Genomic DNA, 142,176 nt, shown 5'->3' with positions numbered 1-142,176 from the left:
ATAGAAACCATAACCACAACACTGCCTAGATCAACTTCCCTTCCCAGATTAGGTCCTTTTCACACAATGGCCTCAAGCAGCTCCAGGATCATACTGTCTCGCCTTGGCAATGGACAGAATGGGTTTTCTCTTTTGATTCTTCCAGCAGAATCCCATGATTTGGTGGAAATGAGCCATCCTTAGAGCCTGTCCCTGAGGCCGGTCCCACCAGGCTGACTGGTACAAGGGAAAGGTAATCAAGGGTGCTCCTGGAGGAAGATGGGCAGGCAACAGGTCTAGGACAGGGTACTGACTAAGGTTCCAACGTATCTCCCAATCCTCTGTGAGGCTTGCGTAGTGGGGAAGAAAGGAATAAAGTAAAAAGTGAAAGATGGGGGGCTTGGGGGAACCAGAGACGACAGGCTCAAAGACAGGGGATTATGGGATTGAAAATGTTTCAGGAGAGAGAAGGGGGAAGGGGGATTCCACAGGTGGCCAGGCAGGATAGCACTTCGATCCACTCTTCAGGGACATGCCAGTGAGTGGCATGAAGGGAGGAGTGACAAGGACAAGCTCAGCTTTCAGCGAGCAGCCATTCCTAGCCCCAAGCATGCATTGTCCAACGAAACACCTGTCCTCCTAAGTACCTAACCTCCTGAGCACTGAGGACACATCTCTCACCCAGCACCTAAGCCACCAAGCTGGCCACTCCTAGCAGCCTCTGCCCACAGGTGAGGTGAAGCACCCAGAACAAAAGATTTGAGGAACACATTGCCTCACTTCGGGTTTTGGCTTCCGGGGCCTTGCTCAACACTGTGGGGTGTGCAGTTTCAGTCACCAGGCCTTCCTAATCTGGCTGTTGACAAGTTTACCCCCAGCAGAAAATGTCGAACACCCTGGGAACCTTTCCAGAGCACATTTCTGCTTCTCCCTAGGTGCTGTCTTTAGCACTGTCTCCCTAGCATTTGCTTATGGGAGCTACAAACCCCAATGGCCAATGGGTTCTCATCAAAAGAACACTGTTCCCAGCACCCAGGCCATACAGCAGAGCACTGTTTCCTGCACCGGCCCCTTCAATGGAGCCACAACAGCCTTGGTTTCACTGAGGCCATTTTTGTGTGTTTTTGACAGGAATGCTGTGGGCATTCTTGGCGAACTTTGCTTCTTCTATGTAACATCTCATCTTGATTCATGCTGTCACCTTCTCCTTACTGTAGACCATTTCTACGTTTTCATGACTATCCACTATGTCTACTGTACAACAGACAGTTTATTTATCTGCCCTGCACTTCAGGGACTTTAGGTTATGTCAAGCATGGGGCACATAGAGGCGGTGTTGTGTCCCCAGCAGCAGAAAGCAGAAGCTCTGACCGCTGCTGGCCCTGTGGTTTTCATCGAGGTCTTTCTGGAGCAATGTGACCAAAGGTTCACCATGGTGGGAGTTTGACTGAGGATAGCAAGTGCCAGGCAGTGTGTGCGGAATGCCTGAGAGCACCTGTTCAAGTGTTTGGCCAATAGCTCTGTCCGGTTTCTTTCTTTCTTTTTCTTATTTTAAAGATTGATTGATTATATATAAGTACACTGTCGCTGTCTTCAGACACACCAGAAGAGGGCATCAGATCTCTTTACAGATGGTTGTGAGCCACCATGTGGTTGCTGAGATTTGAACTCAGGACCTCTGGAAGTGCAGTCAGTGCTCTTAACCGCTGAGCCATCTCTTCAGCCTGTCCGGTTTCTTATTTATATCAAATGATACATTTTTAAAATAGGCTCTGGACCGGTGAGATGGCTTGAAGGTAAAGGTGCTCCCCACCAAGCTGGACCATGGGAGTTCGATCTCTGGGTTCCATATGGTGGAAGGAGAGATCCGACTCTCAAAAGCTGTTCTCTGATCTACACAAACACAGGCGTATAAAGAGTTTTATTTAAAAAAAAAAAAAGGGTGTGGTGGAGCTCAGTGGTGGAGCTCAGGCTGAGCATGGGCAAAGCCCCTTGGTTCCATCTCCCCATCCCCTCCCTACATGGTTCAAGAATCACTTAAAAGCTGGCCAATAAGCACAAGAAGAAAATGTCCCGCCTCACTATCCATCTGAGGAACTCAAACCCTAAGTCAGTGGAAGCCCACCTTGCCCCAGCCAGAATGGCAGTTGTTAAGAAAACCAGAAACGCTGGTGAGGATGCAGACAGTAGGAAGCCCTTATGTACTGCCAGCAACCCGTGTGGCAGTCCCCTGCCACACTACTCATTACTCAAATGACTCCATGTTGACGTGTCACAGACGCATGCACACAAGATTATTGAAGCGCCATCATGGACCACCTGGGTGTGCAAGAACTGAGGTTGGCTAAGGATAATGTGGGTTCGCACAGTGGAATTGTGTTCAGCCCTAAAGAACAAAGCCATGTCATTTTCAGAAAAATGGATTACAATGGGGACGGTCACACAAAAAAATGAGTCACACCGGTCACAGAACAATGGGGACAATCACACCAGTTGCGGGAAGATAAACATTGTGCGTTTTCTCTCATTTGTGGATCCTGGATTGAAAAAAAAAAGCTTAAATATTTATGTTTATGAGTGTTTGTCTGAATGGTTTATGAGTGTATGTACCAAGGGTGTGCCTGGTCCTCAAGGTCAGGAGAGAGTGTTGGGGCTTCTGGAGCGGGTGTAAGGAGGATGGTGAACCATTATGTGGGTGTTAGGAATCAGACCGTAGTCCTCTGCAAGAGCAGCAAATGCTCTTAACCCCTGAACCATCTCTCCAGCTGCTAGATGATATAGAGACATCAAATCTCTCTCTCTCTCTCTCACACACACACACACTCATAACATACACATATATTTTGACATGACAGGCCTATTCCCTTTTCAAAAGTGTGTGTGTGTGTGTGTGTGTGTGTGTGTGCGCGCGCGCGCGCGCGCGCGCGTGAGCGTGCACGCATGTGTATGCCACAGCAAGTGTAGAAAGAGGTCAGAGGACATCTCAAGGCAATCAGTTCTATTACCCCATGTGGGTTCTGAGGACGGGAATTCAGGCTGTTGGGCTTGGCCTCCTATGCCTTTACCCACTGAGCCATCTCTCCAGCCTCAGGTTTGTTTTTTTGTTTTTTGTTTTTTTTTTTTTTATTCTTTTTTTCGGAGCTGGGGACCAAACCCAGGGCCCTGTGCTTGCTAGGCAAGTGCTCTACCACTGAGCTAAATCCCCAACCCCCTCAGGTTTGTTTTTAAATCTGTTCCACAGGCATTCTATGACTATATAAGCATGCATATCCCTCATCTGGGGTGAGCGTAACACACTAATATGCTGACAGGCACATGGGATGCGGCTGATGTATGTCAGCACTCTGGTGCACACATTTAAGCGAACAGAAGTGTTTATACACGTAAATTCCCAGGAGCTGGATCAAAGGGGGTGCACACTCACATTCTGGGGAGTCCTCTTGCTAGCAGGCTCTTGGAGAGATGAACAAATCTTAACAGTCTGTCTTGCTAGCACAGGGTACCATGAACCTTTCTGTCTATGCTAATCAATAGTACACACAGTCCGGCCTCCCTCTATACTGTGGAATGGAACCGTCAAGGGCTGTTTGGGGCAGGGGAGGGGAAGGGGGAGGGGAAGGAGGAGGGGGAAGGGGAGGGCTCTGCCGGGAGACCAGTTCTTGTTTGTCTAATGAATGAACTAGAGCCACCTGTCAGAAGGAAACCCTGCTTGTCACTTCTGCCAACGCCAACATTACGGAGTCCTGGGCTGGACAGCCCTTAAGAGCACTTGTTGCTCTTGCAGAGGACCTAAGTTTGGTTCCCGGCACTCATATCAGGCAAGACACAGCTGCCTGTAACTCCAGCTTCAGGGGATCCTGGGTGCGCTGTACTTGTGTGGATAACAACCCAGGCGCATACACGTTAAAAAGAGGGCCTCAGCCTCAAGGCTGTGGAGCTTGGGCCCTTTAAAATGCTCTGGCTAGGAGCAGGGAATGACTGGCAGGTCAAACCCTGCTGCTGAGAATGACCTAGAGGTGGCGACTGAGAGTCGGGCTTGAGACGGCTTCGTTGGTAAAGTGGCTGCTGTACAGGGTGAGGATGTGGGCCTCATCCCTAGAAACCGCAGCCTGGGGTGGGCATGCCTGTTGTCCCAGTGCTGGGGGAGGGAGACAAAGATAGGAGGATCCCTGGGTTCCAATGGCCAGCTACTCTTGCTGAGTCACTGAGTTCCATATCTGGGAGAGACACCATCTCCGGAGACAAGATGGATGGCTCCTGGGGAATGGCATCCAAGTTTATCCCTCTGGCCTACACACACGCATGTGCACACAGGTCAGTTCGTTAGTTCTGCAAAGCAAGTTCAGTCCAGCCAAGGCTAGCAGGTAAGACCCTATCTCAGTAAAACAGCAGAGCAATGGTGGCTGAGATTATGTTAGTGAGTCTTAAATCCCAGAACTTGGGAGTTATAGGCAGGCAGATCTCTGAGTTTGAGGCTACCCTGGTCTACAGAGTGAGTTCTAGGATAGTCAGGGCTACAGAGAGAAACCATGTCCCTTCTCAAAAAAACAAAATAAATATTCAGGTCCAGGGAACATCTGCTGACCAAGACCAGATGTTGGGGAGAACCTGCCCCAGAAACTGCATCTTTTTCCGGCTGGCATTTCTGAGAGGGCACCACACTTTTTACTTTAGAAGTTCCTGGCTCTCAAAGAGTGTGATTCACAAGGCCAAGAGGAGGATCCTTCTATTCTCCATATCCTTGTGAAAACGCTGGGATGAGGCCAAAGGGTGGGGACACAGGAGAAGAGGAAAGCCCTTTCCTTCCTCCTCCTCAGGTCTGGGCTGGAGCCCTGAAACAAAGACCGCCAAGAGAAAAACAGGCAGGCATTCATCTTCATGTACCTCACTTGACACCTGCAGGAAACCCAAGAAGGACTTCAAATCCGGTCTCTCTACCACCATCAACGAAGAATACATACGCAGAAGGCAGGGACAAAGGAAAGCTGTTTTGGGGTTCAAGGCAGCGGGCCAGACAGGTCAGTTGTGCTCTCAGAAATGCATGGGAGGCTCCTCTGTACTCTCCTGGTGAAGGAGTTGGAAGTCCGGTCATACTTCATTGTCATTAGGCAGGGAGTGAGGGAGGCAGAGGAAGCTTTTCAGTGACCTTTGGCTCCAGATAAACTTGATGTTAGGTGTATTTTGGGGTGACATGTTCTGATCTCTTTGCGGTGTCTTGAGAAAGCAATAGGCCTGTCTGCAGCGCCTTTCTGGGTCTCTGGTTCTGTGAAGTTCTCTCTCAGATTGCCAGTGCCAAGATTCTCATCACATTTGTTACACATTGCGTAGCTTTTTCAAGATAAGGTTTCATTCTGTAGCACAGGCTAGACTCAAACTAACAGCGATCTTCCTGCCTTATCCTAAGTGCTGGGATTCCAGTAGTGAGTCACATTACCAGTTACAGATGATTCTTGTCCCCGGACATCAGGCATACCGATGAATCCATCACATACAAGTTTAGCCGACCTCTCCCTCCCCTGAAAGTCTTGTGTTCACTAAAATCAAACCATCTCAGCATTCTGGACTAAGGACTCATGTGTCTGTCTTCCAGATTCATCTCTGAGCGTACTGAACACTGACATGTGCATACAAAACAACACTGCCTCCGTAGGATTTCGGAAAGCTTCTCACCTTGCTCTTTGAAAAATACACTCTGCTTCCAGTGGCCACTCGGCCTTGGGGTTAGAGGAACAAAACCTTCCTTCCTGACTACATACAAAAAACCCTGGCCACAAACTAGTGGTCATGGAGTCAAAACTAGCAGGATAGCAGGCTGCTGGCATGACGCTTCCTGGAGAGACATGGGCAAGTATCTGCTCACCCTAATAGCACAGCAACGGCAGACCAAAGAAATCATTTTGTGAGCGGTTGTGGGAGACACAGCCCAACAGCTGGCAGCAGCCTAAGTTGTTCCCTTCAGCTCAGGGCTCTCAACACAAGGATCTTAGACTTGGCTGTAGGGAAGAATTCAGGATGAGGAGACAGAAGCAAAGTCAGTCAGTTTATTAAGTATGGAGTTAGTCACGGAGAAGGATAATACACAATCTCAAGACAGGTGTGTGGGTTTTTACAGAAGGTCATACTTATCTGTCTTCACAATGGCCACACATAGGAACCTACAGTCTTTTAAGCCACATTCTCCAAAAGATGTAGTTTACAAGCTTTAAAGATTCGTCAAAGCTTAAAATCTAGTAAAGGGTTGAGGATGGCCTTGAACTTCTGATCTTCCCAACTTCACTTTCCAAGTGTTGAAGTTACGAGCATAAGTTATCATGACCACAACCATACCCTTGTATATACAGTACAGGGATGGAGCCCAAGGCTTCATGACAAGTTTGAGGCTAACCCAGGCTATATGAGATCCTTCCTCAAAATAACTAATTAAATAAGTAAATGTTAAGTAAAATATATGAGCTGGTAACTTAAAAATGTTTTACTTTATGTATATGAGTGTTTTGCATACGTGTATGTACACCATATCCCCTGGAACTGTAGCATATAGTTGTTAGCTGTTGTATGAGTGTTGGGAACCTAACTTGGATCTTTTGCAAAAGCAGCAAGTGCTATTAATTACTGAGCTATCTCTCCAGCCAGCTCCAAGTCCAACTTACATTTTATTTGTGTGTGTGTGTGTGTGTGTGTGTGTGTGTGTGTGTGTGTGTGTGTGTGCGAGCACATGCATTTGCATGTCTGCCTGGGTACTTAAAGGCCAGAGGTCCTCAAGAGATAAGAGCATTTTTAAGGCAGGGTCTCTTGCGGAATAGGGTGCTTTTGCTATTCAGCTAACTTAGATGCACACAAACACTCTGGCCGTGAGTGTGCACAATTTATTTCCTGTTTTTAACATCCTGTTTGTGTTGTCTTGAGGAAAGCACATTATCTCTGGAGGCAATGTTGGGTTTATCAATCTTGCTGGTTTCTTGACTCTTAGCCAACAAGAAAGGTCAGCGAGATCCCAGTGTGAGGGCCTTCTTTCTGTTCCCACTCACCTTGATGTTCCTGTCTTTCTATTCTGCCTCAGTTCCATTCAGGTCCACCTCGGTGAACTGCTGAGTTCATCTGGGTTACCTACAAGTGCGTGGCTCTTTAGAGGTGTACAGGTAATCATGGCATCGCTAACACTGAAAAGTCCACCCTAGCACGGGAAAACAGGCGCACTGGAGTTGGTGGCTGCCTCACTGGAGTTCATGACACAGCCCGCAAGGCTCCAGAAAGTCTCCTCTAACAAGCAACTGTGTACCCCTTACGTGATCCAGAAGGCCTCCTAGGTCTTGTGAGCGTCCTGAACCTCCCTTTTCCTCTAAGAGCAAATGTTTCCATCCTGAGGAAATAGCTACACTGGGCAGGCCAAACAAGAGGTGACTGAAAGGTTGGTACCATAAGGAACATATAGACGTACAAGATATAACCACAAAGTGGGCCGGAGAACCTGCTAGTCTGTTAAGAGGACTGGTGGCCCTTCCAGAATACCTAGATTTGATTCCCCAGTACCCACAAGGTAACTCAAAACTGCTAATGCCAGTTCCAGGGTTTCTAAGTGCCCTCCGCTGGCCTCCTCAAGCATTGCATGCATGTGGGTACAAGGGCAAAACACCCACAGATATAAACATAAAATTAAAAAGATGTAACCATACATTTTTAAACCAACCGGTACATTTTTTTTTTTCAGGATGGCATTACTCTGTAGTCTAGAGTGGTCTCGAACTCAGAATCCTCCTGCCTCAGCCTCCGGACTGCTGGGACTTAGACGCGCGCCTCCATGTCTAGCCTTAAAAGCTGTAATTTTGGAAAAATTAACTTAATGCACCCTTACTTCCAAAAGTCTGGCTCGAATAGCAGTTTCTGGACGCGGGGACAGGAAACCCAGCGAGGATGGCGTGTAGACCCCAATGGGCTAGATCCCGGAGCTGTCATTTTGTCTTTTGAATCTTACAGCACATCCTGCGTTTCCCAGTTTAACTACCAAACGCTTTACTCTGCCCTGGACAAATTGTGCAACAAATTGTGCCAAGTCTGTCCCGGGACCCAAAGCGCAGGGGCCGGGGCCGGGATGAGGGTGTGGTTATAGAACACCCGTTTCGGGCTGGAGAGATGGCTCAGCGGTTAAGAGCACCCGACTGCTCTTCCAGAGGTCATGAGTTCAATTCCCAGCAACCACATGGTGGCTCACAACCATCTGTAAAGAGATCCGATGCCCTCTTCTGCTGTGTCTGAAGACAGCTACAGTGTACTCATATATAATAAATAATAAATCTTTAAAAAAAAAAAAAAAAGAACACTCGTTTCTACCTCTGCAAAACTTAGGCCCGTCATGAGGAAGGGGTCGCAGCGACACTCTAGCGACCTGGGCAAGGAGCATTCCCAGTCCAGGGTGCGTCCTCAGGCTCCCAAACGCCCTCTGGCTTACTTGCTTCCACCCCCGCGCCTCCCTCCTCCACCTGGCACAGGCTAGCATTGACAGAGAATGAGTCGCTACTAACTTCATCTACTGTGCGGCGGGAAGCATTGTCGGGTGAGTGCCTACGAACGGCGACGCAGCATGGCCCTCGCGGCGCCCCGTAGGTACTGAGTTTCCCTTCCGGGCCACCCTTCTCGGGCAACTCCGTTTAGAAGTCTTGCCGTAAAGGCTGATGCCTCCTCTCCAAGAACTGCCGAGTTTTGGGGAGCTCGGTCTTGGACGAAATCGCCGTAACCTCCTCACGAGCCTCCTCCCGGAAGGTCCGGGCGTCGCGGCCGGAAGGACGCAGGCGCAGCGTCTTGACCCCACCGGGTCCAGTTCCGGGGTCGTTCCGCTTGGCTGTTCCAGCTCCGCGTCGGGCTCCCGCTTCTGCTGGTCGGCTGCCTCCCGCACACCTGCCGGGCCGGACCGAGCCGAACGGAACCGAGCGGATCCGGGTCCACCCGGCCCGGCCATGAGCGCTGCCGCATGATGCGTCGCCGCCCGCGCCGCTGCAGCCGCCGGCCGCGAGGAGCCTCAGCACTGGGCGACCCCGCCCGGGCCTCGGGTGAGTGCAATGAGAGCGGCGGCCGCGACCTCAGGCGGCTCTCTAGGGCTTCCTCGCTCCTGTCCCCCCAGGGGTCTCCTGCCTTCTCTGCGGACCCTGCAGAATCCGGCCCCATTTGCACCTGCAGCCTTTTGCCTGACCTTGGGCGCGACTGCCCGCTCCACAGCCAAGCGTTCTCTGTGGCTACTGTCAGAGTGGCTGTCATAAAGTGCTGTCATGCATCTGTGAGCTGTGAAGTTTTTGTAGTCTGGCTTTATCGCACGCCTGTCTTCTCCAATCCCGTTGTCTCTCTTTAACAGGACTCTTCTATTCTTTGCCGGTCTTCCTTCTCTTCTTCACTCCTGCCCCCTGGCCATGGTGTTATGAGGGTAGTTACCCGGAAGGGCATCTGAGATAAAGCAGGTCATCTTTCAGGGCAATCAGGTTCCAGGTTCAACTCTTTTGAGCTGTCATCATTTCTAGAACTAAGTTCCTTCTAGCTATTAAATAGGCACATTTTATTAGCTCGTGAACAGCCAGTTTACTGTGGCAATTAAATTGGAGTAATTAGAGTTGCAGTTGTCTACCCTGTAGCGGTTTTTACTGGTGTGTGTGGCGCTGTCCAAATCCAAGCTGCAGTCTGTTTTGGGATCCCCTTAGTGAGTGAGTGCCCTTGTGTTTATTTTACTGGCGTGGGTGAGAGGTCATTTATATTTCTTCCTAAATCTGCCCATCACACGACTCTGGTCTTTCCAAAGTTGTTTATAACTTTCTCTTACCTAAAGCTGCTTTTGAGAGAGAGAGAGAGAGAGAGAGAGAGAGAGAGAGAGAGAGAGAGAGAGAGAGAGCGCGCGCCCATGTGATACTTGCCTCTGCAGAATTGGTTAAAGGGAAAGGTTCTTGGAGATATTTTACAAAATGGGCTAATGGGAGTGTTAGCTAAATTTGATTTTTTTAAAACATTGTACAAAATAGACAGGTTGGTGTTGAAACTGCATTGTGTGCTTTGTGGAGTTACTGGTAAGGCACACTGGCTTCTGGATTGAGAGTGGAAAAAAGTGAAGATGTAATTTCACTCAGAATTTGTTCATCAACACTTGACTCTTGAGTATCTCAGCTTGCTTGCTTGGTTGATATATTTAAAACAAACAAACAAACAAACAAACAAACAAACTCTAAGCTGGACATAGTGGGTGCACAGCTGTAATCCCAGCACTTGAGAGGCAGAGGCAGGTGGATCTCTTTGAGTTCAAGGCCAGTCTAGTCTATGTAGTGAGTTCCAGGACAGCCAGGGTTACACAGAGAAACCCTGTCTCTACAACAACAAACAAATTAGACCGCCGTGACTTTGCTAATCAGCCTTAAAACCAAGCCCTTTTCAAGAATAGAAGAGTAAGCAGATAAAGCCTGAGCATCCAAGAGTTAGAGGTAGAGATGAGAAGACTGAAAGTTTGGACCTACCTCAAGCAAAACAAGGCAAGATGGAAAAGTTAATGCTAAAGGGACAACCCTCGGTTCAAAAGTATATGTGAAGTGAATGTTTGGACTAGTTAAAAGTACAGACAGGATTTTATACTCTTCCTGGAATCATTGCTTTCTCCCTTGAATGTCAGTGATGTAAGACAGTGTGATAGCTATTCACCTGCAGGAAGGAGACTGGCAATCAGGCCCTAGAAAAGTGACGTCTGGGTGCATTAGACATGGGTCTGCATCACTCCAGGACTTCCTGGCTTTAGGACCTGCTGAGCAATGATATGAAATGATTGACTAAAAGCAACTTTTGAGGGATATTTTTTTAAAGTAATGTTTTGATTATAAAAGTAACATATGTGCTGGGCAGTGGTGGCCCACACCTTTAATTCCAGCACTTAGGAGGCAGAAGCAGGAGGCAGATCTCTGAGTTCGAGGCCAGCCTGGTCTACAGAATGAGTTCCAGCATGGCCAGAGCTACATAGAAGAAAAATCCTGTCTTGGAAAACAAAGAACAAAACAAAACAAAAAACCCCAGTAACGTCCTTTAAGAAAAGAATTTGTTCGTTTGTTTATAAATTTGTGTGTTCGTGTATGGTACCTGCTCCGTGCTGTCTAGAAGAGAGCACTGAGTAGCATGGAACGGAGCTACAGGTGGTTGTGAGCTGGGACTGAACTCAGGTCCTCTGGAAAAATAGCATGTGTTCTTAACCAGTGAGCCATCTCTCCAGCCTGTATACACTTTTTAAAGGATGCTTTAAGCACAAGAACAAAACAGAGTGTATAAAATCAAGGCTATTGATCAAGTTCTTATTCCCTAAACTGAGCTCCAGAGCAGGGGAGCCATGGCACCTTGCTATGGGGCGCTTCAGTTGTACCAGCTGAGAGGTTAAGTCCTCCTTGAGCATTGCTGAGGGACAGTGTTTAGGAGGAACAACCTCACTGTCCACACTGCAGGTTGGGGTGGGGTTTTTCAAAGCCAGCAGCTTGGTCATAGTTTACAGGAAGGACTCAGAGCTCATGAAAGGGATGACAGTTGGTTTATTGAAGAAAAAGGCTTCGAATTCAAGTTGGCCAGGGGAGAAGAACAGAAGCTGGGAAGTCTCAAATGTCAGCTTCTGCCAGCCTCCACTGGGGCCCCAGCTCCCTGACATTGCTGTGTGACAGTAAATGGAGTATTGCCAACTCAAGCCTCCTCTAATGCAGAGGCGTGATTGGTTAATGGCGCAATGGGCGGCCTTCCTTCCAGGCGGATGGATACTGTGACACAGAGTCTCAGGGCTCATGTATTGTTAATCTTTTCAACTCTTCCTACTTGAAAGTGGAAGTCTTTGCTTTGCCATGGGAACACAAAGATCAGTGAGTGTGGTGCTTTGAATATGCTTGGCTCAGGGAGTGGCACTACTAGGAGGTGTGGCCATGTTGGAGTAGGTGTGGCTTCTTTGAAGGAAGGGTGTCACTGTGGGGTAGGCTTTGAGACTGTCCTCCTAGCTTTGTGGGAGCCAGTCTCCTGTTTGTCTCAGCTCCTCCTGCTCCATGCCTGCCTGGATGCTGCTGTGCTCCCGCCTTGATGATAATGGACTCAACCTCTGAACCTGTAAGCCAGCCCCAATTAAATGTTGTGCTTCTAAGAGTTGTCTTGGTCGTGGTGTCTTCACAGCAGTAAGCCTTAACCAAGACAGTGAGAGAGCCATGTCCATTCCAGTCCCCTTCTATCTAAAAGCCTCTGATGTAGGCTGTGTTAGTTTATGTCTGTAGTCCTGGCTCCCGAGGCTGAGGCAGAGGATCGCTTGGGCCCAGGAGTTTGAGGCTAGTCTGAGCAGCACAGTAGGTCTTCATCTGGCTTCTTCAGTCTTCATGCAGCATTTTTGCTGCTGCCTGCAAACATTTCCTCTCTTGCTGCTCTGAGCCTGCATACTGCTGAGTCCCATTCCTGTACACATTTTGGAGAATTCTGTTACTTCTTGAATGAAATCCAGGCTGTCTTACTGGGACAGCACCTGATCATTTAAAAAATACTGTTTCCAGTCAGTCTTGAAGATAGTGGGTGCTTGAAAATTTATGAATGAATACTTGTGCTAGGCAGAGAGAATGAAAGTGAATTTTAATTGGAAGAAGGAGGAGCTTACTAAATGAGTACCTTGTGGGGAGAGGGGGAAGGACTGAACTTCGACCAGCCTGGAGGAGAGGTGAGTACAGCAGCATGGAGGGACTTGGGGAACTGAGCTGTGGTTTTGCACAATAACTCTTGATCTGGAATCTTGCTCTGGTCTCCTTGTTATCCCTGGGGAAGAATTCAGATGAGACAGCACATAATGTGGGACACTCTTGAAGGTGAGAATGGACATGACCAGAGAGCCTGTCATGCTGACCCACAGGTTTAGGCAGGCTTCATGCTACACTTTGAAGTGTCTGAAGCAGACAGCTTCTCTGAGCAGTGCTTTCCCATGCAGGTGATTGACAGGCCCACAGGATTAATCTGTAAGGATTGTAAGGATTGTACTGCATGCGAGTGGGGCAGGCTGCTTAGGTAGATAGAGGCACTGAGCCTATAGGAGGCTGGAAGGCAAACTGAGTGCACAGTCCCAGGATTTGTGTGGGCAGGGCAGGCGGAGATGAGGTCAGATTTAGGGTGGTTCTGGAGGTCAAGAGTCCAGAACTTACTCACGACTTAGATATGGGGGCTGGAGGAAGAGGCCAGCGAAGTTGAGTTCTTAGCATTTGACCTTGGTGACTACATGGTGGTGTGGTGCTTATTGAAATGGAGAGGGGTGAGATTTAACAGAGGGGTTCTGCTCCCACCTTCCAGGCGTGGAATTTGCTAGTTGACTAGACAATGATGTCACCAGTGTGGGTATCTGCTAGGTTGAATTCTCCTTCCCAATGTCCCCAAGAGGTAGGTCACTTAAGAGAACACAGAGGGAGAGAAGTCAGGCCCCATCCTGGGTGCTCCTGGGCTGAAGACCTGTGGGCAAGTGTGGCTGCCGAGGGGAAAGCCCAGTGGTACACCCCACCCCCGAGGTGACTCTCCTCCCAGTGGTGTGTCCCATCCCGGAGATGACTCTCTTCCTAGCCTCCTGCTTCTGTGCCTGTGTTCGCCACCTTTGACCTTTGGGACCTGGTGTTCCAATTGCTGTTTCATTGTGACTAAGTATTTAAATGACGCTTTCTAGAAAGCTTAAATACTTACTGCTTGCAGTGTGTAGCCCTTGCAAATATGTTGACATGGCTTTGGTTGGGTGTGTCTATTTTCTTCAAGGTTAATAGTTTTTAGACTTAGTAATCAGAGGAGAAAATAATATATTGGTGTGCAGAGGTGATCAGCATGCGTGGGAGGCCAGCCCCACACCGTGACTGCACACTGGAGTGAAGGATACTTTGGAAGCGCTTTCCACGAGCACTGTTCTAGGTCGCACGTTGAGGATTGTCTCCTTTTAAAGTTGTCCCCACCCTGACTCAGGTGCCCTTCTCACCTGGCTGGTGACATGCCCGGGAAGTTTGTCAGAAGCATAGGTTTACTTGACCACAGGGAGGAGTCTGTTGCACTGATGACACCCCTCTGACTGCCCAGGATTCCCACCACCACCTCGTCTTAAGGAGTCCTACTTTCCTTCGCTCTAATCTGCTGCTGGCGTTGGGACCTGAGCAACTTCAAGTTCTCAGCAACCCAGGTTTTAAGCCTTTGCCTCTCCCTCCTGGACTCTGTTTTGCAGTTCCAGGCTAAGTCTTACCTTCAACACCTACTTCTCTGTCTCCAGCTCTTTGCTAGCCTGCCACCTCCTTAGAACTCCATGAGCCATGGCAGGGCCTTGGGACAGAGAGGCCAGTCCCTCACGGTGCTTTCCGAACACTGTAGGCTCCCTTTATTCTGCTCTTTCTTTTCCTAGGCTTCACAGCTGTCCTTGAACCTCACTGTACTTGGCCTCCCAGCCTGCCTCTCCAAGAGTGGGCTGCATTAGTCCCCACTCACCCTACATCTCTCCAGAACCTTCTTCCTGTGTCCAAAAGCTGTCGTATTGGGTTTGCTTATTTGAGAAAGGGTCTCTCTGCAGCCAGTTCTATGTGACCTGAAACTTGCAGTGTAGACTGGATTGTTTTGAACTTGGAGTGGTCCTCTCTCTGTTCCTGGGTTCTGGGATGAGAGCCTGCAATGCCACCTCTGACTGTACATTTTAGCAAGTTCCCAGCACCCTGCGGCTACATGCCACCTTCCCAGTCCGAGGGAGGACAGTCACACTACCCACCCTCCAGCCTGTGCAGCAGTGACCTGTTTAGCTAGCTGGCCTTTCTGCTTTGCTCAGTCTGTGACAGTGGCCAGCATGGAGCCTTTTCACTCTGCACACTTACACAGTGTTCTCAGCAGTCTCCATGAGTGCATCATTTCCAGACTGCAACATGGGGACAGAGACAGGCTTTCACTCACCTCTTGCATGGTGACTTCTGTCCTTCGGCGTTAGGGACCCACTCTGTGCACACTCCATGCAGGGATCTGTGGGAATGTGGCCTTGGGTCACTTAGGAGTTGTGGATGTGAGGTTTCCTCAGGGCAAGGCAATCCTTATACCCTCTAATAGTAGCTGTTTTCCTTGTCCTCTCTCTCCTTTGTGGCTTCATTCCCTGAGCCTGCACATGTGGGCTCCCTTCCTTCAAAGTTAGAACTCTTGTGAGCCTGCACCACTTTGATGGCCATAGGAGAAATTCAAAGCAAGGACAAGCTCTGGGATGAGCTGTGTCTCATGCTCAGTCCAGTGCTTAGTCGCTTACTTGGCATCTGTTCTTTTGGGTGAAATGTGGTGTGGTCAGAGCAAGGTGCTGTGGGTGTGGAGAAGCTCTTCTGTGAGGTAGGGAGATCAAGAGTGTCTTCTGTGCTTCTGCTAGGAGGGAAGGACAGGACCCTGGGGAGATTAAAAGTCAAAGCTTCCTCTTCTCCCTCTAGCTTTAGATGCCTCTCTTGACTCAGGGAAAAGTTTGCTTATTTCTTGCCCAGCATGTATGAGGCCCTTGAAAAAAGTTGTAACCTTCTTAGCAGTAAGTGGCCAGGCTCTTAGCAGTTTACTGAAAGTGCCAGGATAGGTCCCTGGTGGCCCCGTGAACGTTGTCTGTGGTGGCTGACTGCTCCAACTGCCCCAGCCCTCCAGGGTCCTTCCCCACCTCCTCCCTGGGATGCTCCCATTCCCAGTGCTCCAGGGTCTGTGGTCCGCTCACCTGTCCCCTCTCCCCACACTGCTGTGCTGGGACCTTTCACTCTGAGTCAGCAGCGTTTTGGGCGTGCCCTACAGTCACCCCATGGCCAGTGAGCCCACATCATCTCCCCAGCAGCCAGCAGTTCCCATGTCCCAGAGGTCACAGTGAGTCTGCCCTTCCTCACTGCCTTGCTCCTCTTCCTGTGTCTGCATGGTGGTTCCTCAGGCCGCGTTCTTCCTGCCCTCTGCTCACTTTTGCTTGGGTGAGAGGGGCCAATAAAATAGGCTTCTAGCTGACAGCCTTCCCTTGCCAACCTCACCCTGCCTTGAGGTCAAGTACTGCTTGTTTGCTGCCTCTTCAGACCGCTTGTCCTCTTACCCGAGTTTGGGCACCTGAGCAGGGCACTTGAGGACTGATTAGGACCCAGGCCTGTCCTCCCTCACAGCTCCCTCACAGCTCCCTCACAGCTCCCTCACAGCTCCCTCACAGCTCCCTCACAGCTCCCTCTCAGCTCCCTCACAGCTCCCTCACAGCTCCCTCACAGCTCCCTCACAGCTCCCTCTCCTGTGTTCTGTCCTTCCCACTTCATGTCAATCAGGCTGCCACATGGCCAGTCATCTTTCCTGATCACTCTGGTTCCCAGCCAGAGGAAGTGATACTATCTCTCTCTGATCCCTGTACTCTCGGTGTGGAGTCCGTCAATCAGCACACTGTCTGGGAAGCCTGCAGGTGCAGCTCTGGTCTTGAGTCTTACATCTCTGGGGTTTGGTAAAGAGGCTGGCACTTGGATGCCTAGCTCCAGGTGATGAGGTGATCTCCATCCGCTGCAGAGGTCTGCTTTGTTCTGTATGTAGGGCACTGGTTTGATGTGACTACAACAGACAGGACTTCCCTGCAGTCAGCTCAGTATGAGGCCAGGGTCCAGGCCCCAGGACATTACAGGGTTAGATGTCACATCCCTGGTCCTTAGTAGAACCCATCATCAACAGATACCAGTTGTTGAGTTCCAGCTGCTTGTGTGCACGTGATCACAGAGGCAGAAGTCACAGCAAGTAAATGGAAGGCAGCCTTGACTCGAGAGTGCACTGATCAGGATGTGTGTCTACTGAAGCTTTTCCCTCCAGCTCTGCCCCAGTCCCTACACGGCCATGCTAGCCTTCTTTCCTCATGGACGGCTCACAGAGGCACAGTGAAACATATATTAAAACAACTTAATGAATTCCTTTTTAGGCATAGTCTCACTATGTAGCCCAGGCTGACCTCAAACGAGGCAGTCCTCCTGTCTTGGCCTCCTGAGTGCTGGGTGTACAGCCAGGTATCACCTCAGTAGGCTACTACGTAAACTTTGCTCTGATAAGTTCATGTCCCCATGCCACTTGGCCATGATTAGCTGTAGTAACCAGTAGTTAGTGTGCCCTGGTCCTAGCTTTTAGGGTTTGATAGTTTGAGCCCATGAGTTGGTGGCCACCCTGGGCAACCTATCAAACCTTATCTCAAAATCATAAATAATAAAATCAGTTTTGTTTCCAGGGTTGTTAATTTGTCAGTGACTTTGTTGTTGTGGACAGTCCCAAGTGCAGAGCCACAGAACTGCTGTAGGCTATGTGTGTGGCATCTAGGGATCTCCAGCCTCTACACCATATGCTGCTCTCTCACACAGCAAGTGACCTGTCATCAACTTTCTTATCTTGCAGGCCACATCACACAGGACAGCATGCGGCTTACGGTCCTGAAAAAAAGGCACAAGTGCTCCCATGATGCTTAGAAGCAACTTGTAAGGTGAGTGCATAGCCGGTGTGTATGACAGGGTCTCACTCTATCTCAGACTGACTTCCAACTGACTATCCTCTTGTCGAAGCCTCCTGAGTGCTGGGCTTGTGGACCCAAGCCACCAGTCTAGCTCACTGTGATGCAGCTGCGGGGTGCGGGGCAGGTAAGGTGTGTGTGGTCAGGCCCAGAGGCAGCTGCAGGCGAGCTCCCTGCCCACCTATCTGCTTGCCTTTGCCCCAGGGAGGAGTCCTCCGACTGACTCCTTAGCCTTTGGCCAGTCCCACAAGCCACATTGCAAGAGAAGAGACAAGGAAGGGCTGTCACCAGGACAGATGGAGAATGTTAATTGTAGTGTCTCAGGAGTCTGTCCTTTACTCTGTGTGGAGTACAGGCTCAAGAACAGGTAAACCCCACTCACTTGATGGATGTGGAAGATGGTGTGGTTTCTGTCACCTCACAGACACCAGGTGTGAGGGCTATTCCCAGTTGTCAACTTGACTGTATCAGGAATGAACTACAATCCAGAACTGGGGGCTCACCTGTGATCCAAACATTGAGGCTGGAAGACACAGGCTTCTGATCTGGATCTTGAAGCACAGTAGCCGTGAAAAGCTTAGGCCCAGGCAAGTGGCACACGCTTTTAATCCAGGACACAGAGACAAGCAGATCTGCCTTTAAGCAGACAGCAGGTTTCTCAGAGGGGACACATCTCCCAGTGTTTTGATGTCAGGCACGGGGCAGGTGGGGTAGGTGAGGTGGATGGAGGCTGGCTGGTGGGCAGACAGGGCTCAGATGTAGCAGAACCACCCAGACTCTTGTTGGCCTCTCAGAACCAGGCTCAGCCAATGGTACCTGAGGTTCTGAGTTCTCAGTCACAGTGTCCAGGAGAGAGGAGCTATGCAGGGTGCTTGCAGACAAGAGAAGCAAGGGCCTGTGTGGCTTCCGGGGGCCAGCCTAGGAAAGCTGCACGTGGGGCATGTGAGCCGGGCTGTGCAAACGTCCGGCCCTCTTTTCCGTCCTCCACTGCACTCAGCATCATAAAAAGGTCTTTTGCTCCGATTCCTCTCTGGCTCTGGAAACAGTGGTGCCCTGGTCTGTGCTGCTGGAAGTGCCGCACCCTGCAGGTGGGGACTCCCAGCAGAGAGAGCTCCTCCTGCGTGAAGAATGCCATGTCTGGGCTGTAAAAGCCCTGCCACTGCCTACTGCAGCCTCAGGAACACCCTCCCCCTTGCCCACCTCAGTGCTGCTCTGGAGGGTCTGGAGGGCCAGTGCACCCTAGTGCCTGTCAGTGTTTCCTCTCCATGTAACAAGGCCAAGACACAGCCGGACTCTCCCTCCCTGCCTGCCTGTCACGAGTGTTCCCACCCTTAGCAAACAGATAAGAGGACCAGCCCAGCAAGCCAGGTGCGGCAGGCAGAGCAGTTCCTACTGAAGAGCCTTGTTCTTTAGTTTCTCTGACCTATGTCTTCTTGGCAGTGAGAGACCACAGGAAGAATGAGAAAAGTCCGGAAATAAAAATGGATTCTTAAGCAGAGGCGACTTTACAGAGGTTAAAATGATATGCTAGAACTGGCTTATGATTTGGGATCTAGAGGCTAAAGGGAGCCCTCCACAGAAGCAGTCACAAACCTGTATTAACCTGGGGTGTAGGGGCAGGAGGAAGCTGAAGTAATGGGGAGAAACCAGGGGGGTGCTCAGCCTGGTGAGCCCCTAAGATTGGAAGGACAGAATGTTCTTCAACCAAGCTTTCTTCCCTATGCCTTGGTGACGTCTGTATTGAGGGGGTGAAGAGCCCTGTCTAGAGCACAGACAAGTCAGGCCCTAGGGACAGCGGTGAGCAGCAAGGTCCTCTATACTGTGCTAGGGTGCAGGGCTGTGATTCTGTTCAGCTCATGCCTTTCCTTATCTCTCTGTCTTTGCATGCACAGTATGGGGACCCACTGGGTCTCACGCAGCCGGACAGTGGTGAAGAAAGCAGAGACCAAGCCCTTGGCCAGTTTGGTGCTTGTATTCCTTTCTGCCTAGTGTCTTTGAGTGACTTTACACATTTGGCTCTTCATGTTAAACGTGGATGTGGATGTGTTTTGCACAGGAGCCTCACCCGCTCTCACCACCTCTGCAGGCTGTGCCAGGGAATCATGCAGCCGTCAGGACACAGGCTCCGGGACATTGAGCACCATCCTCTCCTGACTGACAATGACAATTATGACTCTGCGTCCTCCTCGTCCTCCGAGGCTGACATGGCAGACAGGGTGTGGTTCATCCGAGATGGCTGTGGCATGGTCTGTGCTGTCATGACATGGCTTCTGGTCGTCTATGCAGACTTTGTGGTGACCTTCGTCATGCTGCTGCCTTCCAAAGACTTCTGGTACTCCGTGGTGAACGGGGTCCTCTTCAACTGCTTGGCGGTGCTCGCGCTGTCCTCCCACCTAAGAACCATGCTCACTGACCCGGTGGGTACCCAGTCTCGGGCCTAGAAGGTTTGCACGTGCCGAGGCTGTGACAGAGCAGCACATGGCCTTGGCACAGACGCACACACTGTGGGCTCTCTCTGGAGCAGGCCTGTACTTCCGCTCTCAGTCCCAATGCAGTGAAGACGAATTTAGAGCTTCCAGATCAGGGATAGCTGCTTCTCAGAAATTTGAGACACCCCCCTCCCTTTTTTTTTTTTCTCAGAGCTGAGGACCGAACCCAGGGCCTAGGCTTGCTAGGCAAGTGCTCTACCACTGAGCTAAATCCCCAACCCCTGAGACACCCTTTTTGTAGCTACCCCAGAACCAGGGAGATGGCCAGGGCTTCCTCCTGGTAATCTGAAGGCCACAGAGCAGCCCCTATAGGCAGCGAGTGCAGGCACATGAGGCCATGTGTTGATTCTAAGAAAGTTCTACGCTTCTTACAGCACTGTGAGCCTGGCATGGATTCCTGATCTGTGCACACAGAGTAACTGTGCTTGTGTCTGCCAGTTAAGGGTCGCAGCATTAGAAAGGTCGAAAACCACTACTGTAAGCTTCTGTTGCCTTCTAAAGTTGAGGTGAGGCGGCCTGGCCTCATAGTGGCCTTGGCTAGCCTATACAAGTGTCTCAGTCAGGGTTTCTATTCCTGCACAAACCTCATGACCAAGAAGCAAGTTGAGGAGGAAAAGGTTGATTCAGCTTACACTTCCACATTGCTGTTCATCACCAAAGGAAGTCAGGACTGGAACTCAAGCAGGTCAGGAAGCAGGAGCCGATGCAGAGGCCATGGAGGGATGTTACTTACTGGCTTGCTCCCCCTGGCTTGCTCAGCTTGCTTTCTTATAGAGCCCAGAACCACCAGCCCAGGGACGGCACCACCCACAATGGGCTGGGTTCTACCCACTTGATCACTAGTTGTTAAAAATGCCTTACAGCTGGGTCTCATGGAGGCATTTCCTCAACTGAGGCTCCTTTCTCTGTGATAACTCTAGCTTGTGTCAAATTGACACACAAAACCAGCCAGTACAAGGGACCAAGGCTGTGCCCTAGACCTCATCCTGTGGTGCGCTGTCTGCCCGTGACCAGGGTTGCCCGAGAGGCCTCTGACCACACTGCCTCCTTCATCAGACTCAGCATGCTCAGGCTTCGGGAGTCTTTTGTTTTCCTGAAACAGAGTCTCACTGAGTAGCCCAGGCTGGCCTCAAACTCAGCCATCCTCCTGCATCTGCGTGCCCAGTGCTGGGGATTATGGGCATATTTTGTAGATCTTTTGCTGTGGGTGGGAGAGTTAAGACAGGGTAGTCCAGTGTAGCCCTAGCTAGCCCGGAACTCACTATGTAGATCAGACTGGCCTTCTGCCTCTTGAGTGCTAGAATTATGGGTTGAGCCTTGTTTTTCTGACTCCTTTCACCCAACCTGAATCCAATCTGTGTGCACAGGGGGCTGTCCCCAAAGGCAACGCCACGAAGGAGTACATGGAGAGCTTGCAGCTGAAGCCGGGCGAGGTGATCTACAAGTGCCCCAAGTGTTGCTGCATCAAGCCGGAGCGTGCCCACCACTGCAGGTATGACCTCTGCCCTCAGCAGAGCCAGACTGTACATGGAAGTTTTCAGACAGTGCAGCAGACAGCTGGACAATAGTCACAGGAAGCAACAAGGTGTCTGCTCTTTTTCCTGGCCTGGCACATGAATTTTGTAGTTGGAGAATCAAGCCTCTTTATACTTGCTACTGCTTGTGCGTGGCAGCATCAGCAGACTAAATGCAGGCTCCTGTTGGCACACTTTCTGACTGACACTGGTTAATGAGAAAGGAGCGAGCGGTTCCAGCCCACAAACAGGTGCCTTTGAATGTCCTCCTCTCTTGGGCTCCCTCTACTGGCCTTTGCTGCAGTGTGTCATTTCCCTGCTGTGCCAAGACTGGATTTTTAGACAGGCTGCTGTCCCTCGGCGGGGCTGATATTGGGTGTGGCGAACCAGGGACTTGTTCATTCCTGGAAGTCTCTTGGGCTTCCCTGTCCTTGGACTGAGTCTCTGTGTGTGCACAAAGGTGGAGTGGGACCGCTCTTGTCATAGGTGTTGTGCAGAGAGATGTCCTCAGGCTGTCCTACCTTGGATGTCATTTGGTGTCACTGATGTCCCAGAACACAAGGCTGAAAAGTGTGCTCTCCTTTGCAGTATCTGCAAGAGGTGCATTCGAAAGATGGACCACCACTGCCCGTGGGTGAACAACTGTGTGGGAGAGAAGAACCAGCGCTTCTTCGTGCTCTTCACCGTGAGTGCGCTGAGCTGGAGGTTCTGAGACTCGAACCTCTGCAGTTGGGGGAGGTATTTAGCTACAGCTAATGGCGGTGTTGGCACATGCAGAACACAGTCCGGGGGTGACCATGCCATGTGGATTACATCACCTGTTGCCTGTAGGTTTGTCTGTCCCTCTGGGTCACCATTGTCACACACAGGGCCTCCCTCACGCACAGAGCTCATTTCCCCTCTGCTTATTTTGCCGTGCAGCTGTTGGGCTTCTCTGCTGTGGTCCAATCAGCTGCCACTGCCTACAATTTACTCCTCCTCCACGCCAGCTTTCCCCGTTGGGGGTGGGAGGTGTGTGAGCACGGCCAGCCTCTGCTTATAGGATGGCAGATTGTTGAAAATCCCTAACCCATCTCCCTCCTTCTAGATGTACATAGCTCTGTCTTCAATCCATGCTCTGATTCTCTGCGGGCTTCAGTTCATCTCTTGCGTCCGAGGGCAGTGGACAGGTAAGGAAGACTCCGTCATCTCGAAAGCAGTGCAGAGTGGGGCTGGGGATTTAGCTCAGTGGTAGAGCACTTACCTAGGAAGCGCAAGGCCCTGGGTTCGGTCCCCAGCTCCGAAAAAAAGAACCAAAAAAAAAGAAAGAAAGAAAGAAAGAAAGCAGTGCAGTGGGGAGCCCCAGGGGGAGTGGGCTCCTGGATGGGAGGAAGGCCTTATTCTTAATAACCTGAGATGGGCTTGTTTTTAGTGTTTTGTTTTGTTTTTTGAAACAGGGTCTCACTTTGTAGTCTAGGTTGGCCTTGAACTCACGGATGATGCTTCTCTCTCAGCTTCCTAAGTGTTGGGGTGACAGGTATAAGCCACCTTGGCAGTAAAGAGTTAACATTTCTTAAGATAGAATGTGGAAGCTTCACCCTGCTCATTGGCTGATACCTCACTTAGTGCGTGGCTAAGGTGTGATAATCACGTCAGCTACTTGCAGACTCTTGACACTGAGGCAGGCAGCCCTGCCACTGAGGCCATTGCCTTGTGTTTGCTTTCTGGCCAGCTTTAGTTGATCCCGTTCACAGCAGCCTTGGCGTGGCCTGATGGGGTGTCCCGGAGGATGTGCCTATCTGGACGGGCATTTGTTGGCAGCTACAGGAAGACAAGAGGGGCTGCACTCCTGTCACAGTACCTCTAGTGTAGAATGTCCCCTGTAGCCACACAGTGTAGACACAGGAGGGTCCTTTAAGAACAGTTGCATATGTTAGGGGACCCATGCACTGCTGCTCAAGTGGCAGAAGCGGGAGACTCACAAGTTCAAGGCTGGCTGGGCAGCTTAGTGAGGCCCTATCAAGGTAAAAAGAGGGCTGGGGGTATACAGTGGGAGAAGGTGGAGTTGAGTGTTTGCCTGGCATTCGTAAAGCCCTGGGAAGAGTCCCCAGTGCAGCCAGAAACTTCAGGGGAGGTGAGATTGTGGGCTGTCAAGGATGGCGAGGCTGTGTGCCAGGCAGACAGGGCTGTGTGCCAGCTTCTTAGAGCGCTCTAGTGGGCTCACGCAGGAGAAGCGCATTCCTTCTAGGAAACTCGTGCAGCTTCCCCACCGCTCCCCTGTACACTGAGCACCTCACTCTCATCCGCAGAGTGCAGTGACTTCTCTCCTCCCATAACTGTAATCCTGTTGGTCTTCCTGTGCCTTGAGGGCCTCCTGTTCTTCACTTTCACCGCAGTCATGTTCGGCACCCAGATCCACTCAATATGCAATGACGAAACTGTGAGTCTTGTCCTGTGTCTTCAGGGGTGGCAGGGGGCACTGTCAGCAACAACAGCCCACGTGTACACGTGGCCTCTCCAACCTTGGGTCCACAGGTCTGTGTTCGCTGCTCTCTTCATTGGGGCAGCATAGCTCCTGGGCCCAGGATAGGGGTTAGGTTGGTAAGAATTCAGTGGTCTCAGAAACGTGAAGGCCTCCCACTCTTGCAGGCCTGGGGAAGGTGCTGCGTAAATACAGACCGAGTAGGAACTCAAGCAAAGTGTTGGTCCCATCCAGAGGCCACTGTGCCACACGAGCCATAGCCTGGTTGACTTTGAGGCTGATCCTTGTAGCTGTCTGCAGCTTGGCTGTGCGTGTGGGATAGGGAGGAGTGCCCAGCTCCACACAGGCTTTGGAGGCCTGCAGCACGCTGTGGGTAGCCTTGTGCAGCTACAGGCTGTGGCTCTCTTCTCATTGCTCCTCTGGCTTCTTCTGCTCCCAGGAGATCGAGAGGCTGAAGAGTGAGAAGCCTACGTGGGAGCGAAGGCTGCGGTGGGAAGGGATGAAGTCTGTCTTCGGGGGCCCTCCCTCCCTCCTCTGGATGAACCCCTTTGTGGGCTTCCGATTCAGGCGGCTGCAGATGAGGACCAGGAAGGGAGGCCCCGAGTTCTCTGTATGAGCCTTCAGGGCAGGATGTCTGCAGACATCATACTCAGTGGCCGCAAGCACAGCAGCCTTGTGGGCAGATGGAGCTGGCCAGCAGACGGGGCCATGAGCACTTCATGGACCTAGGGCCACAGGCACTTGTCATTTCTGTGTGTACTGCCAGGAGAAGCAGTCCCGGGAGGCCATCCTGACCATCCTGACCCAGGATGTCTCGTGGGCTGCGAGCACCCACAGCACAGGTGCCGTTGCTTCTTGGTCATGAAGGAAGCCAGCACAGCAGCTGCTGGGGTCCTGCTGGCCCATCCCCAGCGCACTTCTTACTGGAAGGGGTTTCCACAGAGACTCTGGCTTGGAGGGCTCTGACACCTAGCACTGAACAGTCAAAGCGGCTTCCAGAACACTCCATGCTGCCCCAGAACGGGCATCCTTTGACCCTTCCAGCAAGTCTGTGTGTGCTCATCTGTGTGTCTGTGTGGTGTGTGTGCGTGAGCATGTGTCAGAATCAGCAGTGTTGTTCAAGCACGCGTGTGGTAGACAAGCTGTCTTTCAGACTCCAGTGTTTCAGGGAAGTGGGACGCACTGCTGGCCCTTGCTGGCCTCCTATGAATGTATCCTCCAGTGTCCAGATCCAAAGAACAGGCATGCCTGCGCATGGGCCCGGCCTCCTGCTTTTATTTCACTGAAAACTTAGTGTTTGAGGGCATGGAGCTGAGGTTTTGTTGTTCCAGCCAAACTAGCCACTGCAACATTCTCTCAACAAGGAAAGTGGTAGCCCTGTGCTGAGACCCAGCACTGTGGGGCAGGGGCTGTGGGGAGCTCAGCATGAGAAGCCGCCTTGGGCCCCTTTGGAGAGGTGCTGCAGGCTGAGACAGCCCGGTGCCTGAGCTATCAAGAGTGGGGACATGTGACTATTTCTTTACCCATGGCACTTCAGTCAGTGGACCCTTGGTGTGGGCTTAGAATTATGTCAGCACACACAGCTCCCCTCAGGGGACTTGCCTTAAACTCGTAGGTTGTCCTTTGCTGCTGGGTGAAAGCAGTCTGACAGAAGCTGGGGACTTCCGAGAGTGTTCTCCCATGCAGACACCAGTGTTTCCCTTCTGGGACCAGCTGCCTTTCTGTCCCCGTGACACCATGACTGTTCTTTCGGTGTCAGTCGCTTGTGCCCTGCCCTTGTCTGGGCTCCTATGCTACTGAGGTGAACCCGGGGGACCTGAGCCCTCTCATGCAGTGAGCAAACTCTGGGGCCTGAGTCCCTGCAGAGGGACATCGTGGCTTCAGATTGTCTCTGCGTTCCTTTGCACATGTGTCTGGGCATGTAGGCTCTGGCAGTCTCACCCTCCAGTGTGGAGTCCGTGGCGGTGAATCCAAGCTGAGTATACTTGACTTTTCAATTCCTCAGTGTGATTTTCTATGAAATAAAGTAACCCGTCCACAGTTCTCACCTTCCTGCAGCCCTCTTCTTCCTGGGTGGCCTGCCTTGCCTTTTCAGGACCTGCTATGTGCCTGTGAGGGGACCTGGGTATCTGGGTACAGCTCCCAGTGTCACCTGTGTAGATGTTGCCTGGCTAGGATTTTACCCTAAGATCCCTTAACTTTCTCTTAATTAACTTTGAGGAAATTTTTAAATGTACTTTAAAATAAAACTGGTTCTGAGCACAGGAGCAGGTGGACATAACCTCAGCCCCAGGGCTGGAACAGGGATGCAGTGCCAGGCCTCTGCAGCTAGTCTGCATGGGAAGTGTCTGAGAACCTTTGACTTCAGCACTGGGAAGGCAGAGGGAGTTCGCAAAGCTTGAAGCCAGTCTGGTTTGCATACTGAGTTCAAGACAGCGAGGTTGTCTCAAAAAACAAACAATCCTCCCCCAAGAGCCTCAGGCATCCGGCTTTTGAGACACAGGGTCTTCCTAAAGTAGCCTCAACCTCAAAACTCATTCCTTCCCCTCCCGAGGGCTGGGATAGCAGGTATATACTATGCCCAGGGCCTTACGACTTAAGTCTTACAAAAGTTCTGGGGCTGGAGAGAAAGCTCAGTGGCTAAGGGTATTTACCGCTGCTCCAGAGGACCCACATTTGGATCCCACCATTCACAGAAGGTAGCTCATGGCTATCTTATATGTGGTCCCAGGAGACTGAGCACCCTCCTCTGGCCTCCACAGGTACCTACATACACACATATGTATAAAAAGAAAAAGGAAAAAAAAAAGCCCTTATGCATGAGAAGAATCCAAAATGGCCTCTTCATCTGCACAGCCTTGGGGGTGATGTACCCATGCCAACCTGTGAGGGAATGTCATGGTCCCCTGGGGCAGCTCCAAGCCCGAGGCACTCAGCTATGACCCAGGCTGAACCCAAGGACAAAGACTCCAAAGGGAACGAATGGTGACCCCATAGCCCTGTGGCTGCTTAGATCAGAAGCACGGAAGTCTGGGCTGGGCAAAAGTCAACAAGGGTCAGTCTCCTAACAGCTCGGGTGGCTTTCTAGAAAGTAGGAGACAATGGAGGAGGTTGTAGCCGCATACCCACACAGATCATGGGTGGCAGCATCCATGCTTCCTGTTGGCTTGGGGCTGGCTGCCTGTGTCCCTTTCCTAGGCACTGCTTAGACTATGAGCCTGGATATTTCGTTGTTCAAGATGAAGAGCCTATGGCTGAGCAGGACCTGGCTTCCCCTGGTCGCGACACCATGTCCTCTGCCCCACCCTTTCCTGCCCCTGGTTCAACACTCCTCTCCTGGTACATCCAGCTGTCCCCAGACTCCTGGATTCGGTCTGCTTGAGAGTCGCACCCTCTGATCCCTGTAACTGGTGGTGGTGGTGGTGCACGCCTTTAATTCCAGCACTCGGGAGGCAGAAGCAGGCAGATCTCTGTGAATCAGAGGCCAGCCTGGTCTACAGAGCAAGTTCCATGACAACCAGGGCTACACAGAAAAATCCTGCCTTGAAAAACCAGAAGAAGAAACTTAGCTGTAAAATAGTGGGCAGGGGTTTGTTGTCCCCAAATCCTCAGCCTGAGGTCACTTGGCTGGATCAGGGTTCACCTCACCTACTATCCTAGCCCTTGCTGCAGCTACCCAGGGGCTCTATAGTGAAGTTTTACCTTGTTTGTCCTGGCCCTGCCGTCCTGTTCCCCCACTTGGTCACGGGGAATGTCTTCAGGGCACAGCTGCCTCTGCTTTCTTTCCTCTGGCTTATGAGTCAAGTTTGGGGGTATCTGCACCCACTATTGCCTGTCCCTCTGCAACCCTGTTTTCTTTTGTCTTCAGAAACTCCTCAGCTCTGTCTTCCAACTCTTCTCATGGGTTTTGTTATTTGTTTTTAGACAGGGACAGAGATCTACCAGCCTCTGCCTCCTAGTGCTGAAATTAAGGTGTGTCCCACCACGAGACGGAGGTGGCTTAGGATTCTGTGTGGCCCAGGCTCCCGCCTCCACCCTTCGGGTGCTGGGGTTTCGGGTGTACACCACTGTTCCCAGTATCTTTTCAGATGCCTTTTTGTTTTTGGGCTTGTGACAGTTTTCAGGCCAAAGGACATCTGGGGCCTGCCATAGAGGTGGCACCAACACAGGCTTTGGCTTCATCCTTGTCCTCTGTTCCCTCCTTCATTCAGTCCTGTGCTTTCTGGCTGCCACGACAGCCTTTTCCTCCAGTCCTGGGGTAGGACACTGAGGGGCCAGTTGGACTGTGGGGGTGGAGACCTCTCATTTCCAGAGTACACTGCCTCCCTCCTCTGTGTCAAGGAGCAGAGCCCAGGTGCCTGGCATTTTTTTTTTCCTTTTTTTTTCGGGGCTGGGGATCGAACCCAGGACCTTGCACTTCCTAGGCAAGCGCTCTACCACTGAGCCAAATCCCCAACCCCGGTGCCTGGCATTCTTACCAAGACTTCCCAAACCACTTCATTCAGAAACTGTGGTGGGGGGCAACTCCCTACTCCCTGAGGGGCAGCAGAGGCAAGGCAGCACTCCATAGGTAAGGAAACAGGCTCAACCTTTTCCCAGCATGCCCCGCCAGGTTGAGGGCGTCGTTCTAGACACTGCTCAGGACACACAAGCAGCTCCTCAGGACACCCAGCTGAAATCTCAGTCCTGGGAAGGTGGATCCCCGAGGCCTGCTGCCAGTCAGCCTCATCTACTCAGGTAAGCCTCAGGACAGTGAGAGACCCTGCTTCAAAAGCAAGATGAAGCCATGACAGGTGGGTCTGTAGATAAAGGCACCTGCCACCAGGTCTGATGACCCGAATTTGATCCCTGGGACCTATCTGATAGAAAGAACTGATAGTAATTGTCCTTTGACCTCCATACACATGTTGTGACGTGTGTACATGCCGCTGTCCCACATAAATAAAGGTACAATAAAGGAACCCCCAAAGACCAATAGTGCAGAAGGGGTGGTGGGTACATCCCTCCCTCTGGGAAAGAAAGTGGGTTGTACAGAGCAAGATGGTGGCCACCAGGGGGCGCTGGGAGACAGCAAGTGCCTGCATTCTGCTCAGGTCACTGAGAGTTTTCTCTCCCTCCTCCCCTTCACAACCTCCCTTCCCCCAAGAGCTAGGACGGAACCCAGGATCTTGTGCTTGCTAGGCAAGTGCTCTACCACTGAGCTAAATCCTCAACCCTGAAGTTTTCTTTTTTTAAAAATATGTGTTTCTGTATATGTCTGTGTGGATGTGCGTCGTGCATGTGCGTACCTGCAGAGACCAGAGAGAGCATGGGATCCTGTAGAGATGGAGTTACCTGACTGACAGGGGTGCTGAGATCCACTCAGGTCCTCTAGAGAGCCCACAAGTGCTCTTAACTAACAAGCCACCTCTCCATCCCCATTAAATCGGGCCTGCAGAAAGGCTACTTAGCTTAGCAGTTTAAGAACACTGGCTGCGCTTTCAGAGGACCTGGGTTCAAGTCCCAGCGCCCGTGTGTACTCGGCTATATGTAACTGCAGTTCCAGGGAATCTGATGGCCTCTCTGGCTTCCTCAGGCACCAAGCACCCACATGATGCATACACATACATGCAGGCTAAGCATTCATACACAAAGAAAAATAAAGAAAACTTTAGAACAGTGGGGGAGCAAGGGTGGGGGCTGAAGGGGGGCTGAGGAGGTGGCTCAGTAGTTAAGGGCCTGTGGAGGGAGAACCTGGGCTTTATTCCCAGACCCACATGATGACTCACAACCGTCTATAACTCCAGGACCAGGGAATATAACGCCTTTTGCTAGCTTCCACAGGGATCAGGCTCTCACATATATGTGCATCCATGAAAAGCTCGCATACATGTAAAATAGAATAAATCTTAAAATCTTTTTAAAGGGGGGGGTGCTGAAGAGATGGCTCAGTGGTTAAGAACACTGACCTCACTTCCAGAGGACCTGGGTTCAATTCCCGGCACCCACATGGCAGGCTCACCACTGTCTAACCCCAGTTCCAGGGGCTCTGACACTCTTCCACAAACACACTTGCAGACAAAACACCGACACACATGAAAGAAAAGGATACAGACTTGTCAGGACACTAAAAGAAGAGGTTACACATAGAGCTAAAACAGATAGCAGGAGTGGGAACATCGGCTGGGCCCTCCTCCGTGTGAGGCAGAGCTTTGACGGCCCGATGAGGAGCCCCTAGGCTGTGGCTGCAATGTGTGCACGGGTTCTGAGTGGCAGTCCACCCGCCCACGTGGAATCTGGGCTAGTTGGGACCTCAGAACACTGGAGAAGAGCTGAGAAAGTCTCCCAAGCCAGAGGTGCTGGGATGTTCATTTTATTGATACCAAGCCCATGGGTGGGTAGTGGCTGCCCTCAGGGCTCCACTTATGGGAGACCCAGTCATCTAAGGCACATGCTCACTGGGTGATCTTGGAAGCTGGCTCCAATTGGCCCGCAGGCAGCTGTCAGGCTTCCTGGGCTGCAGAGCTACTGGTGGGACCTTAGCCCTTACTCTAGGGACAAAACATCTCCTGCTCTTGTGTTTCCCGTGGCCAGCAGTGCCACCCCACAGGGATACATGCTTAGTACAAACTGCAGACTCTTGTGGGAGCTGAAGGAGCTCTCGGGGGCTTTCCTCTCCCTCCTCCCTCCCCTGCAGGCAGGAAGACTTCTGCTGAGGGGTGAGGGCTATAGGGAGTTTCCCTGTCTCCCCTCCCTAAGCACCACACCTACGTGGAGAGTCCCCTGTACCAAGCCATCAGTCACCTCACCTTGATATGAACAAGCTCACTGCTTCCTTCTAGGATGCATTTTCCCATTTCTCTCTCCCTGGGTTGGCAGTGTAGGCACTGCCAGGTGTGAGAATGGCCACCCGGATCTCCTGAGCTGGGATCTGTTTCAGGAACAGTATTTGGTCAGAAACAATGGCTCCAGCAGTTCCTGGGCACGAGGCAGCAGGTCTTCTGAGATCGCTGCAGCCTGAGATGGGCAAACCTGGCTGCCTATTTGCCACTGCCTGGCTGTGGGACTCAGGGTGAGCTCCTTGACTTCTCTGTGCCAAAAATGTATTCCTTTGTAAAATGACACAAGTGAGCTCCTGCCTTGGCAGCTCCTGGGGGTCAGAAACAGGAAGGCACAGACAACTAAGGGGACCTCTGGCACCCAGCAGACTCTCAAGGAACCGGAGTCAGTGATGGCTGAGGGGTTCTCTACAGTTTATACCTGAGGTGGTGTGTGGGTCCCCACCCCCACTGGCCCAGTTCAGCCTTTGTGAACTCTGCTTTCCTGGGCAACGTGGTGTCCTCATTTAAGATGGTTCTGTCAGGGGTTTTGTGGGATTTTAAAAAGTAAATACAAATTTAACCAACTAAACAAAACCAAGTCCACTTACAACACATGCCAGCGGGGCTAACATTTATGGTCTCCCAGAGAACATCTCACTCTGGCAGAGGCCCTGCAGATCTAAAACCACAGCCCTGCCCTGCCCCTCCGCTGGAACTGAGGTACTTTTCCATTTCTACCTTCCTCCCCATCCTCACACAGCCCAGGAGCGAGGCGTGGCAGCCCCCACATGACCCCAGTCATCTCTGGCTGAGGCTGCAGAATGATGACTGAGATCCTGATCTGTCCCCCAAAGTGTTAATACTTCCCCTTCATCAATAAGATCTTCAAATGAGAGATCTAGACCATAGCCTCCCTGTCCTGTTGTCCCTAGACAGCATCTCCCAGGACAGGGTCTCAGCATGTTTAAAACAAAACAAAACAAAACAAAACTGGAGTGGAGTTCACGTAATGTAGGAGCAGCCATTTTAAAGTGACACCTAGGGGGCAGGGGCTAGAGAGAGGGCTCAACAGGTAAGAGCACTGGCTGCTCTTCCAGAAGGCCAGAGTCCAATGCCTAGCACGCACATGGAAGCCCACTTCAGTGCCAGAGAATCCAGCGCCCTCTTGTGGTCTCTGCAGGCACCAGGCAACCTTGCCAGGAAAACTCCCATGCGCATAAAAATAAGTCTCAAAAGAAAAAAAAAAATGGCAGCCAGCAGTGGTGGCTCACACCTTTAATCCCAGTGTTTGGGAGGCAGAGGCAGGAAGAGCTCTGAGTTCAAGTCCAACCTGGTCTACAGAGTAAGTTTCAGGCCAGCTAGGGCTACACAGAGAAACTCTCGGAAAAACCAAAAATAAAATAAAAATGAAATGACAGTATAAAACATTGTCCTCACCTGGAGGAGACCCTCAGTTACGGTCACTGCCCATGGAATGCCTGCTGTGGGCTTCCACAATATGGGGCTTGGTCTTCACTGCAGCCTTCAGGCTGGGGCTCTGGGGAAGCACCTTGTCAGAGGGCTCCCCCCTTGGGGCTCATAATCGGATCACGTTAACTTTACGTGGGTCTTAGTTGGAAGAAGTAAGCCACTGGGAGGTGTGCCTCAAAAGGCCACCATGTCTATAGCCTTTCCACGAGTGTCCTGAGGTGCCAAGAGGCCTGACGCTCAACTCTCTCACACAACAACCATGCTGCTGCTGGGCCAAGCCTCTGGAACAGGAGTCCAAATAAGTTGTATCCATGTATTTTAAGACAGGGTCCCATCAGGTATCCCTAGATGTCCTGGAACCCATCGTGCAAACCAAGCTGGTCTCAAACTCAGAGATTCACCCACTGCCTCCCAAGCTCTAGAATTAAGGCATTCTGACCCTCATTCCTGGCCAAATAAACCTTTTTCCCTTTGAACTATTTTCCTCAGACATTTTGTCACGGGGACAGAAAGCTGCCATTAACCCACAGCCATCCTCATTCCAAGGCACAGGTGATGCTTGGGACAAGAGGACAGGACAGAGGAGCCTTGACCGAATGCTCCAGGTCAGCGCTTACCCAATCTTCCTGTAGCAGGGCTGCGTACCCCCTTTCCTCGGAGCAGTGGGGCTCAGTGGCTCAGGGTCCCCACCTTCTCCGGCTTGCTAGATCCATCAGCCCATCTCCCAGAGACTTGGTGTTCTCACGGATGAGGCTGGCATCGCAGGACCTGCACCAGGGAGTTGCGGTTGAGTCTGCTGTCGTAGCTATAGGGAAAACCTGTAGTTATTTGAGCACCAATGCTCAGACTCAGGGACCAGCACATCACCCCAGGGCTGACTTCCAAGGATGGGTAGGATCCATTTCTGCTGGGAGCCCTGTCCATCCCTGCCCCAGGTCACACAGTACCTACATCCCTGGGCCCTTGAGTCTTGTCTCTAACCATCCAACCAGCTACTTTATCTTTGACTGTCTTAGTCCCACACCCTCTGACACAGCTTGTGGAAAAGCTCTCCCACCTGAAGGACTTGTGTGTTTTATGAGACCCACCTGGCAGCCTGGGCTGTTCTTCCCTCACCCCCACCGCCATCACTCGTGTGAAGCCCCTTTGCTTGTTGGTTATGAAAGCCCAGGTTTGGGGAGTTAGGGTAGGGGCATCTGGGGTCTGCAGTGCTCTGCCAACCACAGGTGAGCAGGATTGAATCCTGCTGGCCTCTGGTGTTTCTTCTAGAAACAGAGGCTCTCACCAAAACCAGTGTTCCCAGTTATTGCCATCTTCCTGCTGTTTCTGAGTCTATTCAAAGAAACCTTGTGCGGCCCCAGGAAACAGGCAGGCCTGCCAAACCCCTACTTCCCAGTGTGCAGTCCTGGGAAATTTCCACAGGCCCCGCCCTCTCCCTCTCCTCACTGCCCGGACAGTCAAACTGCTGGCAGCCCTAGGCCTCCTGCCGCCCACCAGCGTGGCTCTTGTAGGATGTGCCTTTCTCTGGTTTGTTTTTATTTCTTCCGTCAAACCTAGAGGCACTTGGTGTCCTGCTGGGTGGGTGGGGTGACTTGACCCTGGCCTTGGACCAAAGGGGTCAGCTTGGGAAAGAGCCTAGCCTGTCACCCTCTCCTGGCTACAGCCCCCAGAACATCCGTTCTTGAGAGTGTGGCGTGGTGACAACCCATTTGTCCCACTACCCAGTTCAATTCCCCCAGAGTGTGGCCATTTATGGCAGGGTTCAGAGCTGAACCCTTGTGCATGGGGACCGATGTGCATTCACTTTGTCTTCCTAGAAGGGATACAGGGGAAGTCATGGAGTCTCTCAAACCTTCACCACAGGACACCCAGGGTAGGAAGAGGAAGAGGACCAGGTCCTGGCATCAAAGGAGCTAGGTCTTGGATGCACATCCAAACCCGCCTGCCTCGCTCTCCAGAAGGTCTGACTGGTTCCAGTTCCAGGCCTCTGGGGCAGCAGAGCGGCAGATAGAGATCTCTTGCTTGAAGCCGGGCTTTGAGGACATGCCAAGGCGTGACTAATGGATCTCCCGAGCAGAGATAAGCATTTGCGACTTCAGACAGAGCCAGGCCTGCCTGTAAGAGGGAGGGTCAGCAGGGCCTGGGACGGCCTAGAAGCAGGTTGGCTGGTTGGTTGCCCTTCTGTAAGGTGGAGAGCCTCCACCATCTCTTCACCTCTCTGTCTGGACATAAACCATACACATGTGTGTCTAAAATCTGAGGCTCATAACCCCTTCCAGGACGGCTTGGAAAGGTAATTACATTCCACTGGGCCCTTGCTCAACTTCAGAGGGCAGACTCAAGGGGGGAGGGGGGCTGAGGAAACGACTACAGAGCAGCCAGGCCTTCTGTCTGGGAATGCTCAGAGCCGCTGAGGGGTACCAGGCTGCCCAGAGAATCGTTTGGCACAACTCTCTCAGACATCTTCTGCAGGCAAGGCGCAAGTGTTGACTTTGTACAGAGGCTGCCTCTGTGAGCTTTGTTCACCTGCCATCCTGGTGGCATCTCGGGCATCTCTGTGACAGTATCTTAGTGATGAAGGCCAGTCCCCATCCAGGCAGCCTTCCTATGGCCCAATACTGCCAGCATTGAGGGTGCACTACCACACACGACCACCAGAGGTCGTGGTTCAAACTACTGTCGCGGCCCTTTGAGAAGCCTTCCCTGCTTGGGGATGGGCAGGGGAGGGGAGAAGGGGGAGAAATTTAGAAACATTAACCTAGTCTTTCCTCCTTAGATACCTCCGTGTTCTGTGTGGTGGCAACACTGGTTTTCAGCAGGCATGGGACTTGCGTACAGTTTCTGTTTGCCCACAGGACGCCAGGTTTCCTTTAGGTTTTATTTTAAACATCAGTCCAAAGGGAATCTCAAAACACACCCAGTGAAGTCACATGGGTGTCATGTCCTCTGCTGGCCTGCCCCCAACCTGGAGAAGAACACAGGACCTACAGATATTTACTGTCTTAGCCACAGGGAGTGAGCAAGTTTGGGGGTATTTCCAGGAGACGCCCCACTTTCTGTCTGAGGCAGGAATAGTGAGGTATGGGGCCTAGGAGCCTGGGCTGAGGAAGGCTGCTGGGTAGCATGGTCTAGGACAGCTGGAGCTGATACAACACTAAGCTCATGTTGGGCCCACAGACATCAGGGAACAGAGTCTGCAGCCACTGTACAGGTTCCTGTTCCTACCATGCTTGTCTGGGAAACCACTGTTAAATATTCACTAAGAAGATAACTTTGATTTATTGTTTTGATTTTTTTTGAGAGTTTCTTATAGCCCTTATGTAGCTGAAGCTAATCTTGAACTCCTGTTCTTCCTGCCTCCACCTCCCAAGTGCTGGACTGCCGGTGTGTATTTCCAACTGTGCAAGATGATACTGACTTATATAAAATATTTCTATTCATCCAAGAGCTAACAACCTTATTACATCAATTGATCATTTAATATAATAAAGTAACAAACACAAATGGATGATTGAAGGGTTTGGAGAAGGCCTCTTCTGCACACTATTTTCCCCAAAGACACAGGAAGATGGAGGGGTCTAGCTGAGGCACTAGTGGGTGTGCGCTTCCTCTGCTAGGTGCCTTGGTGGCCTTGGGGTAGCATTTGAAGATGGCCAGGAAAGTCAGGAGATGAACAGTGAGGTGAGAGACTGGGGAAAACTGTGCTGGGTATACAGAATGGAGGAAAAGTTGTGCTGGGTATACAGAATGGAGGAAAAGTTGTGCTGGGTATACAGAATGGAGGAAAAGTTGTGCTGGGTATACAGAATGGAGGAAAAGTTGTTCTGGGTATACAGAATGGAGGGAAAGCTGTTCTGGGTATACAGAATGGAGGGAAAGCTGTTCTGGGTATACAGAATGGAGGGAAAGCTGTACTGGGTATACAGAATGGAGGGAAAGTTGTGCTGGGTGTACAGGACAGAGGAAAGTTGTGCTGGGTTTACAGGATGGAGGGAAAGCTGTGCATGGTATATAGGACAGAGGGAAAGTTGTGCTAGGTGTACAGGACAGAGAAAAGCTGTGCTGGGTATACAGGATGGAGGGAAAGCTGTGTTGGAGTGTACAGGATGGAGGGAAAGTTGTGTTGGGGTGTACAGGATGGAGGGAAAGCTGTGTGGGGGTGTACAGGGCACCAAACTGAGGACCTTTAAAAATTTTTTTTAAACAGGCCTTACTTTTGTGCCTCCCAGCGAGAAGGAAGATCTACTTTTGTGAGGCAGCCATTGCTGCCTCCCACCAGCCATTGCTGCCTCCCACCAGCCATTGCTGCCTCCCACCAGCCTTTTGTTTTGTTTTGTTTGTTGTTTTTTTTGTTTTGCTTTGCTTTTTTTTTTTTTCTGGGGCTGGGGACCAAACCCAGGACCTTGCGCTTCCTAGGTAAGCGCTCTACCACTGAGTTGTTTTGTTTGTTGTACTATGGATCTTAGATGTTGCACTGCCCAAGCTATAGCTCTGGTGAACATGGCAGCCAGGAACCGCCCTGGGCTAACATCTCACTGCTACTGAGAATTCACGTGGTTTTATTTAAATTCAAAATAACAATAAAAGCACTTGCCATTTGTACCCTTCACTGTCTGCTCATTCCTTTATGGAGGATGATGGGGTAGGAATCTGGTTGAAGACAGGAGTTGGTCTATGTTGACCTCAGTTACACTGGGCCACTCAGATTTCTCTATCCAAACATGTCCATCTCAGCATCTGAACTTCAGCATCTCCATATCAGCATCCCCATCTCAGCATCACTGGCTTCAGGCTGGGTACTGAGTGTCTCATTTCAGTCTCTGAAACTCAAGGCACTCACAGGGACTCTCCCCCTGATCGCCCCCCATAAGCTGACAACAGTGTCTAGCAGTGCTGGGCACCTGTGGACATCTCTGTGGTCTTTGACCTCTGCAATGAGTATGCTCCTCACTCTGGATGCTTTTGAGTAAAACAGATACACCAAGGACGTGATCACTGTTGGAGCACACGTGTGGTACGTGTGAGCTCTGCAGTCCCAGTCTGAGGCCACAGAAAGAAGAAAAAGAGAAAAGTGCCTTCTTCATAAGTTCACCCTGGCTGCCTCTGTCGGCACAGCACAGGATGACTCTGTGGCATCAGTTTCCCCTTGGTAAATGTCACGGGAGCATAAGTCTGGCCTGCTAGATGTGCTACAGATGAAGGAGACAGCCCAGTTCCACACCCATGCCTGGCACAGAGGCTGTGTGGTGCACAGGTGGGCTTGGGGCCATCACAGCATTGCATTAGCCTCATGCCTTTCTGGTCAGGTGGGTGAGGAGGAATTAGAGTGTGATGGAGACAAAGAAGAAGCCTGTGCCCAAGCTCAGCAGTTCCGGAAGGTCCCTCCCAGCCTCTGGACTGCAGCCTGGCCTCCTGCTTGCCTCTTGTTAACGAGAGCTGAGTGGCAGGTGGTGGATTGCTTGCAGATGGCAAGGGGGCCAAAGGCAGCTAAGATGGGCCAGTGGGGCCAGGACCTCATTTAGACAGATGTGTGGGATGATGTTGAATCCAGGCCACAGCTGAGTGAGCAGAGGGCAGGAAGCTGACCAGGGTTGTTCCGGGCTGGACAATGTCTTCCCAAGTGGAACCTGAATCCGCTTGGTGAAGAAGATACAGTACTTGGAGAGAGGCCCAGGTCTTCAGCCAGTGACTGTGGGCTACACATAACCTGACCCAAATAGAACCGCAGGAAAACAGGGCCAGTGATGCCGGGCCAGAGAAGTTTCCGGACCTTGTCCAGACCAGGAGGTAGAAGGGCCCTGCTACCTTTCTCTCCTTCCTTTCTCTCTTCCTTTTTGGTAACTGTATTAGTTGATTTTATTTTTTAAATCCCTGTGACCACAGTGCCTGACAGAATCAAAGGAGAACCAGTTGGTTAAGCTCATGGAGGCTTCCAAGGCCTCCCATCCACCACATAAGAAGCCATGCTTGGATCATGGCTTTGGGAGGAGATAGGAGGCCAGAAGGGTGGTGTGCTTTTAAGGGCATGCCCCCTGTCCCACTTCCTCCAGGTATGCTTTCCCCTAAAAGCTCTATAATCTCCTCAAATTAGTGTCACTAGCTGGGGACCTAGCACTCAGAATGTGGTGGAGACACATTTTAGGTTCAAACTAAACAGTAGCCTTATATTTTGATATTGTGTGACTTCCTGGGGAAATGTGAAGAAAGGCCCATTTCCCCAGATACGGCACTGTCGACAGATCCACCAAAGTCCAGCATGGTGAACCAGTGAGCTTCTCCTGGGTCACAGGAGCATGGGTGGCTCAGGCAGCTGAGCATGGGTAATGTCTCCAAAATGAATTCTGGGGTGGTGTTGGGTCCCTGAGCAACTTGCAGACAGCAGTACAGGAGAGTGTCCTCCAGCAACTGTGTCTTGCTCATATAAGCATGGGGTGGAGCCTTGGACATCTCGGAACTTTCTAAGCTTCTGTCATTGAGTCTTAGGAACCTCTGTCTTCACTGGAAGAAGGACTGTTTCTCTTCTGAGGAAAAGGCTATTCGGCAGGTAAATTTCAAACTCACAGAAGACTAGTCAAACCAGTCAGTCAGCCTCATGCAGACTCATTGAAGGTTTAGACTGTGACCCTCTCTGCATCACTACCATCCACAGTCCTTTGACCACATGCACACATGTACACATACATGGATTTTCTCAAGACACTCGATGGCAGGTCATAGCCACACACACTCTTGCACAGGGACACTTCTGTGAAGAACTTCAAGAAGCAGCCTCCTTTCCTAACACACTACGCTTAGTAATGACGCAGCCCTTCTCTATCCTGAAATGTCTTTAAGTTTTTACATCCATTTATGTTGGTAAGTGTCTGGGCATGCTTCTAGAGGTTGGAGACAATTTTTGGAAGCGATTCTGTTCCCCCATTCCACTACGCATGTCCTGGAAATCAAACTCACGTCATCATGCTTGGTCATGGCTTGGCAGCAAGCACCTCCTTACCCTCTGAGCCATCTCACTGGCCCATTATGTCCCCTCCTTGGCTTTGGGATACTGATCTGAGTGTTTGGACAAGGCGTTCTGCAGTCTGTCCTCAGGATGAGATGTCTCAAGCTTTTTTTTTCCTTGTCTTTTGAGACAGGGTTTCTCTTCATAGCCCTGGTTATCCTGAAACTCAGTGTGTAGACTAGGGTAGCCTCAAATCAGAGATCCTCCTGCCTCTCTGTCTTCCAAGTGCTGGGATTGTGGGCCTGCATCACCATGCCCAGCTTTCAAGATGAGCTCTGACTTAAGTATTCAGACAAGGCCAGCACAGAGAGTCCTGGGTCCTCCTAGGGTGTCTTGTGAGGCGACATATAGTGGGGAGTTGTCCTAGTACCCCGGATCAGTGTGGTCACCAATGGAGCCTGGTTCAGCCATGCCTGTCTGCTGATGAGTTCAAATTCCCCTCTTTATAAATAAGAAATAATTGGTGGGGAGATGCTTTGAGTCTATAAATATCCTATTGTTTGAAAACATTTTTTAAAAAAGATTTATTTAGTTTAGTTATAAAGAGTACACTGTCACTGTCTTCAGACACACCAGAAGAGGGTACCAAGATCCCATTACAGATGGTTGTGAGCCACCATGTGGTTGCTGGGAATTGAACTCAGGACCTCTGGAAGAGCAGTCAGTGCTCTTAACCACTGAGCCATCTCTCCAGCCCCTGAAAACTTGTCAATCTGCAGTTTGAGCATGCTCTGATGACCTCGCCCCTCCAGACCTACTGTGTTTACTAGTTGTGCATATTAGGGTCAGAAGTATAAGGCTCCCAGAAGCTTCTGGAAGGAGAAATGAGCTGTTTGTGTGTCAGGCCGGGGAATTGATGCCACCCTGGGATGGGGGCACTGCTCATGTGAGCTCTTTCCCCATGTGAGTCACAAGGGGGGATATGACATTTCCCAGCCTCTCCACCTCCTTCCCAGACTGAGCCAGTGTGGCTGTAAGTAGCATTTTAGCATAGCCTGTGGGCGGTAGGGGTGCCTGTCGGGAGCCATGCATTTGGGATACACTGAGCTGTGTTCCGTGATGCACTGGGGTGGGCCACCCTGCTGAGCCTCATCGAGTCTCTAGGATCCACTGTTGGTCCCTCTGGGGCAAGAATCTGTCCATTTTCAGGTCAGTAGTACAGATTCTTCACATTTACCATGTGGAATGGGAATGGGGGTCCCCCAGAGTCAGAGAGGCCATGAGGGGTCCACAGGGAGCCCCTGAACACTACCAACAGAGAGATGTTCACCCCATGGATTCCCAGTCTTCAGGAAAAGAATGGATACTGTTGATAGATAGGGTATTCTGGAAGTTTCTGTGACTGTCCTTTCCAGATCTGGGCTTGCCCTAGGCCATTGCTGTTGTCTGCAATTCCACCATAGCTTTCTGGGAATGGGGGTGTCCTGACACCCTCAGATTTCCCAAAATGCCCATCCTCTTCCCAAACTGGGTCAGAGCATCATGTGGGCTTCTCAGGCACCAGTTAAACCACTATGACAAAGACTCCCCTGAGGATGCTTGGCCAGTTCCCGCTCACTCAATTCCAACTGGGCTTCAACATTTGGGCATCTAAGCTAAAGTCCACAGCCTCAGCTCGTTAGTGAGATCTCCACCAATCTGACCACCATGAGCCCCACTTCATGTATACACTGTTCTCTCTGACCAGGTCCTCGTGCCCTGATGACATCTGACCACCCTGGTGTCCTTCCCCAGGACCCTCAGCCTGCTCCTCTCTTCAATGGTGGGAGTTGGACAGGCTCTCTTTGCTGCCTGGGTGTACTTGAATACCACCTCCCTTTATGTCCACTGTCTGGCTCTCTCCGTCTGATGTCTGCTCTGGGTAGGTAGGCAGGGTTCTATCTGTCTGGCATTCTGTTATCCCTACCTGGTGTTCAGCAGAAACTAGGGGAAGCATTTGCACCCTTGGGTCGATAAGAGGAAACCCAGAAAAAAATAGCTTTTCTCCATGTCTCACCTGACGTTTGGGGGACAGTGTGCAGTGAAGTCACATGAGGTCCCCTAGAATAGGAACCTGGGAACCCACCCATCCAGGATTTCCTTAAGAGAGCCAAGGTGGGGAGCAGGGACACCACCCTGGAAGGCTGGGTTAGCCACTCTGACAGGGAAGGTTGGGAAGCCTAGGATGACAGAATGACCATGGTCACAGGAAGGGCCCTGAGACCTGTGAGACACTCAGATGATGCTCTTGCCCCTGTGTGATACTGACTGTGAGTCAGTGGCCCTTGTGAACACAGAGTAGGTTCATGAGCCCCCAGTCAACAGCGTCAAGAGCCAGGTCTGGAAATTCTGCGCAAGAGGGAGAAAAATGTTGAAATAAACAAACGTAAGGAAAAATGTTTTCCAAAGGGCTGGAAGCAATTTGGGGGTTAAGCCCAGCCAGTCTCTCTAACGTTATTCTATATGATTTATTTCCTGTGAGCGCATTTGAGAGACGTAGGGTCAACATTTCCACGCACTCTGGAAAGGCCCCGGCTTCCCATTTCGAGGTCACCAGCACCCAGCCTAGCCCAAAACAACAACAACTGGTTCTCATTTGGAAAAACAAAACCAACAAGAAGACAGACATTCCTGAATGAATCACCAGGACACCTCTGTCCTGCACGAGAGAGCTAGTACGGGCCCTGCTGTGAATACTTGGGACACTGGCTCACCCTCTCTGAGCCCCTTGCCATCCTTTCTATATGTGGGGATGGGAGTCTGCTCACCTCACAGGGATGAGGTGTCAACTGAGGTTGGGCTTCACACATCATAAGCACTTAGATACAATGCCAGTTTTCCTTCAACTAAGCTGGAAATTGCAGGGCACAACAGTGGGGTCAAGGGGTAGATAGTAGCAATTACAGATGAATGTTGGACAGAGGGGGGGCCAGACCAGGTAGGACATGCCAATCCCACACTAGGGGTAGAGGTGAGAGGATCGGGCATTGAAGGTCATCTTCAGCTATATAGTAGGTTCAAGGCTAGCCTGAGCTACCTACGTGAGACTATCTGGAAATGAGCGGGGGGTGCTTCAGATAGTCGAGGGTTCTGTCAACTAGGAACGAGGTTGATGTCTAGTTCAGAAGAATCTTTCCATCTGAAAACTGAAACTCTTCCTCGGAAAAATAGCTTTGAGGCTAGAGATGAAAGTCAGAACATCTAGGGTGTTTGTTATGCAAGTGTGAGATCTGAGTTAGATCCCCAGTTCCCAAACAGGCTTGGTGGCCCACACCCGTATTCCCCATAGTGGGGAGCAGAAGGGTCCCTGGGGCTGGCAGCCAGCCTAGCCTCGTTGCTAAGTTCCAAGATAGTGAGAGAATGTCTCTCAAAAAAGGGGTTGTGGGGTGATAGTTTGTGGAGCAAAACCTAAGGTTGATTGATTGACCTCTGGCTTACACACACACACACACACACACACACACACACACACACACACACACAGAGGGGAGGGGTACGTTTTTGTTCTCACGGACCATCATGTATTTCCCTGTGTCCCAGATGTCTTCTGTTAGTTCTAGGGAGTTATAGACCAAGGAACCTTCTATGAGTCAGGACCGCAGCAGGGTGAAATTTAGGCACAGGAAATGGGGTTTCTGGAAGGCAAGCCTGTTGGAGCCAATGCTGAGAGAGCAGGTCAGCCTGAGGCAGCCAGCCAGCCAAATGTCTCCCAGTGGCCAGGGTGGTCTGTGGGTCTTACATGTGGCAGTAAGATGGGGTCATCTGCCTTTCACCCCTCAAGGGCCATTGGTCTCAAATGCCAGAGGTACCCTGGGCTTGGCGTGAAGCTACCAAGGGACAAGCCAGCTGGCCAGGGAAGTCCACCTTGACCTGAGCCTGGCTGGTTGAGCTCTGGTTTCTGCCAGATCTGAACTCAGGGCCGGGTGCTAGGCTGTCCTGGTAAGTCCATTAGGTTGTCAGGGCACTGTGGCAATAAGAGGAAAGAGATCGGCGCTGGAGGCCAAAAAAGTGATTTGAGGTTGGTGTTGACAGAGGCCAGCAGAGCCACTGGGGCAAGTGCAGGCGAGGATTGGTGCCCAGAATCAGTGCGTGGGTTCCAAACCAAGCAACGCCAGACCAAGCCGGGCTAGGCAGGCAGGCTGAGCCAGCACCAAGATGCTGACCAGGCTTTGAAAGGGCCTGGTGTTGGGCAGGGAATGGGCACCAGCCAGGGCTTCCCAGCAGTACACCTGAGGACACAGCCGTTCACCCTGGCCATGACCTTGGCTGGAGGGGACCAGGGCCAGGGCGGAACAGCAGACTGAGCTAAGTGTTGGGGAAGTGTCTGGGCTGGCGCTGGATTGCTCTAACTCAAGGTCAGGAGTGAGCGCAGGCTTGGATAGACTTCAGGCCAGGGACCCTCCAGCATCCCAGCTACTTTCCTTAGGAGCCAGGCAGTTCAATCGGGTGTCGGTCTGAGTTCCCAAAAGAAGCAAGGATCCTGGTGTATACAGTTCAGGGGACAGACAAGTTTTGCCAGGAAACAGGCCACCCTGGCAGTGTGGAGCAAGTGGGGCAAATGGGAAAGGAGCCTGAGTGTGAGGTGTCCTGGTGGCTGGGGTCTTGCTAGAGCACAGATTCTGGCACAGAAGGTTTGAGCTGTCATGAAACTTTGTTATTGCCCATAAGCTCCCAGGGGCCTGCCGAACACAAAGCCCAAACAATGGCTCCAGTAGTTTCCACAAGACCAGGCAGGATTCAAGGCAGAGAACCCTGGATCCATGTGTCTGCTTGCTTTCATTCTTTTTTTTTTCCCCCCGGGGCTGGGGACTGAACCCAGGACCTTGCGCCTCCTAGGCAAGCACTCTACCACTGAGCCAAATCCCCAACCCCGGATCCATGTGTCTGAATTATGGTACAATATTGGTTCAGGCGACAGAGAGACCCCCTAACAAACTGCTTTGAGCAAGACAGGTGCCAGGCAGGGCTGCTTATCTGGCTTCAGCTCGTAACTTTCACTTCTGGATCCAAAGTAGTTGCTGTAGCTCCTGCCATCACATGGGCATCCCAGACAGCAAGAGGGAAGAAAGGGGCTTCTGCTCATACCCAACCAGCACTCACTATCATATGCTTAAGCCTAGTTGCAAAGGAGGCTGAGAAGTGTAGTCCATTACTGAAGTAGTCCACCAGGGCAGAGGGAAGCCAGGAACGGACGCTGGTGACAGTCACAGGAAGAGATGTTTGTAGATTCCCACCTCAAAGCCATGGTTGTGTGAATTCTGATCGAGCCTGCCCAGACTCGCATGTGTGACCACAGAAACTTGGTGTACAGAGCAATGGCTCAAGGGAGGACCTGGAGATCAGGGAGAAGCCTGGGTTCGGGGGGGGGAGGAGCTTGAGCTGTGGGTGGGTGGAGCAAGGATTTTCAAAAGAATCTTTATGTGTAGTCGCAGAAAGTTGGAGTTGAAATGACTATAGTGAGAGATGACGGGGTGGGAGATAAAGATGGTGGAATGGCTGTTATCTGTCACCTTCCTTGTCACTGTGACAGCGTCTCTGACACAAGCAACTCACCAAGGAAAGAAAGGGTTTGTCTTGGTTCATGGTTTGTGCATAGAGTCCAGTCCATCACGGTGGAAAGGGCCTGAAGCTGGGAGCAGGAGGCAGCTCGTCCCGTGGCTCCTGCAGCAGGAAGCAGAGAGAGGCAGATGCTGGTGCTTAGCTTGCCTTCCTCTGATGCTGCTGAGGACCTGGGTGATGGGGTGGTGCCGCTCACATTCAGGGCGGGTCTTCCCACCTCAGTTAACCAGGTCTAGAAACACCACAGATGCTCCCAGAGGCTCATCTCCAAGGTGAACCTAGATCCTATCGAGGTGATGGTCAGTAGTTATCATCAAAGGTGCCATGCTCAGGGGAGTGTCACCCTGATGGAGCTAGAGAAGGCCCACATTCTCCAACACCCCACATTCTGATGGACCCTTGTGCCCTTCTCTTCCTCCAGCCAGGAACTATTCCTTACCCCCTGATCAGTTGGCTTAATTAAGACAAGCATAAGGTTTGCCTCCTAGGTAATTCTGTTGACAGTCTATATTAACCACCCTAGGGCCTGAGGTAACTCCCCCAATGTGATTGATGGCTCAGTTCTGCCCTGCTGGGCCCAATTCTGCCTGCCCTGGATAGTTCATATATATCACCTGGGTCATGTCTGGCTTCTTAGCGCACGGGGTCTTTGAGAGTCATCAGTGTGGTAGCTTGTGTCAGACGACCTTCCTTTTTTTTTTTCTTTTTTTTTTTTTTTTTTCGGAGTTGGGGACCGAACCCAGGGCCTTGCGCTTCCTAGGCAAGCGCTCTACCACTGAGCTAAATCCCCAGCCCTGACCTTCCTTTTTATAAGCAGCATAATATTCCACACTATGATTATAGCTGACATGGATGACAGGCATCTAGACGGCATCCACTTGGCCTTTGTGTCTAGGGCTGCTGTGAGTGTCCTCATGCAAGCTTTTGTGTGAACACAAGTTTCCATTCCTCATGGGTGAATACTAAGAAGTTGGCCAAATGTGCAACTCTAGCCAGGTTGAACAAAAACCACAGATTTTCACAACTCCTGTGACCTGCTCCTTAAGCAAACGTCCTGACATATTGAATGGTGACCGTGGGGTAGGTCTAAGCCCTCTCCACCAGGCAGGGCATCAGATCCCCTGGAGCAGGATCCTTTGGAGGGGTGGTTATGAGCCACCCAAGGTGGGCGCTGAGAACCAAGCTTGTATCCTTTGCAAGAACAGCAAGTGGTCTTAACCACTGAGCCATCTCACCAGCCTACAACCAAGTTTGTTTGGTTCTCTCTCTCTCTCTCTCTCTCTCTCTCTCTCTCTCTCTCTCTCTGTGTGTGTGTGTGTGTGTGTGTCTGTGTGCCTGTTTGTCTGTCTGCCTCTCTATGTCTCTCTCTCTATGTCTCTGTGTGTGTATGTATGTATGTATGTATGTATGTATGTGTATGTATTTGTGTGTGCACGTGCATGCATGTGAATACACAGGCACATACGTGGTACAGTGTGTAGACAGAAGACAGGGGACAACCTTGGGTGTTAGCCCTCACTTCCTACCAGGCTGGAGACAGAGTCTCCTCTTGCGATTGTGTATGCCAGTCCGGCTAGCCCGCCTGTGAGCTTCAAGGACTCCTGTCTCTGTTTCCACCTTTGCATAGGAATGCTGGAATTATAGAGCTAGTCTTCAATGGCTCAGCTCAAAGAACGATCTGCATAAATGTTGCTATGATTTACTGTCAGCTTGGGTCCCATTTGTACCCATTTTCCATGCCTATACACCTAAGTTTGGGTCCCTGTTGCCATGATGAAACACCATGGCTGGAAGCTACTTAGGAAGGAAGTGGTTCATTCGGCTCACACTTCCACAGCATGGTTCATCACTGAAGGAAGTCAGGACAGGAACTCAAGCCGGGCAGGAACCTGGAGGCAGGAGCTGATGCAGAGGCCCTGGAGGATGCTGCTTGCTGACTTGCTCCCCATGGTTTGCTCAGCTGCTTTGTTATAGGGTCCACCAGGACCACCATCTGTAATGGCCTAGGCCCTCCTCATCAATCCCTAATTAAGAAAATGCTTTCGGGGGCTGGAGAGATGGCTCAGAGGTTAAGAGCACTGACTGCTCTTCCAGAGGTCCTGAGTTCAAGTCCCAGCAACCACATGGTGACTCACAACCATCTGTAATGGGATCCGATGCCCTCTTCTGTTCTGATGACAACAGTGTACTCACATACATAAAATAAATAAATCTTTAAAAAAAAGAAGAAAGAAAATGCTTTCTAGGCTTGGCTTCAGCCCAGTCTTATGGAGGCATTTTCTCATTTAGGGTTCCCTCCTCTCAGGTGACTTGAGCCTGGGTAAAATTAACACAGTTGATACCTGGTCAGCTTGACATATGATAATTTTTAAGCCATACCCCCCTTTTGGTTCATCCCCAAGATCTCAGATTAATAACTATCAGAAATTTAAAACGTATTACAAACTTAAAAGTCCCATAGTCGTTACCAGTTTGAACACTTCAGAAGTTCAGTCTCCGTAAAAATCCAAAGGGCCTTTTAAAAACATAAAGTTTCTCAACTGAGAAACTCTTGTAAAATCCAAAGTAAGTCAATGCTTCCTTATTTCACGAGGGAAGAACTAGGCTCAGTCACAGTCAGAAGAAAGCGAAACCAAACTTGGACAGTGTAAACGACTCGATACCCAGTATCTGGGATTCACTCACGATTCTCTGGACTCCTCCGAGAGCTTGGGTCATTTCCTCAGCTCCGCCCTCTGCAGCACACGCAGCCTGTCCTCTAGGCCTCTCCAAAATCCTGGGGTCTTCCGCTGTAGTGGGTCTGCACTTCCTCCAATAGCCTCTCATAGATTCTCTTCATAGTGCAAAACCTCAACTCTTCTCCATGACCCCTTCAGTCCTGGGGCTCCAGCTGCGCCTTCACCGAATGGCCTCTCTCAGTGCCAAACCTCAGTGGTTCTCCATGATCTCTCTCTTCTTGGCTTCAAAGCAGTACCACCTGGGTGACTCTTACACATCGCCGAGCCCAGCTGCCAACAGAAGTACAACTTTGGCTGCCTCTGGACCACATCTTCTGTGTTCTGACCCTGAGGAAACACTTCCCAGAAGATCTCACCTCAGTGATGCTGGTCTCTTGTTAATCACAGGCGATCCTTCAGCCTCAGGGAACTGGAACCGCAGGTTTCTTCACACAAATGGCCCCCCAGAGGCTTTGCTTCTCTCTGCAACTTCACAAGCCAGGCCTCCATCATCTGCAAGGTCTCACCACTTTTTTAAAGATTTATTTATTTTCAATACGTGAGTATACTTGCTGTCTTTAGACACACCAGAAGAGGGCATCAGATCCCATTACAGATGGTTGTGAGCCACCATGTGGTTGCTGGGAATTGAACTCAGAACCTTTGGAAGACCAGTCGGTGCTCTTAATCACTGAGCCATCTCCCCAGCCCAGTTCTCAACATTCTTATCCTCTAAGCTCCTACAGAGCAGCTCATTGAGCTCTCAACACTCAATGGCTTTTCTAGCCCAAACTTTCAAAGTCCATCCACAATCCTCCCCAAAACATGATTGGTTCTATCACAGCAGTACCCTACTCTCCTGCTTGCTTAGTTTGGGTCACTGTCACTATGAAGAGACGTCATGATCAAAAGCAAATTGGGGAGAAAAGGTTTATTCAGCTTATACTTCCACATCCACAGTCCATCCCTGAAGAAATCAGGGCAGGAACTTAAACAGGGCAGGAACCTGGAGGCAGGAGATGCTGCAGAGGCCATGGAGGGGTGCTGCTTACTGGATGGCTCCCCATGGCTTGCTCTCTCTTATACAAAGCAAGACCACCAGCTCAGGGGTGACCCCACCCACAGTGGGCTGGCCCCCCCATCAATAACTAATTAAGAAAATGTCCCACAGGCTTGTCTACAACCCAGCCTTATAGAGGCGTCTTCTCAACTGAGGCTCCCTCCTCTCTGATGACTTTACCTTGGGTCAAGTTAACATGAAATTAGCCAGCACACCCTGTCTTCACAAACTGAGGGTGCGGCTTCTTGGGAGTCCCTTGGAGTCTCCCCTGGTGTTCTACTCCAATGCCTGAATGGAACTTGCCTTGAGTTGCAAGGAGGAAGAGGGAGCTGGCCCTGAAGGAGGCACCTTCTGCCCTCTCTGTCGGTTCTTATGTACTATTCTGGGGACTCGGGGCCTCCTAGCCATGGGCATCTAGACATGGAAGTTTATTTGAAGATGTGAGACCCTCAAAGCTGAGGATCCCAGGCACTGGATCTCACAGCCTCGGTGAGATCAAATCTTTCTTCTCTCTGGGGAACTGGTATGCTGTCAGCCCTTTGCACTTTAGTAAAACTGAGCTCAAATTCTTTTGATTCTCCTCCTCTGGGGGAGACTGCCTTTTTAATCCCAATACCTAGAGGACAAGAGAGTTCTGACCTCACCTTTAATCTCCACTTACCTTGTAGAGAAGGGGAGGGTCTTCCCAAAAGCATCGAAGAGCAATAGTCAAATTGCCTGGACCGCGGTCAAGATTTCAGGTTCTTGGCCTACCTTTAGGGATTTCTCAGTGGAACATCCTCCTTTTTTGTTTGTCTTGTTTTTGGCGCTAGGGATCAAATTCGAGGCCTTGTACATGCTCAGCAGGTACTCAACCCTGGCCAGCCATGTCTTCAGTATAAATGATGTCCTAGATAGAAACTTCCACAAGCTTTCCAAGTGACCGCCTAACTGGGGCCTGGGAGCCACGTGACTCGTGGTCACAGTGGTGATGGCGGCTTAAGTCCCAGAACTTGTACTCAGTCAGAGGAAGGGACAAGAGTCCCATTGTTTGGGCTGGACAGGGGTCACCCACGCACCTTCCCCTGAGGCTGATGGGCAGGTGGTGGAGGCTGTTGCCCGGATGTTGGGGTCATCCTGGCTCTGTCCACAGGCTCTATGCCTTTCACATGGGGCCACAAAGATACAAAGACTGTTGTGGGGTTGGGTTAGGTCCGCCTTCAGCATCTTTGACAGCTGGTCCATGTCCTCAGGAAATAGCCAACGCTCGCATCCCCAGAGCAGCTGGTGGGGTGGATCTCAAAGCCATCTGGAAGTTTCCAGGCCTCAAGGAACACTTATATAACTGTTTGAAGCGGGAGTTTGGAGTTTGGAAGATGGTCAGTTTAGGGGCCAAGGGCAGACTGAGAACCCTGCTCCCTGGTCAGGGTTAGGGCTGGTCCAGCCTCACATGTCTTTGCTGGATCTCAAAGGTCAGGAGCACAGAAGCAGGAACCTTGTGTCATCGATGAGTGTGTGGTGCATCTGTGGACTGACCAGGTTTAAGGCTTTTGGGACAAGGGTCATGTTGATGTGGGTGATAAGCGCTCCAAGGAGGTGGCCTCTGCCATCTGAAAGGCCATCACTTGCTAAGGTTTCCACTGTCCCCAGGCAGAGAGGCTGCTCGGGGAGCAAGGCTGGCAAGGGTCACATGGTCCTATGCTGGCATTCATCTCTTCTCTTGTGTCCCCGAAGTTGCCGCTGCTGCTGGCCTGAATTGATAACTGTTACATATCAGCAACCCTGGGCAACTTTACCAAGACTACCTTGGATACTGTCTTAGTCACTGTTTGGTTGCTGGGAAGAGACACCAAGACCAAGGCAACTCTTTGAAAAGGAAGCATTTGCCTGAGGGATGGCTTACCGTTTCAGAGAGTTAGTTCCTCACCATCAAGGCAGGGAACATGGTGGGAGCACGGCAAGCAGACATGGTGCTACAGAATTGGCTGAAAACTACACCCTGATCCCTAGGCAGAGACAGAGAAATACTGGGCTTGGCACGGGCTTTTGAAACCTCAGAGCCTACCTCCAAGGGTACAGTCCCTTCAATAAGGCCACACCTAGTCCTAATCCTTTCAAAGAGTTCCAAGGCCTAGTGACTAAACATTTGAATATATGAGCCTATGAGGGACATTCTCAGTCAAACCATCACATTGAGACCAGCAGCTATCTGGACTCTGTCCTCTGGAAAAGGACCATATCCACCACCTCTCGCTATCAGGAACTCACAAGCCATCTTGTGGAAACCCACCCCAGAGTCTCCATGCAGAGGACCCAGGCTCCAGCTGCAGCTATCACAGAGCAAGTTTTAAAAATAAAATATTAAGGGGCTGGGGATTTAGCTCAGTGGTAGAGCGCTTACCTAGGAAGCGCAAGGCCCTGGGTTCGGTCCCCAGCTCCGAAAAAAAGAACCAAAAAAAAAAAAATAAAATAAAATATTAATTAATTAATTTATCTATTACAGGCTCTTACAGTGTAGACCAGGCTGGCTTCAAGTTCACAGCAATCCTCCTACCTCCACTTCCTAAGTTCTGGGATTCAAGGTATGTGCCACCATGTCTGGCCACAGAGGGCTTTTTTTTTCCACAGAAGCTTCTTTTTTTTTTTTTTTTTTTTTTTTTTTTGGTTCTTTTTTTTCCGGAGCTGGGGACCGAACCCAGGGCCTTGCGCTTCCTAGGTAAGCGCTCTACCACTGAGCTAAATCCCCAGCCCCACCACAGAAGCTTCTTACACTACTACAACAAGAAGTGTGAAATAAAATGATCTGCTTTTATAAAAAGGCCACTGTTCTGTAGTCATGGCAAGATGTCAGTCTCGGGGAAGAGACAATAGAAGCTAAAGCCAGTGAGCGAGGGTCTTCTAGAGACCAGGATGCCCAGCCTCAAGCTTTCTCTGTTTAAAGTGTCTATCTATTTGTTTGTTTGGTTTTATTTCATTTTGCTCTTTTGAGGTAGGATCTCCTATTCCACGGGCTGGCCTCAAACTCACTGTGTGACCCAAGCTGGCAGAAGTTCCAGGCCAGCCTAAGCTACACAGCAAGTTGAAGGCTAGCCTGATCTACAAAGTGAGTTACTGTCAAAATAACAACAACAACAAAACAAGAAACAGACTCTCCCATCTGGGATTTCTTAACTAGCGAGCAGAGTAGATACACACTGGGCCTCTGCTGTGATACATGGGAAGGACAGAGTGTCCCTTCCATGATGCTCCTGTCCAGCATCCACACCCTGTGTCTTACTGTCAATGCACACTGGCTGTCTCGCCAGAGGCACATTCTACAGGCCATCTGCCAGTATTCCATACATGTCAAAAGCATGAACAGAGAAGACAGGCACTTTCTTCCAGATTCAAAGATGCCCAAGACACGTGAGGCACACAGGGCTCCCTGCAGAGACCTGCCATTCAGGCCACAACTGTGACAAATGTGCTGTAGAAAGCTGCGAGGGAGAAAAGGAGCCACAGAGTGGACTCCAACCCAGGCTCAGGCTCTTGTAGCTGCAGCCTGTCCTCTGATGGGGATGGGAACTTGTGTCCAGTGGTTCTGCTCATTAGAACCTTCTTTCTTGTGCCTGGTGAAGTCTCCTTGGGATACACACCCACCAGAAATAGCCACTCAAAGGGGAGCGATGCCTCTCCCTGAGTGTGACAGCTGATGTGTCACACTCTACCGTGTACTCAGTGATGCTCATCTCAACCTCATTTCACCCGTAACCACACCAGACTGTTGGCCACAAGACACTATTGTCGCCACCTCTGACTGGCAAGGTGATGTATGCTCCGGACTTGCCCAGTGTCCCACAGTGGGCAAAGAGGAATGTCAGGCCTGCAAAGGGAGGCGTATGAGTTTCAGCCCCTAACCATTACCTCAGGCAAGTCTCTCCAAGTATGCAGAGGTGGCCTTCAATGCCCTCAGCCCTCCTTCTCTGACCTCTGATCCTTTGCTATGGCTTTAGAAACAGGCCTGTGACCCATTTATAAGGAGACATAAAAGTGGAGGGCTGGATGCCGCTCTGAGGGAGAGAGCTTGCGTGGCATACAGAGAGTCCTAGACTCAATCTCCACCACTATAGACCTGCCAGCTATCCAACGGGTCAATCGGCTAAACAACCAACCCCTCAACTGACTAACCAGTGTAACATACTCACCACACAATGAACCAGTCAACCAAGTTACCAAACAAACACCAGTCAACTAACCAACCAACCAACCAACCAAACCCACCACTCAACCAACCAATCAACCAAGTTACCAACCAACCAATCAACTAACCAACACCTGAGCAGTCAACCAAACCTACTGACCAATCAACCAATCAACCAAATGATGAACTAACCAATCAGCTAAACCCACCAAACAACCGAATAGCCAAGCATCAATCAACAGTTACCAAACAGCTAATCGAATTATGCATAAATCTTAAACATCAGCAAACCCCAAAAGCAGGTTCAAGAGGAAACCAGGAGCCTTTTCTTTCCTGGCAAAGATGTTATATATGGGGGTGGGGTGGTCCTTCCACAACTTTCCTCTTGCCTCTGCCTCAGGTGATCTGGCCAGTGTCCTCTGGTAGAGAGCAGAGGCTAGCAGGCATTCTGGCCCAGTAGCTGGTGTGTGTGTGTGTGTGTGTGTGTGTGTGTGTGTGTGTGTGTGTGTGTGTGTATGTGTGTGTGTGTGTGTTCACACACACAGTGGTAAGTACAGTCCATGTGCAACAGTTCTCAGCATGGGTGTCTAAGAAGGAAAAGCGCTAGGTGGCAGGGTCCCTGAATGAGAAGCCCACCCCCTCCAAGTAGTAAGGTGGCAGGGCTGTCCCTGGGGTCGTGCTTTGAAGAACAAGTCAGTTTTGGACTCCATCAATTCTGTCCTGGATTCTTGTATGTTGGACTTCTAACGCCTGAAGTGGGCACACTGGGATGTGGGGTTATGGCACAACTTGTTCTTACAGAAATGATGCCAAGGGACATTCAGAGGCCCTTTCATGGGTGGCTTAGCCTTAGGACACAAACCATGAACCAGGAAGTCAGCCCTACCTGCACCCTGATTTTGGACACCCACACCCCCTTCTGTTATCAAAGCCAGCACCCAGTCTTCAGTCTTGCCGTCACAGCTCTCACCAGCAGGTCCTTGACAAAAGACCCAGTGGTCCTCCCTGCTGGAGGCAGTCTTTGGGTTTGTGAGAAGCACAGCATCTCGAGTCACACGCACAGCATCTCATCCTCGCTTTGCACGCTGACATACACTTCATTAACTTACTAGTCCCCCCCCCCCCCGGGGGCTGGGGACCGAACCCAGGTAAGCGCTCTACCACTGAGCCAAATCCCCAACCCCAACTTACTAGTCTCTTGACCATGCTTCCCGAATGTCTCTCAGCTCCCTCACAAGGCCACCTGGGCCTCCTAACTACTTGGAGGTTGTTGGGACAAGGCTACCGAGTTCACAAACGACGCGTCTAGAAAAGAAAGAAGAAAAGACACACCACCGGGCTGTGTTAGAAATCAAATCCATTTTATTGAAACCATAGCAACAACCAGTGTGGCCCTGTTCATGCGAAGCACAAAAACTTACAATAAACTTTTGTACATAGGAAGTTGTAAAATATATCATTTTTCATAGAAAAAAGCACACAGTAAACTGCGGGCCGAGAGAGCCTACAGATCATGGAGAGTCGGCACACCCCTCTGAACAGACCGGGCACAGCTCGGAGGCAAATGGAAACTATCACCGGATGTAGGACGGAATGGGGATGCAGCTGGGATGGGCGTGGTCACTTGAAGCTTGGGAGAGCTGACGGGCACACAGGATCAGAGGGCTCTGATTTAGGGTCTTGTCATTGGTGGTTTTGTTTCTGTTTCTTCCACAGTAAAGGGCTTCCGGTTTCAAACTATCAATGAAGAAGATCAAGGCTGCTCAGCCAGGCTCTGCGCGAGGCCTCTGTGCCTAGTGGAAGGGCAGCCAGGGAGCACTGAGGACCCCGGTACAGACTCACACCGCGAGTTCCCTGGAGATGGGATTGGTTGCTCATTCTAGAAACCCAGGAGGGGTATGGTTTTCCCTTACCATCTCAACCTTGCCCTGCAGGCTGGGTGAAGGGTCCCACAGGACTCCTTGCATCGGGAAGTTTCCCGGATGTTTGGTAGCAACCAGAAGTCTCCTTCCACAGGCTGAGCAGATGTTTGCTCCAACATCTGGAGTGGAAGTGTTGATGCTCCAAAGACACCACACCCACACACATGAGGCAGAAACAGCCTGGTGAAAGGCTAGCTAGAGCTGGTTCAAGGTCGTGTGCATCTTATAAACTCCCCAGAAGGGATGGATTTGGGGGGGAGCTATCTCAGTACTCAGGAGGCCAGCCTGGGCTACATAACGAGTCAAGGCCAGCCTGGACTACATAGTGAAACTGTCTCAAACAAATAAGGAAACATTCAACTCAACTAGGTCCACACGGTTCTCTACAGGGAAGGTTTTGTTCAGACTCCCTTAGATGTTTTTTTATTTTTTTTTTTTAGGAACCATTTGTACTTTTGCTCATGTGGATGCGTGTGGCGTCTGTGGAGATCATGGATCTCCTAGAGTTAGTCATAGGTGGGTTATAGTTATAGTCTGTGAGTCGTGGGAACTGAGCTCAGGTCCTCTGGTAGAGCTGTTAATCACCAAGTCACCTCCCCAGCCTTTCAACTGGGGGACAGCATTCTGTTTTATTTTCTACTCCCACCCCCTTTCTTTTGTCTAAGAAATGTTTGGCTGGATCATGAAACCCTGTTTGAGGCCAACATTCACAGGCAACTGTGCCCCATCCCCAGGACTGGGGTGGGATTCCACCTTCTCTAGAGAAAGCTGTTTACAAAAGCAGGTTTCATTTTACAGCGGGTTTGGACCAGGCTCCTAAGTGATGGAAGCCAGGACTCACCACACTCTTGGAGCCCGGGACTCTGGCAAGCGCTGAGGGGTTCTTCCTGTGTGTCCCTGCCCCTCTCTCTCTGGTGGCTGGTGTGTCATGGGTGGTTTTACAACCACAGGTCACTCCATTAACCCCCAGGAGGAATGCGCCAGGAATCCGGTCCTCCCACAGCTAAAAACTAGGTCACCCAAACCATGGGGAAGCGATGTCGAGCTGCCACTCTAACAGCAACCGTGAGAGAGCCCTTGTTCTAAGGAGTAAGCAGACATCTAAGACCTGGAGCCTCTTGCAAAGCCAAGCCCCAAAGGAGGACAATCTAGACCTCCTTGGGGTGGGGCAGATGCTCGACACAGGGACACGGAATGGTGGGGAAGGCTCCTGATGCACTGGTCTTCCATGAGACCAAAGGTCATGTGAAAACGGGCCACAAGGACAAGGACAAGGACAAAGAAAAGATAAATCTCTGGAGTGCTACCAACTTTAAATAGACCAGCTCTGCTGGTCATACGAACACGTGACTGCCAAGAAGGTTGGGGACATGAGCACGGATACCACCAGGGCAGAGCCCAGGTTTTGCCCAGGGCTTCTCCCTGCAGCCCATCTGTCTGACCAGCAAACACAGACCCTATTTCTCTGTTGGTAGGACGGACTGTAACCTTAGGGCTGTCCACTCTTGTCATCCAGACAAGAGCCCCCTTCACAACGAATCTCAACCCTGTATCCTCAAGAGTTCGAAAGCCTTCCCCCCTCCAACACCAAAGAAAATGTGGCAAAGAGTGTCTCGGTGAGCATCTCCTGAGAGGAGATGAGCCACCAGATGGGGACCGCCACCTGGCCAGTCTGGGCACTGGTTGTCCAGCAAGAGACTCCACGGCATGCTGCTCATGAGGGGAAGGTGCTCTGTCACCGTCACCAAAAGCCACGGAGGCCCAGGACAGTCAACGACACCGAAAGGAAGATTCTTGACTCTCTGTAACCCTCCCACCCCCAAAGGACAAAGTACAGATAAAAAGCAGGACCCCCGAATCCCAGTAGACGACACCCCCTTCTCCCCAGGTCTCCATATTCACTGCCTGACGGGGAAGATCCGGAAGGCGTTTCCGTTCTGAGGAGTGCTCGGGCTGTAAGAGAAGAGGGAGAAGGAAGTTACAAGAGTTGTGGGCAGAAGAATGGCCGATAGGGCCAATGTGTGGTAAGGGCAGAGCCCACAGAAGTCACACCCAGCAGGACGAGCCCACTTGCGCCAACAGGAAGCTGCGGTGTGAGTCCAGGCTGAGGTTGCGGAGCGACTTTCTGGGTTTTGCTGACACCTGTGTCAGACATCTGGTTGACCGATGATTTAAGGGATGGCATAAAGGGAACACATACCCGAATGCTACCCAAAAATTTGCTGTTGTGGGTCCGCTATCCTTTGCCAAGGCACTGTCGGTGCGCGCAGGGGAGAAACACAGACAGCGAAGAACAGAGAGCAACCCAGAGGCACACGGTTAAACAAAACCTCGCTCTTCTGATGGAGGTCAAGTCCTTCAGGCCTTTTGTTGGTCTTTTGAGATAGGGCCCTATGCAGCCTAGGCTGATCTCCAGCAAGTTGGATAAGGATGAGGATGACTCTGAACTCCTAATCCTGCCGCCTCCCCCTCCCAAGTGCCACCACACCCAATTTATGCAGATTGAATCCCAGGCTTCGTGCACGATCGATCAGCAAGCTAGGCAAAGGTTCTGCCATTGAACTACATTCCCTGCTCCCAATCAGACTTAAAAAACGCCTTCACAGAACTATAATGTCCTGTGAAATTCAGCCATGACTATAATGTCTGACCTCTATACCAGCGCCTAGGTCTATATACCCACGAGATGAGAAAGTGTTTACAGGGGTCCTTCCGGCTTCCCCTCCTTCTGTGCCGGCAACTCTGCCTCTGTGAATTTGTCCGTTCGGGAAGACATGTGCTTTCCACTCACAGAGGTGTACACATGGGAGGTAGCTTGCTGTCAAACCACATCAGCCTTTTAAAAACTTCACAACTTCTCAAGCGGCCATATTGTATCCATGCCTACCCACAATGCACTTCGCATTTTGGAGGCTCCGCAGTCCCACATCTGTCCTTGTCTTGTGGGCACTGCACAGGCGTCCTGGGTACTCTGGCCTGAATCTTTATCTCCATTGCTTCTGTGCAGAGTGACTCTCCCTGGCCCAGAAGCTGTCCCTGGAGCAAGGCAAGGCAGACTGATGTCCTGGTTCTTTTTTCTTTTTTTTCTTTTTTTTTTTTCCGGAGCTGGGGACCGAACCCAGGGCCTTGAGCTTCCTAGGTAAGCGCTCTAACCACTGAGCTAAATCCCCAGCCCCGTCCTGGTTCTTTTTAATGTGGTGGTGGGGATGCAACCTAAGGCCCTGTGCATATCAGGCAAGCATTCAGCCATGAAGCCACAGCCCAGTCCCATCTTCAAAGTCCCCAACTGGGTTATCTTAGTGTTGAGTTGTAAGAGTTCATACACAGGCCACGTGCCCACGTGCAGGCACACACATGGTCACACACACAAACACGCATACTTGTGGTGTGAAATCCTTCAGTCCACACGCAATCTGGAAAATTGTTCTCTCATTCTGTAGCTAGACTTCCTGCCTCTCTCCCTCCCATCCAAGCACTAACCCTACCTCTCTTTCCTCTCATAAGTCTAGGGCCCAGTCACAGAACTCTCCTGAGAACTCACACTCTTTGGCTGCAAACAGCCAGGACTTTGTTGGTGTTTTCTAAGACAGGGTTTCTCTGTATAGCCCTGCTGTCCTGGAATTCACTTTGTAGACCAGGATAGCCTACAACTCAGAGATCCACCTGCCTCTGCCCACAGAGTACTGAGATCAATGGCACGTGACAATGCCCAGTGTGGACGCTTGTGTGACAATGCCCAGTGTGGCCTCTTGCTGGCTGCCACACACCTGCTCTCTGAGACTTGGTGTCTACTTTTCTTTTTTCTCTCTCTCTTTTTTTTTCTTTTCTATTTTTCGGAGCTGGGGACCGAACCCAGGGCCTTGCGCTAGCTAGGCAAGCGCTCTACCACTGAGCTAAATCCCCAACCCCTTCTTTTTTCTCTTAAGACATTTATTTTTATTTCATGTGTGTTCCTGAGTGTTTGTATGTGCACCGTGTGCATGCATGCCCAGGGAAGACAGAAGAGGGATTCGGAACCCCTGGAGCTAGAGTTACAGGTGGTTGTGAAACACTCAATTCGGGTACTAGGAACCAAACTGGGTCTTCTGCAAGAGTGCTGAGGGCCCTTAACCACTGAGCCGTCCCTCCACCCACTTCTCTTCATTTTCTCAATGGAGTCTTTTATAATATAAAGATTTAAAATGACCCAGTTTGTCATTTTTTTTCACAACTACGCTTTTGGTGTTTAAGGAAGCAATAGCTAGTTGACCCTCACATAAGCACAAGCTCACTTTCTCCTAAGAGCTTCCAGGTTTTAGGCCCACCATCCACTAGAGTCTGTGTCATACATGGTAGGAGCCCTCACCCAGCATCACAGTCCCACGTGCCAACTGTCATCTGGAATGGAAATGAAAATGAAGGCCAGGGACGTGACTCAGTGAGCAAAAGATCTTCATGCCAAGGCTGATGGCCTGAGCCTGATCCCTGGGACCCTCTGAACTTCATGTGTGAGCACATGCATGGATACACGTGGGTGCGCACACACACACACACACACACACACACACACACACACACTCATGCACAAACATAGACATATACACTCACACACACATACATACACATACATAAACACATATACACTCATACACAAACACACACATAACACACAAACACACTCATATACATATACACTCATATACAAACACACATATATACTCACAAACACACATATACACTCACACACAAACACACATATACACTCACACACAAACACATAAACACACATATATACTCACAAACACCTACAAACACACACACATAACACACAAGCACACACACACACACATATATATACTCATAAACACACACACATACACTCACACACCCTAACACACACACTCACTCACACACACACACACACACACACACACACTGATTTGACTCTCCCACTCTTCACTTTATAACAAAACTTAGAATTTCATTTTTGTTTGTTTTTGGAGATAGAGTCTGGCTGTGCAGCCTAGGTTGGCCTCAGACCTGTGGCAATCCTCCTACCTCAGCCTCTTGTGTACTAAGATTACACGCAGGGGTCACCATGCCTTGTTAGAATGTTCTGACTCTGTTTTCTCAGCTGCAGAGGACCCTGATAGGCTTACGTTATATTTATTATTTATCTGGGACTCTAGAGATGGAGACAGAGTTCTTTCTAGTCATTCTGTTGGCAGACAAGGCCATCGCTATGTAGAAGCTTCATGCACCGGCTTGCGAGACCCGAAGCCCCTGAGATTGGAATCGTCGGATCAGAGTCCGGGAGTGAGCCGAATGTGGAGGCTCATTTGGGCGGCTGGGGCATAAGGATTGTGCATTCTAGGCTAGCATGGGCTACACAGCAAGACTCTGCCTTCAAGGGGTAAAGAAGCCATTAGTCCAGGGGGGCATGACAATACACTTACTGGCGGGGTGCTTACTTAGCACAAGGTTCTGGGTTCCATCCTCAGCACCACACAAAAATAATCATAATAACATCAATAAATTAAAGGCATGAGTGCATCTGAGAGCTTCACAGAGGCCAACATGTTTCTTGTAAACATCGCACTAATTGATACCTCCTGCAGGAGGCGTGCAGGGTGGCCCATTAACCTGCAAGGTCCTAGTCTCGATGGGGAAGCGTGTCCACAGTTACAGCATGCACACTGCGTCTTATGAAGATGCCTGAACGGCCTGGCCACAATTTATCAACACTGTTTCCTGCAGGGTCTCCTCGGGGAACAGGAGAACCCAGATTGGACCAAACTCTGAGCCTGACAGCTGGCTGGGCCCTGGGCGGCCCCAAGAGCTACAGTCCTGTGGAAACAGCTGTTTGGAATTCCTGCTTGTTTTTCTGCCTTTCTCGTGGCAGCCTCATGCTCTTGGCTACCCCAGGGTTGAACCTGGAAAAACCGGATGCCATAGATATGTTTAGCGACATGGTGCAGGAAAGAGGTGTGAGACCAGGACATGGTGGGATAATCTCAGGGGCTGACAAGGCCAAGCAGAGGGAGAAAGGGGGCTGCCCAGGGCCAGGTTCCCCTAGCAGCTGGGCTGGTTTCTAGAAAGTGCCTTCTGCCTCTTGGGTTTCAGGCTGAAGAGCTCCCAGGGCTGTGTCCACTGAGTAGCCAGGAGAACCACCCAGGGTCATGTGTTCCCCGCCTGCCTCACACGTGAGCAAGCCACGTGGGGGAATGGAACTGGAAAGAGTTCTGGCGGGACGCTGGGTGCTGGCACAAGCAACCCTGGCAAGGGAGGCCTGAGGCTGCCAACCAGGCTGGAGGATCCTGGCTGGGGCACCCAATAATCTTGCCTGGTACTACGGAGCACTTCAGGGTATTCTGCACACCTTGCAGCAGGGAACCCAGCAGAGGGGTCCATGTCAATGCCGGTCCCTCCGTCCCCTTCCTGAAGCCACTAAGCTTAATGTGAAGGTCAGGCACAGGCTCTGTGTGTGTGTGTGTGTGTGTGTGTGTGTGTATGTGTGTGTAAGGTGTGTAGGGTGTGAGAAATCGTAAAGTAATCTCTCCCTATCCCTGCCTCTCACAACCCTGGCCCTCAGACGCTCTTTATGGTCTGGAGAAAGCAGAAAGCACAGCTGAAGCACTTCGAGGTTGTTTGTATGAAATTTGGGGGGGGGGGGTGTCAGGGGTAAGCATGAACCACAAGTTGACATCAGGCATCTCTCTCAATGATTCTCCTCTTTACTTTTGAGACAGGGTTTCTCAGTTAGCCCTGGCTAGGCCGGGCAGCAAGCAAGCCTCCAGGATATAGGCCTCTCTCCATTTTCTTTATAATGCACCCCCATGCCCAGCTTTATGTGGGTGCTGGGTATTTGAACTCAGGTCCCCATGTTTGCTGTGCAGCCTTTCCCTGCCTAGCCATTCGCTGAGCCCTTGGGACAATCAGTTTTCATAAAGGATATTAAAATTTTTGATTGAAAAATAGAAGGTATCAGCAACAGTTGGTCTATCATTCACCTACTGTTTCCTGCAGACCTAGTCCAAGTCGGGCTCTATGTTCAGTGTGTTGTGGGGAAGTGGTAACAAAACGGATGGATCCTGGCCCTCGAGGAGCTTGCACCAGACAGACATGTGAAGGAAGTTACACAGAGAAATGATGTGGGAAAGAAACAGGCAGGCCAGGTCTAGGGGGGGCAGTATTAGGAGGGAGAAGGATGCCTGCCAAGGGGCATCACTTGCCTTCAGATCTGAATGACAGAGAGGATCAGTCACAGGCATGCGTGGACAAGGCTCAGGGTCAGAAGTCAGCAAGTGCAAAGGCCCTGGGGTAGAAATGGCCTCCACATGTTCCAAAACAGGGAAAGACCATGAGGTGGAAGCGTGGTTCCAGGGAAGGACACTACGTGGTGGAGAGGTGTGTCTGGGCACTGGAAGGTGGCTTTTGTTCCTAGCACAGCAGGAAGCCATTGGTGGGAAGGGCTCTGTGGGAGACAGGTGGCTTTGGCCATTCACTGAAAGGAAATTAACCGAGGGGGACCCGCTGGGAGTGTGTAGAGTTGCACAAAGACGTTCCTCATCTGTTTAGTTCAGAAAAATGGATGGGGAAGGAAGCAGCTGGATATGACCCTATCATGGTAAGCCAGCAGTGTGTGCCCGGTGCGAGAATGCCATGAGCCATCCAGGCAGTATGGCGAAACATCCCCAGGGTGCTCCGCCCTGACGCCAGTGCAGTCCCTCTCAAAAACAAACTCTGACTGGCTGTGGTGGCATACCCTTTTAAACCTAGCACCTGGGAGGCAGAGGCGGGCAGATTTCTGATCATGAGACCAGCTTAGTCTGTGCAGCAAGTTCTGGGCCAGCCAAAGCTATTCTAGTGAGACCCTGTATAAAAAATAAACAAAATGATTTTACTACCAGGCCCAGGAGAGGGCTCAGCAGGTGAGAGAGCTGCACAGAATGATAAGCTGAGGTTGTAAGGTTGATTCCTGAACCCAAGTAAGAGGCCAATGTGCTGGACTCCCTCGTCTGTAGTCCCCAGATCCTTACAGCTAGATGGAAGTCAGAGGCAGGTTAGCTTGTGGCCAGCTAGTCTGGAGCATTCTGCTCAGCAAAGAAGTGAGACCCTGCCTCACCAAGGTGGAAGGAGAGAACTGACTCCCTACCTCTGTCCTAAGACCACACACACACACACACACACACACACACACACACACACACACTCTCATCCATGGACACAGACACTCATCCATGGACATACACTCTATTGTATACACACTGCATGGACATACACACACACTTTGGTACACACATATGCTATAGTAGTATACATGCACATTCTGTGGCATACACACACACACACACACACACACACACATACACACTCACACAGACACACACACACAAACACACAATCTATTTTTACTACCTCTTAAAAGCCTCTGGAATCCTCTGAGAGACGAAAGAGAAGGGGTAGGGGGAGGCCTGCTTGAATGCCAGGGCATAGCCGGCCTGGGTCTCTGCAGAGGCACTTGGAATCAGACCTCCACGGGGCATGCGGGGCAGCCCAGCAGAACTTCTATCTGATAGCAAGAGCTCTTGCCGTTTGGAACCTTCCAGAACAGCCTGGAGTGAGAGAGAGGACAGCTGGTTCTGGAGCAGCACAACCTGTGCCTCCATGGGTTGGCAGCTGACCTCGGGGAGTCATGGGATCCCGGGACACAAAGGGGTCCATGATTCTGGCCTTGGAAAGGAGTGGTTGCCTTCTCATTGCTAAGTGTGCAACCCTGTCTTCCCAGCTACTTAGGAGGCTGAGGCTGGAGGATCCTTGGTTCAAGCCCTGACTGAGCTACAAAGTGTATTCAAGTTCAGTCTGTGAAATTAAGAGAAAAACTACCCCAAGAATAAAATGCAAAAAGAGGGGTTGGGGATGTGGATCAGGAATGGGAGCACTGGCATGGTGAGACTCTGGGTTCAGTCCAGTGTAGGAAGAGGGGAGGAAGGGAGGGAAAGGGATGAGGGAAACCATTGCTGTCTCTGCACACACATGCAGCTCTTCCCCTGGGCAGATATGTGTGTGCTGCCCCGCTTGACCGAGTCTCACCCCAGTACTGATAGGGACTGTCAGAGTCTACACTTGAGAGCCCGAGGCAGGAAGATCACAAGCTCTGGGCCAGCTTGGGCTTTTTAAAATGAATAGTGAAGTCCCGTCTTTAGGAAAACAAAAACAAAACAACCCCAATCAGACCCCATTTGTATATCTTTCTCTGAGCCTCGTTTTGTACTTTGAAAATCCGGGTTTGCCCGAAATGTTCTGCCTGAGAGACATCTGAAGCACTGGGCTTAAAATCAAATTCGAGCAAACATGTCTCCACTGTTTACAGCGGCTACTAGAGCTGCTGGGGCCTGTGGCGCTCACGGTGTGTGTCTGTTGACCCTTAGGACAGAGATTCTCTCTATTACCCATGCCTTTCTCAGCCCAGGAGAGTTGCTCATACTGAACGATTCCACAGCCAGGTAAAAGCCTGTCTGGACACACCTCCTGCCCACGGTTTTCTGTTCTGGGCAGGTGACCGGGAATGCCCTGTTGCCCTGGTTTAAGAAGAGCCTGAGGCTGACAGACATCTATCTGGGCACCTGCTCTCTGTGAGGATGTTGCTTAGCCAGGGTTAGCCACAAGTCTGGGAGAGAACAGACTGTCCTGGAGACTCACTTCTCACATCTGCCTTTCACAACTTCCAGGAAACCTCCTTCCCCAAGAAGACCGTTGTGAAATCCAAGCCGACACATCAGCCAGTGTGGGCAGTGCCCCATGCCACTCAGGATTTAAAATGCCGTGTGCCAATCGAGGAGTGGTACCGTGGGCCTAATAATCCTAGAACTTGGGAAGTAGGGACAGGGAGATTAGACGTCCATGGTCATTCTCAGCTACACAGTGAGTTGGAGGCCATCCTAGTTTACATGTGACCCTATCTCAAATGAACAAAATGACAATAACGGGGGGGGGGGGTACAGGGGGATGGCTCAGTAGGTAAAGGGGCTTGCAGCCAAGCCAGCCGGTGTGATTTCTACCCCTATCACATGGTGGAGGAGAGAACTGACTCTTGCAAGTTGCCCTCTGACTTTTACATGCTGCTGTGGGACATGAGTACCCCCCCCCACACACACATACACACCGTGTAAAAATAAATACAAATTATTTTAATTGGAAATAAAGTGCTATTTGGAAAACACTGGCCACAGAGTCTTATATCTTAATGACTACTGGGACCATCTCTAACCCCTCTAGGGTCTCAGCAGCTACTGGAACAACCTGCCCTCTGGCTTTGAAACCAGACCTGACTGGGACAGGCTACCAAGATGTCCCAGTCAGGTCATTTCAAGATCAAGGATGCCCAAGGAAGATACAAACATGTCGACCATGCTCAAAACATTTCTGCTGGGTTCTTGTGGCCAAGGAGGGCCCAAGCTTCCTATACTTTGGCAGCAGTGACCTGCTCTGGCCTGGGTCTCACTTCTGTCTGTCCCTACCAGGTGGCTAGGCTCACATCACAGGACAGAGGTCCAGCTTCATGCTCCTTGATGGATCCAGTGCCTGGGAATGTGAGGGCCTCCAATGTGGAGGAGGCCATGGGGGTATGGACTAAAGAGCTAGCTGTGTTAGGAGAAGGGCATGTGTGTGAAGGCTTCATGCCCCTCTGAAAGCCAATTCATGTGGCTCTAGAAGTGAAGCCACCTAGTCCTGTAAAAATGACCCAATTTTCAGGGTTTGGAACAGCTGGAGAGAGCAGCCAAGGTTGCTGGACCCCATCATCCACTTAGTAGGGACCGCTCTGCTGTAGCTATTGATTCCCAATTGCAACTTTCCCTCCTGAGGGGAGGAATGAGCCTTACAAGGTTTAGGAAGCTCCTGAGACTTACAGGATTCACTAGGCCCATCCCACAGCCTGGGAGAGAGACAGACCTCAGATATCAGAGAACATAAGAAAGCAGTGTCCAAAGCCTCACAAGCTCATGCCTCCAAAGCCTCCAGAATCATGAGAAAGAAAGGCCATGGCAGCCAAGGTGTACCAGTGTGAGCCAGGCCCTCAACTCTATCTGCATTAGGAAGGTCTCCTGACAATTCCTCACACCTTAGAAGCTAAGGCTAGAGGGTTGAGGGAGCCGGGCCTTCTCTGAGGTGTGTGCCCTCAGGAGGAAACCACAGGGGAAATGGGTCTTTGCAATTCACTTGCACAGACTAGGGTCACATGAATAAAAAATAGCCTAGGGGCTCCGACCAGAGGCTGTCCTGAGGAACAGTCTAGAAAGTCATGCTAAGGACTAAGAGGTCAGCTGGTGAATCAGAGTACACCTGGGGTAAGTGCCAATGTCCCACAAGAAGGGTGTTCATCACTGTGATTCAGACCTCATAGTGGTGAAGTGCCCGGAGCCATATGCACCCAGTATTACCCCAAACTACAGCCAGCAGGTACACTAGGGGCAGGAAGCCCTGTACTTGCATAAGAGCAACCCAGAGCTGTCAGCACGGCCCTTACTTCCTGCCTGTCACCACTAGGTCCTGTCTCAATAACTCTTGTCATCCATCCCATGAGGCCAGGGGAGCTGGCAGAAATACCAAACGCAGCTGCAGCTTCAGGGAGGAGTGGGTGTCAGTCCCTTAGTCCTGTTGTGCTCACTTTACAGAGATTAAAAACAACTCAGTGAGACTAGCCACCAGGCTGAGGCGACTGGCGCCCAAAGCACAGGCAGGTGGAGAAAGTCCCCAGGGTTCTGCATTCCCTGTACATTTTTTAAGACTACATGGTCAGAGATCATTTCCACAGGATGTGTGCGGCTTTTAAAACTTTTGGGGAATTAGAGCTTGGTTCTCTATGTCTTATGAAATAAATGCACACACACGCACACACACAAACACACACACGGATACATGTATGCACACGTATATGCGCGAGTATACACACATGCATGCACATGTGTGCATATATCATACACATATGCATGTACAGGCATAGACATATACAAACATGCACACACATGCGTACACATAAGGAATAAGAGGGAGGAGCCTACATGTCAAAAAAAAATACACAGACGTTTTCCCAGGTGATGGACAGAGGACAGATGCTCGGATCCGGGAATAGCTAATATTTCTACACTTTCCACAAAGCAAGCGTCAGAAATAGAAAAGGAAAACTTGGAAAGCAAAAACATGAACTGAGAGAGGATTGCAGGTTAGACCTGGACATGGTGAAGACTGCAGGTTAGACCAGGACATGGTGGTAAAATGAACAAACGAGCTTTGAAAAATAAGGAGCTGCCAGGCCCGAGGGCCGGCCCTACCTCTCTGACTGAACCCCGTTCCTGAGGGAGCCCACGTAGCTCTTCTTTTTGTCCACGGGCATCACATCTGCATAGCCACCAACCTCGTCGACAATGACGCCTGCATGCACAGCCGCCTTACAGATGCTGGAAGTCTGCAAGGACAGGAGGTTGTATGTCAGAGCCAGGACCCAGGTCCCAGTGCTGCTGATCACGATGGCCCCAGGAAACAGCTCACACAACCTCAGCTCCTGAACGTGCCTCAGAGCACATGCTCTCTGTCACTCTTCCAAATCCCACTCTCCACCACACATACCTTTCAGAGTGGCCACACTGCGTGTCTGACCCTCGGGGACTTAGCGGGGACCAATGAAGACCCTGCTTCCATGGAGTTGGGGGGGCTAACAAACAAACGCACACACACAAGCACACAGGCGAGATCTGTGAGGGAAATAAAACCAGGTCATGAGATGGCAGCTGGCTGTTAGGGGCTGCTTCAGAGCAGCCGAGGGCAGACTAGGGACAGAGATGCTCCAGTTGCACCCATGTGGTTATCTGTAAGTGGAGTATTTTATCTAGGCAGTGGGAGGAGACTGTGCAAAGGCTCCAAGGTAGGCACATCACGTCCTAGGAGAAGACAGCAGGCTAAGATAGTTGGTATGCAGTGACTGGGGGCACCGCGACACAGGTGGATGCTCTCAGCTGTCTAGTGCATACCAGTCTGGTGCCAGGCGAACCGTTTCAGAGTCCCGTCCAAGGCTCACAGGACAGAAGCTAGGCAGGACACCTCAGTTACTTTTTGCCTAGAAGCAGGACCATCCAGAGTGTTCCCAGCCCAGGACCAGCGTGCTGATGTCCATCTAAGGCCAAGAGCTCCAGAGCCACCTCCCTGGCCATGTCCATGGTGCTTTCCTCGGGCAGCGTCAGCCTTGTGGTTTAGACTGTGGATTCCACCCTTTTCCCCTGTGTGCTGGAGATGGAACCGGAAGCCTCACACATGCTAACCAAGTGTCCTGCCTCAGAACCGCACCCCCAGTTCGTGATCTCCATCTGCGCTGCACCGTGGGACCAGCTGCAGTCTTTTCCTGAAGATGAAGCACATGTGTATGTCTTCGCCTCCTTCCCGAAGGTCTCAGATGTGCACCCTGGAGCTGAGCTGATTGCCGTAGGGAGGACCCATCTCCTGCCTAGGAAGCGCACACCCTGGAGCCGACCAGATCTCAGCTGTGGCCTATTATCCCATTGGATCCAACGTTGCGGGAGTCATCCCTTATTCCCATTTCTCAGGCCATCCAGCTGGGCACACAGGGTCAGTCACTTTGCCAAAGCTACTTGAGATTTGTGGGCGCCAACTGAAGCCAGGGGTGAGGGCGGGGTCAGCATAACAATGGTCCCCAGAGATGACCACAGCCTAATCCCTAGACCTATGAAATGGCAGAAGGGGTTTTGCAGATGGGATTAAGTTAAGGATGTTGGGGCAGCAGATTACCGGATTTATCCTGGTGGCCCACTGACATCGAAGTGTCCTGTAATGGGGAGGGACTCAAAGCTGGGACACATAAGACTCCCCTGGCCATTGCTGATATCGAATAGGCTAGGAGCCAAGGCATGCGGGCGACCTGGGGAGACTGGTAGCATCCAGGGCACTGGCTCTGTGGCTTGACATCTTGCTGCACTCTTGGGAGAGCCTCCTTCAGGCCAGTTGACATCCATCCTCTAAAACCATGACACTCAAAGGCATGTGGCCATTTCCTCAGGCTTGACTACCATAGCCATCTTCAATCAGAGCAGCTTCTGATTGCATGAGACACTCACGTAATCCAGCCTGTGGACATTCCAGCATCAGGGATGGGGCTCCCAGCATCCTTAGAGACCCCCTGCTTCTTGAGGTTATCCAGAGGATAAAGAGTTAATTGAGTGGGTGGAGTCTCTTCCTGTACAATCCTGAGCCACCCTGGGGGGGACTCTTCACTGGTATAGCTGACTAAACACGAACAAACAAATGGTGGGACTTCTTGGTGGCCTCGGAGTCACCCACAGTACTATACATAACACCAGTAAACTCACTGGTTCACCACCAGGCTGTACCTGGATGGAATTTTTCCTTTGGTCTATGACGGCTCTCTCCATCTAGGGTCCAATCAGCATTGCATGGTCTGAGGAAAATTTGCCCTGCCCCTCAGGCAATTAGAATCGTTTTTTACAGGCTGGAAAGTCAAGCAGCCAATCTAGCGCTCCCACACTCATGGCTCAAAAACCAAAGAACAAGTCTTTGATGTCGAGTTGACATATCATGTCTTCTTCCGTCAACAAATGGTGCGAACAGGACCCTTATCCCGGAAGTGGTCCCAGGCAGAGGCCTATCAGGCTGGTGACTGGCGGGGTCTGGTTCCAATCCTGAGCAAGGCAGCAGAGCTGCCTTCATGGAGAAGCATGCACAAGTTCCAACTCCCAAAGAGCTCTGTGCTGCAAAAGGTTAAGAAGCAACAGACCTGCATTTGTCCCTAAGACCAGTGGGGATGCTGGGGACTCTGGGGACGCTGGGGACACCAAACCATCACTCAGTTTCAGAATCTCCAGAAACCACTTCTCAGAGGTGTGTTACATGAATGGACACAAACGTCTTATTGCACTGACTGGCAACTGGCCAGTCACTGTGTCCGTCCCTCAGATAAGTTGTTCCTGTCTAGGGACTGCCATATCCAGAAGCAAGGCATCAGTTTCCGCTGGGGCAAGTGCCAGGGAAAGTTCCCTCGTATTCTCCAAGTCCCCTGGGGTTGCACGCTCATCCCATGAGAGGTGACTCTTCTCCAGAGGCCAAGAGGCTGTGATTGTGCCCTTTATCCCCTCCCTTGATGAATTCCAGATACCATGACACCCACATTTCCTGGATGCGTGGCAGGCCGCTCTCCCATCTCATGCCTGGTGATGCTCACATCTCTGACAATTGGCAGAAACAGACAGGCATCCTTCCCCTGCCTCTCCTATCACATGTAAAGGGTGTTCACTCTCTGCTCCTGCTGGTTCAACATTAACTCAGGGCCATTTCGTAACAACCCCTGTGATCCCAGAGGCACACTGGCCAGTCCTGGCATTTGGTAGCTGTGGGACCCAGGGCAGCCTGTACCCACTGCTCAGTGGGCCGTGCCACCAGCAAAGGTGGTGCTGGAGGTGTCCCTGGCCTGTCACTCACTCTGACATCATGAGCCCACAAGGTCACTGGGGTCATTGGTCATTATCAATCCCTCAAAGCAGTTGGGAGGTTGAGGGTCAGGAGCTAAACAACCTACCCAGAGTCACTCGGGGACAGCAAAACTATGGCACCACAGCCTGGGACAGGGAAGAATGATGGCTGTGGTGTTTCTCCAAGCAAGGTTCAGGTCTGCACATGACTTGTTGCACAGCAACTGTTATAGACAAAGGCTACGAACTGCCAAGCCCACTGTCACCATCTCCAGGACCCCAAACTCTCAAGGACTGTCCTTGAGTTCCAAGGCCCTTCAGCAGCAGCCTACAGCCACCAACGGCCATGCTCCCAGGAACGGGTTCGAATCCAGGTTCTGCAGCTCTACTTGTGTCCACTGGGTCGGGACAGCTGCAGAGGGGCTGGGAGGCTCAGCTAAACATTGCTCCTCTCTGGGCTCCCAATACCCACACAAGGGGAGTTTGTTGGAGCAGCCGATGAGACCCGGAGGATAAGCAAGGAAACTGAGGCTCAGTGGGGAAAGAAATCCACATGGGTAATTCCCCTGCCTGGGGCCAGCTCGGGCCTCTTGACCTCAGCTCTGGTGTCTGAGCCACGCCCGGACAATCCTGCCTGCAGCTCACCGCAAAGAGAGCTGCAGCCAGGACAGGCACTCTGCAAATGGCTGTATCCGTGGCATTCGGAGGCCCTTCAAAGGTCTGGAGACTACACTCCCAAAATAAATCTCTTAGCTAAACAGACATTTTCCAAGAGGCAACCTCATTTCCCAGAATACAAAGTGACCTAGAAACACAGGCCAGCAGAGCCTAGGGATGGAGACACACGTTTGCTTTGTCCTCCTGTCCATGGCCTCTCTCTCTGTCTCTGTCTCTCTCTGTCTCTGTCTCTCTCTTTGTTTCCCTTCCCCTCCTCCTCCCCTCTCCCCTCCCCTCTCCCCTTCCCTCCCCCTCTCTCCTTTTCTCTCTTCTTCCCTCCTCCTCCCTCTCTCCTTCCTTCCTGCCTTCTTTTTGAAGGGTTCTTAACACCAACAACTTCAGTATCCTTTTGTGCTACAAATACCAGGCCATTACTGTATGCCAGGCCCAGACAGAAACCCCACCCCTTCCAAGGCTCAAAGCTCAAGAAAATACACTCTTTAAAGCCTTCATTCACCTACAGGCCTGCTCCTGTCAAGCAGGTACAGAGAACCATGAAGAAGGCAGAATAAGAGGAAAGGGAGGGAGTAAATCCATCTTGTCTCGCCACGTGCTCACTGTGATATTTGGATCAGACTGTTCTGAGCCTTGTTTTTCCCCTTTGCAAAATGATAAGGACGCCTAAACAAGGTATTTTTCTAAAGCTTGGGACACAGCAGATACTGAGTGAAAAGCTGTGCAACACTGCTATATCCCACGTGTGCAGGAGGAAGGAGTAGCAGCCTTTTTTTTTTTTTTTTTGCTTTATGTGTTGAGTTGCTGTGTTATTTGGTGCATACAGATTTGGTTTATCTTCTTATGAAAAAAAATCTGCATTTTTCTGTGTATCTCTTGTGCCCTTGCTGGAAGAATTGTTTCAAACTTGAGTTGTGTCTTGTGATGTAACTGGCAACTTTTTTAATGGTTTATATCTGGTTGAGTTTTTGTCCATTCTTTTATTCCGAAAACATTTTAAAATCACAATCTGGGGCTTGCCTTGTTTTGTTTTCTCTGTTTCTTTTCCTTTTTTTTTTTTTAAGTTCTGAGGAAGGAACTCGGGTGAACCTATTAGGTGAACTATAACAATGAGTACGTGATATTTTCCTTCTTCATAAAAACTGTCAGAATTTAATTTCAGCTAAACAGCTTTCCAGAAGGCTCTTTTTTTTTTCCTCAAAAAGAAAAAAAAAAAGACAAGGAAAAAGCCTTAGTCATGAAGGCCATTTTGGCCTTAAGGAACTGAGTGACTTCACGCCTGTAGGAATCTGGGACAATTGAAGGCAAATGGAAACAAAGATGGTGGTGGTCAGGGAAGAGAGCTGTTTGCTGAGGACCCGGAAACTGTGAGGGATGCTTTAGCTGGAGACATGATACCACCAGCTGGCAGGGTTTAGAGCTAGAAGATACCATGAGCTGGACAAGTCTGGCTGGCTCTGGGATTTCTACTCACAAAGACAAAAAGGACTCAGAGGGATTGCGTGGGCTGGGGTGGGGGTGGGGCAGGGCTCGGACAGCTGCGAAGTGGGGGGGGGGGTGCTTGCCCCTTCTGGGTCACTGCGTCCCTAAGCCCTGGACACTGGAGGGAACAGGCTGAGCTCTGAAAAATCAACAAATCAAAACCGGGCCTTCACATCTGAGTTAGGAGGGAGGATGGGGACATGGTTTTGTTTTCTATGTGCTTATAGCTGAGGGCATACCAGGCAAAAAGAAACAGTAGCAGACTATATTCTTATAGCTGAGCTCACACAAGGCAAGAAGAAACAGTAGCGGATTAACTGCACCTATCAAAGGAATACAGAGGAATGCAAGGGTGACCAAGCTGGCCAGTTCTCAGTCAACTTGGCTCAAGCTCCAATTATCTGGGAAGATGGGCTCTCAACTGAGAGCCTCCCCTGTAAGGCAAGCCTGTATGGCACTTTCTAGACTTAGCGATCAATGTGGGAGGACCCAGCTGACCCTAGGGAGGATCTAGTTCACACAATGCTGCTCCTGGGCAGGTGGTGCTGAGTTCTATAAGAAAGCAAACAAAGGGAGCAGCCAGTAAGCAGTGGGCAGTCAGTTCCTGCCTCCAGGTTCCTGCCTCCAGGTTCCTGCCCCAGGTTCCTGCCTCCAGGTTCCTGCCTCCAGGTTCCTGCCTTGAGTCCCTGCTCTGACTTCCCTCAGTGATGGTCTATGTTCTGAGAGCTATAACGCTGGAGTAAAGCCTTTCCTCCTCAGTTGCTTTTGGCCTCAGTGCTTATCACAACGACAGAGATCCTAGTTATGATGGCAGGCAAGTAAATATCCGAGACAATGAAACCTGTGAAATGCAAGGACCTTCAAACCAGGAAAAACCATCTAGGTAAGAGGAGACATGCTAGAGCTTCCATTCAGACAGACAGACAGACAGACAGACAGACAGACAGACAGACAGACAGAGACAAGGTGGGAATCAGGCCCGTCTATGAATGGGATGTCGGGGCCGTGGCAGGAACTGGTCGGCTGAGTATAGCCACAGGCTGTGGCATGAGATCTCAGGTTGTGGTTTCCACACCTTAGGACTGGGTTCCTAAGGTGGCCACTGAGGAAGTTAGCCTACTCACGTCAGCGTAGATGTTGGTTCCATACACAGGGGCCCAATAGGATGGCTCCTCTCCACATCGTGAAGGACACCGGACTCTAGAAATGAGAAAGAAGCAATCATAGTGCACATATGTGTGTGTATGTGTGTGTGTGTATGTGTGTGTATGTACGTGTGTGTGTGTGTGTGTGTGAACTATACATGCAATGGTTTATGTGTAGAGGCAAGAGGACAACCTGCAGGAGTTGGTTCTCTCACCACATGGGTCCTGGGGATCAAACTCAGGCATTGCAAGAAGTGGCTTCACCCACTGAGCCATCCTGCTAGTATGCAGACAGGGCAGAGACCTAGGAATCATAGCTCATGGGTGGAGCACGTCCTCAAACACACAGGGCCCAGGATCAAGGCCAGCACAGAAGCAAAGGAGGCGACTGTCCCCCACAGTGGCTGTGGTAAACACACCCTTGTCTTTAATAACCATGCATGTAGAACTAAAAACTCCCAAAGGAACAAGCAAAGGAACAGGGCCCCAGGACAGGCGTGTTGGACTGTGGGATTGTGGGATTGTATCTTCCCTACCTGGGTGTTGACAGGGTGTGCTCTGGGTGCAAAATGTAGATCGTTATCAATAGAATTTTTAAGGCTACTTCCCTATGTGGAGAGGAAGGGCGGGGAGCCCTCACCTCAGTGACTCAGAATGTTCCAAGAAGGGCACAGATAACTTGAGGCAGAAAGGGTTAGATTACCACAAAACTCACAGCCTCAGTCCAACTGATGGCTCCAGGGTTGAAGAGGGCTCCTCAGACTGAAAAATAGGAGGGCCTCAGGTGGCTGGCAAGCCCCATGCCAGGCAGAAAAGCATGAGCTTTGACTAAGAAAAGGCCCTTTGTGTCTGTCTGGAACAGTTTACCACAGACTGAGCCCAGGGACCACAAAGCCAAGATGGCGGCCGAAAGCCACCTGGCCCTGATACAGGCAGGATGCTTGGCAGGAAGGAAGCCAATCAGCCAGGCTGAGGCAGCTCTTGAGGAGGAATGGAAGGAGCAGGCAGGGAAAGAGGTGTGTGTGTGTGTGTGTGTGTGTGTGTGTGTGTGTGTGTGTGTGTGTGTGTGTGATGTGTAAGTGTGTGTATATGTGTATGTGTGATGTGTGTGTTATGTTGGTTGTGTGTATATGTGTGTATATGTGTATGTATGTGGTGTGTATCTGTGTGTGTATGTGTGTTGTGTGTCTGTGGTATATGTGTATGTATGGTGTCTATCTATGTGTGTGGTATGTAAGTGTATGTTATGTCAGCTGTGTGTATGTGTGTGTTGTGTATGTTTGTGTGTTGTGTATGAATATAGTGTGTTTATGTGTGGTGTGTATGTGTGTGTATGTGTATGTGGTACATATGTGTGTGCGTATGCCAATGTGTGTGTGGTGTGTGTTTGTGTGTGGTGTGTGTGTGTGTGGTGTGTATATATATATACATATATATATATATGATATGTAAGTGTGTGTTATATTAGGTGTGTGTATATGTGTGTGTTGTGTGTGTGTTGTGTATCTGTGTATGTGTGGTGTGTGTGTGTGTGGTGTGTATCTGTGTGTGGTATTGGGTTTGAAAAGCAATTCAAGAGTCTGAGAACTCTCAAGCCTGCTCCCAGAGGGTGTCAGTCAGAAGGTTGCATGAACATGTGGACCCTGACGAGGTTTTCCTCATTTCTGATTCTTGACACTTTCCTTCTCTTTCTCTGTCACACTCAGGAAATCCACTAAATTGCTGTGGTGGCGTCTCCCTGAATGCTGCAGCCTGTCTATCTCCCTCACTGGTTTATAGGCTCCCCTCTGTGCAGACAGGGATGTGGGGAGGGGTGAGAGTGAGGGTCAGAGGCCCAGGCTTCACCTATGGCCCTTTCCAGAATCCAGTCTCCTGGCCCCAGGGCTCCTGAGACAGCAGCTCGCCCAGCACCAGAGGTGGCTGCTCTTACCCCAAGGCTGCCTGGCTCAGGGTGCCGGGAGCAAGCACCACACCACAGCTACAGTGTGGCTGAGTTTTGCTCTGGCTGGAGGTTGCTTTCTCTGACAGGGGAATAAGTAGATGTGTCCAGTTCCTCCTGAGTCCAGGAAGGGGGGACATTTCTGTGTCCCCTTCCCAGGGGCTCTTTGGGAACTTTAGAAACGGGTCCCTAGGACAAGGAAACCCTTTTCTGACAAGACAAACTCAACAGGATAAGCTTGCTTCCTGTTACGTTCCCCAAAGCTGGGGTAGGGAAGCTGCCACGCGAGCTCTCCACTGAGGCTCTGGTGTCTGTGGAGGATTCTGGGTAATGATATGCTCATCCGGGTAGGGAGACTTAGGTGGGAGTTAGATGTCTCCAGATTAGCTGGGGTCCAGCTCAGCACAGAGCCTTCTGCTCATGCCTGGCATAGACAGAGCCAGACCCCAGGCTGGCCCACAAGAAGACAACACCACAGGAGAAAAGTCTCAATCCTTACCTCGGGCAGTGGGTGGCTGGCTTCTCGAAGGGGCATAGCTGTGCAACTGTGGTGTGGCAGTCCACAGCCGTCTCTGAGGACAGGAGAGAAAGAGAAAATGTCAGGTCATAGTTCACAGGGCTGTGGACAGACTGTTCAGGCTGTGTGCCTACACTCACAGCCAGCAGAGTGCAGACAGCTTCACGGCCCAGGGTGTCTGCACACTTGGTCTCTCCATGACTCTCACACTTGCCCTTTGAACGCTGATGCTTGCCTTTGAAACCTGCCTCTTGCTCGGCCATCTTTGACCATCCCGGGTGCAATTTTTTGTCTACACACGGAGAAGCTGAGGGACCCTAGTGGTTCCTGCTTCTGTTTCGGGTCTCCCTGGCAGGACAGTGACTACGCCCATCAAGGCCTTTAAACAGAAGATCTGACGCTGACCATGTCTGTGGTATTCAGGTGGCCGCCATGATCCTGTGTCTCTGACTCAGCCGTTTACAGACACATTCAAATCCCGGTATGCTGAGAAACCAATGGCAGAAACTAAAGGCGAGAAGTGGCCTTTAGGAGCCCCTGACAGAGCCGTTCTGGGAACAGTGCCTCAGGCTGAAATGGTTACTGTAAAGCAAGGGACCAAGGAAGGGGAATTTATCTCCTCGCAATCCCAGGTCCACACATCTTTCGGCTCCCTCGGGGCCCGGCCTGCTTACCTTTCACTTTGGACACAGTGAAGGAGCTAGACGGCTTGTATTTACTAGAAAAGAAAACATGGATCAGTACACACTACGCTCCGGACAGCCTACACGCCTTACACTGCCCTGCTTGAGACACGGGAACCCAAGAAGCTTAGAATATGCTAGAGTGGGGCAGCATGACTTTTCGTTATCAGCAGCTCAGGGAAGCCTTCAGACCCCTTCTTAGAATAATACATGGGGTGAGGGGGCTCCTGGTAGACGTTCTAGTAGGGCTAAAACTCACTGAAGTGCAGGAAGCCTCAAATTCATGGCGATCCTGCTTCAGCCAGAATAAAGGTTTTTAAATGCCTAAGGTGAAGTAGGGCTGGTGGCTGGACCGACCCTAGGCGACCCTGGACTGGATCAGCTGTGGCTCACGGGAGAGTGTCAACTGTGGGACACCAGCTGTCTTTGGTTTTCCTGATTTCTTAGATGCTTCCCGGAGTCTCAGTAGTACGCAGGGGTGGGAAAGGCACGGCTGTGGGTACAGGTATGAGCCTGCATCTATGTGTGAAGGTCAGAGATCGGCCTCAGGTACCATCCACATTGCTGTGGGGAGGATGTTGAGAACAGGGTCTCCTACTTGCCTGGCACTCAGCAAATAGGCTAGGCTGCCACTGAGTCCTGGGCATCCTCCTGTCTCTGCCTCCCCAGTGACAGGACTACAAATACACGTCCCAGCGTGGCTTTTTGACACAGGTCCCTGTGTTTGCACGGCAAGCACTTCACCAACCAAGCCAACTTCCCAGCCCTCAAACATACTTCTACAATAAGAAAACAGTGAAGATCACCCTCCCAAAACACACATGCACACACACTACCACACTATACACACACACTATATACACACAGGACAGGTACCTCAGGGACTCCAAGCCATTTTTCTGAGATTTGACAAAGAAGGGTACCATCCCATTCCTGGTGACATCCACCAGGCCACCTCGATCATCGATGACACCATAGTGGATAGCAGCTCGACATATACTGGAAGACTACAGAATGGAAAAGAAACCACAAATGTAGAGTTCCTCTTCCAGAGCCCTCTGAGGCCCTTGTCCCTGGCCAACCAAAACTCAAAAACTTGGACCGAAACACACCCCACAGACTATTCCCCACTGCCCTTAGCTACATCCTTTTCCTGGATGGCTTAAGAGCTTGTCCGAGCTGCTTAAGTCCTTTCAGCTGCACACGCTGACCCCAGGACTGCAGAGACTCTCAGTCCCGGTGCCCAGAAGTGGTTTCAGTGGCTTTGGAGCCATGAGTCCATTCAGATCGGTCCGTTCAGGCATTCTCTCTGAGTCCCACTGGCTTTAGGCTACCTGGTGGGCTTTTCTGTTTGAGATGGAAAGAAACACCGGCCACACTTACACTTTCATAAAACAGAGAGCCAAAGACCTTCGCCTTGTTGTTCAGACAGCCTGCTGGGCACTGGTACCTGAGGATGAATACAGAAAAGCTTGCTGGTGAGGTCGCCCAGTGACGTCACCGTGCTTCCTCACTAGTGACGATGGACCTCACTGCTGTGACACTCCACTCGCTGTGTTCTCTGTGTGCACATAGGGGTAGAGGTGCCTGCAGAAGAGCTAATTAGATCCCTTGGAGAAGCAGAGACAGGCGTTTGGGAACCACTCATGTGAGTGCTGGATTTAAGCCCTGGTCTTCACACAGAGCAGCAGCCATTCGTCTCTCTAGCCCATTTGTTTGTTTAGAGACTGAGCCTTACTGTGTGGCCCAGTGTGACCTGGAACTAATTATGTAGTTGAAACTGGTTTCAAATTTGTGACAATCTTCCTGCTTCTGTCTCCTCGGTGTTAGAATGCCAGGTATACACTATCCAGTGTGTGTGTGTGTGTGTGTGTGTGTGTGTGTGTGTGTGTAGTGTGTTGTGTGTAGTGTGTGTTTGTAGTGTGTGTTTGTAGTATGTGTGTGTAGTGTGTAGTGTGTGTTTGTAGTGTGTGTTTGTAGTGTATGTTTGTAGTGTGTGTGTAGTATGTGTGTATAGTGTGTGTGTAGTGTGTATGTAGTGTGTGTGTGTAGTGTGGTACTGTGTGTGTAGTGTGTGTGTGTAGTGTGTAGTGTGTGCGTAGTGTGTGTAATGTATGTGTGTAGTGTGGTAGTGTGTGTGTGTGTGTGTGTGTGTGTGTGTGTGTAGTGTTAGATGTTAGATCTTCCTTGATCACCTTATATCCTACCTTTTTCAGACAAGTCTCTCTTTGAACCTGGGGTTCACTGATTAGGTAGGCAGACTGACCAGTAAATCCTTGGGACCCACCTGTTTCTGCTTCCCCCCTCCAGTGCTGGGATACAGACCCTCACCAGCTTTTACTAGGATGCTAGGGACCCAAACTCTACTTCTCAGACTTGCACAACAAGCCTTCACCTGCACTGAGCCATCTCCCTGGACCAGCGTTTGTTACTGTTGTTATTTTTTGAGGTCAACATAGTAACGATCATCCCCCTGTTCACCACGGATGGAAAACTAGCCAATAAGAAAGTCTTCAAGTCCGTGCCACAGACCCTCCAACTTCCCTTCTAAATATGTACGGGCCTAGGAAAAAGTCAGCAAGTTACCCCCCAACTGCACCTCAAGTGTACTGAGACTTGGAAGGACTAGGCAAAGGGCAGCAGGTGACAAAGGAACAGCCAAGTGTAGTGTTGTGTCACCTTACGTCAGCTTGTTTTGTAGCTACTGTAAAGAAAGGGCCTGAGGAGCACTGATGGTGTCTGGAGAATCATCATGAGCCCAGGAACAGGCCTAGCCTCAGTCCCACAGATAAAGAAGGGGGATCACATGTCAAGCCGATGAGGCTCCGGGGTGCTTGATGTTTTTTTTTTCTTTATGGATTGTTGTTTTCTAAATTAAATACTGAATAGAAATCCCTTTCAGGGGCTGGGGATTTAGCTCAGTGGTAGAGCGCTTACCTAGGAAGCGCAAGGCCCTGGGTTCGGTCCCCAGCTCCAAAAAAAAGAACCAAAAAAAAAAAAAAAAAAAAAAGAAAAGAAAAGAAAAAAAAAAGAAATCCCTTTCAATGTTGAGGGTCGTGAGGAAACCCACTGGCTGTTACTTCTATAGTGAGTCTGGGCTACCATTGGTTGTGGTTGGGTTTGAGTCGCCCTGGCTGACTGGAGGACTCTGAAACCTCTATAAACAGACCCTTGGCCTCTGGCTGCCTGGAAAGAGGCATCTGAAAGTGTGTGACATCTTGGGAGCCGAGAGCTCTTTTTGACAGCCCTAGAGCTCTCCAAAGATGTGATCCGGGAGCACCTGCTCGAAACCCAGTTCACCTAGTGCAGACAGCGAATGTCGCCCTGGGTTTAGGTGTGGTCATTCCACCACATCTGGCTTATGTCACCGACACTCAGTGGTTTCCGCTCACAGGACAGTTCTGCAGAGGTTCCCATAGCTGTGCAGGGCACCTGGTGGGTGTGCTCCTGGGACAGCCACTTCCTGGCTACTGTTTCCTGTCACTTCTGTGTGAGTGAAGGGCTCTCCCACAAGCTGGGATGCAGGGCCACTGGGTGATGTGGAGAGCCACCTTCTCCTTCCATTGGATGTTTCAAATAACTCGCTCAATTCTTGACAGGCTCAGACTGCGCCAGTCTCCCTGGGCAGAGGCCTCGAGTGGCACCTTCTAAACACTGCCCCAGATGAGGGTACCACCCCTCAGGGATCAGGGCCCATGCTCTTCTGCCTAGATAGGGAACCCCGTTAAATCCTCAGAGACCTCAAGCTGTGGGCTTAAGCCTCAGGGAGCTTAAAACCAGCCACCAGAGCAGGCTTCACACCCAATGGGTCCCGCCACAGACTGAAGTGAGGCCTGGTCTGTCAGCACCCATCAGGTTGAGATGCGCTGGTTCTAAGAAGAGATTTCGGGTGTGTCACTCCCATGACAGACTTCCACAGAGGCCATGCAGGCTGCAGCACTCTCTGGACCAGAGATAAAGCACTTGGCAGTGACATGTACCCGGCAGAGTTATTTTAGGGTACCCTGGCCAGCACCTGGGGACAGTTTTGGTTGTCCCCACTGGCATTTGGTAGAGATCAAGGTCTGGGAGGTTGCTCAACATCCCATAATATAGGGGGCGTCCCACCTCAATGTCTCATGTACTCCAGGAGTGAGAGTTGAGAAACTCAGGTGACTTGTGACAGAGGCAGATCATTCGTTCAAGTGCTCAGTCTTAGGCAGTGGTCAGGGGTGACAGTGGATGTCACAGTTGAGGGATAGCAGGATGTAACAGTTAGGGGGACAGAGGAGTCAATTTAATCAGTACATGGTACACATGGAAGCTTCTAGCTCAGTCTGGTGTGCCCCCATGTTTCCAGGAGGCTCAGAGTAGGAAGCAAGGCTCTAGCAGATCGTGTGACTGGCATGTGCCTCAGGAGAGTCCCAAGGGCAGCTAGCCCAGCCCTGCCCCACGGGCCTCACCTGTTACATGTGGATCCCTTGCATGAGTCCTTCATCTTTGTGTCACAGTGGACCACTTGGGCTAGGAGAGACACGGGAATGGGACTATGAGGCCAGGAGGGTTAGAAGACCCCTCCCCCCATCCCCAGGAACATTCTGGAACGTTCCGGAATCCATACCACCAGAGCAAGAGCAGCAGCTCCTGGAACAGCATCGGCTGGAACAACAGACCCTTGCTTTATTTCCACTTCCTTTTTCCTTTTTGTTTGCTTGTTTGCTTTTTGATACAAAGTTTCTCCTTGTAGCTCCGCCTGTCCTCTAACTCACTCTGTAGACCAGGCTGTGCTGGAAATCAGAGATCCACCTGCCTCCGCCTCCCCCAGTGCTGGGATAAAAGTCACAAGCTACCATGCACCTTCTAGTAATTTTTAAGACTGGCTTTCACTATTAGCCAGGCTGGATTCACTTGAAATCCTCCTGCCTCAGCTTCCAGAATGCTGGGATGTCAGACTCCCATCACCGTGCCCAGCTCCAGACTCGCCTCTTTAGACAGAGGCATTGCACGGGTTGCTTTCTGATCTAACTACCACCCTCAAGCGAGGCAGACAGAGGGCAGTGCCCATCTCAAAAGGTTCTTGTGAGCATTAAATTAAAAAAAAAAAATCACATGACCATGAATGTCACCTGACACACATTCAGTACCCACAGCCCCACCTGGGTCAGGGAAGGTAAGGCTTACAAAGGGGTGGGTTGTGCAAGGGGCGTGGCTTGTGGTAGGCTAACACACACAGGGTTGGGATTTACAAGGGTTAGGTGTAAGAGGCTAAGTGTATAGGCAGAGGGGTTTGCAAGAGCTTTCATTCCAGCCTGGACACAGGGCTCCTGGCTATCCTTACCCTCATTGTGTCTCTTACAACCAACATGGGTTTGGCCAACCATTCCCACAGCCTTCTATTTTATAAGAACTTCTTGGGGACTTGGGAGCAGTGTCGCTTCAGAAAAAAACCACCGAGGGGGTTGTATAGGTGATCTAGTGGTTAGGAGCACAGACTGCTCTTGCAGAGGTCCTGAGTTCAATTCCCAGCAACCACATGGTGGCTCACAACCATCTGTAATGGGATCCGATGCCCTCTTCTGGTCTGACAGTGACAGTGTACTCACATACATGGAATAAATAAATAAATCTTTATTTAAAAAATGGCCCTGTTGAGACAAAGAGGGCACCAGCATACTTCCTACCAGCTATGCAGTCACTGTAGGTTGGGCAACATGTTTGGAGGCCAAAAGAGCCTCATGTGGGGGTTTGGGGGAAGAACCATGGGGTGTCTGTGAAGAGTGGACACAGCTCTCTCTGGAAAGACCACTGTTGTACCCTCTCATGTTGAGGGACAGGGAACCCCAGGCATTCAGCACGACCAGCGGTCCTGCTGTGAGAAGCACCTCACCAGCCAGTCCCTCAGCCAAGGTGGCTGTCGACCCAGTGCCCACATACCAACCAGACGGCAGCCGAGCTTTCACTGGGCAGGGAAGCAGTAAGCCCTAGGAAGTGAGATGTCCAGGGGTAGAGAGGATAGGAGGTAAGTTTGGAACTGTCTACATTTCGAGAATTCCAGAAGTCTCTGGAAATACCCAATGTCCACCAAAGGACTGGTCTCAAAGAGCAGGGAGCCATCCTCTGTCTGTGGTTCGCTCACATTGTATGAGCCATCTTTGCAGTCAGTCTGTCACAGCCCTATGGTCACCCTTCTTGTATGGATGAGCAAATGAAGCCTTACAGAGCGGAGGAAGGGGCGGATCCGAGAGAGACAGAACCTGGGAAAGGATACGTGGACCATCCTAGAGCCAGCCTGGATGTGTTGTGGTCTGATTTCTGAGTGGCTAGTATATCCCAGAGAACCCCAGCTTTCTCCCAGAGTCCCTTTGAAAGTCTCAGGGAAATCTAACATTAAAATATCTGCCTTGGGGGCGGGGGAGTGTAGCTCAGTGGGTAGCTTGCCTGGCTAGCATGCAGGAAGCTCTGGGTTCTGTCGTAAGTACCACGTTAAACTAGGTTCTGCGAATGTGGAAGCAGAAGGAGGAAGAGTTCAAGGTCATACCAAGTTCAAGAGTCTGGGTGCCCTGAGACTCTGCACTTAATCAATCAATCAAACAAACAAACAAACAAACAAATGCCCTGCCTGGAGAAAAGAGCCAGCCCAGCATCCCCCCTAAGGCTTACTTCTGTGACTTAAAAGCATCGTTTTCAAATAAGACTTGGGGTTGCACCCAGCCAGCTCTGCCCCGTTCTCTCCCCATTGCTGGGTACCCGGCTTCCCTTCTTCACCAGTCCTGTGAAAGATGGCTTGGGGGCAGGCACCCCAGAGACTGAGACACCAACTCACTCATGAAGTTGACGACTGGGGTCTTCTTGGTCTTTGAGGGTTTGACCACCCTGGGTTGAACCCAGACATGGGTTTCCTCGGGAGCAGGGGGCGATTCCACCTCGTTCATCTCATCCACCTCTGGTTTCTGATGGTAGTGCTCTTCTGGCGGTGGTAAGGGAGAAAGAGAACATGCTGGATTCATGAGAATTCCCTTCAGTTTGGTTTTGTTTTTAAGACAGGATCTTACTCTGTAGACCAGGCTAGCCTCAAACTCAGAGATCCACTCGCCTCTGCCTCCTACCATCAAGGGAGATCCTTAGCCACTAGATCCATCCCTAAAATCCTCTTTGGAAAGAGCACCTTACAGACCGAATGTGTGTGTGGTTTGGTTTCACAAAGAGTCGCTTCATCTGCAGAGAGGAGGTTATGCTGGGGACAGGCTACCCCGGTGGAATTCTACCAGCCCTGAGAATAGTCAGCTCGGGTCCATGTTTACTCTGAACCTTGGAGAAGCGGCCCTGTGTGGGGTGGGGTGCAGCAGCCACACCTGAATGTTCACTCTTCCCACTTCTTCCACACAACCATCTCCCCCCACCCCATCCCTATCCAAAGCCCCAGAATTGAAGCTCTCTCTGAGGTCCCCTGCTTCCTAGATTTGTTGGGGCAATGTCACAAAGACTCACATCTTATTTCTACCCCTAGTGACAGGGACCACTCACCTGGCCTAAGTCATGGCTCAGCCACAGAAATTTGCTGTCTTAACACTGGACCTGGCTGGGCACAGTGACTCATGCCTCTAATCTCGGTGTGAAGGGAAGCTGAAGCAGGAGGATTGCTTCAAGTTCAAGGCCAGCCTGGCTACATCGTGAGTAACTTGACTGTCTAGGCTACATAAGGGACCCTACACCCTAGGTGGCTTTTTTTATCTGATGTGATAACCACCAGGACCAAGGGTGGGAGGGAAGGGTTTACTCAGCTCACAGGATACAGTTCAGTGAGGAAGCCAAAGCAGAAGCCAAGAGGCAGGAACTGAAGCAGAGGCCATGAAGGAGCGGCGCTGACTGCCTTGCTCTCCATACTTCTCATCCTGCGTGTACAACCCAAGACCTCCTGTCCAGGGCTGCTACTACTACCCACATTGGCTGGGCCATCCCCTAGTCAAAAAATGCCCCCGGAGATGGCCAGGCTAATAGAGACGTTTTTTCTCAGCCGAGGCTCCTTTTTCTCAGGAGACACTAGATTGTGTCAAGATGACAGAACGAAAAACACCACAAAAAAAATCCCTAACCAATACACACACACACACACACACACACATATTCATTCTCTCTCTCTTTGTCTCTGTCTCTGTCTCTGTCTCTGTCTCTGTCTCTGTCTCTCTCTCTCAACTTATAAGGCAGGGCATGTCTCACAGACCTGTAATTTTCATACTCCAGAGGCCGAGGCAGGAGAATTGTGAGTTCAAGTACGACCTGGACTACATAGCAGGATTCAGTCTCAAAAGGTATTAGATCTGGTACACTGAACTATCCAATGTGGCTTCAAAGATTGCAGATTGGTTGGCCGAAATCCCTCAATCGTTTTCTGCTCAAGGGCATCCTGTGCTCTCCCCTCTCCATTACCATGACCCACCTCTGACCCCCATTTTAAAGCACTTCGGTTCATGGGCCTCAGCTCACTAATCTCCCCACTCCTGTTCAGGACAACGGAAGTGGCCCCATCCGCAAGTGGACTGCCGGGACACCAGGATGACACCCAGCAAAGCAGAGTCTGAGAGTGGGGCTGGCCTTCCCGAGCCGCCTTACCCATGGTGAGCCCCCAGGCAGCCCCGCTGAGGACCACAGTTCTCCACAAGAGTTTGTAAGGGAGTCAGGAAGTGTCCTTCCACACACCTCAGAGGAGAAAGCCCAGAAACTCCCTGATGTCCAGTAGGTAAACCTGCCGGACACCACCCCTTTGAAGCTCAGCCCACCCACCTTAACCTTGCTTATTAACACTCCCACGGGCCGATGAGGGAGGGGGGTGAGTGCCCCCCAGGCTGGCAGTCTGCTTCATAGGAAAATGCTGCCTCCAGTGGGAGAGTCAGACTGTTGTCAGTGGATGAGTTTGGGCGAAGACAATTTCAAGAAGGAAAAATGAAGCACCCATGGGCCTGTCTGATTCCACAGAGGCTCATCATCCCCAAGGGCTGTCTTCAAAGAGCACCAGCCTGGGCCTCAATGTCACCTGCCAGCAAGGCAGGTGTCCAAATGAAAGGCCAATAAGAGGTGAGGCACCCCTGTCTTTCTAGGTGGGCACTGGGAAGTGGGTGGGGACTGACTTATCCCAGGCTAGCCCTGGCCTGAGAGGAGAAGGGACAGGGAAAGCAGAGATGAAGGAACCCACCTATGGCTGGCTGGAATTTCATCTTTGCTACCGGGAGCTCCAGTTTCATACCTGGGAGAAGCTGACCAAACTCCAAAGTGACCAAGTGATGCAAACCCCCACTCCCTGAGAAAAAGAATGCCTTGCAGCAAGGCCCAAGGTTCCCAAGGCTGGGACTCCCAAAGCATGGTAGCACCAGTTCTGGACTGAACCTCGGCAGAGCCCCTGGGCTGTCCAGGCAGCCCCGATGCCCATCTAATCAATGCAGGCATTCACCGGCCCCTAACTGACCGGCCGGGCTGTCTGGGCATGGGCTGGGTTTCTTCCACTGGCCTTAAGCCCTGATGACTTAAAAGCCCAGCTTTCCTGAGCCAAATCTGGTTTGGAAGGGTCTGAGGGGGGCTCGCTCTGCTCCTTCAGAAGAAGGGCGAGTGGTCCTGGTCTCTAGTGGTCACTTCCACTCAGTGGAAAGCTGAGAATCACATACCCAATCCCTTCCGTGGTGGAATGCATAGGGGTGTGGGACCCAAAGGGACTTGGGCACTTTCTGGTGCCCATCCCTGCATAGACCAGGCTCTACTCACTCCCCAACATCCGACATGCAGTACGCTCCCTCCGGGTCCCCCTAGCTCTGAGTGTGGTGACAACTGCGCCTTCAGGCCCTCTCACAACTCATCTTTCTGCTAGGAGAGACGGGGCAGCCACTGCACACATGGAGACGCTGAAGCTCAGAGAGGTAGAGGAAATGTGAAGGCCCCATCTAAGCTCACAGGGCTGGGTGTAGCTGCACACGGTGCTGGGCTCCTCCCCAGCCTGATATCCCCCCACGGGAGGTGCCGGATAGAAGGAAAGTTCTATCCTGATCCTCAAATCCCTGTGTCCCCATTATAGGTCACGGCCTTAAGGGTGCCACGGCAACACCCTTATTTAGTGGCTTATGCAGATAAGCTAAGTTAGGGGAGGTTTTCTGCATGGCTAGCTGAGAAAACCATAGCGCCTGCCAAACAGAGTTGGGTGTTTTCCAGCACAAATAAAGGAATAAGTCCACGGGCACCGTGGGATGGGTAAGCCAGTGTCTGGGGCCTCGGTGTGCTCTGGCTGCTTGAAAGAGGCCTCTGTGGAGGTGAGGATCTCTATTCACTGGCACGCAGGGCACACCTGCACACACACACCACCACCCCTCGTGCCCTGGAGCGCACCAGCAGCTGTCATAACAAGACAACCAGGTCCTTGAGGAGACTGGGGCTCTGGGAACATGCAGGTGGCAGGTGCACCCCTGTCTGACATCCAGAGACTGTGTGAAGACGGAGATAAGACTTGTCTCCAGGGAAGAGCTGTCACAGGGACTCGGCACAAGGCAGGCATGGGATAGCCTGTGAGCAGGGTCTAAACTGTTCCTGTTTCCATCCCGGACCTCCGGCGGTGCCCTTCTCATCAGCTGGAGTGGCAGAGGGCCTACTGTGAACTACGACCTCTGTTCTTCCACATTCCAGGGTCCAACACACTGACCCCATGTCCGTCTCAGGGACAGTACAGACAAGAGGGTCACCACTGCATGAGCACCTTCCCCTGCAGGAGAGCCCACTCCCTCCCTACCCTGTCAGCCCAGGCCGGCTGTTAGAACTACACAGATAGAAATCTCAGCCACAGCCTTCTGGCCGGCTTGTGATCTCAAGCCCTCTTCTGAGACACGACTTCTGAGAGCCCGGAGAATAAAGGGCGAGTTAGGGTTGAGAATGTGAGGTGTTTACCTTGGGAAGGAAAAACGGATGCTTTCTAAGCAGCCCAGTGTGAGCTGACAGAGTCATGCTTGTGGGCTCCCCTGTGTCCCAGCTGCCCCAGACCCACGCAGCCCTGAGAGCAGTCAGAAAGCCATGTTCAGGACAAGGGTTCCAGTGCCTGTGGCCTGGGCACTGATTGCTTTGAGTTTCATGTTTAATCACCTCAGCTTTTTGTGCACGTTTTGTTCAGGGAATGAAACAGAGGCTTGATATGCAGCCTTTGCTGCTCTCTAATTCAAGGCAATCCTCCTGCCTCGACCACCCAAGTGCTAGGATGACATTTGTGAGCTACGGCTGCCCACTTACAACCATCTGTTTTAAGCAGATTGTGGGTGCTAAGGAAAGGGGGAGAGGGGTTCAAGTCAAGGCCATATCCACTGTCCACTGGGACCAGGCCAAGGAGCTGCCTGTGAGGGGATCTCAGGACAGTGGTGTCTACAGGGGGCAGGGGTGAGTGCAGAGGGTTGAGGGGGCAGGGGTGGCTGCAGGGCTGAGTTTGGATCTGACTTCATTTCCACAGCAGGGCTGTGGCCCTCGAGCCACCTACCTCGGTAACACAGGTTGTTCCGACAGCCACCTCCATAGCTGGACGGACACTCAGAGCAGGGGCGGCCATGTTTGTAGGGAGCCTCACCAATCCAGTTTCCCCTGGAGACAGAACAGAAACACCATGAAGGAAGTCATCTTTTAGGGCCAGGATTCCACCAGGGGAACCATAAACAGGGTCCCCTATAAGTCTGGGTAAGGGAAACGCAGCAGCTTGACCTCCCACTCCAGTACCAGTCAGCCAGGGAGTTCTGGGTACTATGATGAGAGCCGGTCACTGAGCACTGTGTAAGGAATGGCTCCTGGGTGACATATGCGGCCCCAGACCCATCTAAGTAACCTCAGCCAGTGTCCCCAGCCCTGGGCTTTGGCTCATTATTCATTTAGTGGGCAACCCGCGGTCAGTGATCACGATAGTATCTATAAAACAAAGAAGCCCACCAGGGTGGCCTGTGGTGGCTTTCTAGAGAGGCAGGAGCTCCCACTAGAGCTGACAAGATAAGGCACAGACACCTCTGTGTACCCCGTGGCTCACTCCACCGGCTAAATGGGAGAGAGGCAACCCTGAACCAGGGAGAGAGGGGGGTTCCTGTTGGGGGGAGGGGTCTTGCTTCCTCCTCCACACTGTCACAGTACACCCTCCTCTCTATAGACCCACCTGGGCAGCTGGGACAATCTCTGGACGTGGCTGTGGACCCCACAGTTCTAACCCCTCAAATATCTGGGCTAGGGACCCACAGTGCGGGGCACTGAGGTGAATGTCAGTGGGACATCAGGCATAGACTGAAATACCCCCAACTGTTCATGGGAGAGCATGGTGGTCTTCTTGCCCACAGGTGTTTTGTCCTGCTCCTCAAACCAAGTTCTCCTCAGCACACTGGACTCTGTTTCCTTAAAGACAGGGTCACGCCTCCAGGCTTCCCCATAAGAGATTAGCGTTCCCCGAGCTGGCAGGCCTTTCTAGCTAGACAGCAGATGGCTAGGCTCCCAAACCTTGGACTAGCCCACGGATGGCACTGTCTACACACATGAGGCCGTAGGGACAAGAGCCAGGCACATCTTGCTCCATTCCCAGCCTCTTGCACATCATCCCCTCCCTGGTTCCATGATGGTGTCCAGAGGGGCTAAGAGCCTAGGAATGCCTCTTGAAAGGAAAGGGCATGGGAATTGTGGAATACTATACAGCAGTCAAAAATATCTAGCAAACACACTGACCGTGGATGGGTCTCACAGGCAGTGCCCGCCCCCCTTCACAATGGAAGCAGCCTCCCCTGTGACCGCACCTCAGTATGGGTCTTTAGGAAAGCCATGTTAATGCAATCCAGAGAGCGGGGGTGGGGGGTCCTGCTCCAGTAGGACCAGTACCCTCATGAGAGAGTCCCAAAGCACATGCTCACTTTCTGACCTCTTCCATAGCCATGTGCGCACGCAGAAGGAAGATGGGTGACTGCAAGTCAGGGGACATTTCCCTAGAATCAATGCCTCTGCACCTTCATTCTAGATTTCTACTCTCCCACACAGGGCATCAGCAAGTGTCTGCCATTAGGCCCTAGCCTGAAGTCACTATATATAGGTCCTAGGCTGGTCTAACAGAAGACCGTGATGCTGAGGTGCCTTTACCAAGAACGGGGAGAGAATAGCAATGGGGAGGGGGAAGCTTTTATTTCTGTTTAAAAAAATCCTTTTGCGTTTATTTATTTAATGTGTATGCATGTGGGAGTTGGCCTTTTCTTCCTGCTATGTAGGTCCTGGGAATCGAACTCAGGTCATCTGATTTGGAGGCAATCCCCTTTACCTGCTGAGCCATCTCACTGGCCCTAAGAGTTGTTTCTGATTAGAGGGCTCAACCTGTGGCTCCATTTCAGAGAAAACAGCACTGGTAATGTGTTCTCTCTCTCTCTCTCTCTCTCTCTCTCTCTCTCTCTCTCTCCTCTGTTCCCCTCCTCTCTTCCCACTCTCTCCCTGCTCACCCCATTCTCCACTCTGCTTCTCCCTTCTGCCAGACAACTACTGCTATCCTTGCTTGTACAAGCGGTCTTAGGAGATGACTCAGAAAACCAATGGGAGCAATTGTGGTATCCAGCCCCCTCCATCCATGACTGATCTAGTTCTGGCCAACGACATTTTGTGGGGCAATGCCAGAGGAGACAACTCATTCCTACAATTCTACTATGTTAAGTGGAACTGGATGTGAAGACAAAGTGCTGGAACTCAGCAGCCACCTTGGGGCCATGAGGACCTTAAGGAGACCCAAGTTGTTGCTGACTCTCTAGGCCGTTTGCTCACCTCGAAGCAGCCATTTCTAGACTCTTTGTTAGTGAGGTAACTAAGACTTCGCCCTTGAGACCAGTTTTAGCTCATTCCTCCTCCCCCCACTCCCACCCTCCGTGTGACTAACTAGCATGTCCCAGGCTGGCTTGTGTGGCCGAGACAGCATGGTCTTACTTTGGAGAATAATTGCAGACGAGATACACGGCGTTCTCCCAGATGTCTCCCCAGACGCTCATGCTCCGACAGGTGTGCACAGCACAGCCAATCTTGTTGGTGGTGGCCCAAACCATCTGAAATGACAGCACCATGTTGTAGCTCAGTGCCCCCCGGGGCAACCCGCCTGGGAGTCTGTAGGTCTTTTTTTTAAAAAACGAGCTATATGCACACAACTGTGAAAAGCCTCAGCAGCGTAAAACTGTCACAGACGTTTCCAGAGCCTACCCCAAGTCTCTCCTCCGTGTGGGACCCGACCAGTGTGCTCTGAGACAAAGGCCTCGTGTGCTCACATTTTCAAACACAGTCCCCGGGGCTGGGGCATGGGCTGAGTAGAATTCAGCTCCACATTACCTGTGTGTAGTGGGTGCACATGGCTCCTGAGCAGCGCTCGGGGCACCATGGGTTGCACTCGTGGGGGTACGGGTAGGTGTAATCCTTCACCTCGTCATACCACGACTGCACGTGGAACCCAGGAGAGCGGTACCTGTACGGACAGAAGTGGCAGTGGGTCACAGATCAGGCCAGGCTCCCAGTGTCATGCCAGCACCTGCCTGAAACACCCCATTTTGGGTGGCCTCCAAGCCTCCGAGAGCGTGCATGCGTGCATGTGTATGTAGGAGACGTTGACTTCTGTCGCCTAAATTATGTATCCATTTTCACGCACAACAGGAGAAATACAAGCAACTCAAGAAGCCAAGGCCACCTTGATTCAAGATGTGAATGCTCGCAGGATTGGGGAGGGTGGCAGGCCTGTCATCTCAGCCATTCCGGAAGGTTAACGCAGGGGGATGTCAAGTTCAAAGCCAGCCTGGGCTGCAGAGTGAATTCACTAGACAACTGTGTGAGAACTTGACTCAAGACAAAAAGTGAAAAGAGGGGTGGGTGAGGCTGGGCAGTGATATTTACACGTAGGGGGCGCCCCATACAGACACACACAACCACACACACACCACATACACACACACACACATACACACACACACACAACCACACACACACCACATACACACACACACCACATACACACACACACACACAACAGAGGAGAGAGAAGGAGTGAGGGTGACAGAGAATCAATCAGGGCCAAGAGAGGGAGAGAAAGAGTGAGAGAGGGCAAGAGAGAGACAGAGAGAGACAGAGACACAGAGACAGAGAGACACAGAGAGAATCAATCAGTGCCAAGAGAGAAAGAGAGAGGAGAGAGACTCAATCGGGTCAAGGACAAGTAGAAGGACTTTGCAAGAAGACAGAGGGATGAAGGACAGACATATATTACAGACATTAAGTGGATGAGGAGTGACACACAGCTCTGACACTGTGGTAGGACCATTGATCTGCAGCCATTGCCCCAGGATAGCCTTGAACTCACAATTCCCTTGCCTCCCCATCCTGAGTGCTGGGGTCCCAGGTTCGAGCCACTATGCACTCACTGTCCTATTTTGTTTCAGTCAGGAAGAAAAACAAGAACTTGTCAGTGCACCCACGGCAAGAGTAAACGGGGCGGTTTGTAGAGAATGTTTCAGGCTAAGCGACCCTTCGTGACAGCATTGTGGCCAGCCAGGCAGTTTGAGGTCTTGTAACAATTACCAGCTGGGACCAGCACCAACAACTGTGGTCAGCAAGTCCTGGGACATAGCCTCCCACCCTGGTCAGCCCCTCAGAGGCATGTGCCATCAGGAGCTGGGGCAGAAAGGGGCCTGCCTGTCACTCCTAGGATACTGTACACATACCAGCATGCCTTAGGGGAGAATCCTACCCATCAAAGTGGGGACAGTCTAAGCCTCTGACCTGATCCCTGTCCCAGCACCCCCGGAGGGTGACCAGAGGACTTCAGAATAGAACCAAGCACCAAACCAAAGCCACAGGGACAGAAAGGCTGCACGTGGGTCTGTTAAGACATCTTCACACAAGGAATGCTATGCTTGCTACACGCCACTATGCTAGAAGGAAGGGGACCAATAGAAGGAAAAGGGGAGCCAGCAGGGGCCAGGGTAGGGTGCAGTCTAGGCTGTAGCTGGAATTTTGTAAAACCTGGTGCTTAGCCAAGCAGTAGGCTTGAAATGAGGAGCTATGCCTGTCAAGGCTGCAGATTGCCCCATTAGGTGGTTTGTCTGTCTGTTTGTTTGTTTGTCTGTTGTGCTGGGTATAGAACCCAGAGCCTCCCATCTATCAGGCATGTACCCTACCACCTAACACCTTGATGACACACAAGAATGACGAGCCCTCTGGGGCCACAGCCAGCTCACCCTTAAACATGAGAATGCTGCAGCCCCAGGTCAGGTGCCGCCGCTCTTACCTGCCCCAGTGCACAGCCAGGTTCTGCCCGATGGACACGAGAAGGCTGGCGGGCCCATGCTCCCACAGGCACCTCTGTGCCCACGCGGCTGCCGACCTCTCCAGCTCCTCATCCCAGGTCTGTAGGGGAGAGAGACAGCAGCAGACCGTCAGGAGGACGAAGCAGAAAGCCCAGCCCCAGGACTGTCAGAGCGCAGACTGTAACTCTCACCTGTGAGGAGCCCCGGTGAGGGCACAACTGGGTGGTTGAGGGATTGTCAAATGACAGCAGTCAGACACCCAGAGGCCACGTGAGAGCCTGGTCACTCACAGGCTGCGCTTACAGGCCAAGAGTACCCACAGCCCCAGGGCGAGCCTTGGATACACCCAAGTCTCTCCCCCGCCCTCCTGCATCATTCCTGGATAGTGCTCTCTTATTTCATTTTATAGAATAGAGAGCCGAGGCTTTGAGACGCCAGGCCAGAGGCCCAGAGTCTCATACCCAGATAGTCTAGAACCAGCTCTGGAAAATCTACTGAGGTAGAGGTTCTAGGCCAGGGGCAAGGAGTGGCCCTGTGGTGTGTATCAGTTTTATCCTTCCCCCAACCCTCATCTCAATTCTGGAAAGCTAAGGGGGACATTTCCATGCTGGAACTCAGGGACAATGGCCATTTCACCTGACTACCCCAAACAGCTTGTAGCAAGAACTCAGGAGAACTGGCCTCTCTGGCAAAGGCCAGGCATGACAAAGCAGCTTAAAAGAGGGGACCACCCAGGTACCTACCCAAGAACTCTGCCATGAGATTTTATATTATGGTTATGCTAACCATCCCCCTAAAAGAGAAGCACATACCCACTCCACAGGCTGAGGTCTTAGAAAGGTGCACACGTTTCCAGAGGGAAAAGATACAGGCTTATACCGTGCTCCCCCAAAGCAGCCTTACTTGGGCCCGCATAGCTGGCCACTCATTCTAGACCCTTGAGACCATGAAGGACCCATTAGTCCAGTCTGGAAGAGGGTTGTACTGGCTGGTTTTGTGTATCAACTTGGCACAAGCTGGAGTTATCACAGAGAAAGTAGCCTCTCCCTTGAGGAAATGCCTCCATGAGATCTAGCATTTTCTCAATTAGTGATCAAGGGTGGGGCAGCCCTCGGTGGGTGGTGCCATCCCTGGGCTGGTGGTCTTGAGCTCTATAAGAAAGCAAGCTGAGGGGTTGGGGGTTTAGCTCAGTGGTAGAGCGCTTGCCTAGGAAGCGCAAGGCCCTGGGTTCGGTCCCCAGCTCCGAAAAAAAGAACCAAAAAAAAAAAAAGAAAAAAGAAAAAAGAAAGCAAGCTGAGCAAGCCAGGGGAAGCAAGCCAGTAAGTAACATCCCTCCATGGCCTCTGCATCAGCTCCTGCTTCCTGACCTGCTTGAGTTCCAGTCCTGACTTCGTTTGGTGATGAACAGCAGTGTGGAAGTGTAAGCTGAATAAACCCTTTCCTCCCCAACTTGCTTCTGGTCATGAGGTTTGTGTAGGAATAGAAACCCTGATTAAGACAAAAGTCAATGGCTGCTTGGGGGAGGAGGTAGCCCTGTGACCTGGGGGACAGAGACAGAAACAGGACTGGACAGGGAGAGAAGCCAGGCCTTGGCTTCACTGAGGGAGAGAGAAAAGAGAGACTAGAAGAGAGCGAAGGGGTGAGGTGGGCGCCTGCGGGCAAGGTGCTTGCATTTTAGTTGGAAGAGGGCTGTAGCTGAGTCTTCAGTGTTCATCGCAGTTGGCAGATGCTTGCCTGGCATGCACACAACCCTGGGCTGCATACACTGGGCCCAGTGGAGGACGGACAACTGTAGTCCTAGCACTTGGGAGATGGAGCAGAAGAACAGAAGTTCGAGGCCATCGTTGACTGCATATCGAGTTTGAAGCCAGCCTCAGCTGCCAGAAAGGGGGCCAGGCACATCAGTAACCCCAACACTTACGAGGTTGGATGCAGATGGGTGAGAAGTTGAGTCAATCCCAGCTACATAGTGAGTTTGGGGATGGCCAGGACCTCTCAAAAAAATCCTAAGATCACTATACCCGCCCTTGGCCCGCCATCACCCTGGTGAGATGCTCACCATGTACTCCATGTTGGAGGCAGGGGGATACACCTGACCTCGCAGCTTGTTGTGCAGCATGAGGATTTCCTGACGGTCTGACATGGGGATGGCCCTGCGCACGCGTGAGTGTGGCTCTGTGTGCTGGTACTTGCTGAGCAGCCTCTCCAGGCTCATGGTGTTGGGAAGGAAAAAGGCCTGTACTCCGCAGACCAGCAGAGCCAGCCCCACCGGGACCATATTGTTCAGAAGACAGCTCATGGCTCCACGCCTGCAGCCACGACTAAGGGGACAGGGCACTCCTGAAGTAGGGCTGGGCACTGGAAGGTTCTGGAAGGAAAAGAGGAAGTAGGACACAGCAAATTAGAACCAGGTCAGGCATGCCCAATGCCACCTCATCAGAACAGGGAGGGCTCCGTCCCAGTAGCCAAAGTTGCCCCCTGGTCTTTGCTCACACAGATATGCCAGGAATGTGAGTATCAGGTGGGCTTGGGAGTGCCGGGGGCAAGGTGGACAGAGGTAGGGAGGGGATGGAAGAGAGTTCTAGAGAGCTACTTGCTGACCCAGGAGACAGAGCAGAGCCAGAATTTCTCTATGACCCAGAAGTATGATCCTATAGTTCCCATTCTATAAATGGGACAGCTCAGGTTAAGGTATCTGACCAACAGGAGCTGAGGAGAGAGGGGTGTTCTTAGGGTTCCAGCAGTGTTCACTGTCTGTTTCACAGCACTCTCTGGAAGGGCTTCCATTTTGACTTGAGAATACCAACACACCCGATTCAAGGACAGGGACACCCCAAAGCCAGACAGTCCAGTCCGGCTCTGAGGTTCTTGCATGCTATTCTGCCTTCTGGGCAGGATGCTCGGAGGCAGGTCAAGCGGTGATTCTGTCTGTAGATGAGGACTCACTAATGAAGCCTCTGGGAGGCTCAGCCAGGTCACGCCCCTGGAAACCCTCCAGGGTCCCAACCAAGCCCAAAGGCACGACATAGAGAGGCGGGCCCAGCTGCTCTCTAGTTTGCCAGAATCAAACCATGCCCTGCCCCAAGGAACGAGGCCTCAGCGGGCAGAGCCCGGGAGACCGTGGAATGCCCGAGGTGTGCAATGGCCCCAGCTAGAAAGCGCACCAAGAATGCAGACCATCCAGAGTGCCTGAGCTCTCTCGGGTCAGTCACACCGCCATCTGTGCACATCCCAAGCTGCAGAGTCAGGTCAAAGTGACACGCCAACACATGTCACTGCCTCTCCACCCTGGGATCGTGGCCATGCCCCATCTGGGTTTCTCCGTGCTTGGCTAGCATGAAAGGCAGGAGCCAGAGCATTAACGGTCATGTGACCTTACTACGACCAACCAGATGAAAACCCAGGCCTAACTAAAACAGAATCCGAGTGCAGTTGGGAAGAGAAACGATGAATCCATTGGTGGCGGGAAATGGGGTAGAGAATCATACAGCAGGTATGGAGACAATAAATATGTCATGGCGATAAATTATAAAAACTGGTAGGAGACGGTGTTAATGATACTGCATGTATGTTTACTATGTAGGGCTAGGGACACAGCTCAGCAGTGGGCCACCGGCCGCCTTCCTTTCCCAGAGCTGGAAAAACATAGACAGAGACAACACACACATACAAACACACACAGAGTCATACACACACATAGATACACACACATACACAAGTACACATATACACACATACACACATGCACACATACAACATGCACACAGATATACACACACAGATATATGTATACACAAACATTCAGACATATATGCACACAGAGACACAAATATACACATATACACACATATACACATAAACACACATACTTTTATACACACCTATGTACAGATCCAGTACACGTCATACTATGAATAAATAAATTTTAAGCTATCATGACCCAGATACAAGCAGAGGGACACTATGGGAAGACACAGGGAGATGATGCCACCGGCAAGCCTGGGGAGACCTCCAGAGGAGCCAGCCTCACCCACAGCTCCATCTCTGGCTCCTGGTCTCTGGCACTGTGGCTGCCGTGTGAAATGTGGGGCCAGACCACAGCACAGCAACTCCCCACCAGGCAATACAGGAGTGAGGAGAGGGTGGGGGGTGGGAATCTAGGTGTTCCCGGGCTGTAGCATGTTGAGGCACAAGAGGGAGGGAGAAAGACTGGAGTCTATGGCACCCAGTGCTTGCTGTCAAAGGAACAAGCCACAAGCTGGGGCATGGCTCACAGGGACATGTCCAGAACCCCAGCTCATGGAGACCATTCACCATCCCCTATCCGAACTGCTGTATCAAAACTAGAGTCAGGGCCAGATGTGCTACCCCTTCCCTATATTCCAAGGCTGAGACCAGAAGATCACAAGGCCAAGGCCAGCCTGGAAAATATGGTAAATGAAAGATCAGCTTACACAACTTGACAAGATCTTGTGACAAAATAAAAGAAAAATTAGGGGACTGAAGGATGCCTCATTTGCTGCTCTTGCCGAGGACTCGGGTTAGATTCCAGAGTCTATACAGTGACTTACATTTCTATCTGTAACTCCAGCTCAGGGGATCTGATGCCCTCTTCTGACCTCCATGGTCACCAGGCGTGCACATGGTGCACAGACATATACAAAGGCAATAACGCTCATGTACATAAATTTTCGGGTTTCGAAAATTTTAATAACCATCCCAAAGGGCTGGGATGCGTGGACCAAGCTCGCTCGCTCAGTACAGTGCCTGCGTGTCTGCCTTTCCTTTAAATGGTGTGTGATATGCACTTGCCATGGAGTGCACTCGGGGTCAGAGGACAACTTGTCCGAGTCAGTGTGGGTCCCAGGGATCAAATGTAGGTCATCTGGCTTGGTGGCAACTCCCTTCACCCACTCACTAAGTCATCTCACTGCCCCAAGGACCTTTTGTGAAGGAGCAGTACACGCTGTTCTGGTTGCCTATGTTTTAGCAATGGCTGAGCTGATCCTGACAGAGAGTCAGTCTGGGGGGGGGGGGCGGCTTTCTAGAAGGAGCCCTACCCTTTTCTAGTCTCCATTACCCAGAAGTATGATCCCATGGTTCCCCATTCTATAGATGGGACAGCTAGAGTTAAGGTAGCTGCCCAACATTGGACAACTAGCGACAGGAAATGGCTCGAGAGGGTGTTCTTAGGGCTAGAGGGTGTTCACCCTGTGGCTTCCATTTTGACGCCTTCCAACGCACCCGACTCAGGGACAGGGACAGTCAGGCAACCATTGTCTGACTCTGAGGTTCTGTCCTCCTATCCTGCTTCCCAGGAAGGATGCTGGGAAGCTGGTCAAGCAGTGACTCTGTAGATGAGGACCCCCTAATATGTCTCCAGGAAGACAAATGGATACTTAACCAGGACACACCCCTCTTCGGAAAACGCATGCGCAGTTTCTCCCTGTGCTGTGTCCTTGACACTCTTGTGTGGGCTGCCCTCTCCAGCTACAGCCTGTGCTCACAGTAGGGGCCTGGGTGCCCGCTTCCCCAATCTCTGGAATGAAGTCCACACTTCCTGGGCTCTTCTCTTCCACCTGATTCTGCTTGGCCTTGCCAAATTCTATACCCTTTTTCTTTTCCGTGTATGGTATGCATGTGCAAATATGCATGTCCCCACGGTGCGCATGCATGTGGAAGCCAGATGTCTTCCTCAATCACTCTGCACCTTATATACTGAGGGAGAGTTTCTCGCCATTTCATCTAGCCTAGGTAGCCAGCTTACCCCAGCGATCTTGGCTCTGTCTCCTGTGTGCCTGAATTACAGACGGCCACCACAAGCACTCGGGTTTCACAAAGGTTCTAGTGATCTGAAACCTGGCTCTGACACTTGTGCAGGAATCTGTTTACACCCTGAGTCATCCCTCTGACCCTCAACATGCTTTCTAGAGAAGCCTCCCCCTACCAACCTCCTGACCCTCCATCACTCAACCAACTTGGACTATCCCCATGGGGGCTGCAGGGCCACACAGCCGAGAGGAGCTCTGAAAGGTTTCCTTCTCTTTTGCTGGAGTGACAAAACAGAATCCAAGTGTCAGGAGCCACCTAGGAAGGGCTAAGGCTAGCAGATGGCCTTCCTGGAGGTGGCTCAGTTTGGTTTTTGCATGGCCTAAGATGAGGGGGTTCTGAGAGGCAAGGCCCAAGAGTTCACCCCAGGATTGCTTCTTGTGCTGATATGTCTTTCCTGTCACTATTACGTAGCCTCGAGATTCCTGAGCTTCAGCCCACCCTGTTGAGCAGACCCCTGCAGATCAACATGAAGATGAAGTTTCATGAATTAATGATTTTATAGAATTCCTGACTTGATTCAAATAATCTTAGGAAGAAAAAAAGTTAAGAAATGGTTTGAGTTGCTTTGCTAGAAAGATGTAATAAAGTTAGAATCAAGAATAGAATGTGCCCACTCCTCAGAATAGTAAGTAAAGTCTACATAATAGAAATACAATGAGCTTTCATAATCACACTAAAAAGAGAAATGGGCTTGGGACAAATTTGTGTTCAAGAAAAAACATTCTTGTCTAAGGATAAAGCCATAGGTGTGAACTATGGTAGGGCAAGGCCACCTGACACTGTTGCTTTGAACTCCTAACAAGCTTAGAGAATGAAACACTGCTTCAAACTTAACTATCAACATCTGTCTGGAGCTCCCTGTTTGTAACATTTTATCTATGAGGTAATTTTCTAAAGAACTTTTGTCTAAAATGGTATAAAAAGGCCAGGGAAAAGAAAGTTGTTAGTTTGGGGACTCTTCCCATCTATCCATCCATCCATCCATCCATCCATCCATCCATCCATCCACTCACCAAATGTATATGTCTAATGTCTGTCTATGTGTAGGTGAGAAGGCTGGCCAAAATGCGTGTCTGAGTGTGTGTGTGTGTGTGTGTGTGTGTGTGTGTGCATGTGTGTGTGTGTGTGTGTGTGTGTGTGTGTGTGTGTGTATGTACCTGTGTGAATGAGTTTCATTTTTTCCCTTTTCTTTCCTCTCTGGTTCAAAAAGAGTTAATGAGCTTAGCCACCGAGGGGCTCCTGGCTCGCCAGAGAAGGGAGAGCTGGTAATAAATCTAAATCCTTTACCTAATCCCCTAGTGCTATACAGTAAGAGTTAATTATCAGAAACCAGAGGCATTTAGCCTTAGAATAACAAAGACTTTAAGAAAGGTAAATATTACCATTGCTGCCTCCCAGACCTGGAAACCCTCTAGATGCCGGAAGGTCACCGGCTCACCAGCACCCAGGAGACGCCAGCCAGCTAAAGCATGCAGTTCCCACAAGGACAAGCCAAGAGGGGCTACAGGAAGCGTGGACAATGCTCTTGAATCCCAGGGTCAATGGTGAGACTCAGATTTTGCAATCAACTCTGCTGGAGTTGCCTACATTGCTAGGGCTGTGGCATGCACTGAGACATGATTGTGGACAGAAGAGTCTGTAGCCCCATTTTACAGCACACAAAACTGAGTCTTGTACACGTTAACAGGCTTGGGGGTCTGGGCAGTCAGTCGGAGGGTGAGCTTTTTGAAGACTAGAGGGCTCAACAGTTTCCATCACTTTAGCCTTCCAGCGACCCTCCCAGCGCCGGATGGTACTCGATGCCATTTAGAGGTCTAGAAGCAGACTTGTTGAAAAGCTAGCAAAGTTTCTGGTCCAGAAATAAGGACGCAACAGAGAAGACTGCTGCATCATGTAGCCCAGCTGCTCTGTGTTGGGGGAAGCCTGCCAAAAAGATGTCAGGGCTAAGACACCAGCTGCTGGCCCGGCCTCCGCACACGCTGTTCCTGCGGCCCAGCCCCTGACTCCAGAGTGCCCGCTGCCAAACCTGCCAGTGAACCTCTGCTCACCATGGACTCCCCTTCCTGGAAAGCCTTATGGGAATTAATCACTCTGCAGAGCTGTCAGCCCACTCACCCCTGAGTCCCAGAGTCCGTCTGACACATCTCTGTTCGATAAATATTTATGGAATGAGCGAGGAGGGGCAAGCCTCCTCCATTCTGTATCGGCAGAGCCATATAAGGGCTGTGGTCCATGGGGGCCTCTCTGATGGCTGCATCCCAGGCTTCCAGGGAAACGGAACCTGGGTCTGACCCCTCGACATTGCCCCTTGACATCTGAGTAGCCTCAGACAAATGCATTCAGCCTCTCTGCATGTGGGGCAGGGGGTGCTCTAAGCCCCACAGTTTTGAGGGAGGGAGGTAATAAGTTGGTCCCAAGGGAAAACGCACTTCAACAGGATTTCACAGACTGGAACTGGGGCTTGGGACTCAGCTCGTTGGTGGAGTGTCTAGCATGCACAAAGCCCTCCCTTCTACGCCCAGCACTTTGAGATGCACTTGGGAGGTGGAAGCAGGAGGATCAGAAGTTCAGAGCTATCCTCAGCTACATAGTGAACTTGAGGCTAGCCTGAGCTACCTGAGACCCAATCTCAAACAAACGAGCAAAAGATAGGAGCTGGGACCAAGGGCAAGGAACTGATAGGACAGTCCTTCCTGCAGCTCTTAGTTCAAAGCCTGTTAAGCATCTGGAACTTGAGTGAAAGGAGCCCCAGGACACTTGACTCAGTGGCCTTTTAGCCTGGGCCTCTTGGCTTTCTGGGGAAAGAGGACCCTAAGATGTCAGGCGGGAAGGTCCATGCTAGCCCTCTGACTGGGAACCACCCAGACAACTGTGCCTGGAGATGAAGATCATCTTCCTTGGGGGCTCCCTTTCCTCTGTGTCACAGACCTGTCTGTCTGGGAGCTGCCCCCAGCACTGGGTCTGGTCATTATGCTCCTCGCCTGCTCTCGGCTCACAATGGGCTTCCTTATATGTTGGAACCTGGACGATCGACACCCAAGCGTACAGCCCGTTCTCTATTGCTCACCCTTTCCCCTGGCATGCACGTCCCACTGTGGCCAATTCCAAGCCACCAACCCATGTGAAGCCACCAAAGACAGTGTCTGTAGGAAAAACCACTGCAATTGCCCCCTGGCCGTCAGCCACCTCAAGGCACAGACAGAGTGAGAAGCAGTTTGAAAGCACTTACACAGCCTTAGGACTCGGCTGCCTTTTGTTAAAACGTGACTTCCTTTCTTCAAGTTTACATGATTAAGCCTCCTCAGAGATTCTGCTTCCCGGTTTGGGACCTATTAGAAAATTGAGCTATCATCCTGGCATACCAAAGCTAATGAGTCCATTTCCCCAGTGATGACTTGGCCAAGGTGTGAGAAGTGGGGATGGCCCAGCAGTGTCCTGGTCCCTTCATTCCTGGAATCTCATGTGTCATCAGCTGCACAATAGATGAGTTCACTCGTGTTATTAGACCCATTTCACAGATGAGGAAATAGAGGACAATAAACGAAGAGAGTAAACAGCCTGGTCACTGTCACAGAGAAGGCCTGAGGGGCAGGGACAATTTACTCCTTACGCTCCAGTCTCCCATCTGTCCACTTTAGCCAGGCAGCAACTCTGTTCCACTGCCCCATATCAATGAGATGCCACAGCTCAGAGGCCTGCTCACTGGACAACCACTGACCCCCACACAGCCAAGGGCTTTCCCAGCTCTCTCCGCCTCAAATCTAACAAGGGAGAGCTAAAGTAAGCTGAGTAAGAAGCCAAGGACAGATCAGAGTCATACCCACAAACCACCCAGAAATCCTGGGAATGAAGTGTGGCTGGGAGGAGGGACATCCCCCACCCCACCCCCAAGTAGATCTCAGTGATCCAGGCTGGGCAGAGAACGTCCCGTTACAGACACCCGGGTGAGCAGCAGACAGCAGGCGGTGGCGTCTCCCCTCCTAGCTGGATCCTGTCTGCTTTTTGACAGGAGCAGGGTCAGACTCAAGGGAGGTGAGAGGCTGGCTCTGTCCCTGCTGGCCACCCCACCACTTAAGCTCCCCACACCTAGGTGCTGGCCAGCAGTGCCCTCTGCCTTACAGGATCATGTGTCCTCTCTGCCTCCAGCAAGAGACACGGTCCTTAGAACCTCATGGAACAATTTCAGATGCTTAACAAAATATAAGAACTCTTTGGTGTTAGCCTGGTGCTTTACCATTAAGTAATATCTTCTTTTCACTTTTTATTTTGAACCGGGGTCTCACTAAGATGCCTGGGCTGTCCTTGAACTTGGGATCTTCCCATTCCAGTCTTTCCAGGAGACGGGGATCAAAGGCCTAAAATACTAAGCTGGGCAGAAATAATACTCAGTCAACAAACATTCAAACCACTTCGTGCTAAAACCAAACATGTTCCATGCAAGTCAAGGAAAAAAAAAAAAAAGAGGCCAAATGAAGTGCCTGGATAAGAAATTAATGTTTTCTTAGAAATAACCCATGCGCAACTCCTAGGCCTGACTTTGTTCTGCTGATTTGGGGAGGTTTCCATGGCAACAATTCACATCAAACTCTGGATAAGGAAGTGACTGGTATTGCCGTCATAAGCAGTGTAGGAACATGTCAGAGTCAGGCCTGGGTTCAAATCCCATCCTCTAAGGAAAGGTACAGGCTACCCACAGGGTCATTACGTACGTCTCCACAACTCCTTCAGGGACATGACAGGGTGGGGCCAGAACAGGTGTAAGGACCACCGGGTTCGTTGCCTATCTGGCCAGTACCTCGTTCCCTCTTCCTTCTGAATGAATTTGGAATCCCAGTTGACCTTCGCTCTGAGAAACGGGGGCAACCGGAACTAGCTGCACAGCCCCAGTACACTGCCCATAGGAAGGCTCAGTATGCCAGGGCTGGGAACTGGATGTGGAGTCTCCTCTGTAGGGCTCCACAGAGAAGAAAGTCCTGAGATCCTACCCATGAAGGGAGTCAACACTGGTGCTGGGAGCTAGGCTCGAAAAGGCTCCTGTACAAGCAGAGCCATGACCCCTGTGGTCGGGAAGGATGAAGGACGAGAGTGTGGAGGGGATCCCATCTGCGTGAAGTCAAGTTATAGGCAGCCAGGGCCAGGTAGCCAGGGGGTTTGAAGGCAACTATAAGGAGCCCTGCTTTCCGTCCAGCGCAGAGTGGATCTTCTGCAGGAAGTAAGTGCTGGGCGAGGTCTGGTTTAACTTTTAAAGTCTGCCCATGGGCAGCAGGCCGGCAGAATCTCACCTTTGCGTGTGGCCCAAAGCCAGCCAGACTCCGAGGATTAAACACACACAGTTCCTTCATGAGAGGTTTAAACCTGGCCTGCACCTTTAGAGGTCTGGAAACGGTTACCCTGAGGGTGGGGCGTCAGGAGGGCCTGAGGGACCTCTCTGTAGGCTGTCTGGGCTCGGTAGCCTCAGCTGGGAGGAGATTTACCTGACAGCGGGTGAGTGATGCTCTCTCCTCTCTTAGACGTTGAGCTTCAGTGAAAACTAGGTTTATTTTAAGTTGGAAATGTCTCAGACTGTTTGAAAGATGAATTACAAGAGGCATGAATGACTGCTCCGGAACCTCACAGCACCCAGGAATCACACCCATTCAAGGTTAGCCTCTAGAGAGTCTCTAAGCTTAGACTGGCTCCAACAGCCCTGCAAAGTCGACAAAAAGGAAAGAATCCAGATAAGGGCCAGCCGGGGAGCGTGGAACCCAGACAGGGCCGGGTTCATCCCCAAGCTGGCAGGGCACTTTGTCCCACACTGCCAAGGCCCTGATGAAAATATCTCTTGGTGCTAGCCAGGCTGCCAAGGTCCTGGAAATAAATAGTGTGTTCAGCCATGGAGGAGGACAGCTAGGGTGTGTGTGTGTAGCTGTGTGTGTGTGAGAGAGAGGGGGGCGGTAGGGAGCTATGTGTGTATGAGAGAGAGAAAGTAGGGGGGAGCTGTGTGTGTTTGTGTTTGTGTGTGTGTGTGCGTGCATGTGTATGTGTGTTTGTGTGTGTGTGTGTGCGTGCATGTGTATGTGTATGTGTGTGTGTGTGTATGAGAGAGAGAGAGAGAGAGAGTATTTGGGGGGAGCTGTGTGTGTGTGTGCGTGTGTGTGTGTGTGTGTGTGAGAGAGAGGTGGAGAGAGATGTAGGATGTGTGTGTGTCTATGTATCAGTATATAGTGTGCATATATGTGTGTGTCTGTGTGTGTGATGTATGATATATATGTGTGTCTGTGTGTGTCTGTGTATCAGTGTGTATGTGATGTGTGTATATATGTGTGTGTGTGATGTATGATATGTATGTGTGTCTGTGTGTGTGATTGTATGTCAGTGTACATGTGGTGTGTGTATGTATGTGTGTCTATGTGTGTGTGATATATGATATGTATGTGTGTGTATGTGTGTAGTGTGTATGTGGTGTGTGTATGTCTGTGTGTCTGTGTATGCGTACATGAGTCTCTGTGTGTCCCTGGGTCTCTTTGTGTGTCTCTGTGTGTGTGCCTCTGTGTGTCTCTGTGTGTGTCAGTGTGTATATCTCTGTTTGTGTGTGTGAGTCTCTCTGTGTGCCTGAGTCTGTGTGTGTCCGTGTGTCTATGTGTGTATCTATGTGTCCGTGTCTCTGTGTGTCTCTGTGTATCCCTGAGTCTCTTTGTGTGTCTGTTTGTGTGTGTGTGTGTCTGTTTGTGTGTGTATGTTTGTATAAGTCTCTGTGTGTGCCTGATTCTCTTTGTGTCTTTGTGTGTGTCTCTGTGTATGTGTGTCTGTATCTCTGTGTGTGTGTGATTCTCTGTGTGTGCCTGAGTCTCTTTGGGTATGTGTGTGTGTGTGTGTGTGTGTGTGTGTGTTTCTGTCTGTGTCTGTGTGTATCTGTCTCTGTGTGTGTATCTATGTCTGTCTGTCTGTCTCTCTCTCTCTGTCTCTCTCCCTCTCTCTGTCCATGCTCTTCCGGAGTCATATAGTTTATTTATTTATTTACATTTTTAAAATGGTTTCTCACTGGCCTGAGACTTGCAGATTCAGCTAGGCTTGCAGGACAACAAGCCACAGTGCTGGAACCACAGACGCATGCCACCACACCCAGCATCTTGACGTGGGCTCTAGGGATTGGTCTTGGCTCACTGGGCTTGTACAACAAGCACTCTGTCACCTGAGCTGTCTCCACAGCCCTACAACTGGAGCGGCTCATGGTTGGTGCAGGGCTGGCTTCAGAGCAGGTGAGTAGATGCACCAGTAAGGTCCCTGGTACTCAGAGGCACTACACGTGCTCCAGAAGGATCCCTAGATCTTTGTGACACTCACCAGGGTCCCAGAGTATCTGGAACCAGCCCTGTGCAGAGTGCCACCAGGTGCAGCGTGCCTCCTAAGAAAGGTTTTGGTTTTGGCTTATGGGTTGCTCCTACACCAGTGCTCCCACATGTCGTACAGCTAAGGGGAACCCTGGCCCCAAACACCCTGCTCCTTGGCTCCGGGTTACAGGGATAGTTCAGCCACCAAGCTCCTCCAGAGGCAGGAGGATTGACGGATTCGAGGCCAGCCTTGGCTACAGAGCAATACCTATTTAGAAGAGGAGAACAGGTTGGCAGCTGCACTTCCTGGTTCAGATGGCGCCTGGTCACTTGTGTTTCTGTTGAAGCCACAGGGGTTGCTGCTAGTCTGGGGACCACACCTAGAGTATCCCTGCTCTAAAGGGCCTGCCTGCCATCTCCTCACTCCACACCTTAGGTTTGGTTGTAGTTTTTATTTGCTTGGGGCAGGATCTCGCTTAGCCCAAGTGAGCCTTGACCTCATCGTGTGATTGAAGATGGCCTTGAATTCCCAATGCTCCTGCCTCGGTCTCTAGCACTGGGATTAGGAGCGTGTGCCACCATGCCCTGTTTATGAGGAGCTGGGAATGGAACCCAGGGCCCCATGCACAGGAGACAAATGCCCTTTCAGCTGAGCCACCTTCCCCTGCTTTAACTCAGTTTCTCCCAGACCTCAACACATCCAGAGCTTAGTCCTTACCTCCTGCCTCTACCAGCACGGACGTCATATTTCATACAGAAGGGATTGCTTTGACTATTTCAAGACATTTATATTTTCAAGTCATTTTATTCCTGCCCCTCATGAAGACTCTGATAGCGTGCTATGAAGAGCCATTGGAAGTAAAATCAGAGCAAACGTAAGTGGTCAGAGGTCAGAGGTCAGTCACAGAGGGCTTGCTCTGTGTTGGCAAAGGAAGTCAGGACCTGCCTGGTGTGAGGCTCCAGTGACTAAACAGGGTTTACTACCCTGAAAGTGCAAGGCTCTAGAAAACCCCATAAGTAGTATTCAGATCCCCAGGGTCCCCCAGGGTCCCCTCACTCTGACAACACAAGAAGCAAACGCCTCCATCTCCTTCAGGGCCTGCTCCTGGATAGCAGTTGCTTAGTGGTGCAAACCATGACAGCGAGATAGACCTCGCCACCCTGGGCTGACCCTTCACCCTGGCCATTCCCACTCCAGGCCTGTGGAGCCATGTGGAGCTCTGCCTGGTGCAGTCCTCAGCTCCCTCAGTCACTTTTCCTTCTTTTTTCTTTTTTAAGCTGAAACACGGTCTCTTTGGTCTGGTGTCCTGGGCCCAGTCCATGAAGGGTCAGAAGTCACCAACTTGGTGCTAGCTCCCAGTCCTTGAGAGCAAGTGAGATCCTTTCTGCCGAAAGGATCTGGGGACGGGGCTAGCTCTGGGATCTCTGATCTACAAACAAAATGGAGGCACGGTTGCCTTTTGTTCTGGGATGTTGTCATGCAGCCTCAAACATGACATGTTCCAGAACCTGGATTGAAAATGTGGGCTTTCATAGTTTGTGAGAATTTTTTTTTCATGACGGGCCAAAAGTTGCAAAATCACTCATTAGTCAACCCCTCCCCCCACACACCCCGATTTTGTGGCTTTTTCCTAAGCTGACACAGCACTGGAGGCCAGGCAAACCTCCTTCTGGCTGGATCATCATGTCCTCATGGCCTGGCAAAAGTGGGGGAGGGCTGCCCGAAAGTACCACATATGCAAGCTGGGGGTCGGAGACAGAGCAGGGCTCCCCCAAGGCAATGTCTCAGACATGATTCTCAGTGGGTTTCTCTGACTCAGGACAAGACGTCAGCCGTGCCACAAAACTCCAGGCAATAGTGTCTGTCTGTCCCCACCACGAAAGAGCTCCCTGCCAGCTGGGTAAGAGCAGCCTGGCTGATTCGACCTCACAGCCTCCTTGCCGTTCTACATCCAATGACTGTGTGACCTGCTATCCCCCCTGTACTCAAACGTACAGAGCCACACACACACACAATTGGGGCAGGATCTCACATAGCCCAAGCCTGGACCTCATCTCACAGTTAAGGATGACCTTGAATTCCTGATCCTCCTGCCTCCGTCTTTAGCACTAGGATTGGGGGTTGGGGGGTGTTCCGTACTGTAACGCACTGGGTAGTACAATTAATCCCTGGCTGGTTCATTGTCCCAAATGGCAAATGTGACTGTCACAGCAGAGTGTGTCACAAGGCTTGTCTCATGACGTAAGGGTGCTCTTAGCATCTCCAGGTGCCCGGTCCCAGGTTGGGGTTGGCGGGATGTAGGGCAAGATGTCTGTAGGAGTATGCAAAGGAAAAATGTGTTCTACAGAGAGTGGGGGTACGCACCTCAGAGGTACAGCGCCTGCCTAGAACCCCCAGTGACGAGCTGGGGCGTGGCTCGGTAGTGGCAGTGCACTGGCCTTGCACACACAATGCCTTGTTTCATCCCCAGCACAAAAAATGAGGCAGACATGGTGGTGGTAGTACAACTATAATCCAAGAAATTATAAGACGCGGAGGCCAGCGTGGGCTACAGCGTGAGTTCCAGGCCAGCCAGGGCAACACAGTGAGACCCTGTCTCAAGACAAGAAAGAAAAGCCCATAATAAAACTACCCCTTTGCAGGGGCTGGGGATTTAGCTCAGTGGTAGAGCGCTTGCCTAGCAAGCACAAGGCCCTGGGTTTGGTCCCCAGCTCTGAAAAAAAGAAAAAAGAAAAAAACCCGCCCCTTTGCATACGCAAACAAACAAACACTAAAAGCATGTGTGTTGGTGCATGGCTTTAATCTCAGAACTCTGGGAAGCAGAGGCAGGCGATCTGAGTTCGAGACCAGGCTAGTCTACAGAGCAAGTTCCAGGCCAGCCAAGGCTACACAGGGAGACCTTGTCTCAAAACAAAAAGCAAACAAACAAAAAAAAAAAACAGTAAAAATATTCCGATATGGGATACCAAATGCATGGACCTTGCGAAAGCCCAGGTACAAAGACCCCATGCTGCAGGACTCCATCTGTGAGAAATGTTCAGAGTCACCTGAGATCTGAGGGGAGCAGCGGCAAGTGCTGGGCTCGAAGGGTCATAGCTGCTCACACAGGATGACCTCGAGCGTTCTGGAACTAGATGGTTGCGTTGGCCATACAACACTGCCGATAGACGCAATGGCCCTCAACGGCGCACTTTACAGTGCTGATGTTAGGAGGGTTGAGGAGATGTCTCGGCAAGCAGTTATGGAAGAGCATTTGCTGTTCTTGCAGAGGACCTAAGTTCGGTTCCCAGGGCCTCCATGGAGTGATTCACAACCACCTGTAACTCCAGTTCCCAGGCAGGATCTGACACCTGTCCTTCCTCCTTGGGCAGCAGAATTCCATGTACAGACCCACAGACAGACGAACACAGACCCATAAAATAACTAACTAAATATTTTTTTAAAGTAGTACATTTTGGGGCAGTGGGATGACTCCGTGGGTAGAGGCGCTTGCCGCCAAACCTGAGAACCTGAATCCAGTCACTTCCTTAGAGCCACAACGGTAGAAGGAAAGACAGACTCCGTGAGGTGTCCTCTGACTTCTACACACACACCCTGACATGTGCATGCCCACACACGTGCACTCGAATACCCACACACATAAACGCGTGCATTCATGCCTGCGCACGCATGCACTCATGCACGCACTCGATAAATAGTGACTTTTAAATTTAAAAATACATTTTATGTGTACTGTGTTTTCTACTTTTTCAAGGAAAGACAAAACAGAACAATATGACTAAATGCCCTGGACTTAGGACCCCCCTCAAGTGGCTGCCCTTGTCTGTTCTGTTACTTGTAGGGTATTCTGTTGGGGATACCATGAGGTGCCCCTTGTCCCCTAGCTAGAAGGACATCTCTATGAAATGAAATGACAGCGTCTGCTCCCATCCTGAAGAGCCATCAAACTATCAACCCCCTTTGACTGACGTTGGCTCTGCACATCTGGAACTCATCAAAGGCAGTGAGTTAAGAAAAAAAAATTTTTTTTAAAGATTCTAGCTCCCAGAGTAGCAGACACAGAGGCACCTCCCCTACTCACAAATTATACTGGTGACGGAGAAGAGCCTCAAGCCAGCTCCCTCAAGGCCAAGGTCAGCACCAGGGTCCTGCCTGCAGACACTCCAGTGTAGTTCATGCAAGAAGGATGCCATGTGGGGGTTTGGAAGGGGCCTCATGATCCTCTTCCTCCATCCCGGGTCCTCCCTCTGCAGATCAACCCCGCCCCTCTGCGGCACACACAGCTGCCAGGCTCTGGTAGCCTCGCTGACCCAGGTCACCTGGCAAAGGCTTTCAGTATACCAATGAACCGAGTCCTGGTGAAGAACCCTGTCAGTACAGCCCCTTCTTGCCCTACACCACCCCCACCCCCACCCCACCCAGAGCCAGGCACCTGGAGGTGCTAAGAGCATCCTTACGTCACGACAAGCCTTGTGACACACTCTGCTGTGACGGTCACATTGGTCATCTGGTGCGGCACCTTCCTCTGAACCTACAGTGGGGCCCAGCCAGGGGCCCAGCTGTTTCGTGTCCTGCACATATGTGCACTTTGAGCATCAGTGCGTGGAGCATGCTGGCTCACAGGGCAGTCGAGAGATTGCTAGGGGCAGCCCTGGACAGAGCTGGCTATAAGATGTTCCAGAGAAGTGTCAGGTACCAACCTTACTGTCACTGTCACTGCCGTTCTGTGTGAATCAATGCCTCCCTCCTCATTCCTCCTCTCTGGGAGCCTTGGCCAGATATTTGACCTGGACCCCTTAGATAAAACCCTTCCTGTGAAGGTCAGGTTGAAGGCAGAGGCAGCAGTGGACAGATAGCTATCTTTAAAAAGGCAGGACCTACAGGTTGTGGGAGTGAGAGTCCAGAACCAGGCCCACCTGGTAACATCACAAGCCATTCTCCACTTCCAGCCCAGATTCAGGGCTCTGAGCTAGTACTGACCCAGGTCCTCAGGCACAGCTCCTAGGGCAGGCAATATAGCCCACACATGCTATTCCTCCTGGGGACTGTGGCAGATGCAGGATGCCCGATGCACATTATACATCCCTCCGTCAGTTTGGGGCAGGCGGCCTGGTCCAGCCTTGTTTGCAGGGCTGTCTGACTCCAGACCTGATGTGTGGCGTGTGGGATCATCTGGAGAAGGCAGGCCTACCCTACTTCACCAGGGCAAGGAGCCCAGGGCTAAGAGTGGACATTTCCAACCCTCACTTGGCTCCAGGAGAGCCAGGCATCCAGACAGCCTCTCACACAGGCTTAGTCACCCTAGCAACTCACCTTTCCCTGGAAAGATGGCCAGTTCAAATTGCACTGCACCAACAGGCATCTGGCGCTGAGTCTGTATCCCAAAGGAACTGGCCTTGGTTTTCCTTGTCTGGGGCCAATACTCCCGACAGGAGGACTTATTCAAGATGCCCACTCTAGCGAAGGACCCGTAATATGTTCCCTAAACCAGTCTCTAGATAGTTGCCTGTAATCCTGACCCTCGGGAAATTGAGACAGAAGGATTCCTGGGAGTTAGAGGTTAGACTGTGCTATATCTGGGCACCTCCGTGTGAGGCAGAGGTGAGCTCCAGACCTGTCTCTGCTGCTACAGCTCACTTTACCTCTCTGACCCTATGCACTCCTCTCTGAAAAACCGGAAGGAGACCTCCTCACCAGAAGCCTGTTGCCTACAAAACTTAAAAGGGGCGTGGCTCTGTCATTTGGGACCAAAGGCACCTACCTACCCACTGTGATCGCCTAGACCCTACCCGCATGGGGTGAAACACCCCTCTAACGCAACCATGCCATCAGCAAGCCAGTTATCCACGCCCACTAACAACACACTACCGCCCCAAATGGTGGCAAATTGCACTGGGTGGGCAAAAGCGCGCGCGACTCGGTGAAGCGCGCTTCACTGCGTGCAGCCAGGCTGGGGATCCCACCTCAGACTCGGCTTCCTAACTGTGAGTCCGTCCGGGACAAAAGGCTTCGTTCGTAGCTGAACCTCAGTTTCTTCATCTGAAAAGAACTTTGCAAGTAGGGGCTAGGCAGAACGGCGGCACATAGCCCTGAAGCACCGCGTCTGCCTTACTCGGGGCAAGAGCGTCGAAAAAGGACAGAAAGAGGAGACAGCGCTGCTGAAGCAGTGGAGTGGCTAAGAGTTCGAGAACAACCGAGGCTACGCGATGAGGCCTGTTCTCCTACAGACAAAAGAGCAGCGGGACCAAGTCCCTCTCACCTGCGCGGAACTCTGGCCTCAACCTGGGCAGCGCTGGGCAAGCAAACTTCGGCTCTGGGACCCTGCGGATGCTGGCCGCTGCGAGTGGGTCCCGGACTTGCGCGCGGCCCCTAGTAGCCTCTTGGAGCATCCTGAGCCACGCCCCCAAGTCCACAGTCAGCGCTGATTGGGCTGCGAGGCGCCGGCACCGCCCCTCCCCGCCCTGCTGTTTTCGGGCGGGAGGAGGCTCTGAGGACCACGATGCGCAAGGAGCGCGCGGCCCCTAGCCGTGACCATAAAAGTAGTTTTCATTGAGTGCTTTCTGCGCGCAACGATCTGGGCACTCTCGGACAGGCCGTGGCACGCAGACCCCACCCGGTTCTACTACTCAAGTGAAGGACGGGACAACAGACCACCGGGCAGCGCGTGCTGATCCCGGGTGTGCGTATTTCTCCACCATGACCGGTTCCCAGACTAGGAGGATCTGGGGGTTCCCAGCAATCCAGGGAGGAGGCAATGTCCCACTTCTGTGGAGAGGTTATCCCGCCTCCTCAAGAACCCCAGGGCGAGGTTCCAGTAAGCTTAGTACCATATGCCCCAGGGCATTTGGTGCCTACCTGGAGCAAATATCCGGAGGTTAGAATCCAGGAAATTACTTTAGGTAAGGTTGACGCCCAAACACTGAAAGGTGGGTGAGGGAATGGGCCAGAAGAGACACCCCCAGAACACTCAGTCACATAAAGCAGGGCTGGAGGAGACCACCCATCTTAAAGATTTAAATATATGTAAATGTCTTCAGTTTTAACTCCCATTCTGCTCTCAGTTTTGGAAGCATCATCAACGGACTTGCACTCACTCGTCTAATACTCAACAAGCACCGGCTGCTACATGCTGAGCTGTCTTCCAAGTACCAGAGGAGTCAGTGGTGAAAAACAGGGCTCAGAGCAGCCCTCGTGTGACCCAGGACAAGGCCAGTGAGGGCGGCTCTGGACTCCATATGCTGTTCTCCGGTGCTGACAATCTGGCCTGACCACCTTCTAACGCTGCTTCTCCTGCCAACATCCCCATCAGCGAAGGGACTGACCAACAGGGATTCCTGCACGCATCTCTGAGTCACAGGTCTCCAAAGTGCATGTGCCCACTCTGCTGCCAATGCCCGGGAACATTTAAGTCTTGAATGCAGAACAGGATAAACTGGGTCTTAGTTCCATATCCACCCAGGAACGGGAATGGATGAGGAACAGGGTTCTTCTGGGACCCAACATTTGAGCAGGAGTGGCTTGACGGTAATAAGTCCCAGGCTCTGGGTGGCCCCACCACATTGCCCTACTGATGGCTTTTCACCTTGCAAAGCTCTTTGCTGGCATGGTGTGGCTCTTAGACACCCTTCCCCAACCAAAACATTCTACATGCCTGTCATAGTCAGGTCATATCGCCATGCCAAGTCTCTCCCCAGCTCCAGAACCACCAGCTCTCTCTCTCCTGCTCTTCCTCAGTTTCCTTTTTCCCTCCCCTCTGTGGCCTTCTCTTCTAATCTGCCCCATTTCTCCTTCACCAAAAATTGTTTCTGTGTGTCAGGAGCTATGCACGGGAACTTCAAGGGCAACTTCTTGACAGCTTCTCACAGACTGGTGGAAAGGGGGCTCTGTTTACAGATGGGTACACTGGGTACAGGCAGGGTCACCTGGTTGTCCATTGGTGAGACTGGGTCCCCAGCCCAGACAGCCTGTGCCGGACCCCCCTACTATGTCTAAATGCATCTCACCAAGATTGCTACCTTGAGACCAAATTACCCAGGGAAGATATGGTGGGGGTGGGGAGAGCAAGTTGGGACATGGTGAGATCCCCAGGATTGTAAAGAGGACCTGAGAGCTCCTTTCCTCGGGGCCCCTCCCTGCCCTCAAGAACACAGGGAAAGGGGGTTGGGGATTTAGCTCAGTGGTAGAGCGCTTGCCTAGGAAGCGCAAGGCCCTGGGGTCCCCAGCTGGGGGAAAAAAAAAAAAAAGAACACAGGGAAAGGCCACCTGTGAGCTGAGAAGCTGCCTTTGACAGCCTCACTGCCCAGGTTCCACTGTGTATAACCCAGTCACCTAAATGGACCAGGACAGCCTATCACCTCGGCCTCTAAGTCATGTGACAAGCAGATTAGATAATTTGTATTTACACAAGATGAATACATTGGATACTTTAGGACTATTTCTTGTTGATATAGCGGCGGGGGTGGGGGGTGGGGGGTACTTAGCACTGCTGTGTAACAAATCGTCCTGTATTATAGCTGCTTGGAGGGAGATTTTCCAGTTGTGTAATGGTCATTTGGTGCTAATGATATATGTGTATGTATTCATATTATTCATATAGACCTGTTTTGATACCCAGCATTATGACACACACACACAAACACACACACACACACACACACACACACACACACACACACACACACACACGCACGACATCTTTAACAGCCTATAATGTAGTAGATGAGAGAATCTGGAAAGATGTCGTTAGTTTCTTCCTTCAGGCCCCTCATTGGCTGCAGTTAGCTGTGGACTGGGGCTAGACACTGAGAGTAGTGTTTGATATTGACTGTGGGATGGGAGGGATCCCAGCGGGGTTGCTGGGCTGCAGTGGCTTCAGCCTATCCAGTGGACAGTGTCAGGTGGTCAGACACGTGGTGCCTAGCTGTCCCAAAAGCAAGCATCCTCGAGAGCCAGGTGCCTTGGGAGAGCCTTCAATGACCTAGTGTTGGAGCCATGCTTCACTCTGTTGCTAAAACCACAGAGGCTAATCAGCTCAAGGAGATGGGCACAGACCACAGCCCTACACAAGTGGAGTTGAAGGAATTTGCAGAGTTCTTAAAAAGAAGTCGGGTTGGTGATTTAGCTCAGTGGTAGAGCGCTTGCCTAGCAAGCGCAAGGATCTGGGTTCGGTCCTCAGCTCTGGGGGGAAAATGTAAACAAAATAACCAATTAAAAATTATATATATATATATTGTGTGTGTATATATATATATATATATATATATATATATATATATATAGGGCTGGAGAGATGGCTCAGCGGTTAAGAGCATCGACTGCTCTTCCAGAGGTCCTGAGTTCAATTCCCAGCAACCACATGGTGGCTCACAACCATCTGTAAAGAGATCCGATGCCCTCTTCTGGTGTATCTGAAGACAGCTACAGTGTACTTATATGTAATAAAATGAATAAATCTTTAAAAAATAAAATAAAATATAAAGTTGGCCATTCATGTAAACATTATTTAAAAGAAAAAGTCCACAGATGGCCTGATACCATACAACTGCTCCATTAAAAACAAGGTGTCGGTCTTAGGGGCTGAGCACCTAACCTAGTGCGGAGCATCTAACCTAGTGAGGAGCACCTAACCTAGTGAGGAGCACCTAACCTAGTGCGGAGCACCTAACCTAGTGAGGAGCACCTAACCTAGTGCGGAGCACTTAACCTAGTGAGGAGCACCTACCCTAGTGAGGAGCACCTAACCTAGTGAGGAGCACCTACCCTAGTGAGGAGCATCTACCCTAGTGAGGAGCACCTAACCTAGTGCAGAGCACCTACCCTAGTGAGGAGCACTTAACCTAGTGAGGAGCACCTACCCTAGTGAGGAGCACTTAACCTAGTGAGGAGCACCTAACCTAGTGCGGAGCACCTAACCTAGTGCGGAGCACCTACCCTAGTGAGGAGCATCTAACCTAGTGAGGAGCACCTAACCTAGTGCAGAGCACCTAACCTAGTGCGGAGCACCTACCCTAGTGAGGAGCACCTAACCTAGTGAGGAGCACCTACCCTAGTGAGGAGCACTTAACCTAGTGAGGAGCATCTAACCTAGTGCGGAGCACCTAACCTAGTGCGGAGCACCTAACCTAGTGAGGAGCACCTACCCTAGTGAGGAGCACCTAACCTAGTGAGGAGCACCTAACCTAGTGAGGAGCATCTAACCTAGTGAGGAGCACCTAACCTAGTGAGGAGCACCTAACCTAGTGAGGAGCACCATCTGTGTCATGACAGACTTGAGCCTCATTCTTCATGCACATGCTCCAGTTGTGTGCCTTGGCTTAAGTCACCTGACCTCTCTGAGGAGCACCCGGGAGCTCCCCGTCAACCTGAGCCAGTCAGAGTGAATTCAAAACTCCAGCAGCTCCCCCAGCCTTGAGAAAGTTGCCAGCCTTTGCGAGGCTAAGGGTCCTTCCAATGGTGACCATCACAGCCAATCCCCCATCCCCACCCTCAGTTTTTCAATCATTAAATGGTTAATGTGGAAACCACCTGAGCATAATGTCACATCAAGGATCAACATAGGTGCTGCCAGAGCCACGGGGCTCTTGGAAGTTCAGCTTTCATCAAATTTCTCAGACTTTTGCAATCTCAGGATGTAATTTCTTTACAAAGGAAAAGAGAAAACTTACAGCCTTTGTATTTGAATAATGGTAACGTGGGCGTTGCGGATGCCTGGGAAGTTCCAGGAGAAAGGACCAAGATCCATGTAACTGTCCCCAGGAGAGATTTCCTGGGAAATCCTAGCAAGAATTTGCCCTAGCCCTTGTGACCTGGGAGAGCGTTGGGTTCTGGGGAAGGGAAAGTCCTTCTAGGCCTGAGGGAGACAGATCTGAAAAGATCTGCTGCAGCCTGAAGCCGCATGACCCTGAGCTTGAAGCACTCTCCCCTGCCAGGGAACAGTTGAGAGGACAAGGGACTCCATCGGGCTGCAAAATAGAAGTGATAGTGGTCTGGTGATCTGATCCTTCGATGCAGAGCTGCGGGCTCTCCTGACTGTGTCTGTCTCTGGCTGCTGGCTCACTTCCCACCGGAGTTCTTACTCAGTAACTATTTTTATCAGAGCTCTTGAGCAGGACACAGAACATTAAGGCCAGGGAGTCCCACTGCTCACTGGCTTCTGTGTACCAAAGAGCGGCTGCAGAACGTCACCAGGCCACAACTGCGTCAAAGACCACTTTGTGATGGGCACAGCTCTGGAAGAGCCACTGAGATGGTGAGGCTTCGCCTCCGTGTGCTCATTCCTCTGGGTGAGATTGATACTGGCTGCGTGGACAAGCAGGTACATGTCGGGGTTCACACCTCACTCTGACAAGAGCTCTGAGGACACTGGTGCCAAGATCCTATGAAATCAAAGTTTCCAGTGCTGGGACCCCCTGAGTAAGCTTCACAGAGGGGCTACATTGAGGACACAGGATAACAGGGAGCGCAAGCCCACCAAAACACTCTAAGGACTGAGGTGATCCCAGACAGGTGCTAGAGGCCCAGAAATCCTTTTAGATGCCAAAATTCAAGTCGGCAAGGGGAGAGAGTTAGGAGGCAGAATCATTGAGGGTGAGAGCAGGAACCTTCCAAAAGGGCTGAAGAAGAGGGTCACCTTTTTGTCATCCACCATACAAAAGATGTTACTTTGGAAGCAGCATGAGGCCCTCACGAGACTGCCTGGACCTGGGCCTTCCTGGACCTCAGAACTATGAGAAGTATTTGTTTATTGTTTGTGAGACTTGGAGTGTGGTTCAGAGGTAGAACACTTGCCAAGTATGTGTGCGGCCCCTTGGTTCAATGTCTAATATTATCAAAAAAAATTCTAATTAAAAAATAAACTTCTGGGCTAGAGAGATGACTCAGCCGTTAAGAACACTGACTGTCCTCCCAGAGGTCTTGAGTTCAATTCCCAGCAACCGCGTGGTGGCTCACAGCCATCTATAATGAGATCTGGCGTCCTCTTCTGGCCTGTAGGCAAACGTGCAGAAAGGACGCTGTATACATATTAAATAAAATCTTTTTTAAAGTGAATAAATGGATTTCTGGGGGTTGTAGAGATGGCTCAGAGATTAAGAACGCTTAGCTGCGGGCTGGAGAGATGGCTCAGCGGTTAAGAGCACCGACTGCTCTTCCAGAGGTCATGAGTTCAATTCCCAGCAACCACATGGTGGCTCACAACCATCTGTAATGGAATCCGATGCCCTCTTCTAGTGTATCTGAAGACAGCTACAGTCTACTTGTATATGATAAATAAATAAATCTTTAAAAAAAAAAAAAGAACGCTTAGCTGCTTCTCGGAGAATCTGGGTTCAGTTCCCAATCCCCAGAACCCCCTGCAATTCTAGCTCCAGAGGGATCAGATGGCCTCTTCTGGTCTCTGTGGGCATCTGCATACGAGCTTGTGCACATACATACATACATACATACATACATACATACACATTATTAATAAAAATAAATCTTGAAAAAAATTTAAGTCTCTGATGCTTTTGTTTTAGCAGCACAAACAGTAGAAAGACAACTGGTCATGGTGGCCCCAGTGCCTTGGGTTTAATTTTCTCTAGGACCTTAACTAATGTGGTCCAGCAACGCTGTGGTGTTCGTCACCCTGACACTCGTCTGGGACTGGAGGATGCGGAGATGTTTCCTGAGATCTCAGAGATTCCAGAGTTAAGTACCACCTCACATCATCTCCGGCTCACCCCCAGATTGCTACCCACTCCCCGTTCCTTGTGCCTCTCACAGGTGACCCTAAATCCTCAGCTCTGGGTCAGGAATCAGAATCAGGACCCAGAGTTTCAGAAGTCAAGGGATGCTCTGAGGACGCTCAAGCGTGCATTCATGTTCCCACTGGGTATCTGCTGAGTGTGTGCTGCCCACGGGGGCGGGGGGGTGCTCTCACAGATAGAAGGCAGAGAGGAGAGAAGGAACTGAAGGAGAATGTCAGCAGGCCACACAGAGAGGACGGCTGGCTTCTCACAAGGGACATCAGTAAGACAAGAGCGAGACTTAGAATTACGCAGCCACATAAAAATTATGACCTCCCCTCCCCCTCCCAAAAGTGACTCAACCCCAGAATGAGTGGCGAGTCTGGGACAGTTGTCTCAGAAAACAGGATTCTCTGCCTGTTTCCTGACTCACAAACACACACCTGGTCACTCGATGGCCTTCTGGCTGCTCCCATCTCTGAAACTAAGTTTTAGTGAGACAGACAGACAAAGACAGACAGACAGACAGACAGAGATGGTTGTGTGCAACTCTGTGACACTACAGGACATCCTGCCTTTTTGCATTTTGTTTTTTGCATGTGTGTAGCAGGCATGTTTGTGCAGTGTGTGCATATGTGTAGTATGTTCAACTGAGTTAGGGTACATGTGTACATGTGTGTGCCATAGAGGACAGAAGGTGATGCCAGGTGTTTTGCTTAATGGGTCTTTTAGTTGAACCCAGAACTCAGACACTGGGTGGGTCCAGCTGGCCAGCTTGCTTCGGGGATCTCTTCTCTCAGTGCCCTGAGTGTCAGGATCACAGGTGACCCTGCACATCTACCTACTGCTTGGGCTCTGAGGATCCAAACTCTAGATGAGTCATCTCTCAGGACTAGGACATATTCTATTTATTTCTATGTGTAGACAGAGCCTCACTGTGTAACCCTGGCTAGGCTGGAACTTCCTCTGTGGTCTCAGACTCCCAGGGCGCCAGGATTAGAACCATGTACCTTAAGTCTGGGTTTTAAAAGAAATGTTAGTAGATCTCGTGTGTGTGTTGTGTGTGTGTGATTGAACTCAGGCCATCAGGCTTGACAGCAAGCCCCCCTTAACCTCTGAGCCATCCCACCAGCATTGGGCTTTCTCCTCAAAAGAGAGGAGGTGAGACATGGCCTTTGTTGCTTCTTAAATACCTGGAATACATATGTGAGGGCTGAAGCTGAGCAACCACATTGGTCCATGAGGTGCTGGGAACCAGAAGTCATGAAGAGGGGTCATAAGACCTTGACCTTCTTGTTCCCTGTATCTTCCCCATCGCTTGTAGCATGCAAAGAAAAGTAGTGTAGTCAAACAGGGAGAGAAAGTGTCTACCCCTAGTCAGGTGGAGAGGAATCTTTCTTATTCATTGTGGCTAATTCTGAGACAATTCTTTTTTTTTTTTTTTTTTTTTTCCGGAGCTGGGGACCGAACCCAGGGCCTTGCGCTCGCTAGGCAAGCGCTCTACCACTGAGCCACATCCCCAGCCCCCGAGACAATTCTAATAACGAGAGTAGGCTGGGATCTGCTTCCATCTGAAGTGTCTTTCTGCTGTACAGGAAACTGACTTTGGCCTTCAGTGCCATGCGGACCACTTGTTCTGCCAAACTCCTGTGAGCTCAGCCCTCGAGAGGCTGAGGCAGGTGGATCTCCATGACTTTGAAACCAGCTTGGACTCAATAGTGAGTTTCAAGGACAGTCTGGGCTACAAAATGAGATCCTGTCTTCAAAAAAACGTGCCCGTCGGGGCTGGAGAGATGGCTCGCACTTACGAGAACTCAGATTTCGTTGCTCACTCCTACCTGTAACCCCAGGTTCAGGGGTCCTGACACCTTTTTCTGGCTTCTGTGGCACACACACACACACACACACACACACACACACACACAAGGGACACCACATACACACATATACACTCACTCAGGAAGACACACACACACACACACATACACACATACACAGAGGACACCATACACACACACATAGGACAACACACACACACACACACACACACACACACACACACACATACACAGAGGACACCATACACACACACATAGGACAACACACACACACACACACACACACACACACACAAATAAAAACTTACACATTATTTTTTAAAAAGGGTAAGACTGTCTTCTGTTAGAGCCATGGTTTTCTTTTCCTGTTTCTGTGTTTTCTCTTTGGCTTCTCCTTCTGTGTTTCCATCCTTGGGGGTAAAAAAAAAAAAAATCACAAAGCGGAAATCTGATTGTATCTCCTCAGAGAAGGGTGGTGGCTTGGGAAATCCCAGACTCCTGGCTCGCGCTGCCTCGGGCCATTCACCTGGCACAGCCTCAGCTCCTACAGCAGAGAAACCTGGAGTCACATCTTCTCAAAACTCTCCCCGTCTCTGGTTCTTAAGCCCCAACACCCGTCTAGCAGAATGATTAGAAGCACGGAGTGCACTGGAAGGCACCCCAGTACAGGCCTCTCTACATAGTCAGCATGGTGGGACCAGCAGGAGGCTCTGCTGACAAGGATTGACCCTGTAGTTCTAGAAGATTATAGACCTAAACCTGTAACACTGCAGTTCTGACTTGGGTCCCATCTTCAGCTCTAGGGTATGACCTGGGCCCTCTGATTGATCAGCCATTGCCCTTCCCATCTGAGCTTAGGGTGGGAAGGAAACACCTCCCCAAAGCTGCCAGTTCCCAGGTCCCATAAAGCCTGAAGACAGTTTAGTCACTTGGAAGCTTAAGATGGTGACCAAGCCTCAGTCTTGTCATCTAGAAGATGGACAAGGTTAATATGTGCTTCCCAAAAGTCAGACATGGTGACACACAAGTCTAATCCCAACACTGGGGAGGTAGAAACAGAACTCTGAGTTTGAGGCTAGCCTGATCTACATAGAGAGCTCCAGGCTAACCTTTAGCACACAGTGAGACAGTGTCCCAACAAAGCAAACAGAAAGGATGCACCACCAAAGCCAGTGTGCTGTGTGAGGTCCCACGGAGAATTCTTCAGCCCTGGTATATCGCCTTCCTCTCTGACTTCCAGGCCACCAAAGCTCCAGTACTCACTGCCAAGCGTGACCTCTCGTGGGCCACCCCGAGTATCCCACTACAGACAAAGGTAGACAAGCCCAGCCTGTGGTCTGAGACTGTGCCAGCACCCATGCTGGGGTACACTTCACAGACCCCAAAACCACCACTCCTGTGCTTCCTTCCCGTCTGCCCTCCAGACGTGGGTGGAGTCAAAGTGGGGTCACACTGAGGGCCTGGGCAGCTCTCTGTTCTGGTGGAGGCCAGCAGTCCTGACAGCCCCCAGCTTGTGTCTGCATCACCCCAATCTTGGCCAGGTGGCCCAGCGGCTTCTCTGCTGAGTCTTCGCGCCTGTAAGAAACAGTTGTCAAGAGCAGGAACCACGGCTCGGTGGTTAGGAGCACTCCATGCTCCTACAGGGGACTTGGATTTGATTGTCAGCACCCAAGTGGTGATTCACAACCAACCATCACTCCAGTCCCAGAGGATCTGACGACAGCACCCCCGCCCCAAATCCCAGAAAAGCAGGGGGCACCAGGCTCTGGTCTTCCCTAGCTGGTGCCTGCTTGTCTAGCTAGGCCTCTCAGAACATCCTGAAGTTGAACAGTTATGGCTAAGGCCAGGTGGGATGGCAGGGTGGCAGAGACAGGCACATCTCAGTGTGTTTGAGGCCGGGCTGGGCTACATAGCGAGTTCCAGGTCAACCAGAGCTACATAGAGAAGTCCAGTCTAAAAAACCACCAATTGAAGAGTTAGGCATTCCTGTGACTGGGCCCACGTGTCAGAAAAGGAGGGACTCTCGAGCCCCAGGATGTATGTTAGATAAGGCTCTGCGTCCCAAACCAGTAGGGTGGGAAACTAGGGGAGGAGAGATCTAGACACAGGGAACACTGTACCTCCCAGAACCAGAAGGAGGCATGGATACGCCATGAAGGTTGTGTCACATGGGACCCCCTCCCCCGCCAGCCATTTTTGCCGTTGGTGCAGGCTGATCCCAGCGTCTGCAGAACCAAAACTAAAACTCTCAGTTTCACGACTTGAAGTCGCTTAAATCCGTTACCGCGGAGTGAGGGTCTTGTTTCTTTGTCACTTCTCGAGGACATCTCTCCTGCCCCGTGCCACACCAACTTTAACCCTGACCCCTTGAGGATGCACTTGGCTTACCACCCCCCTCCACTTGTGAAGATGGTGTCTGAATAAGACCACCTTATGAACAGGGTGCCGGCAGGAAGTAGTTATGGGGGAGAGGGAGGCTCTACCACCCCACACAAACTAACCTGTGCCAAGGGGCTGGCGGGGGGAAACTGTGGCAAATACGGTTTTATGGCTAGCCATCACGGACCCTAACCATCTGGAATAGGAAGTAGGTGGCCTTTGTGTTCCCCTGGCTTGGAACTTCGCAATGGGACAGGAATTGAGACGGGGGGGGGGGGACAAAGGAGTGTGTGGCCTGGGCAGAGAAGACAGTGTGTCTACACACACACACACACACACACACACACACACACACACACACACACACCAGCTGCAGGCAGCTTCCTCCAGCACAGAGGCAGAAGAGCTTACCCCACCAGGGCAGGATGGAGCACAGGGCTAGGTAGAACAACAGGGAGGGACCCTCAATGCAGAAGCAGCCGTGAGGAGAGTACCAGGACCTCACACCCGGGTCTCCAGGACCCAGGCCTTCCTTAGCCTCCTTCGGGTGTGTGGAGTATTGGGACAGTTTGGTTGGCTCAGCTATTGAAGCGTTCTATTTTGTTTTTAATGACCAGAGGGACTGGGGAGATGGATTGAGGTTGAAAACACTGGATGTTAGGGTTGTAGACCCAGCATCCATACAGTGGTTCATAACCCTCTGTAACTCTCTGTAACTGACCTCTTCTGGCCTCTGTGAGCAGAGCACACATGTAACATGGACTTCCATGCAGGCAAACCACTTAAGCATGTAGTATGTAGTGGTTGACACTATTAGAAGCTGTGGCCTTGTTGAAGTAGGCGTGGCCTTGTTGAGGTAGGTCTGTCACTGTGGGTGTGAGTTTTAAGACCTTCATCCTAGCTGCCTGGAAGCCAGTCTTCTGCTAGCAGCCTTCAGATGAAGATGTAGAACTCTCAGCTCCTCCTGCACCATGTCTGCCTGGATGCTGCCATGCTTCCTCCTTGATGATAATGGACCGAACCTCTGAACCTGTAAGCCAGCCCCAGTTACATGTTGTCCTTATAAGAGTTGCTTTGATCATGGTGTCTGCTCCCAGCAGTAAAACCCTAACTAAGGCATAGTATAAAATAACGCCTTTAAATTAAATAAAAAAATGAAACCTAGAATGTAAGTTGGCAAAGCCACCACAGAAATCAGTGTGCGGATTCCAAGAGAAAACATAACTCAGAATAGAACCACCTCTGACCCAGCTACCAGTGCTGGCGGGTAACCAAAGGACTCGGAGTCGACACTACACAGGCACCCCTCATGGCCTGCCTGTTCACTTCTGTAGCATGTATGGTAGTTGGGAAATGGAGTCAGTGTAGATGACACCAACAGGTGACTGAACAAAGACAATGAGGCCATATACACAATGGAGTCTTTTTTTTTAAGTCAAAATTTTTAATTAATTAACTAATTTTTTACACTCCAGATTTATTCCCCTTCTGGTCCACCCCCTGTGGGTTCCATATCCCAGACCCCCCCCCACTAGCCTCCCTCCTTCTCCACAAGGATGTCCCCACCCCACCCAACCCAACCCACCAGACCTGTAAATTTCCTAGGACCTCCAGTCTCTTGAGGGTTAGGTGTATTTTCTCTGACAGAACCCAGACCCAGGAGTCCTCTGCTGTACATGTGTTGGAGGCCTCATCTCAGCTGGTGTATGCTGCCTGGTTGGTGATCCAGTGTCTGAGAGATCTCAGGGGTCCAGGTTAATTGAGACTGCTGGTCCTCCTACAGGGTCGCTCTCCTCCTCAACTTCCTCCAGCTTTTCCCTAATTCAACCAGAGGGGTCAGCAGCTTCTGTTCATTGGTTGGGTGCACATAGCTGCATCTGATGCTTTCAGCTGCTTGTTGGGTCTTTTGGAGAGCAGTCATGATGGGTCCCTTTTTTCGTGAGCACCCCATAGCTTCAGTAATGGTGTCAGGTCTTGGGGCCTCCAAGAAAAATCCCATCCTTTCCAGGAAAACGGATGGAATCAGTAATCACCAAGTTAGTGAAATAAGCCAATCCCAGAAGGGCAAGCATTCCTTTTCTTTAGGAAGAAGCATGTGCAGAGCCACTGAGACAGCACAGAGGGCTGCATGAAGCTTTGCTGCTAAACCTGATGAACTGAATTCAAGCCCCTAGAAGAGTGGTTCTCAGTCTGTGGGTCGTGACTCCCCTTTGGGGGTAAAGAGACCCTCACACCAGGGTCGGATATCAGATACCCTCTGTATTTGGCTGGTTTTGTGTGTCAACTTGACACAAGCTGGAGTTATCACAGAGAAAGGAGCCTCAGTTGAGGAAATGCCTCCATAAGACCCAGCTGTAAGGCATTTTTTCAACTAACGATCAGTGGGGGAAGGGCCCAGCCCACTGTGGGTGGTGCCATCCCTGGGCTGGTAGTTCTGGGTTCTATAAGAGAGCAAGCTGAGCAAGCCAGGAGAGGCAAGCCAGTGACTAACATCCCTCCATGGCCTCTCCATCAGCTCCTGCTTCCTGACCTGCTTGAGTTCCTTTCCTGACTTCCTTTGGTGATGAACAGCAATGTGGAAATGTGAATAAACCTCCCCAACTTGCTACTTGGTCATGATGTTTGTGCAGGAATAGAAACCCTGACTTAGACACCCTCCTTATCAGATATTCACATTAACATTTATAAGAGTAGCAAAATTAGTTATGAAGTTGCAACAAAGTAATTTTATAGTTGGGGGGGTCACCACAGCATGAGAAACTGTATGGAAGGGTGGCAGCATCAGGAAGGTTGAGAACCACTTGCCCTAGAACCACATGGTAATAAGGAGAGAGCCCATTTCCATAGGTTGTCCCCCAACCTCCACAAGCTCCACGTTCCACCTAATCCAGGACAAACTAAGATGGGCCGGCTTTGGGAAGGCAGAGCGAATAGATGCCCCACGGTCACAGATCTGGCCTGGAGAATATAGGATGCTATCACCCGCCTCATCCCGTGTGTCTCCTACAGATTGCTGCCATCTGTCACATAACCCATGGCTGCGTCTGTGTGCACTGAGGCTGCTGATGCCTCTCCCAGAGAGTGGTGATCACATGGTCCATCGGAGAGCTAGCCCTGGGAGATTCGTCCTCTACTTTCTCCGTCCTTTACTATGTGAACCCCCCGCCCCGTGCCCACAAAGGCCGTGTGACTTTGGCCCGCAGAACGCAACCAGACTGACACTGCGTCAGTTCCCAGCTTGAAGCAGGAACACTTGGCCTCAAGCTCTCAAGGGACCTCTCTGTGACCATCTAGCCAACACGCTGCCTGAACCGACAGCCAGAACCGACTGCTGTGCCCAAGGAGCCACTGTGGGCCTCCACCCTACCCTCACCCCAGCTAGGATGTCAGCTGACTGGCAGCAGAATAGAAAAGCCCTGGTGAGACCAGGGACTACCAGGGTGCCAGCCTCAGAGCATGAGGACTTGTTGAGGTCTCAGTACATACAGTCTGGGAACTGAGACCATAACATGTCACCACAAACCACACTGAGGACAGAATGCTCTGGAAGCTACATGTCCCCGCCACGCAGCCAGTTCTACACTTTAAAACTCTCAGGAGGAGGTTGGCTGGAGAGATGGCTCAGTGGTTGAGAGCACTGACTGCTCTTCCAGAGGTCCTGGGTTCAATTCCCAGCAACCACATGGTGGCTCACAACCATCTGTAATGGGATCCGATGCCCTCTTCTAGTGTGTCTGAAGACAGTTGACAGTGTACTCAAGTACATAAAAGAATTAAAACAAAACACGAAGCTTCTCAGTGTGGCTCATCGAGTAAAGACTTGTTGGACAAGCATGAGGACTGAACTCGGATTCCCAGACCCCACAGGAGCCCATAGCTTGCTTGTAATCCCAGCATGGGAAAGACCTGAGTTCCAGGCTCACTGACCTCACTTAAGTGAATGATAAGAAGACACTGGGGTCAATCAACCTTGGGCCTCTACACACATGAATGTGCCCTCACAGACACATGTGCACCCAGACACACACATACATATACAGAGACACACAGGCACACACATATATACACACGCACACACACACACACACACACACACACACACACATGAATACAGATACATACAGTGACACACACAGAGATGGAGACAGAGACAGAGAGAGAGATAACAGAGACAGACAGAGACAGACAGACACACACTGGAGAACATCCTATACTTCTGTTGGCACTGTCTTTAAGTTCTCAACTGTCCAGGAACACAGGACATGACTGTTTGCACAGAGGGGCATGATGACTGGTGGCCTGAAGACACACATGGACAGGCCACCAGCAAACCCCAGTCTTCACAGCCTGTACCCCACTGCTAACTTCTGCTCCCCAGAACTGAAAAGGGGGTGAGGTAGTGCTCTTCAATGAACAGAATCTAGAACCACCTAGGAGATTGTCTTTGGCCATGTCGGAGTGAGAAGAGGGAGGCATTATAACATTAGTTTACCTGGAAGACCCATTTTAATTGTGGGCAGGTCCACAGGCCAGGACTGAGGAGAAGCCCAGTTTGCATTCATTTCTCTCTTCAATGACTATGAGTCCTTGAGACCAGCTGTCTCAAGCTCCTGCCTGTCACCTGGCCTTGCCATCCACAATAGACAGTACCCTGAGCACTGAGACACCACTACCCTTTCAGCCTCGAGTTGCTTTCCTCAGGGCATTTTTTTAAAAAATTACTTATTTTATGTATGTGAGTACCCTGTAGCTGTCTTCAGACACACCAGAAGAGGGCATCAGATCTCATTACAGATGGTTGTGAGCCACCATGTGGTTGCTAGATATTGAACTCAGACCTCTGGAAGAACAGTCAGTGCTCTTAACCGCTGAGCCCTCTCTCCAGCCCTCCTGGGTTATTTTATTACAGCATCTGGAAGCCAAGCCAAGACAAAAGGATCAGCCTCTGAGGTGCCCAATCTGAGGCACAGAACAGAACATGGTGCGCTTTTGTCCCTGGTCCAGGCCTGTGGTAAAGTCAGCCTTCCTGCCTTTGTACCTCAGAATGGAGGCTGGTGTCAGCCTTGACTTGATGAGGACAAGGAGCTGGTTTAGCTCCTTCTCCAGCATAGCTCTCCCTGCTCCAAGCCGGGCTGCCCTGCTACAGCTCTGTCTAGGTGTAGAATCTTTCTCAAGGCAGCTGGTGACCCACAATAGTGGGAAGAGTTGGATTGAGTCTGCCCGACACAGTAAATCAGCTTTCCTCAACGTGTGAGCTTCATCCCCTTTGGCAAACCTCTATCTCCAAAAATATTTACATTACGAATCATAACAGTAGCAAAATTACAGTTATGAAGTAGCAATGAAAACAGTTGTATGGTTGTGGGGGTGGGAGTGGGGTCCCCACAACAGGAGGAACTGTATTAAAGCGTCACAGCATCAGGAAGGTTGAGGACACTGTTGTAGATGCTCGCCCACTCCGGGCCAGCATAGAGGCAAGGCCCATGTTCACCTGGGGGCTTCCCAACCAGAACAGCAGGTATGTGGACCATTCATCCCCTGCCTGTGACAGCCAGGTCCCTGAGGGTCTGCCCTGTCACCTCAGGTGCCCACAGGTGGGAAGTAGAAAGTCAGGAATCCAAGGGACAAGCCCATGGCAGAGGCCACCTTGTCACACAACATCCACTGATGTAGCCACATTCACAAAGCCACCTTCTCCAGGTGTCCAGAGAGCACTGTCCCCACGGAACTGGGTCAGCTTGACTGAGGTGGGCAGCCCCTCCCCAGCCGACCTGCCTAGGTCCCCTACTGAGCAATGGCAGCTATATGGCACATCCTGTCCCCTGGAGCCTGTGATCACCCTCCTCTGATGCACTGGGTTCCAAGATACCACCGGAGCTGCTGGCTTAAGGAAAAGGCGTTGTCTTCTCTCCTTGTTGTTGTGAAGGTCACAGGCCTGGGCGGAGAGGTGTGAACACACTCAGGCTCTTCAGAGAACTGCCCAACAGGCCTCCTCTCGGCTTCTAGAGACGACCACAGTCCTCAGCGTACCTTGGCTTGTGACCACATCTAAACCCCACTACTGTTGCATGGTATTTTCTGTGTGTCTGTGTCCGCATCTCTCTCTTACAAACACCCCAGTCACTGTGAGGATGGCTTTAACTTGAACACACCTGCAAGGCGCCCCGGCTCCAAATGAAGCCCCAATCTATGTCCTCTTACATGGTGGGTCAATGAAAGAGTTGAGTTGAGTCACATGACCACCGCAGCCTTGGCTGTAAACATGCCTGTTCACACGCCAAGCCTGTTCACACCCTGAGCCTGTTCACACCCTGAGCCTGTTGTTCACACCCCGAGCCTGTTCACACCCCGAGCCTGTTGTTCACACCCCAAGCCTGTTCACACCCTGAGCCTGTTGTTCACACCCCGAGCCTGTTCACACCCCGAGCCTGTTGTTCACACCCCGAGCCTGTTGTTCACACCCCGAGCCTGTTGTTCACACCCCGAGCCTGTTCACACCCTGAGCCTGTTGTTCACACCCGGAGCCTGTTCACACCCCGAGCCTGTTCACACCCTGAGCCGCGTATCCCAGCCCATCACACAGCACTGGCCTGTAGCTTCCTGCACAGCTCGGCTCAGGTTTGAGTCACTGTCCCCTACGCCCTGCCCAGCAGGTTCTGACTGTGAGGAGACCTCTCTGCTCCGAAGGAGCATAGGCTCTCTCTCTATTTCTTAACCCTTGTCCCTCAGCGCAGATATGTAGTGGGTTGGTCTGATGCTGCTTGTATGCTAATGCTAAACACTGCTTCCTCGAGAGGTGGTTGTCCCTGCCGGGCAGATCCCCAAGTATTCAAATGATGTCGCGTGAACCTTCTCCCCACTTTAACTGGTCAATAAAAAAACTCTAGAGGCTGTGTGTGGGCAGTGGAGGGAGAAAGGCAGGATGGGAGGTTCGGGTGGGACAAGATGCAGGTAGAGATAGTGAGGGGAGAGGAAGATGGATGAGGAGGAAGCGACCATGAACCAGAACTGTGTGGCCAGGAGAAACAGCAAGTAACAAGGTACAGCCTTACATCTGCCCAATCTGAGGTGTACAGCATGAAAATGGATGGATTACGTGCCTTTTATATGGGTGTATTAGGATTATAAATTCATACTACACACATACATAGCAAGTTCCTATCTCTTTCGACTGTAGTTTTAAAAGGTTCAAATTTTTAAAAATCACCGTTTGAATTGCCAGCTTGAGTTTTATTTTTAAAAAAAATAATAATTTTTGGTTTTGTTTTGTTAAGACAAGCTTTCCCTGTGTAACCCTGGCTGTCCTGGAACTTGCTCTGTAGACCGACCGGGCTGGCCTCAAACTCCCAGAGATCTGCCTGCCTCTGCCTCCTGAGCACTGGTGTTCAAGGCGTGCGCCACCGCTCTGCAGCTCAAAAACACAATAATAATAGTTTAATGTAGAAGGACTCTGCACTTGAGCTTACGACAGAAGTTTCTGAAACGGCACTAAATGCGCTTTTGTCGCTGTGCGCTCTGAATTACCCAAAGGTGACGTGAGACTGTGGGTCAGTCTGAAGAACGTTACTAATTTCTGTGCATCGGGGATCCAGCCAAGACTTAATGCTTTATACAAAACAAACACGTCCATCTCGTGAGTATGCAAATCTGCCTTAATCTCCAATGGTTAAAAAAAATATGTGATATGTATATATGTATATATGTATATATGTATGTATGTGTGTATGATATATATGCATGTATATATGGTAATGTATATATATCAAAGAATTGTTTTAATTTCCAGTTTATTTATTATCAGTGTCCTGTAATGGGAGCGGGTTGTAGCCACAGTCAGAGGACCACTCTGTGGATTGAGTCCTCCCCTTCCACTTTTATGTGGGTTCCAGGGACTGGACCCAGGTCGCGAGTCTTGCACAGCAAATACCCTACCTACTGAGCCACCCTGCTGCTCCATATAAAAACTTGGTTTAAACAGCGGGTGAGGTAGCTCTGCGCATTAAGAGCACTGGCTGCTCTTCCATAGGACCCAGGTTCGATTCCCAGCAACCACGTGGTAGTTCACCACTGTCTGTAACTCCAGCTCCAGGGATCGGACACCCTCACACAGACAGACGGGCCGGCACAGCACCAATACACATAACATAAATAGGCAGATAATTTAAAAAACGTTTCAGGGGTTGGGGATTTAGCTCAGTGGTAGAGCGCTTGCCTAGGAAGCGCAAGGCCCTGGGTTCGGTCCCCAGCTCCGAAAAAAAGAACCAAAAAAAAAAAAAAAGTTTCAAAATTATTTTATGATTTTTTTGCCAGTGTATTTTATTTTGTATCTGTAATATATACCCTTCTATGAATTTTTTTTTAAATGCGTGAGGGCAGGAAAGATGACTCACCGGGTAAAAGAGCTGCAGACGTAGCTATGCAAGCCTGGTGACCTACGTTTGACCCCCAAATCCCTCACATCTATAACCCAGAACTCCTATGGAAAGATGGGAGGTAGAGACTGGGGAACCAGCCAGAAGCTAGTTTGGAGTAGGCAGTGTGGTAACAGACACCAGAGAGACACCCCCAACACACCCCCACTGCACCACCAAGGTGTCCTTTGACCTCCACAGGAGCACTGTGCTGTACACACACACACACACACACACACACACACACACACACACGTACACGTACACACACACACACACACACACACACACACACAAAGAAAAAGTTTTGACACAAAAGCACCTCACATGTGCAGAGCTTAAGGAGGCCTTTGCCAAGGTGCCTACTGGATGCAAATGTTTGGAGAGACTCCTGAGTGCACGTGATAAAGACAATAAGGACTGTCTGGAAGGAAACAGTGGGACAGACAGAATGAGACACACCAGCTCTAAGAGGGGAGTGAGGGAATGTCAGGGGAGGAGCATGGGATGGCAGGAGCAGGCCTTGAGGGGAACAGTCTATGGATAGAGCATGAGATACCCATGGCACCTCAGAAGCTGGAAAAGGGCCCCTGGGCCCCCGGGAGCCAGCCAGGACACACCCAGACCTTCCCAGCTGAAACAGAGCTGACTTCTGACCTCTGGGACTAAGGCAGTAAGTTTATACTGTTCAAAGCAACTTAGATGGCAGTCATTTGTTATAGCAACCACAGGGAACTCATACAGACCCAGGGCTAGCTGTGTCTGTGAGAGGGTGGCCGAGAGGCCGCAGACTGGGGCCACAGGCTCCACAGGAAACCGCCATAAATCAGCCCACAGTACTGCCAGCAGTTTCTGGGCAGAGCCTCGAAAGGGCAAGGTAGCCAGAGGCTCCCAGACCACACACCACTAGGCGTGGCCCCAGTCATCTGGCTTCGGAACCGGTACCTATTCAAGCCTCTTTACCAGAAATGCGATTACCCTACTTATTTTTCTAGCCATCAATTAACACATCCCAGATGGACAATCTGGCCAGTGGCCAGTCTCAGACTGCCAGGTATGGGCAGCCCACACAGGAGACTTGGGGATGACCAGAGAGGCTGTGAATGCCTTCAATAGCCCCACAGGACTCAAGGGTGGCAGAGGCCACGGATAGCAGGCACTGAAGTGTCCCCTTTGAGTCCTTTGCTGTCTTCCCAGAAGGACATTTATATGACTCTAAACGATCAACACTCTGCCAATGCTGTCTGAGGCGACTATGAAGTGCCCTATCCTTGGTGCCACAGATGAGAATCAGGGCTCACTCATGCCACCCAAGAAGCCACAGACATGGCGTGTGTGTGTGTGTGTGTGTGTGTGTGTGTGTGTGAATGTGTGTATGTATGATATGTAGGTGTGTGTTGTATGTATATGTGCATGTGTGTGTGGTATGTGTAGGTGTGTGTGTGTTTGTATGGTGTATATAGGTATGTGTGTGTTGTATGTGTATGTATAAATGCATGTGTGTGTGTGTGGTAAGTGTAATGTGTGTAGGTGTGTGTGCTTGTATGGTGTATAAATGTGCGTGTGTGTTGTATGTGTATGTATATATGCATTTGTGTGTGTGTGTGTGGTAAGTGTAGTGTGTGTAGGTGTGTGTAGGTATGTTGGTATGGTGTGTAGATGTGTGTATGGTGTATGTAGGTGTGTGTGGGAGCGGGGTGCACACCCATACTTGTGCACTTGGAGGCCAAGGTGATGTTGGAGCATCTTCCTCTATTCCTCACTGACTTTTTAAAGACAGGGTTGGTCCCTCAATAAAGCTGGAGTCCATTCTTCAGTGAGGCTGGTGGGCCGGCGGGCCCCCAGGACCCATCTGTCTCTGCTCCCTTAGTCCTGTAGTCATGGACGCCCTGGACAATGCCAGCTGCTACGTGGATACTGGGGGTCAGGAGTAAGGTCTGAGGACCTGGGAAGCAAGTCCTGTCTCCAAGTGTCACTCTGCACACTGAGCCACCTCGTACTCCTGCCATTGGTATGATGTCACAGCCCTCAGCAGTTAGTCCCCAAGATGCTCTGCTCTGCTCTGTACGTGACAGCCAGTCAGCGTCTATGTCACCTTGACACAAGCTGAAGTCATCTGAGCAGAGGGAATCTCAATTAAGAAAATAACTCCGTAAGATAGGGCTTTGGCAAGACTGTGAGGAATTTGTTGTTGTTGTTGTTATTGTTATTGTTGTTGTTTTGAGACAGTTTTTCTATGTAGCCATAGCTGTCCTGGGTCCCACTCTGTAGACCAGGCTGGCCTCTAACTCACAAAGATCCGCCTACCTTTCAAGTGAAGGATTAAAGGCACACCCCACGACCTCCTGACTGGAATTTTCTTAGTGATTGATGAGGGAGGGTCCAGCTCATTGTGGATGATACCATCCCTGGGCTACTGGTCCCGGGTTCTATAAGCAAGCAGGCTGAGCAAGCCATGGGGAGCAAGCCAGTAAGCAGCACCCCTCCATGGCTCCTTGTCTTAGTTTGGGTCTTATTGCTGTGAAGAGACACCATGACCACAGCAACCCTTATAAAGAAAACATTTAATTATAAGTGACTAATAATGTCAGAGGCTTAGTCCATTATCACTAAGATGGGAAGCATCACGCAGACACCTGAGAAGCCAAGACTTCTTCATCTTGATCCACAGGCAGCAGGAGACTGTGGCCACACTGGGCATAGCTTGACCATTGTAGACTTCAAAGCCCACCCCCCTCCAACAGTGATACATTTCCTCCAACAGGGCCACACTTCCTAATAGTGCCACCCGCTACAGGCCAAGCCGTCAAACACATGAATCTATGGGGTTCACAGCAGTCAAACCACCACACCCTGCATCAGCTCCTGTCTCCAAGTGTCTGCTGGTCAGCTGGAGCTGAGAAACTAGGGAAAAGGCCAGCATCACTGAAGTGAAATCATCCGGGAAGTGATTCCTGAGAGCACACAGCAGCTGTGTTACGAAGGTAGCCACAGTTACACCTCTCACTGGAAGCAGAATTTGGTGAAGTGTTAAGAGTCAGCCAGGTCATGGGAAACAGCTGAGATCTGGCTGAGATCTGGCTGAGATCTGGCTGAGATCTGGCACTGTGAGACGCCAGGAAAGGCCATTGGTGAAGGTGCAGCCTTGGTGGACAGTTAAAGGGCCAGAATTGAAAGAGTCATGCAGGGAAGTTGAGGCTTGGCACCTGGAAGAGAGCCGATTGGTGGCCATGCAGCCCAGTTACAGCAGGAGACTCCAACGTTTTGGAGGAAGCCGCAGAGGGCAGAGCCAGAGAAGTGACCCGAGATCTTTCAAGGGACCCAGAAGATTTCGAGTGAATCCCCTGTAACTGACATTGAGTTATTTATACTATTGGAGTTTAGTTTTGCTTTGTTCAGATTATGAGTGGTTCTTCCCTCTTTTTTTTTTATTTAAAAGATTTATTTATTTATTTTATATACGTGAGCACACTGTCATTGTCTTCAGACACACAGAAGAGGGCATCATCGGCTCCCATTACACATGGTTGTGAGCCACTATGTGGTTGCTGGGATTTGAACTCAGGACCTCTGGAAGAGCAGCCAGTGCTCTTAACCGCTGAGCCATCTCTCCAGCCCATGGTTCTTCCCTCTTGAACAAGGCATTTAATTTTGCTTTTGATGGGAGACCACAGCTGAAAAACCTTTGACCTTTCAAAAGAGATTTCGGCTTTTTTAAAAAGAGATTGGACTTTTAATGTGTTTGAATTTATAAAGACTGTAGGACTTTAAAAGTCTAAAGACGGGGTTGGGGACTTAGCTCAGTGGTAGAGCGCTTGCCTAGGAAGCGCAAGGCCCTGGGTTCGGTCCCCAGCTCCGAAAAAAAGAACCAAAAAAAAAAAAAAAAAAAAAAAAAAGTCTAAAGACGTTTGAAGACTAAATAAAGAGTTAGATTTTTAAATGTGAAGTCTTGGAAAGCACTTCCAAGAAAGAATGGGAAAGGAAGGTGCAGGTTTAATGGTGATGTGTTCATGTCAGGTTGACAAGGTCAGTTGGGCTGGATAAGTTTATGTCAGCTTGACACAAGCTAAAGTCATTTGAGAGGAGGGAGCCATAATTAGGAAAATGACTCTGTAAGATCAGGCTGTAGGCAAGTCTGTATGGCATTGTCTTAATCAGTGATTAATAGGTGAGAACCCAGCCCATTGAGTTTGAGCCATCCCTGCACTGATGGTCATGGTTCTATAAGAAAGCAGGCCAAGCAAGCCATGGGGAGCAAGCAGCACCCCTCCATGGCCTCTGCTTCAGTTTGGGCCTCCAGATTCCTGCCCTGACTTTCTCTAGTGGTGAGCAGGGCTCAGCCTTCAGCAGCGGGCCTGGGAAGTGCTTGCTAGAGAAAGCGGTAGCAAGCCGGAAGTGTCTGCACTGTAAACACTCAGCTCCAGAGATGGCCTATCAGGGAGAGGGAAGGCTGCGTCCTGTGACCCAGGATTGACTAATGGCCCCTCCGATGACTCAGAGCAGGAAAAGACATCCTGCTTCCACCCTGTTTTCTGTGATGCCTACAGGTTGATCCAGATGTGCGTCTGTCTGTTTATCGATAGTAAACACAGAGAGGGCGGTAGGGAGGCAGTCTGTGAAGCGCTTTCCACACAAACACGAGGGCCCAATGTCAGTCTCTAGAAGCAAAGAGCTGGGGTCTGGTGGAGCAGGTAGACTCTGGGTCCCTCAACCTAACCGGAAGCTCCAGGCCAGAGGCCTTGTCTCAAAAACAGGAGCAGGTACTTGATGAGTGACACCGGAAGCTCACGCATTGCTCAGTGGATAAAGCCTTTGCCTTCAAGTGTGAAGGCCGCAATTTGGATCCCTAGAAGCCACATAAAGGCCAAAAGGTGTACTGGAGACCTACAACTCCAGTCCTCAGGGAAGAGACAGGAAATCCTCTGGGGCAGCTGGCAGGCTGGATTACAAAGGTGGGACACGTACACACTCACGCACGAACCCCACATTTACACACCAAGCAAAAAATGCGGATTTTTTTTGAAGGTTTATTATATATATTATATATAAGTACACTGTCGCTGTCTTCAGACACACCAGAAGAGGGCATCAGATCCCATTACAGATGGCTGTGAGCCACCATGTGGTTGCTGGGATTTGAACTCAGGACCTCTAGAAAGAGCAGTCAGTGCCCTTAACCGCTGAGCCATCTCTCCAGCCCCATGCAGATCTTACTGTAAACCGTGAAGCTACTTATAAGAGGCTGAGTGGACTGGTGTGACTTTATTCCCAACATTTGGGAGGTGGGGGAAGGGTGGTCTCCTGTCTGCTATGATAGGAGTGTCAGGAGGCAGTTGCCAGAGCCCAACCTTCTCAGAAGCAGCACCGCCATTCTTGCTCGCAGGGACAAACAAAGCCTACCCTGCTTCTCCCGGTGTTTCTTAATGATAAAGTATGTGGATTGGGAGATGGCGGTTACACAATTGTAAAACGTATGACTGATTACCTGTCACGTCTCAATCAGCTCCCTGCAGCCGGTCCATTCCTCTGTTCCTGTATCGCCCTCAACTTCTGACCAAGTGTTTAGAAAGATGAGTCTGGGACCTGAAACCAGGAGCCCCAGATTACACTCAGCCACCAACCGATACTCCCTTACTCAACCCTTTAAAAGTGTCAGAGAATTTGCAGACAATCCCATAGCCTACCCTATGGCCCACTCTTTGGCTGTCTCCCCATGCATACAGGAAATAAAGCCTTTGTTTAAGCTTCTCCTGGGTCTCCCTTCTCCCCAGTCATTGGCCATGGGCCCCAGGAAGACAAAGGAAGAAGAACTGACCAACAGATGGCCCGTGGGTACAAGTGGTAACAGCGACACTCCCGACACTCCGGGATCAGCTTCGAACTTTATTCAGGTGAATCAAGGGTTGTATGGTTTGGGGGAAGAGGGGTAGGAACACCCAGGGTGGGGAAGGTCCTTGGCTGAAGGCTAAGGTACTGAGATGTGTATGAGGTGGGCTGTGTGTATGTGTATGTGTATGTGTGTGTGTATATGGGGTGTGTGTATGTGTGTGAGTGAGTGTATGAGGTCGGCTGTGTGTGTATGGGCTATGTGTGTATGGGGTGTGTGTGTGTATATGGGGTGTGTGTATGTGTGTGAGTGAGTGTGTATGGTGTGTGTGTGTATGAGGTGGGCTGTGTGTGTATGTGAATGTGTGTATATGGGGTGTGTGCGTGAGTGTGTATCTGTGTGTGCATGTGTGTATGGGGTAGGGTGTGTGTGTATGGTGTGGGGGGGGCTGTGTGTGTGTATGTGTATGTGTGTGTATGGGGTATGTATGTGAGTATGGTGTGTGTGTGTGCATGTGTGTATAAGGTGGGGTGTTTGTGTGAGTGTGTATGGTGTGTGTGTGTGTCTGTGCATGTGTGTATGGGGTGGGGGTGGGGTGTGTGTATGGTGTGTGTGTGTGTGTGTGTGCATGTGTGTATAAGGTGGGGTGTTTGTGTATAGGCTATGTTTGTATGGGCTGTGTGTGTGCATGTGAGTGTGTATGAGTGTGTGTGTGAGTGTGTGTGTATGGGGTGTGTGTGTATATGTGAGTGAGTGTGTGTGTATGAGTGTGTGAGTGTGTGTATGAGTGTGTGAGTGTGTGCGTGTGTGTGTGTTCTCCAGACAAGCACGGAAAACGAGAAGCCCTGCTGACAAAAGAGAGTCTGCCATTTTGTGTCAAGCTCAGAAGGCTCTCTGGACAGTGGTAGATTTCCACCTTAATTAGCAGAGCAACGGTTTCTGTCTTTGGACTGAGCTTTCCTGGCTTCTCTCCCTAGACCCAACAGGGGGAGACCTTTCCTGAAGAGAGGACTTTGGTCAAGGCTGCATGAGTCGCTGCACTCCCGCTAGAGCCTCTGAACCAACTCTCAAGAAAACAAAAGGACGTGACCTCCTCCCCTCATAGAATCGGCCATAAGATCTCAGCCAAGGAACCCGCTCCGTTGTTGGGGCTGGAGAGATGGCTCAGTGGTTAAGAGCACTGACTGCTCTTCCGAGGTCCTGAGTTCAATTCCCAGCACCCACATGGTGGCTCACAACCATCTGTGGTGGGGTTCGATGCCCTCTTCTGGTGTGTCTGAGGACAGCTACAGTGTACTCACAAATCTAAAATAGATAAATCTGGAGGAAAAAAAGGGCACATCCCGACACAGGCTGGGGGTGGGGTGTGTACCGCGTATGGAATATTAAGGAATACAGAGAGCGCAGGCACAGCAGACGGGCATGCTGCTTCACCCCAAGAGCTCATGCTGCTTCACCCCAAGAGCTCATTCAGCAAGTCTTCGTACATCGTGAAAACCCACAGGCACACGGCAGAGCTCTGTGGGCAACACCCGCATTGCTCTTCAGGACTTACTAAACAGGTTAGGCAAAACCGGAAGAGAGCAGCACGGAATCACGGCACAGAGTTGAACATATGAAGGAAGGAGGAACACCACGCAAAGGCTGAACAAACTCGAGGTGAAGCAGGAGATGAGTGGATGAGTGGCCCGTGCCCCCCACTCCCCCGTGTCAGAACGGGGGTATCTGCATGAACACGTGTGACTGTGGGAGGGATGAGAGACAGGTGCATGTAGGTAGGGAATTGTGACACAGGAAGGAGGGGAAACATGAGAGAGAGAGAGAGAGAGAGAGAGAGAGAGAGAGAGAGAGAGAGAGAGAGAGCAGGGAGTCCTGAAAAGGGGGTGGAGGGTTGCTAGGAGAGGCTAGCAGTAGCCAGAGGTTTTCCTCTGCCCTGTCAGGCACTGGAAAGCTGTGTGACAGACAGCAAGACAGGGCAGACTGTCCACACTGCGGCAGCCTAAGAGCTGTGTGCTCTTAGGAGAGGCACGGCACAGGGAGACAAAATGTCACCTCCCTGGGAGTTGTCAGGAGGGACTGCACAGGCTGACCATCACTGCTCGAGCCTCTACATGGAGGAAGGCTGTGACAGTCACTGTGGCTTGAGCAGGTGGGGTGGGGGGGTTCCTGATGCAGCAGCTAGAACTTACACCTCCTGCCAGCGCTGGGAAAGGGCTGTGAGTCAGAGTCAGGCCTGCAGTCACAGGGTTCCCACGGGCAGGAGGGAGCCAGCACTCTGGGAATGGGGATGGCAGCTCAGAGAGAGCTCAGGCTTCCCAGAACTCTTAACCAAAACAGAATGCGCCAACCTCGTGAATTCTGAGGGAAAGGACCCTTCACCAGCATTTCTTACACCACCAAAGCCCCTGAGGCTCAGCAGCTCCCAGGCATCCCTGGGCTCAGTAGCTCCCAGGCATTCCTGGGGTCAGTGTTTGCTGAAGCAGAGGCTCCAGTGAAGTTGGCCTGGGTTGAATCCCCACTGAGCATCCTGCTGCCTTTGCCTTCTCTTGGCGTCCTCTCCTGCTCTGTAAATGAAGGCAGTAAACACACACACACACACACACACACACACACACACACACACACACACACACACACACACACACACACACCAGCTTTGGGCCCCTACCATGGAGGGGACGTGTGAGGTGCTGAGTCCACAGTTGGCAGTCATTTAAACTACAGCTCCTGGCGTTCTGGAGACAGGTGCGGCTCATAGAGAAGATTCTAATGGCAGTAATGGGTTCATTAACACAGAGATCCGCAACTAGATCTCAGGGTGCAGAGAATAAGACACTGGAGTGCTAACCCGGACATCTGTGTCACAGACCCTCCCTAGCGTCTTGAAGCTTTGCAGAAGAGGGGCCAGAGGGAGCATTAAGAGCCACAGGCTGTGGATGACTGTCAGGAAATTGTCATCCCTGTGGAGCAGGGCAGCTGCACACATGAAGTCACAGCAGTCGTGACAGCATGCACGAGGCCTTTGCAAGTTCAGGCCTCTCAGTCCTCCCCTGAGCAAAGATTGCTGGGAGAGGTGAAGCCAGTTAAGTCCACTCACACTCCTGTGGGTGGCCGCACACCCAAGAATAAATGGATGGTGCAGACTGGCCTTGCTGGGCGGGAGTGTGGTGGACACAAGTTTGGGCGGGAAACCAAGGGGTGTGGAGGGGGTGGATCAAGAAAGAGTTGGGGGTTGGGGACTTAGCTCAGTGGTAGAGCGCTTGCCTAGAAAGCACAAGGCCCTGGGTTCGGTCCCCAGCTCAGAAAAAAAGAAAAGGAAAAAAAAGAAAAGAAAAGAAAGAGTTTTAGGAGGGGGTGACTATATGATCAAAACATATTACACAAGATTCTCGGGGCTGGGGATTTAGCTCAGTGGTAGAGCGCTTACCTAGGAAGCACAAGGCCCTGGGTTCGGTCCCCAGCTCCGAAAAAAAAAGAACCAAAAAAAAAAAAAAAGATTCTCAGAGGACTATTAAAATATTTAACAGGTACTTATAGGAAAAAAATGACGGCTGGAGAGATGGCTCAGTGGTTAAGAGCACTGACAGCTCTTCCAAAGGTCCTGAGTTCGAATCCCAGCAACCACATGGTGGCTCACAACCATCTGTAATGAGATCTGATGCCCTCTTCTGGTGTGTTTGATCTGAGACAGTGACAGTGTACTCATATATAATTAATAAATCTTAAAAAAAAAAAAAACGAGAGAGAGAGAGAGACAGAGAGAGAGAGAGAGAGAGAGAGAGACAGAGAGAGAAATGAAACGAAATAAAAATCCAGGTCCCTGGCTGTGTGCCTGACCCAAGCCACCCACCCACTAGAGCTCTGGTGACCGAGGTCCCCAACTCTCCTACTGACAGAGTCACTGGCCAACAGAGCGTTCCAGAGACCCTGATGTATGGAGGAGGGACCTGCTTGGCAGGAGACACAGCACATTCAAGACCTCCAGATCCCAGACTTTCTTACTTTCTGTGGTGGTTTGTATATGCTTGGCCCAGGGAGTGACACTATTAGAAAGTGTGACCCTGTTGGGGTGGGTGTGTCACTGTGGGCTATAAGCCCCTCATCCTTGCTGGAAGAGAATGCGGGTTCCCTTCCCTGTTTGCACATGACAGTTCCATAGGATCTGATGCCCTCTTCTGGCCTCAGAGGGCACCGGGCACACAGTTGGTGCACAGACACATTTGCAGGCCACACATCCATACTTGTAAGTAAAAATGTGTGAAGGGATAATTGCGAACAGCTGTGCCCAACATGGGCCGTGATGGTTCGTCTTGACGGTCAACTTGATGGCGTACAGAATCACCACAGAAACACCTCTGGGATTGTCTGTGCGGGACCAGGTTAACAGAGGAGGGAAGACTCACCTTGAACGTGAGCTGAGCACCAGCATCTATCTCTCTCTGCTTCATGGCCAGCTGCTTCATCCTCCTGCTGCCGTGCCTTTCCTGACATGACGGACTGCCAACCTGTGAACCAAAATCAACCCCTTCTTCCTTAAGATGCTTTAGTCAGGATGTCTTAAGGTACTGAAGAGGCAGCATGACCACAGCAACTCTTAAAAAGGAAAACCTTTAATTGGGGCTGGCTTACAGGTTCAGAGGTTTAGTCCATTAGGAAGCGTGTGGGCAGACACAGTGGGAGGGGCTGAGAGTTCCACGTCTGGATGGGCAAGCAGCAGGGCCACACTGGGCATACCCTGATCATCTAAGACCTCAAAGCCCTCCTCCAGAGATCAGTTCTTCCAACAAGGCTGCACCTGTGCCAGCACTGCCGAATCTAATAGTGCCACTCGAAATTGGGGGCCATTTTCTTTCAAACCACCACACAGAAGTTTGGTCATAACAATCAGATTAAGTAACGAAGGCAGAAATTGGTACCAAGAAGTGGGGTCATTGCTGTGATACACCCATCCAGGTGGCTCCAGCGTCTTGGGAGGAGTTTGCAAGAGCTTGTAGCTGTATGCCAGAGAAGTCAGTCCAAGAATGCTGGGGGCAGGCCTTAACTGTCCTTTCTGATGAGAGCTTGAACCATAAGG

The 142,176-nt window shown here is 50.9% G+C and overlaps 2 protein-coding genes across 7 annotated transcripts; one reads left to right on the top strand and one right to left on the bottom strand.

The window, feature by feature from the left end:
• The first annotated feature begins 8,792 nt into the window (after positions 1–8,792).
• Zdhhc7 (zDHHC palmitoyltransferase 7) lies at positions 8,793–25,969 on the top strand. Of its 4 annotated transcripts, none has more exons than XM_087593784.1 (8): positions 8,793–9,023; positions 17,350–17,434; positions 19,748–19,878; positions 21,318–21,442; positions 22,053–22,149; positions 22,552–22,633; positions 23,753–23,883; positions 24,365–25,968. In XM_087593784.1, the coding sequence occupies exons 3-8, from the start codon at positions 19,768–19,770 to the stop codon at positions 24,539–24,541; spliced, it is 723 nt and encodes a 240-aa protein (XP_087449910.1). In that variant the 5' UTR covers positions 8,793–9,023; positions 17,350–17,434; positions 19,748–19,767; the 3' UTR covers positions 24,542–25,968. The 4 variants fall into 4 exon arrangements, with proteins under 4 accessions (XP_087449910.1, NP_596885.1, XP_087449909.1 ...); NM_133394.2 differs by having other exon boundaries at positions 8,821–9,023; positions 19,548–19,878; positions 24,365–25,969; XM_087593783.1 differs by lacking the exon at positions 8,793–9,023 and adding an exon at positions 11,928–12,069 and having other exon boundaries at positions 19,548–19,878.
• Positions 25,970–54,009: 28,040 nt separating this feature from the next.
• On the bottom strand, positions 54,010–112,267 carry Crispld2 (cysteine-rich secretory protein LCCL domain containing 2). 3 transcript variants are annotated; one of them, XM_087593847.1, is made up of 15 exons: positions 112,182–112,267; positions 94,839–95,147; positions 92,761–92,879; positions 90,816–90,948; positions 90,423–90,538; positions 87,979–88,079; positions 83,305–83,448; positions 80,945–81,005; positions 77,886–77,952; positions 77,379–77,509; positions 76,494–76,537; positions 75,802–75,874; positions 73,343–73,418; positions 66,903–67,036; positions 54,010–56,544 (listed from the first exon to the last, which is right to left on the bottom strand). In XM_087593847.1, exons 2-15 carry the CDS (start codon positions 95,076–95,078, stop codon positions 56,490–56,492), a joined length of 1,494 nt encoding a protein of 497 aa, XP_087449973.1. In that variant the 5' UTR covers positions 95,079–95,147; positions 112,182–112,267; the 3' UTR covers positions 54,010–56,489. The 3 variants fall into 3 exon arrangements, with proteins under 3 accessions (XP_087449973.1, XP_087449974.1, NP_612527.2); XM_087593848.1 differs by lacking the exon at positions 112,182–112,267 and adding an exon at positions 110,004–110,243; NM_138518.2 differs by lacking the exon at positions 112,182–112,267.
• Between the last annotated feature and the right edge of the window lie 29,909 nt (positions 112,268–142,176).

The sequence above is a fragment of the Rattus norvegicus genome, chromosome 19 (assembly GCF_021556685.1).
Source record: "Rattus norvegicus strain SHRSP/BbbUtx chromosome 19, alternate assembly SHRSP_T2T, whole genome shotgun sequence".
NCBI lineage: Eukaryota > Metazoa > Chordata > Mammalia > Rodentia > Muridae > Rattus > Rattus norvegicus.
This window is presented reverse-complemented; position numbering and strand designations above follow the sequence as displayed.

Bases quoted from the DNA above. Each gene is read 5' to 3' on its own strand.
- Zdhhc7 (NM_133394.2), top strand. From the start codon at position 19,564: ATGCAGCCGTCAGGACACAGGCTCCGGGACATTGAGCACCATCCTCTC. The intron at 21,443-22,052 runs GTATGACCTCTG...TCTCCTTTGCAG, and splicing joins GAGCGTGCCCACCACTGCAG to TATCTGCAAGAGGTGCATTC. The intron at 23,884-24,364 runs GTGAGTCTTGTC...TTCTGCTCCCAG, and splicing joins CAATATGCAATGACGAAACT to GAGATCGAGAGGCTGAAGAG.
- Crispld2 (XM_087593847.1), bottom strand. From the start codon at position 95,078: ATGAGCTGTCTTCTGAACAATATGGTCCCGGTGGGGCTGGCTCTGCTG. The intron at 77,953-80,944 runs GTGAGGCCCGTG...ATTCATCCTCAG, and splicing joins AAGGGATCCACATGTAACAG to GTACCAGTGCCCAGCAGGCT. The intron at 76,538-77,378 runs GTACCTGTCCTG...TTTCTTTTCTAG, and splicing joins AATGGCTTGGAGTCCCTGAG to TAAATACAAGCCGTCTAGCT.